We start from the raw sequence: 123,376 nt of genomic DNA on the forward strand, positions 1-123,376 counted from the left end.
TCTTTACTTCTTTTATCATTATCGTTATTATTATTATTAAGTATGTAATATTTGAATTTTTCATTATAATTTAGGTACGCCAGGTGCTGCATTTAAGTGTTTTTAGAAGCTTGAGAAGTAGAAGCTTTAATATCATTTTTTTTTCTTTCTTGATTTTATTCAGTTTATGGGGGAGGGAGGCAGGGGATATATAGAGAACATATGTATTATGCATTTAACTATATCTAAAATGTGTTATTATGATATTTGTTTGTCTTAATTACGGCTTAAAATGGAGAGGAACGAGGTTGTGGGATTTGAGTTGGCATATAAATTTTAATGAGGGAAATATTTTTTAAATGTAGTAAGTAAATTGTAAGCTCTAAAATTTAGAAACAACTTTTACATGATTTATTTTTTTTTTTTTTTTATTTTTCATAGTTTTATAAGTTTTCCTTTTTTTAGATAAAAATTTGTGCATATTTTTACTTGTTATTTTTCATATTTTAAGAGTTTTGTTTTATTGTGTATTGAGAATGTGGTTGTTGTAGTAATATTATTTATTAACTTTGATATTCTTTATTTATAATTAAATTTGTTGTTGTTGTTATTTTTACAAGAAATTTAACAAAAAAAGTTTTTGAATGGACATTTTTCATTTCATTTCAAATAAGTTAAGTTGAATTTAACAAAATTTACATAAAAATATTTCATTAAAAGTTGTATTATTTTATTTATTTTTCACAACATTTTAATTTTTGGTTGTTATTGTGTTTGCTGTTGTTTTGTTTAGTACTTTTGGTTGTTTTATTTTTCATTCAGTTTTTCTTTTTAAATAATTATATAATAATATGTATGTATATATAAAAATATCAAGAATTGTTTATAACGTTTTTTTACTTTTAAATGTTTTTTTAAAAAAATTATTTTCTTTTGGACGTTTTGCAAGTTAAAGATTTTATTTTTATTTTTTTTTTCGTTTTTGTATTGTTTAAACAATAATTTGTAAATGGAATTTGACTTTTTTCTCAAAAAAATATTTTTGTTTTTTGTAAGATTTTGTTTTGGTTAAAACGTTTAAAAGGTTTTTGAACATTTTTTTAGTTTTTAAGTTTTTAAGTCGAATAAATTCTTTAATAAATTGTATAAGTTGTAAAACTTTAAAGGGAACATTTATTTTTTATATTTTCGTAAAGAAAACTCCCATTATGGGAGCGGTCACGATAAAATACGAGTAATTATTAAAATTATAAGGTATGTATAAAATAGATTTCCGAGATTTAATGTTACTATTTTATAATGGCTGTATTTTCTTTAAAAATGAATCTAGTGAGACAACATGTTAATAAATAATGATAAGCAGAAAATTTAATATTTATCAAACAAAAAACATGTGGCTTGAATCTGTTTCCTTTGCACGGGAGAATCCTAGTGATATAATCTGTAATCAGCGTTACCATATGTCAAGTTTTCCCTTTTTTTGCAAGGTTTTTGAGATGCAAAAATTTTTATTTTTTTAAAAAAAAGTTTTTTGGAAAATTGTAAATTTATGATATCAATAAGTTGAACCGTTTATTTCAAAATGATGTTCCCAAATTCATTTACTAAATATGGTAATTCATTTATTTAGGAGCTGAAGTGTCTTCACCACTAAATTCACATAAATTATCTCAGTCTAATTATATGTACGAATTGGGTTTTGTAATTTTAGTATGTATGTAGTTAAAAAAAAGTTTTTTTTGTTGAAAAAAAGTTTTTTTTTTAGAAATAAAAAGTTTTCTTCAAAAAATTTATGGCAACACTGTCTGTAATACAACCATAGATTAAAACAGACATCGGCAGAGCGTAAAATTGCCTTTGCACACTAACACCACTTTTCGTTTTTTGAGTAGCGCTCTCTAGCATTCAGTGCACTGATACAAAGGTTTGTAAGAATGATTTCTTTTCATTTTTTTGCCAATTACGTACGTGTGAAAGAAAATAAAACCCGAGAGCTCTTAAGGTGGCTCTTTGCCGATGTCTGGATTAAAATATACATAGAAGAGTTACTGAGAGAGAAAAATCTAAGTCCGCTGTCAAAAACCAGACATACAATTTGGTAAAGAAAATATTTTTAATATATTTTACTCTAAGTTGCGCATCTACACCATTTCAGAAATTTCTAATTACATTTCTGAAAATTCCAATTGAATTTCAGAAATTTCCAATTATATTTCAGAATTTTCCATTTATATTTCAGAATTTTCCAATTATATATTAGAAATTTCCATTTATATTTCAGAATTTTCTAATTGAATTTCAGAATATTCCAATTAAATTTTAGAATTTTCCATTTACATTTCAGAAATTTGTAAATGTATTTCAGAAAATTCTAATAGCAATACCAATTGAAATTTCTGAAATACAAATAGAAATGTTTGAAAAACAATTGGAAAATTCTGTAATACAATTGGAAATTTCTGAAAAACAATTGGAATTTTCTGAAAATGGGATTTTTTAGTTTTTTTTTGGCTATAATATCCATACCAGGTGCGGGGTTATAGGAACCCTTTACAAAATAATTAAGAACATATTTTATTCGATTTGCGATTTTTTGCCCTATAGTTCAATTTTACATAAAAAATAGGCGTTTTTTGAATGGTCCCTGGCTATTAAATAATTTCAATTTTTTCATTTAAAATATTAACTTTAACTTTTCAAAAAGGTTAAATAAAGTATGGGTAAAAATTTTGAAAATTTAATTTTCAACTGCGAATATCTCCTAAGCTATAAGAGATAATTGATAGGTTTGTAGTGCTCGACGAGGAGATTCTACGTAATATGTAGAATCGATCCTACGATTGTCAAATCGCATGTGAGTTGCAAATCGCCAAACTTGTTTCTGCATGTTCTGAAACTCACACGTTTTGCTTGTGATTTGATCTCTGCATTTTTAAAATTTTTAATATTTTTATAGATTTTTTAGGAATAGTAGCCCGATACAGTGGTATAGAAAAAAGAGGGAAATAAATCTGTAATTTCTAAACGGTTATCCGGCTTCAGTTACCTTTATGAGGAACTCTCCAAAGCATTATAATGAAATGTAATTGTATGAACATAATTCTTAAACTTTACACCAAAACTCTGGATATAATAAATGCTAGTGATAATAAAAAACCTGATGAAAATGCTTAAGATCCATGGTAGGTGTGATATTGTTCAGGTTACGATGATTTTCGTCAAACAACCCGAATGTGAACAAAAGAGCGTAAAAGTACACACATTTCATTCAGTTTCTTGATGTTGTTGTGGATATTTTATTCTTTATCCAAAAGAGCACACAAATTAAATGTCTCTTTTTGCCTACCAATGCTTTAGATGCTGGTGTTGTAAAGCTTCCTATGAAGTACCTAAATGATTATAAGATCTTGATTATTTATGTACATATTTAAAAAAAAGTTTATAAAATGTTTCCCTTTAAAGTTTTCAAATACTTAAGTACAGACTTTAGTTTAGATAAAAATTTGAATTAAGTGTAGATAGATATTTTCATCTTCTTGTTATTGGTATTTTGTATGTTTTTGTTATTGTTTGAATATTGCAGTTTAAATTGTTTTTTTTTTTGTTGTATTTTTGAAATTTTCATAAATCATTAACTCGGTTTGTTAAATCTGGATGGACACTTACGTAGAACAGTTTAATGTTTTTATTAATTCATTATATTTTTATTTTTTTAATTTAAAGTTTGATTTTGTATAATATAAATATTAGTTATTCAGTTAGTTTGCTTAATGTTTTGTTGTCTTTTCTTTACTTCGTTTAGATATTAAATTATTTGTTTTGACTCTGTTTCTGTTGTTTTTTTTAATATTTTATTTAATAATATGTATGTATTAATAATAAATTGTGTATTTATTTAATTTGTTTTATTGTTGTTTGTTTTTAGTGTACAATAATAATATTTGTATCTTAAAATTGTATAATTTATGTGTATACATATTGTTTTTTTGTATTCTGGAGATTGAATTTCGTTTAGGGTCGGAATGGTTATTTCTTTCAATATATTTTTTTGTTTATTTTATTTTTTTTTTTTTTTTTAATTTTTAGTATTGTTAAATGTTGTTTTAATTAAATACTACGTAATCCTGATAAATTTCATATTATTCATAATTTGTTTTTATCAACTTTTTTTTCATAAGCTGTTCAAATTCATTATTATTTCCGGATTGTTTGTTCTACACTAATGCGTCGTTACGAGCACTACACGAAAGACTGTTTCAATTTTTGAGAAAAATAATTTAGTATACATAATTAATACAAATAATTGTTAAATTATTGATCGAGATCTATCTATTGATCAAGAAATATTTAGAAAAAAAGGTAGACGAATCTGTTTTGTAAATCATGTTAACAATTAAATTATAAAATTATTTTTGAATAAATTAATTTTATATACCATGGACTTTCAATCATACATCCTATTTTTTTAAAGCAAAATCTCTGTTGTTGTGGTCTGGCAAACTGTAGCATTTTTGCTAGACTTGCTAGGTTACCAAGGGTAGTTTACTATGAAGAATAAATTCCATTTAAATTGATTTTCAAATATCAATTCTAATATAGGCGAGGTATGTCAAAGGATGATTGATACCAGGGGAATACCGCAAGTTGAAGTATTGATGATGGATAAAGTCTGATATTTTTCGAACAACTTGGCGTCAACCCCCAAAAAACCTAACTTGTTCTCTTCACTAAAAGATATGAAGTGAAACGTTTAAAAAAACGGAACATGAGTAATAAAAAAAAAACAGAAATTCTATATGTAAGAATTGGGAATAATAACCAAGACCATAAGAATCACAACACAGTTGGCCGAGGATATCCGTGATCACTACGTGATCCAAAATCAACTTTGGTAGGACACCCCAATATTGAACCCACATAGGGATGTTTGGAAGATTTCAGTTAGGTTAACGAAGTTTATGCGTTATTTATTGACTGATCTAAGATTAAAAATCCTCCAGCTCTGGTGTCTACATAATAGAGATGGATAATAGAATTCCTTAGGCTTCTAGATGAATGTCATGTCTTACAGACGGTCTTAAAAGTTCACAAAGATGAGGATGAAGCGTTGGTGGTTGGATATCTGTTGCTTCATGGGGGGAATAAAGTGGCTTTATGGCATATAAAAGAGTATTTATGGAGGGATGGTTCTTTCGTTTCTATATTGTTAGGACTGAAATTATTTCATTATAAAAGGGATTCTCAATAGTCTTAAGAAACCCCATTTAATAAACAAACAGTTTTTGAAAAAGCTTTGAGTAACAAAATTATTTTTCCCGAATAAAAATTAACAAATCTTGACTAACGTTTACCATAATACCGGTTGTCTACTAAAATCTAAACATACGAGTGCTATTATTGCTTATTTATATACTATCGTTTTACTTTTAATTTCATATGTATAATAAATACTTAATTTTTTTCCATTTAATTTTTTTTTTTTTGAGATTTATTTTCCATCACTACGGGTACCATATTTTTATTTTGTAGGCTTTCTTTATGAGCTGATACTAAATCTTAAGAACTAAGATATTTATAATAAGTATTATTAATAATAATAAATCATTAATAGTACATAGTTAAAAGTATTGCACATTGACTCAAGCATTGAAGATGAAATGTAGAGAATTGCTAAATAAATTAAAAAAAAAACAAATAAATAAATGATTGGAATAAAAATTAAAATTTAATTCAAATCATATCAACAAAGATAAAAGCTTACCATTTTTAAATTACATACTTATGTATGTATATGCACAAGACGTTGTAAAAATTTAAAAAGAGAATTAAAAAAAGAAAATAATAAAATAAAATCGCTATTGCACTTGAAAAATAAAATTTTCGATTTTTATTAAGATTGTTGTAATTACATTATTATAATTATTGCATGACGATATTTAAAATGGTTTTTGTTTTTCAAAATAACGTTTGTTTTTTTCGGTTTTTATAAATACATCACATAAAAAGTATACAAATATAATATTTGAATTATTTATTAATTAATTGTAAAATATATTGTATGTGTTTAATATAAAATATAGGATTTATAAACATTCGGGTAAATAAAAATTATAAAAAATACTACACTTGTTGAGGAGGAAATTTAAGAAAAAATTAAAAATAATATTTGTTTTACAAAATTATAACGCGTTTGTTTTCATATTTACTATTATTTTTTTTTCGTTTAAAATATTATCAATAATATTTATTTATATATGTATAAACATTTACAAGTTGAAATACTTCTTGCTTGGCTATTCATTCGTTGCTTAAATAAAATTTTAAATTAATAGAATTGTGTTTTTATTTTAATTTGAAATTATAAATGGAATAGTAGTTGTTTTTAACACTCATAAAATAATAATAATAGTAGGAGTAATAAAAAAATATGTAAAGCATCACATGAATGTATGTAAACTTAAAAATTTAATACATAGGTATATATATATATGTATTTATCTTTTTAAATAAAAGCAAATTATAATAAATTTTTTAAATAAAAGGCTAATGCACATTTTGATAAAACACTTTAAATGCTAAAAAAGTATGAACAAAAAGTTTACAAAATTTTGCTAAAAAAAAATATATTAAACTTAACCGAAAATGTTCCAATACCTAAACAATTGTCTACCGAACTAAACTCCTAAAAACATTCTCTTTTCATTTCATTCATAATGTGGCGATACGAACTAATGAGAGCTTTCCTTTTCTAGTTATATATATTTTAGGAAATCAAGCTAAAACTTTTCAATCATTCGTTTTAATCTTCTTACATACATACATATTAATTAGAAAAACACCAATATTGGCTCATGAACTTTGAAAAATAAAATTGATTAAAGTTCATGATCATTTTTTTACAATTATTTAATTTTTGGTTTAAAACATAAAATAATGTTTTGTTAGCCAGACATTTCACAGGATAAATCAGGCATAATTTTGAAGAAATTAATGTTGAAATTAGGAACAATTAGGAAACTCATACTAATTTGGGACTATAGAAAAATTTTGTAATTTTTTGTACAATTTCGTAAGTTAGTAGTACTAATTTGACCACATTGAAGTTAAAATTTCAATGTAATGGGAATGTATTTAGTTCTTGAGGAAACGCGCTGAAAATATTCAACATGAAATATTGAATTAACATATATTTACAAAAAGTTTTCATTTATCTGACGTAATTTTAATCATATCGCGGTTATGAAAAACGTATTGGTCACAAATGTATAAAATTTTTTGAGAAAACAAAAAAAGGATTGAAGGTTTGGCAAAAACAAACTTATTTCAGACCTACATTGGTGAGCTGGATAAAAGTATAAAAATCTGTTAATGTTTTTTCAAACTTCTTTAATATAATATCAATATTAATTAAGTATTGTTTCTGTGGAATATTAAAAATTGAATTTTTATTCTTTGCTGAGAAATGGTATCTTACATAAACTTTCAAACTTTTTAAATGTTCTGGCCAATCATCAAGTTTTCAAAAGCGCTACTAATTAATGTATGTAAAATATTGTTTTATAAATACCAACATTTGTGTTTGAAAAATAGTTTTACTTGTTTTTTTAATATGAGAAATTGCCTATAAATTGATTTCTGTTTGGTAATGCCGTAAAAGATCTTATTTTATAGAGTTTTTAAACATAATGTTTGAAAATTTCATATTATAATTTCGAAACTGATTTATTAGATATTTAAAAAGTTTTAGCATGGCTCCATTATTACATTTAACATGTTTATAGTAGAACGTATCGCACTATTTTAGAAAAGTTTCATTCGTAATAAAAAGCATACAAATTTAATGATAATGAAGAGGGTATGTTGTCTTCTTAGCTAATTTATAATAAATAATCTAATTATAATATTTATATATAAATACATATATGCCTATAACACATACATATACACACACATAATTATAATAATATTGAATATTACACTGATTGATTAAATGTAATAATAACTTAAGGAAAGGAAGAAATTTTTCTTGTTTTTAATCGATTTTTTTTTTTTTAATTTAAGTTTAGTTTGTTAAAAGCAAAAACACAAATCTTTAAAATTTAAAGTTGATTTTTGTAATTTTTCTTCATTATTATTTTTTTTGTAACATTTTAAATGTTTATGTTTTGTGTTTGTTGGTGTTTTGTTTTATTATATTTAATTATGTAGTAGTGGTACATATGTATGTAATGTTGAGTTGTGTAAACAGCATCTAGCGGCATTTTTTGTTGTTAAAGAATTTAGAATGACGTTCATAAACTCTATTTGGTGAGTTAAAATGCCGTAGAGCGTCTGTTATATTTTTTCGTATTCATCGTATTCGCATCGGTGTTTATGGTTGGTGTATTACATTGATTGCGTCCTGATGTTAGGCGCATTATAGAACATGTGCGTTTATTGAACATATTGTTATCAGTTACTGTGGCTGTTGTTGTCTCATTTTTCGGGTAAATCTTTTGATTTGGCACTGGTATTCCATTTGTTGTATTTGTGTGATTGATGGTGGTGTTGCTAGTTCTATTAATGGTGGCCGTAACTAATGTGGATTGCCTACAATTAGCCCAACGTTGCATTTGATGCGAACATTTCGGAAATAATCATTTACGCCCACCAGAGCCACTCAAAGTGCTCAAAGATTCACCGCGACTTTTGGAACGTGGCATAGCGGTTTCTATATAGCGTTGAACAAATTTCATTTACATTTTATTATAGTTTTCTTAAAGAAAATATATAAGTTTCTTCTTACCTTTACTTGATTTTTCTGCTTTGTAGGCTCTCATAGCTTTGCCCCGTTTGTCCAATATTAACTTATCAAATCTTACAAACATACCATGTTTGGGTTTACATTGAAAATATTGAATGCCTTGAACACTGCCATCATTTTTACCCGTAGGTGTGTCAAGTTCAACACCAATCCATGTACCCTTTTGGAAGTGTGTGGTGCCGACGTAACTTATAACTCCGCTGGTATTATAGGGTCTAATTAAAACTGATTCACCAACCACAACCCAGTCAGGTAAAGTCACATCAATGTGTTTGTCATCTGTGGGAATACAAATTGAATTAATATAAATTAACATACTAAGAGCTAGTTTCTGGGATAGAGATAATCTACATTCTTCGCTTAAACCTAAATTAAACTAAAAATTGTGTTTCTCACTTATTGTTTATATGCTATATAATCTAGGTTTAACTGAGCATCATTGGCGAGTTAAACCTAAGTATAAAATGTCAAAGCACAAACAGCTGGAAAATAAAATAAACAATTCAGCACAGCAGTTCTTTGTTTTTATTTGCTTTATTAACATCAATATAATTTTTAATATACATTTTATATACTTTTATGTCGCTTTTTCTTTTAGAAAGTTAAAATTTACAAAAAAAGTTATGTAACGCGGTTGCTTTTTCTTATAAAATGTATAGTATTGCCATATTTATATGAAAAAATTTGAAGAATAAACATGTGATTTGACTGAAAAGTATGACAATGCTAACAAAATTAATCCACTAGTGAGAAACACAATCATTGGTTAAATTCCGGCAAAATATGTTTCAGGATTAATATAACAGCGTGTTAAGCTGAGTTTAACTGACAAGTAAGAAACTAGCTCTAAGTCAGAGATGCTTAATCGAATGCCAGGGTACCAAGTGCAAAACATCTTTTTTATATAATATTGTCACGCTGAACACAATTCTGTCGAAAATATTAAAATCGTTCGATCAATTTTCACTATATTTTACACCATTAAATTTTGTTTTAAATATTTTAAGAAATATTTAATGTTTTTCTAACTTTAATGGAAAATATTTTTCGCAATATTTTCTGGTTCCTGCAGTATTACAAAAAAATTTAAAATTTATATTACATGTGATAATAACTATTGACAATAAATTAGAATTTTGCAATTAATTGCATAATCCTGCAAGATATAAAAAAATGGTACTAAATTTGGAGCTAAACTTCAGTAGAGTTTAAAACCACAAAGAGTTTCTAATACTTTCAATTCAATTCATGTTCCTAAGACAAAACTGTTGGAAGTAGTTTAAAGTGAATGACGTTTTCGTGTCTTCATTAGTATCATATTATTTTCCCTTTATCATGTTGAAGTGCTTACAAGACTCAAAATATAATTAAGAAATAAATATTTATCGTCAGCTTATTATTGTTTTGTCACATATCGAAAAACGACAATGAATTTTTTTAGGAATAGAAATAACGTGAATAAATGTCTTATAAAAATCAACAAAATTCATTAAAATTGTTGTTTATTACAGATATGAAACAAATGACAGTTGTCAAAAAATTTTCAATGGTTGTGATTTGCAGAGCGAGAGAAAAAATATAATTTCAATAGGCAACTAGTGTGAAATATATTTGTCCCTCTTTTCAAACCACAACCATTTTGACATTTTCTTTTATTATTTTTTTTTACTGAAACCAGCAGATTCATAACTGTATAATATGTGTCTAAGAGCTAGTTTCTGGGATAGAGATAATCTACATTCTTCGCTTAAACCTAAATTAAACTAAAAATTGTGTTTCTCACTTATTGTTTATATGCTATATAATCTAGGTTTAACTGAGCATCATTGGTGAGTTAAACCTAAGTATAAAATGCCAAAGCACAAACAGATGGAAAATAAAATAAACAATTCAGCACAGCAGCTCTTTGTTTTTATTTGCTTTATTAACATCAATATAATTTTATATACTTATATGTCGCTTTTTCTTTTAGAAAGTTAAAATTTACAAAAAAAGTTCTGTAACGCGGTTGCTTTTTCTTATAAAATGTATAGTATTGCCAAATTTATATGAAAAAATTTGAAGAATAAACATGTGATTTGACTGAAAAGTATGGCAATGCTAACAAAATTAATCCACTAGTGAGAAACACAATCATTGGTTAAATTCCGGCAAAATATGTTTCAGGATTAATATAACAGCGTGTTAAGCTGAGTTTAACTGACAAGTAAGAAACTAGCTCTAATACTTTCAAGTTTGTGTGTTTTCTTGTGAATTATAAAAGAGGATTTGTATAAAAACACAAACTACATTTTAATATAAAAAGACTCGGTATAATTTTTAAATTACTTGGAGCTTTATATTTTAAAAGAATACGGTTTTATTAAAGGCAAGAAACCAACGTTTTTAACAATATATATTCCAGTGCACTTTCTTGCTTGATGTAATAATAATTATCTACTTACCCTCAATTTCCATGCTAGTCGACATAGATGATACATTCAGATGATCATTTGAGTTTGTCATTAGACCCTCCATTTTTGCCAACGAAGCACGATGCATTGCATTTGAACGATTGTTATTGTTATTCATGGTCGTTGTATTTGTAACACTGGATGTCATCAAATCATTACCATTGCCATTACTACCCTGAGGTGGAGTCTTTTTTCTTCTCACAACTTTACCAGCTGGCAGAGGTGTCCTAACTATACCAGTACCCTCTTCAATAATTTCGTTGCCATTTTGATTGTCGGTATTTGAGCTGGTGTCATTGTTGTTGGAATTTGTTTGGTTGTTATTAAGGTTTTTCACCGTTTGATCTTGATCACGTTTATCATGTGGTTGTGTTGCTGTGGTGGTGTTGGTAGTATTGCTAGTTTGGCTTTCATTGTTGAGATCATTGTTCAAATGCTGTGTCTGCTCCTCCTCACTGTTGCTGATATTTTCAATTACAAGTTGTTGGTCTTGTTCGGTTTCGATTGTTAGGGGAGCATTGATAATTTCTGTTGGCAGCTGAGTTGTTGTTGTTGTTAAATCATTTTGATTTTGTGACTTTGGTTGTTGAAGTTCGGCATTTGTGGGTACTGTTTCCATGTGTTTGTGGTTAATCGAAGGCTTTGGCATATCTTTAAGGAATGGATTTACTCGATGTGTTTGACGATTTGGTGGGGAATTCGAATTAATGCGATCAAAGTCTGTAAATTTGCCACAAACATATTATGATGATAACTGTTTGATAAGAAATAATTACTGATAAAACAATACCTGGAGTTTCATCAATGCTCATAGAACGCATTGAGGCAATATCATCATTAGTTAAATTGGTGCAGGAAACAGCCTGTTAAAGTGTGAAAGTGCAAATGAAATATTTTTCAAAACATGCTTTTTATTTTTGTAACTCACTTGAGATCCATAACCACTCGAAGTTGATGAACTCATGCTGGGTGTGGCTAAGCCCGTCAAATGTTTTAAATTTGTATTAACATTGGATGTGTAACTCAAATAGCTGTGATTCGAGTGTGTGCTAACATCCATAAATGAATCCATAGTTTTGGAGGAGGTAAGACGTGATCGTGGTGTTTGATAATTATTGCGTTGATTCTTTTCATGTTCATATTCGTTGGCATATTCCGAATCACTGTAACTATCCTCAGGTTCTTCAGCCAAAGAGCGGTGTCCTCCCAATGGCTCTTCGTGTAACGTAGTCATACGCATACCCATCAATTTACTCGTAGCTGGTGATGCTGTTTTACATGCACAAAGATAAGTATTATTAATGATATTATGTTAAAGCTGTATTACTATTTGTTAAAACGTTAATGATTTTGTGAGTTAGTGATTCAAACGATATTCGTTTGCACCTACGTTTTGTTGGCTGTGGCCTAAAGTTTGAATTTAAATTCAAATTCAAAAATGTTGGACGAGCTGCATTCCATTGTTTTGAGAAAAAGTGATTAATAATATAAAATAATTTATTACAAGAATATTTTTTTTCTTATAGAAGAACAACAAATAAAATCTCAACTAAAACTAAAACAAAACTAATTTTTTTCTGGTGTATTTTCATTGTCATTACTCATCAACTAAGGGCAAAGCAAAGGTGCTGTATTTTTATTATTATATGTTATTAAAATAAATATTTGAATGCTTTTGGTGCAAAAAAATGATATGCAACTGAATGAGATGATTTCAATTACCACTTTAATTAATCTAGTAGATTTATTACCAGATTTTTCTGTCAGTTATTATTATTATTATAAGAGGATACACCGTAAAATACTGTTGCACATTCCTAATCTGTCTGTCAAATTCATAATTAAATTCAAATAACAAATTGCATAGAAAAACACACAAATCCTTTATTTTTAATATAACAGAATGTAATCGATATACTGCATTAAATTGGATAACAATTACATATTGTGCGGAAAGTATATATTTCGTAAATAAACTGATAAATTTAGAAAAGCAACATTTTTAAAAAACATGGATTATTTGGAATAAATTTTGTATGATTTGTAAATTTTTCGTACTTTTTGTATTTATTCAATTTTATAATTCTTATCATTTGTTTTGGAGTAAAATATTCTGCATTTCTTCAGATCATTTTTAATTATGAACATAGTTGGCATTTTTTGCTGAGTAAACTAATAAAAAATATTCTCAATTTTTTAAAACAGATTTTCTGTGCTTTAATATATTCCCTTTAAATCATTATTTTAATTAGAGTGGTAAGTTTTTGAAGCGATGAACTGATGTTGATGGACGAATTTATGATTTGTTTGACTAAAACATTAATGTGAACAACATCTACATCTACAACTAATTTTATGCATTTACAAGGCCATCAAAAATATGTTGCAATATAGAAACCATATTCCAATTATTTTTTATTACGGGTAGACTTTTGTTTAAAAAAATGTGTAAGTTGTACATTTTGGATGACCCTGTACGAATTAATTATGTATATTTATTTAAGTTTAACAATAATATGTATAATACATTAGAGCAATGGAAATTCTTTTCGGCAAATCTAGTAAATGAAGGATGAATCTTTTTGAAATGATTAACAATTTTCACATGATTAATAGACGAGGCGAACATTATTACCAATGGCTTGTGATGATTTGATTTGATAAAACACAATACAACACAATACAAACATTTGGTTTTTTGGAACTAAAAACAAAACTTAAAATAAGGATCTAAATAAAAAGACAGTAAGTAGAGTGTTTTTATAAGACAGAGTACAAACAAAATCAAAAGAAAGTTATTTAATAAAGTACATTAAAAGTTAAACGTTTAGTTGGAGTAAATGTCATGTAATTTCATTATTTTATTTTTTTTTTTCAATTACAAATACTAATAGGTGTCTTAATATTTTCGAATTTCTTGGACATTTAGTTTAGCGTTTGTGGTAAGTAAAATTGTAATTGTCTGGTTTCTTAAGAATGTTTGTAATTACTTTTGAATACGTCTGAATAGTACGAGTAATAATTGTGTGTAAAAAAATTTAAATGTAGAGTTCATTAAAAAAAGTTAATAGTTATTAATTATTAGTGTAAGTAATCAAATAACAAACGTACGAAAACGAGCGAGCGATTGTTTAAGGAACGTAGAAATTAACGATAATTTTTGTTTTGTTTGGCAATAATAAAAATTTACATTCAAGTGCCAATTAATTTTATTAACTAATCATTGTTTAAGACTTTTGTAAAAATATGAACAAATTGCTTTACTAACAAATTACAGTCTTTAATTTTAAATTTTTATTTATTCAATGCATAGTAGGATCATCTGTTCTATTATTACCTGACAAATAGGAGCCTGTTTGTGGCGCATATTAGATCGATTGTTTGATTGAGAATTAACATACAACAACAAATATTATTCAACATTTTTTTCATAATTTTTTATCGTTAGTTTATAAATGTTTGAAAATAAAAAAAGATAAAAACATAAATTATACAAACTTAGAGAAAGATTTTGTTTTTAATAAATAATTTAATAAATACATAATTTTAAATGAAATTATTAAGTGAAAATAAAATAATATTGAAAATGTAAATATTTTACAGTAGATTTTGGTTTAAATCATGGTCTCGGGAGTAGTATAAATATGAAGGCATTAATTAAATGTAGTAAATTTTAAGAAAAAATTACTACAAACACTAAGCACCATCATACCACAACAAATTCTCGAGATTTTTAATAATTATATTATAATATTTGGGTTTTATTTATTATTTTCAATTTTCTGATTCGATTTTTCAAAATTAGGAAATAAGAATGCATACTCAAACAAATTTTAGCAATTTTTTTTTGGAATTTAAAGTTAGTTGGCGGAGTCATGACTCTCAAATTGCCAGGTTGTTCCACGTCTTAATTTTAATAACAAGGTTTAAGCGTTCCAGCTTAAACTTAAGTGATAATAGTAATAGTACTCCACCAGTTGCTGCTTTGAGTTTTGAATGGTACTCCACCAGATTAACGATATGAGTTTTAAATGGTGGGTGCTCAACCAGTTCACTATTTGAGTTTTAAATGGTACTCAACCAGTATCGGCATAAATTAAAAGATAGAGCAAATTTGGACACTGCAAATTTGGACAATGGTTAATTCTTGCTGGGTAACGATCTTGAAGCGATGCGAGGGCTTATATACACTCTGTGGTCTAGACCTCCTTTGCGATTGAGCATGTTTTCCTGGCACTTTCGCAAAGGAGGTCGCGACTTCAAAGGAGCGTATTAACCAAAGGTTACTCATCTTGTCAAGATATTGGGGCGATAGTGTGTCCAGTAGCTGTCGCGTCAATTATTATGACATATATCGTCTCGTGATATCCACGCTTGAGTTCGCCACTTGTATGGTAGAGGCTTTACCTGGGGGGTCACGAAACATATACACTCTTAAGGTCAAGGTGAGTGGTAGCAGTGCCGAGGACCTGGATGGTTAGTTAGTGTCTAAAGAAACTAACCGCTAACAGCTCCCCTCAGCGTCAGTGTAATACGCTGTTGTAATGTAGTTGCCCAGTCCACGCACGCCGTCACTGCGTGGATGGTCCGTCTTTACGTGCCTACTCGTGGGAACAAAATAGATCCTAAAAATTCAAATACAACTACAGAGGAGACTTCCGATTTTAGGGAAACTAGGGAATCGGAAGGGGGGGTTTCGGACAGCACCCTAGAGGGTGAATTAACCCTGACAGACGTACATGCTCGGATTCTAGAGCATGAAGGACAGGTGAGTGAACTGGATGTGGATGGTCTTTTGGGACTGTCGAAAGACTCCTTTGGGGAAACTAGTGCCACTCAGAGGTTGGAGGAGTATGAGATCACTATGATTGCTGCTCAGAATCAGATAACGGAAACATCCCCTCCCACTGCTAGTGACAAGGATAACCAAAGGAGCCGTTCGGCAGAAGATGATCCACATGGCGCTAAGGTCGCCAATCTTGTTCGGCAGGCCGCCGTGGAGGAGTTGCCTAATGCCACTCCACGAGACACTGATAAGCCAGGCCGAACGAAAGAGGATAGGGCAAAAAATGGCACTAGGAAATCTCTAGCCTTTCTGTATAAGGTAGAGAACTTCAAATTGCCGAAACTAGACGGCGTCGAGCTGAGTTTATCAGGGGGAGCCAAGTATTTAGGAACCTTCCTTGACAATAAACTGTCATGGAAAATAAATACGCAGGAAAGATTGAAAAGGGGCCTTAATGCCTACTATACATGTAGGAACTCAATTGGCAAAAACTGGGGCTTGCGACCGAGTATGGTTAATTGGATCTACACTTCTGTTGTTAGACCTATTATTACTTATGGCTGCACAGTGTGGTGGGAGGCAATGAGGAAACGTAGCTACAGGGCTATACTCAACAAGGCTCAAAGATGTGCATGTCTGGGTATCACAGGTGCCCTAGGCAGCACCCCGCAGGCGGCGTTGGATATAATCCTGAATCTACTACCCATTGAGATATATGTTGAAAGTGTGGCAGCAAGGAACTTACTCAGACTATCTGAGTCTTCCTTAGTGAAATCCTTGCGGATGGGACACACTATGATACTGTATGAAGCAGGCCTTGTTAGTCAGGGCATTACTCCATCTGGAATCTCTGACTATAAGGTCGCAACCTTCAGCTTTGGTGCTTCACCCCCAGTAGAATTCCCCACTAGGGATAAGTGGGCTGGATCCGATCAACTGTTTGATGGGTGCGCAGTTTTCACAGACGGTTCCAAAATGGATTCTGGTACGGGGGCCGGGGTATATTTGGTCGACCAAGACATCAAGCGCTCATATAGACTCCCTAACGAGTGTAGCGTCTTCCAGGCAGAGATCTTCGCGATCTGGAAAGCCACAGAGTTGATAGGGACACACATAAATAGGGGGTCTGCAGTGACAATATATGTAGACAGTCAGGCAGCACTGAAGGCCTTGGAATGTCATATAATACACTCCAACCTAGTAGAGGACTGTAGGAGAGCTCTGGTGGAGCTATTGGCACATTACTCAGTGAGATTGTGTTGGGTGCCAGGGCACTGTGATATACAGGGTAACGAGGTAGCAGATGAACTTGCTAGACATGGTTCCGATTTGGACCATGACACTAGGGAACGGGCTGTTAGACCACCCATTTGTCACTACTACAGGGTAATCTACGAAAGATTCCGGGACTGCACGAATCGATCCTGGTGCAGTAGAACAGATTGCAAAGTGTCCAGGGCCTTATGGCCAAGACTGAATGCGAACGCGACTGGGACACTGTTAGAGTTGGATAGGTACAATCTCAGGATTCTAGTAGGAGTGATAACCGGTCACTGCTCAATTGGAGCCTTTAAGGGAAAGTGGGATACTGACACACAGGACTTCTGTAGAGTATGTGGGGATGCAGAGGAGATAGAGACAGTAGAGCACATTATGTGCAACTGCCCTATGCTACAGGGTCATAGACTTAAATGGCTAGGAAATAGATTTCTGGATGAACTTGGTAATGTTGCTGGCTGCAAACTAAGCAACATACTAGGTTTCATTAAGGGAATAGGGTGGCTATTTAAGGGACGTTCTACGGCAGGTCCAAATCCGTGAAAAGACTAATCTTTCCTTTCTTTCTTCTTCTTTTTATCAGACGGAATTTTGGACTTCTTTTTTGCTTATTCTAATGCTATTATCTTTATCTTTTTCTATCTCTATCGAAGGGAATCACAATGGACCTCAAGGTCTCTGGGTGGAAGTACACTTTGTGTACACCCTTCTAAACCTAACCTAACCTAATTCTTGCTGCCTCTTTTTTTGAGAAAATAACACATAAAAATGCAATTTGATGCGAAAGGGCAAATTGACAATATTTTTAGCCGATAATGCAATTAATGGTTTTAAAGATAATCTAAGATTAAGCATAATTTGAGAATAAATTTGATATCATACTGAGAAAACTCCATTTTTAAAGTGTTTTCTTAAATTCAAACATGTCTTTAGGTTTGAAAACGATTTGGGAATAACTTAACGTTGTAACTTATATTTGGGTTTTAGAGCGATTTAAAAAAAGTATTTGATAACAAGTTGGAAAAATGCCATTTAACAACATTATTTTCTTATAGCATCCTCAAAATTCATACAAATTTTGAACTCGAACATCTATCTACATATGTTTGAGAATCATGTTTGATATCAAATGTTAGTCATCATATTACAAACGTTTGACTTTGTGTTTTCTGGTGTACTTGGAGGTCGTCTACCACTCATGGAAAACACAGAGAATAACCTGCCGCAGAAAATAGTAGCAGCTTTGAATATAAGAGTAGTTCAGCAGTAAAACTGAGGTCGGGTGGAAGCAATATACTTAATATTGTTGGTCTCGCACAGACCGTGTCATCCTCAATATTGTTTCTTTACTTTCTCACTTTAGTTAAGAAAATTTTAAGAAATTAAAAATTATAATTTGCTTAATATTGCCTAAATTTTCGAAGCAGAAAATTTATAATAATAAACATTTAAATACCAAATAAATCTTCGAATTCAAAATGACAAGGGAAAATTAAAAAAAATAAATAATATATATGAATGACATTTACTAAACGATCGATTGGTTGTGTAATGAATGTTTTGATAGTTATATAGAAAGAAAGACATTATTGTGATCATGTGTTGTGAGAAAAATTTGAAATGATTTTTTCCACAGCTTTAGTAGTATTAAAAAAAATAAATGAAAGACATTCATACAAAAAGTAAAGCTAAATGCAAGTAAGCTGCACTTTTTTTATTTTGTATCGGAGCTCTAGCTGTGTTCTAAAAGAGTTGCAAAAATATTAATTGATAGTCAATTTATCAAAAAAGATGCTTGGTTTATATTTAAGACAAAAAATTAAGCTTAAGCATTTAATTAATATTTGTTATTTTGTTTTGTATTATTTAACGTAACCAAAGTATTTTTAAAGTGTGACGGTTGTGGTGGGGATGGTAGTGGTAGCGGTGAGTTCTGATTTTAAAAAAATGTGGAGAGATAAAAACTAATAAAATGGATCTTAAGTGTACTTTAGGGAAAAAAGAGATAAAATTGTAAAATCGTTTTTCTTTGAAAAAGGTTTATACATATTATAAATCTATTTAGCAATTAAGTTTTGTAATGAACGGTTACAGCAAATTTTACTACATCTAATAAAGATGTTTTGTTATAATTTTTCAATGACTACTAAACTTGGATACATTTCAAAATAGAAAGTTTTTAGTTTAAATACTTTACAAAATACTTTTAATTAAATTGTTTTTCTTTTTTACTTTCAAATTCAAATGGTTTAACTAATTCTTAGTAAATTAAGAAAATTCAGCAATATAAAGGAATTTTCACACAAGTTTAAAATAGTTTTCAAACTAAATTAACTTCTTATTAAGTTTAAATGAAAATTATAAAAAATTGTAAGGCCTATTTAAAAAATTCAATGCTAATAAATGATTCTTATTTAAAATAAAACATGTTTGGTGATATTTGTGTTGGAACATTTGATTCTTTTTAAATATGAAATAAACAAATGTAAAAGTGAATTAAATGGAAAAAACTTACCAATGCCAAATGCTTTTCCTGGAGAATCATCATTACTACCTTTACCGCCAAAGCTATGACGTGAACGTGTACCAAAATCTCTCATGCCTCCTGGTGTAGTTTGTGCTAAATTCATAAATTATTTGTTTATAGTTTTATCCAATTTAAGATTTAAATCGTAAAATATATGTATTGTACCTGGTTGTGGTAAGAATTTCGAACCTAATGATTGATTCAAATCCACAAACGATTCAGACCGTCCCACATTTAACAAAGATTCCATAGAAGCATCAAATCGCATAATCTATTTGAATAATGAAAATAACAAATTAAAAGATAATGTATTTGAATTTATGTTTAGATATTTTAAGTATTTTAAAATAAAATACAAATTAAAGGAATTCAAAAATAACAACAATGCACACTTAATGTTATACATAACACGTAATTAAAGATAAAAAATAAATAATGAACAAATATTGCTAATATATAAATATATACATATGTATGTATATTCTATTTTGGTGTATTACTTAACTATCACGCTAATTAAATAATTTCAATTGAATAAATAAAAAAATATATAGATTTTTTAGATTAGATTCTCAAATGTTCCCTATTTGTAAAAACGACCGGTTTCGGTGTTCTTTAACTTTTAGGTTTTTTTACAGACCGGTTTTATTTAAGAGGTTTTAACGAGATACTTTGTAAAGTTAATTAACATACTACTTAAAAATATTTTGATAACATTTTTATTATAATATATTCATTTATTTTTTATATTTCGTAAAAAATCTATGTAAAATAAATGCATAAAGTTAGGCGCCTTAATTATTCAAAAATGTCAAATTTGGAAGGATTTAGTACACAATTCTTAACATATATCTTATTAGGGTCCACAATTATGTAAATTAGAGATCAAATGTATGGTTTTAATGATAGGAATGAAATTATAAATGGAATTAACCAAAAAGTTTATTTATTTATTATATTTATGTAGTTACAATATTGAAATTATCATGTTGTTTAACAAATTTGCGGTTTTGGAATGATGCAAATTTAAAGCAGGTAATTTTAGACGTAAATATATTTAAAAAACAGTTTAACATATCGAGGGAATATATTCAAAACCTTCTATCTTAGAAAATACAAGTTTTCAGGAGAGCAAAAAAAAAACAAAAATTTTTTCGCTTATTTATAAGAAATGTTGAATTCTTTCCTCTTCAATTAATTTTTAAGGGCTCTACGAGATTCTGCATATAATTAATTTTTATAATTTTACATTATTGGCAATTTTATTAAAGATAGAGCGTTTTTATCTACAAAAATATTAATTTTAGAAAAATTAATATATAGAAGGTTTCGCATTTTAAATTGGATTTAATTCACGACATTGGAAATTTGTATCATGTTTTATTCATATTATTTAATAGGTAAAACAAATCAAAAGGTAGATATGTAAAAAAATTAATATTAAAAATATAGTTTTAAGTTTAATTCAGCTTTTCAGGACTTTGACTGGTTCAAAGTGGTTTTGCATTCAGAAATATAAATGTAGAGAAACTACAAACATTTCAATAAAATTGCAAAAAATATTTTTATTTGCTTTGAAATTTGTAACACAGATGTGGGCTTGTTTGCTGAATATAAAAACTCCATAATAAAAATTATTTTACGCTGAAAAAAAAACTCAAAGTAGTCAAACTTTTTGAGTGCTTGAAAATCAGACTTCACGCCTAGAATTTAGTTCATATTAGTTTAATGAATTTTTCGATTTAATGAATAGCCATGACATTAAAAAGAGAATAGTTCAATTATGATTTAAATCTTTGCTTTACATTTTATGACAAAATGACTGACCCATTAATTGAATCTCTTAAAGATTAATTGACCCAGATCATTTCTTTGTTGTAAGGACAACTCATTCAAAAATAACTAACTCAACTAGCTAAAATTAATATTGAAATAAAAAATATTGATTGTCCATCGAGATAGCAAAGTAATATCCCTCAAATAAAAATAAAACAATAATGAACACATTAAATATTGTTAAATTGTTTAGTTGATTTTGTTATTTTAAGGGAGTTAGTTAATTTATATGTGTACTTACTGTTCCAGGATTTGGTGTTTCTTTAACCGCCTTTTATTTTATAATATCGAATAAAAATTAAGTGCGATTGTTTGTTTTGAATTGATTAATTTTGGTTTTAATGGAATTTTTGTTTAACAATATTAATGTGTATCGAAATAGATTTTAGTTAGATTTATTCATTAATTGATTATTGGTTGTTGTGGTGAATTGGTGAGTAATTGTTTACATTTTCATAAGATTACATTTGTTAACATTATTGTTATTATTTTTGTTAGGTTAGGTGAATATAAAATTTGTTTTCAAAACCAATTTTTTTGTTCAGGTGAGCACAAAATACACATTGAATATTTTTGTTTGTTTTAATTTTCGTTAAAGTGAAAGCACAAAAGAGGTGAGAGAAAGAATAATTTTAGAAAAATACAATTTAGAGTTTTAGTAACAAAAAATAATACAAGGTATACAATTTCGAAAATAAATACATAGTTATTCCCAATCAGAAATAGAAAGATAAAAATAATATATTATTTGATTATAAGAATTGTGTTAATTTTGTTTTCTCTTTTTTGTGTTAAAGCATAGACAGCAGAAACTTGAAGAATTCTGCGGCTACATTTAGACAAGTTACAAAATAAGCATAAAAAAGTGTTATGAATACAATACGCACCTGGGAGAAGTTTGGTACACTGCAAGTTTTGCGCATAGTTAACGGTTGACCATGGGCAGTTTCGAGTTCTTTGACGGCTACATTTTGCCTTAAACGATCCAACGTTAATATACTTTCAACGGCCGAGACACCACGTGTATATTTTTCTTTAAAAATAATAAAAACAAAGGTAAGAAGATTATTTTATAAGATGGTAAGATGTTTCTTACCTATATAGGTTTCACCATCACTCGCAGAACAATCATCCCCACTGGCCGCCAATTGTGCCAAAGATTCACGATCCTCTAATTCTTCGGAAGCTTTGGGTATATTCGATACAACCTCATAGGTAACGCCAGTGCAGGCAATAGTATTTTCAGTCCTAACCAAACGGAATTTTTTCAAACGATCTGTTATGCTTGGACCCTTTTTAATGTTAATGCACAGACGTTTGCGCAATACCAAATCCATGGGTGCTGGATGCGATAAACGCACTGTGGTGCGCAAAATCAAATAGACACGTTCATTTGCCTCGGTCACACGATTCAAGGCAGGACTATCGTGCATCGAAGAGTCCCAACTGGATATTGCACATACATCTTTATCCAAGTGTTGTAAGATTTGTAATGTATAGAATTTGTGACCATGTTCTTTGGAGAGTATGGAATTTATACCAGCAATAGAAAATTCATCGTTAGTATTTTGAGCTGAGAGATCATCGGCGTTTAGGTTAAGGAATAAAACCGGTACATGAGGTTCCATGCCAGATGGTGGATTCCAGGAGGCCGGAGCTCCAGGTATACCTGAACCAGGTGCTGGTACTAATACCGCATTACGTTCTTCGGTCAATGACACCCACTGATGTACTAAACTCAATTCCCGCTCACGTTCTTCTTCCGTTTTCTCCTCCTTCTTGATCAGCTTTTGTATTTGCTGATCTAAATACTGGCGTCTTCTTCCTAAAGCCTCACTCCACTTTTCTCTTAATATGGTAAGATCCTCTTCTTGATACGAATCGAGAGCTCTTTGTAGACGTGAGCGCACGGTGACACTGCCAATAGCAATATTGACTATTGACTGGCAAATTATAGGCAAAGTGCCGGAATTTTGTACGGGCTTGACACGCACATGCACACGACGTTGTTGACCCTGACGCAATTGATATATACCTCCGGTTAATACCTCCGAGGGATTTGAAACTTCTACCGGTGCATATTCACCGTTATCATTTAGTTCGTGAATTTCCACCCACAACTCAATTTTACGTGACAACTCAGCCCAGCGATCCACCAACGATCGCGCCTTAGCTTGTTGTTGTTCCACCTCCCAACCCTTGGACCTGGAGAAACCAGCACTACGATGGCCCCAGACCTCAATCGAGAGAGCTCCTTCTATGCAATGTTCCAAGAATTCTTCATTTATAGTTACCGTAAAATCCTTGGTGTGTTCAAATTTAAAGATCATGTTCTGATCTCTTGGCGTAGTTTCGGCATTAATGACGGGTACAACGGTTTCCTGATGTCCCCAAAAAGTATATTGGCAAAAAACAAAATTCGATAGCGACAGTGGCAAGCCTGAGGCACACTTGATGGTGACACGACATGTTACTTGATTGGCCATGGGGTCGGGAGCATCTTCATAATCATCACGAGAGTCGGAGGAGGATTCCGATATCGATTCACACATACGATCTTGGGGCATTTGACCGGCAATACGTTGAATTTCGACCTGAAGTCGTCCAGCAACTTCACCTTGTTGACTTATAATGGGTGTATGATAATCCAATTTAACATCATGGAACAACACTTCCAAGAAAATGTTTGCAACACCAATTAAATTATGATTCTCTTGTGACTCATAGAAGGGGTCTAAAGTCTTAGAGTTTTCATTTTCCTGCAAACAAATTGCAAAATATGTAAGTAACGATGGAAGGGATTTATACAAAATATGTTGCATGATAAGATAAATAAATGGTTTATTGTTTTTTATAATATTATATGAAATTACCTCGTCTGAATCTTCCTCATCTGAGAAGGTCTCAATGAGAGGCTTTTGTGTTGCAATTAAATGAGTATAAAACAATGAAATAGAAGGAAGTGTTAGTAACATACACGTGACAGCCGGATTTTTTACAGTTTGAGGGATTTAAATAAAAGTGTGTGAAAGACTAGTCCAAGTAATACAGCATTCATGCAAATACGAGGGTACGTTGAAAAGTTGGCCCTTAAGAAATAAGTATACAGCACTCTAACAGGGATTTCGTTTAAATAAGTTTGCCAAAAATACTAAATACTTAATAAACTTCGCCATATATTACACATTTCAAGTTATACAGCCTTCCTATACAACTTTTCAAATTCCCTCGTATTGAGATCATGTAAGAAATATCCTTTTAAAATACTTACCAAACCATTTAAGACGCGTTCTTTATGCTCTTGATACATTTCTCTCATATCAATTAGTTTATTTTCCAACTTTTCCATACTCCAAATCTGACTACCCGAATTTAAACGTTTCACCAAAATGGCAGGTTCACTTACAAAAGCTCCACGCTGAAAAAAATAAAACAGAATTTAAAATATTTTAGCCAGCCTATATTCAATAAGAAAATCTTTTCTTTACCCTTCTATTGGGACTCAAATTAGCTGGAGGAATTTGTAGAGTAACAGAGAATTTAGTTTTCTTTTCCATTTCCTCGGCAAGAAAATTGGCTTCTTGAACTAAAGCATTAGCCCGCATTATATCATTTTTCAATTGACCCAGAGAGCGTTTAAACATCTCATCGCGTTCTTGAGCCCATTTTTCTACACGCATTTGCGAGGTGGGTGTATTGGGAGTAATTTTCCCTAAACGCAAGGGATCATAGGGTGTATAGGGAGCATAGGGAGTGCTGGGCGATAAAATATTGCGTAATTGTTGAAATTGTCGTTCATATTCCTGAAAAAGCGGGAAACAATAATATTAAATAAATAAACACATTTTTGTTATAAAAGTTATGCGAATCGAATCATACTTGTCTCTGTTTTTCCAATGCCACTTGCTTGTCTTCCTCGTGTTGACGTTCCAGTCGCGCAATAGCAGTTTGTATAGGATCGTTGCTTAATTCATTTTGCATTATTTCATCTCTGGCAAAATTGTAATCGATCAACTGTGCTGGCGTCTGTGGTTCAGAGTTCATATTGGCATTGGCCGATTTGGGACAATTTACACGGAAAAAGTGATGATTACCCCATAAGATACGATCACCATTAGCGATGGGTGTTTTCTCTGCAGCCGCATAGCCATTGACAAAACAGCGGGCTCCGGTAAATGGTTCCAAAAAGAGACCACCATCTTCAATGGTGATGACACAATGTTCGGGCTGAATACCTAAACCCGACAGTTGAATATCTGGTTGAGGACCACTTATGGTATGGCCACCGATTAAAGTACGTTCTTTAAGATAGTAAACTAACAACTCGTTAAGGGACGGATCGGCATTTAAATTGACTAAATAGTATTTGTTTTTCTCCACCATAATTCCACTAGCTTGGACACTAATGCCCATCTTTTCTAAAGCCTGTTGCCGCTCATTTTGTATGCGTTCAGTTTTTACCAATTTCTCCTCCCAAGTTTGAGAGATTTGTTTCATTAGATTTTCACTTTCAGCCAGTTTGTCGTTGATATCGCCGACTGGCGAACCAGTGGCATGTTTAAGCATGTTTCTGAGAGTCTCCACTTCATGACGAAGTTCACGAATGATGCGGGCATTAGGATCCTCATTGACCACAGCATGATTGACAATACGTTTAGCACGATCGGCATAACGTAAAGTAGACAAGGTTTCTTCATAATTATCAGCCGATGGTGAAATTGTGGCCACCATGACTGTGCGAGAATTACCACCCAAGTTGTCTTTCAAAAGCCACGTTAACACAGAATCACGATATGGAACAAATTTATCACCTCCACTCTTTTTACCATTCGATTGATCAGCCAATTTTGAGATAACCAAACCCAAAGTTGTAAGCGACCTAAAAAAAAGCAATTGATCAATACACAGTCTTGTTCGCCTAACTCTAATATCTTACTTGTTAATATTTGAACCTTCTTTCAAACGATCACCTACAGCACCGGTTTTAACAGCTCTTTCAGAACCAGCTAAATCCACTAAAGACATGCGTGACACCTTTTCGCCCGTCACTCCAGAGGCCTGATCAGTTAAAATCTGGGTTAATACTACTGAGAATACAGCATGAGATCTAGATGATTCGGCATTCATGTTTGTAGCAGCAACAGTACGTGACTTATTTCCCTCAGTCATAAGATTATCAATATCTTGATATGATGCCACTGCCAGCTGAGACAAACCGTCCACATAGGGACCCAATACATTGTGTTCACGCACCTTTAGCGATTGTTTATTTGGCTTAGGATCTAAGAGATCATGGACTTTTTCATTGTATATTTCCATATATGAGACTTCCACTTTGTACATAAGCTCTTGAGTGGATTTATTTGAAATGGCCGAAAATAAGTTATCACACAAACGCGGAATGATACCCTTATATTCCTGAGAGCCCATCATGGTATATGATTTACCCGAACCTATAACAAACAATAACATCGAAAACAAAAAAAAACAAAAAACATTTAGATTTAAGTTGCACAATAAAATATAATTATTTTGTGTGTATGCACTAGGGGCATACTGCACATCATACCGGTTTGTCCATAGGCAAATATGCAAGCATTATAACCTTGAAACGCATTATCCAATATATCACGACCGACACAATCGAAAACAGTCTCTTGTGAAGCAAAGTTCTCATCATTTGGATTTAATGAAAAGAAACAATGATCAAATGCAAATGTCTTGGGGGGTTTCCGGCTGTAAAGTGAACAAATAAGATGAGCATCTTTAAGATTAAAAGACATTTCTTTGGGTAACAAACCTTTCTATTTTGTCTATTGCTGGGGGGTTGTGCAGAATTGTCTGCTGTTTTTCCATTTCGACAATACATTTTGTGCCTAATTCGATTTCTGCAAGATAAAAAGATTAGAAGGGATTAAAGTTAAATGTCGATGAAAGTGTTATTTAAATGTCTTTGAAAATAAAAGTATAAAATTAAATATAAAACTATATACATACATATTCTAATATTAAATGTTAATCTTAATGGATTGTATGTTGGTCTAACAGCAAAATCATTTGTGTAGTATTTATTAAATGGCAAGGGGCGAAATATTTATGTATATACAAATATCCTTTTATTTGTCTGTTTCTTTTTCCATTATACATTCTTTTAATGCTCAATGACCGTTTTTATTTTATATTTTTATTTGAATTTTCATAATTTAACGTTCATTGAACCTGTCATTGTTATCGCAAAAACAAATTGTACTTAAGCAATATTATGTTTGCCAATTTTTGGAGAAATGTTTTATGTGTGACAGCAATCTAGGGCTGAGCATCAGACTTGTATACGCTATGTACATCCCGAATGTTTGCACTTTATTCACGAATAAAAATAAAAAAATAAAACAGGTCGTATATGTATGTATGTGGTAATATTGTCAGATTTGTTTTTCTTAACTGAAATTGTATATGAATGGCTAAATTAGAGATATCCCGAAATGTTTTTATATATTATACATTTATACAATATATGTATTTTTTCAAATCCTTATTGAATAAAAAATATACATAAGCAAAAATATTTATGTATAACACATTAATTGATTTGTGATAAATCACTTATAGGAAAAAGTTTTTTTTTATTTTTTAAATGAACATCAAATTTCATGCAATATCTTTAAACTATTTTCTAAGATATTTTGATTATTATAATTCTAAATTGTTTAATATTTCAAGTCTTTTAATATTTGGCAAGTACATCTCTGTTTCAAAGATAGCGGGCGAAATTATGGTATAGTTAAGTGAGATATTGACTTATAGAACCGAATATATTCGACTAAAAACACATTTAGCTTTATCCGAAACTAATCGAGAAAGTATGCATACTTTTATCATCAAAAGTTATATTTTTCTAAACTGAAGCTTGTTTTGTTCTAAGGAATGAAAATTATAAATTTTTAGTGGTTTAGTTAGTGGTCTCAGAAAATTACATTTTACATTATTTTCTTTCCAAATATTTTTGTTTCGGCAATTTTTTCGAGAATGCTTGCGAAAACTTTCTTATCCGAAAACATATTCGGAGGATGAGTAATCATAATCTTAAACACTTTTATGCACAAAACTTAAGAAGGATAAACAATTTAGTTCTAACCTAATGAAAGACAATAATTTCCTGTTTCTCTAAATGCGAACGAACTCTTTCGTATATTATATTGAAAACAACAAATACATTTTATACATTTTTGTTGTTTTCAATATAAATTACGAAAGAAAATGTTCGTTCGCATTTAGAGAAACGGTCAATAAGTATACTCCCGTCCAGATTACAGCATACCACTCTGCTCATGTGGATTGTTTACTCCTAAGCAAATTTTTTCCAAAACCATTCTATGGTAATAGCTTAGTGGAGGGTTCACCATTTTCTTCCAAGCTCATCCTCAATCCCGTTACCAACAGTGCTGGTACCCAACAAAGATTTTATTAGTTGTTCTCTCGAATTATGTATTCCGAGATAACTTGATTTCCAAGAATCCATGTGCTGGAAACTAATTTTTATAAGATATTGTTATGACCAGATTCTATTCCTCTCAGAAGAGGTGACTCGTAAAGTAAAAGTAAGAATATTGTTTCGATGTACGAAGACTTATCACTGTGTTATGTTTGCATGATATCATTGATGGTGAGAAAATATTTCCAAGAAATCGGTTTCTTTCCGCCACGTTCCTTGAAAAAGCCCATATAAATTTCAAAGAAAAACCACTTTTTGCAATTTTATTGATGTTTTTATAATTACTCTATCTTAAAAAAAAATAGATACCGAATTAAATTAAAATTGTCACTTTTATATCTCTCAAGCATTAGTAAGTAGCATTAGATAAAAAGTACAAATGAAAGAATTTACAAGATTTAAAAGCGTTTGAAAACTGAAAGTGGTTTCATTCCGAAAGAAATTTTCGTTTTACTTTTTCTGAAGAAGCAAAATGCGGAATTAATTACACTCCCGACCGAAATGGAATTCTGTGACAAACCTGATATATTGTAGATGAAACGTACAATAGAAGGTTTTTAAAATAGTCCCCAGATATGAGGAAATTGTACCCATGCTAAGTCTAAACTGACAGCTGTCATGTTCACAAAAAATAATTAACTTGGACATGAAGCATAAAATGAACATTATTTCTCAAACCAAATTTATGTAAAAAAAGTAGCTCAAGTGAAAATTTTCGCAAGGCACTAAAAACATGCATGAGATCATTCGCATGGTTAACTAAATTAATTTAAATTTCAATTGAAAATCATTAAGAAATTGTCAAATTTTCTTTACAATTAAAGAAAAGCCAACCATTTTTTAGTGGAACATTTTTTTTTAATTTTGTAATACTGTAAATAAAAAAATTGTTGACATGAACTTTGTTTATATGTACATGCGTATGTATTTATAAGTTGAAAAAGAAAAAAGTGTTAACTTAGGTTTTAGTCATTTGAAATTTCATTTCTTGGTAAATGGTAAAAGTAAAAATAAAGTTAAGTACCCCAACAAACCCTTCAGAAGCTGAAAACAAAAAACTTTATTTAAATCAAAGTCAAATGTTATTTATACTAGTACATACTACATATTTTGTTGTTGATTTCTTAATTTATTATTTTGGTTTAAAACAAAAAACTTGGCCTTTGATGACGACACAACACTCATTCGACCAAATGAAATGAACGGTGGTGAGCTGGTGTGGTGGTGCTTAACGAACATGAAACATGAAATGAACCTGTTTTTAGTGGCAAACAAATGATTCTTTTTTATTAATTCCTCCATTCGTCTTTTAGTTTCCATACAAAACCTACAACTTCAGGTTTTTCTTGTTAAAATATTTTATTACCATATAGATTTTAATTTTTGGTTTTTGTTTCTATTTTGGAGAATATACCAAATAAAATAATAGACTGATGGATGGATGCATAGGTTGGTTGACAAGAGATAGAGATTGTTATAACAATACTTATGGTGGACGAGTATATATGATTTAATTTTCTATTTTCATCTATTTATTACAAAAGAAGCTTTGACCTCATCGCTTAAAAAAAGTAAATATAAATTCAAAGCAGCCAAAGAGAATGAAATAATGAACAATATTAAATATATAATAACAAACAAAATACAATTGTTGGTAAATATTTATTATACAGGGTATATCAACAAGAGATATGGCTGAAAATGTTTGATATTTCGTGATGTCAAAATATAGTTGAGACAAGATTCGCCTTTCGACTTTTTTTGATTTTTAAAAAGTCGACTTTTCAAACTTCACAATTTTTGAATATTCGACTTTTTTAACTATTCGAGTTATTCGTCGTTTCATCATATTTTAATGTAAGAGATTTATATTTTTTTTGTTAAGAAAAAAATATTAAAAACCATTTATGGAGAAAACAAGTAAGAGAGCTATAATCGGCTGTGCCGAATCTTATATACCCTTCACCAAATTATACTTCAAAATACAAATTTTAAATATTTCTAGGTAAACAAAATTTTTTTATTTTTCAAAGTTGTTTTTTTAATTTTTTTTGAAAAAATATTTTTTCGAATTCATATTTTTTTTTTAAATTTTAATTTATTTTTTAAATTCCAAAATTTCTTTTTTGTTTTTAAAATTTTTTTGGTGTTAAAAATATTTTTTTCCGATTTTGACCCATTGTAGATTCAACTTACTATGGTCTTATATACGTCGTTGCAAAGGTGTTTGAAATACCTATCATTAGATATCCATATTGTCTATATTAATGACTTAGTAATCCAGATATACATAGGTCAAAAATCGAGGTTGTCCTGGTTTTTTCCTCATATCTCAGCCATTTGTGGACCGATTTTGCTGATTTTAAATAGGAAACATCTCGAAAGCATGTCTGACAGAATTATTGAAGATTTGTATCCCGAAGATATCTGGGGTCCAGACAGACGAACAGACAGACATGGCTTAATCGACTCCGCTATCTATAAGGATCCAGAATATATATACTTTATAGGGTCGGACAATTATATTGTGGAAATTACAAACGGAATGACAAACTTATATATGTATACGCTTCTCATGAAGGTGAAGGGTAGAACAATTTAGGTGCTGCTGCCATTTGTGGGACGATTTTCTTATATTTTAAATACCAACCGAGCCGGCAATATACCCGATATATTGATGTATCAATCATGTTTGTATGTTATTTGGAGCCTTCTGAAAGTTGATTTTCACATATAAACGGACATAGCTATATCGACTCGGCTATATATAACGATCCAAAATGTAAATATATATTTGATGGGATTGCAAAATAAAAATTTGGAAATTACAATTGGAATGGCCCTTTGCTACTCATGGTGAAGGGTATTAAAATATGTATATGGTTGCTAGATTTATTTTATATAAAAATTTTACAACTAAAATAAAAAAATGGAATTTATTCGTGTCTTCTACTTTTTAAACTACTCGATTTTTCGGATTTTTTGGGCTAACGTAATAAATTGATCAAATTACTTCCGAACTAAAAATTCGTTTGTTCGAACAATTGAACTATCTATCGACTTATAGAATCCTACAAAATATTTCCATTAAACATTTTTTAATAAAAATAACAAAACTTTTAAAAACACTATTATTTGTTTGTTATTTGTTTGAGCGTTTGTAACATACTTTCTAATTCTTATTATTTAGACTAAACATTGTTAGTTCTGGCTGGCTGGCTTGTTTCTCTCTTTATGTTTTGTTTATTATTAGATTATAACTTACTTTGAGTGGTTTCATTTTTATTCTAATTTGACCTATTGATGTCCACACCAACAACTACTACTATTTTGTGTTTGTGCCACAACACCGTCAAACAGTTTCAAGTCAATTTAATATTATGCCGCCTTGGCGTGTTCTTTAGCCATTTTCAATTTAATATTGCAAACATTTTTGTTAGGCCATAAAAGTACGAACGAATGTTCGTATGTATGAATAAAAACGTATGATTACATACAAATAACTGTTATGAACTACTAATTTTGTTGTTGTCTATATAACACTATAATTTGCCCTAGGACTCATGAGGAGTTTATTGTGACGCATGTAAAATAATAATGGTTCAAGAGAATTGTAAAAAAACCCTTAGCTGAGTGGAATTCGCAATGAATAAGTAATTATTTGTGGAATATTTAAAAAAAGATTTTGTTGGAAATGAAAATTAACATTTTAATTAAGAAAATGTTGCTCTTAAGGACGGAGATCAAAAAATCCTTAACACACGTTTTTCCTTAAAACTTTTAACCCAAGTATTATTTGATTTTATTTTTCGATCAAGTTACCTTTGAAAAAGATGTCAGTTATTATGTTTAATGTCAATTATGTTCATTTGTTGTTAATCTGTTTAAAATGAGCGACGAGAAAAAAGTGCGTACTAAAATTATTAAATATTTTCAACAAAACCCAACTTGGTCCTACAAAAAGTTGGCCAAACAATCAAAGGTCTGCCACAAACTGATTCTAATGTTATTAAACTGTATCGGGAGAAATTGTCCGTTGATAGAAAACCTGGTTGAGGTTGAAGGTTCATAGAACTTCGTCTATGTTAATTGTATTTTTTATTCAGCAGTAAATCGCTATTTGGTCCATAGGCTTCATTTCCAAAAAAAAATCAGTTAAATTATGTATTATTTATTCTTATAGGCTTTGTTTGGATGGAATTATTGAAATAATGTTGGTTTACTCAGCTTTGGAACCTAGGTATTGATCTTGCTACATTTGGAAATGATATAAGTACTTAATTCTGTCAAATTTTAACTAATCGTGTGGTTTTAAGTGGAACAGTACTTAAAAGGTTTTGTGCGTTAAAACTAGAGTTTCCAAAAAACCGACGAATTTCAAAACCGCGGTTTCGGTTTTAAAAAATTAAAAACCGATCGGTTTCGGTAGGTTTTGTGATGTATTAAATATCGAGTGTTATATACAGGAAAATACAGGAAAAGTTAAAAAAAAAATTAAAATTCAAAAGGATGAAGGAAAATTGGTACATTTTCTTTTAATGGTACTTTTTTAATATATTAAATTAGTTAGCTTATATATATTAAAGTTTGCTAATATGCTTCTCAATAAAGAAATAATCAAGAAAAGCAGAACTAAACCAAACTAAGGAGTACTTTTTCGTTCTTCAAATGGTACTTTTTGAATTTTCTATAATATTGAACCTATAATCAGGAAATTACTTTGATTTCAAACTTGACGGGGGTTCAATTATGGAAAATTGGTACTTTATTTTCTAATTGTACTTTTTATTATATTAAGTTATTTTACTTATGTACATAATATTTGGCAATAGTACTATTTATTTATTGTAATAGTAATAATAAAGGTAAAAAGTAGACACACATGAGTCTGAACGAGTTAGAATTCGCAAAACGTGACTTTAGCGTTACATTTCTTTTGCATTTGCAATAATAATGGGCCCAGAAATATGAAATTAGGCATGCTGAATGGGAATGCAAAATGTGGGTCTATGGTACTTTTTTATTCTAATAATAGTTTCGAATGAGCTAAAAATCCACATTACAATGAATCAATAAACTTGAAACTAGAAGCATGTTAACCTGAATTATTATTAATTCACAAAGGGAGACTTAATAGTACTATTTCTTTCTTCTAATTGGGGTATCGAAGCGCACCGGGTCAGACAGTACTCCATATACTTTTATTGAATATTTGAAAATAAATCAGCTTTGTTAAAAATACTTTACATTCTTTTTTTTTAATTAAATAAATAAACAGTCATATGAATTTTAATTGTCAGGAAATACTTGGATGAATCTTTGGATGAAAAAGCTTGTTTTTCATTTCTAAATTTTTCTATTAGAAGTAAAAACCGAAGTATAATTGTCGGTTTCGGTTTTAGGCCTTTAAAACCCGCGGTTTCGGTTTCGATTAAAACCGAACACTAGTTAAAACCATTTTCCACTTACTACTGTTTCACTCACTATCTTGTGAGCTCAAGTTCTAATATGATTTAATAATACTAACTATTTGTATCTTATTGAAGAGTTATAAATGTTGTAATTTTATAATCTATATCACTTAAAATGCAATTAAAAACCTATTTCTTGTAAATAGTAGAACTAGGACGTTCCACTCTTTATATGTGTTAACATAAAAAATTATAATGTCAAAGACATAATATTCCATTGTTGTCAATTAAACGCGCAGAGTATTCTGTCACTTACTGTATACGGTGGTGGTGGTGGTTTATTAATTTATTCCCTTATCTTTTGTTCTGTTGTTGTTTTTTTTTCCCTTAACTTTTTTCTGTTTGTTCACTTGCCACATTTTATTTTTCTCTATGGTGTTATTAATGAATCAAATTATCATTTTGACACCAGTAATAATCTATACGTTTGGAATTTATATTATACATGGTACGAGTATATTGGTTTGTCACCCATATATTTTTTTTTATAATTCTTCTATAATGTACTCCAATCATGCTCGTCTTTCTATTTGCATGTTTTTGTAAAAACTTTGATAGTGGCCTATATTAAAAAATAATAAAATACTATTTTATATAAATATGTAATATAGTATTGGTTTTCCCTATTATCGTTTGCTGTTTGGCATAATAAATTATTTTAGAGAATTCAAGGTTCAATTTACAAAATAAATATAGTTTTTTTTCTTTGGAATTGTTTTTGATAATGAATGTTGTAATAATCATTAATCATTTTGTTAACTCATTGCAAAGTCGTTTTGGTAGAAATAAACAATATTGCAATTTGAATTGAAAAATCTATAGCAATAATAATTTAGATTATTTGATAAATTAGACCACAACATTATAGAGAATATACTGAGTATGTATGTATATAGAAAAACAAAATTAAATTAAAATAACTATAATAATGTAAATGCAGCTAAGCAGTTTTCACAGCAGTGTCCAATAAAAATATGACATGCTCAGATTATGTGTGCAGTTTATGAATAAGAGGATAAAAATGAATTTATTTAATAAAACAAATGTAATAGTATGAATCTTTCGAATATAAACTATTCTAAATACATTATATGTATTCATATAACCGGTATAACCGCCGTTATTTTTAAGTTCAGCATCTATTTTCCTGGGCATGTTCAAAATTTCTACTGGGATGCTTTTTGAACTAAGTTATTTACCGGCTATTAACAGTCTGGTTTAATATTTATTCAAAACATTAGTTTTTTCATATACTCCTATTTATTGTTCACATAAAAATCAATTGTAAAACTCATATCTATCAAAAAAAAAATAGAAAAATTAAATTCTAAAATACATTATGTAATGAGTTTCATCTTTAAGAATACCGTTATTTCACTAAAACGAAGTGATTAGAAACAAGTAATAGTGCTATATTCGGCTGTGCCGAATCTTAAATACCCTTCACCAAATTATACTTCAAAATTTTAAATATTTTTAGGTAAACAAAATTTAATTTTTTTTACAGTTGTTTTTTGAATTTTTTGGAAAAAAAAATTTTTTTTTGTTTGTTATTTTAATTTTTTTTTTTAAATTTAAAATTTTTTTTTTTTTAAATTTTAAAATTTTTTTTTTAAATTTTAAAAATTTTTTTTTTTAAATTTAAAAAAATTTTTTTTTTTTAAATTTAAAATTTTTTTTTTTTAAAAAAAAAAATCTGGTTCAAAATTTTTTTTCCCGATTTTGACCCATTGTAGGTCCAACTTTCTATGGTCTTATATACGTCGTTGCAAATGTCTTTGAAATATCTATCATTAGATATCCATATTGTCTATATTAATGTCTTAGTAATCCAGATATAGGTAAAAAAATAGGTCAAAAATCGAGGTTGTCTTGGTTTTTTCCTCATATCTCAGCCATTTGTGGACCGATTTTGCTGATTTTAAATAGCAAAATTCTCGAAAGCATGTCTGACAGAATTATTGAAGATTTGGATCCCGAAGATATCTGGGGTCTTCAGAAAACTGATTTCAACAGACAGACGGACAGACAGACAGACAGACAGACAGACAGACAGACAGACAGACAGACAGACAGACAGACAGACAGACAGACAGACAGACAGACAGACAGACAGACAGACAGACAGACAGACAGACAGACGGACATGGCTTAATCGACTCCGCTATCTATAAGGATCCAGAATATATATACTTTAAAGGGTCGGAAATGAAAAATGTAGAAATTACAAACGGAATGACAAACTTATATATACCCTTCTCACGAAGGTGAAGGGTATAAAAACTATAAGTATTTGCGTATTCTATGAATTCCAACGAAACAGGCTACATGAGAACCCTGAATATTTTATTCCTTCCTTTTTATATGACTGTTATTAAATCATGTTTATTTTATAAATAATCTTGAAATGTGTAATCAAATAAGGAGAAAAATTAAAATGGTTGTTTATTTGACTTGGCCATTCAAGAAGATTCAAGTTGTGATCACGAAACCAATCAGTCACCAATTTTGATGGGTGCTTTCGGTCATTATCATGTGGAAACGTTCATATGAGAGGTATATTTTCTTCAGAATATGGTTTTATAACTGTCTCCTATTTATCCTGTGCACATGTCTATCAATAGTGATTTCTATAAGGTGTATTGGATCTACTTCATTTGAAGAAAAACAACCCTATCCCATGACATTTTCTAACACGTCTATTACAGCCTTTTAATCAAATCTTATATTAAATTTAAGGTATTGCCATTTTTTATATGAACAATTTTGAGGAATGCATGCATATCTGATTTGACTAAAAAGTATGGCAATGCTAATAAAATTGACAGTTCATAATTGAAAACCACAACCATTAGTTAAAGTTCGACAAAAATTGTTTCAGATTTAAGCTAGGTTTAACTAACAAGTATAAAACTGGCTCTTAATAAAATAAAAAAAAATTATAGATGAGTTTAAATATTTAAAGAAATATTTTTCGATAAAAATATTATTTTATTACCCTGTCCTAGATAATGTCATACGCTATCATTTGGAGAATAGTAAAAAAATATTACTTTTTTATATTCCTTGTTATGACCACCATTTTAAATTTTATTCAAATTGGTAAATCTTTCTTTAAACTCGATTTAATTTTCGCTTGAAATTTTCTGGCTTTTACTTTATTTAAAACTTTCATGATGATAAAAAATAATATATAGTCTTTATAGCTGGCTTTTTGGTTTCAACAAAACAAAGTTACATTTTTGTTTAATTTCTTTTTGAGAAATATTAGCTTTGTAAGTAAGATTTAAGTTGTGTACACTTTTGCAACGATTACTTTTGGCATTTTGTTAATTAAGCTCTTTTTTATGACCGTAATTTATAAATATTTCATATTTATAAAGTTTGATAACAACCAGTTATCAAATAATTGTAAAAAATACAAAATAAAAAAAATTAATGCAAAAAAAGTACTACTTATATTCGTCTGGTTTGAATTTTTAAAATCAAATTCTCTGATACAAGTTAATTGTGTTTTAATTTGTGGGAAGAACACTAAGAAATAACAGTTTCACTAAAGCAATACACTTCTTAATTCATGAGTCAGATTTAGTAATACTAAAGAATTAAATGTTTGCCAAGATTTTTATTACTCCAAAAACCAGTTTAAATAAAATATTTTCTGATCGATAGAATACAAACATATAGAAAATCTTTTTCTTTTACTGTGATATTGATTGTGTTAATAAATTGTTAAAAGCCTAATCTGAAAATAATTTAAATAAATTGTTAAACTATGTTTCAGCTTATATTTAGGTGACTCAGCAACTACTTTACAAAATAAAATTTTATCCGAATACCGAATATTCCGATTAGGCCGATAATTACTATGTAATGTATAAGATAATAAGTTAATATGTATTATGTTAAGCATCTCAGTTTCTTTAAGATCTTATAATTTCAATCGTATTAAGTCGATCTATTATGTGTGTGTGTTAATTTTTTTCATTTTAAATATAAATTATTCTGTTTTTGTCACACAGAGATAATAGTTTTGGTTGTTGCAGTCCAATTTATTGATTATCAAATGATTCACTCTAATTTGGGTGACAAAAATTCGGTTACTTAAATCGTAATTCATCTTCGTCAACTGTTTTTAAGTTTCAAGGAATCAAAAATACAGTGTAAGACAAAAATGTGTAAATGATGGTCATATATTTACACTTTGTGACACCATTTTTAAAGTGCAATGTTTATAAAGAAACGTTTTGTGTTTTTTTAAACAATATTTATTAAGGATATTTTAGGACTAAATAAATAAAATATTTCCTTAATTATACTCCAGAATCTAAAAAAAATAACTGCAACCCATTTACACACTTTTGGCGCAGATTACTAAAGTAACTTTTTTAGTACTTCGAATAACCTGCTTTCGCGTCAATGGCAGCCTGAATTCTGGAGGGCATACTCTCCACCAGTTTGCGACACTCTTCTTGCATTATAGATCCCTAGATATCATGGGAGCGCTCCTAGAGCTGAGTTATGTTTCTAAATGCATTTTGATAATTATAAACGCGACGTTTTAGAATTCGCACCAAATTCTCAATCGGATTTAAATTCTGATATTGTGGGAGTCAATCTAGCAATGTAATTTTGGCGGTTTTTAAAAAATTAAGCGTCTTTTTAGACTTATGTTTGTTGTCGTTATCTTGTAGTATCACAGTGTTATCAATTTGTCCACGCCAATCATTCAGACTATCCACATCTGTTGTCTTGATAATGTCTATATACATTTCTGCATTCATATTACTACCAATTTTATGGAGTTTTCCTACACCTTTCGCAGAAAAACAACCACAAAATTGCAATATTCCACCACCATATTTCATAGTCGTCATAAAATAACGGTCTTTTAATGGCGCATTTCGTTTTTGGTAGTCAGATTTTGGTCCATCAGTTCTAAAATGGTTAATTTTCGATTCATCTGTACAGATAACTTTTTCCCAATCATCAAAGGTCCATTTCTTAAAAAAATTTACAAATGTTAGTCGAAGAGACTTGTGTCTTTCAGTTAAACGAGGTTTTTTAACAATCTTTATTGCATAAAAACCACATCTTTTGATTTCTCTAAGAGATGCACGTTTTGAAATCTTAATTTGGTAGCATGAAGATAGTTTTGGTTGTACCTCACGGGGACTATTTTCTTCTCCTGATGCAACTAGACGTTATACAGTGAGACCATCTTTTAACAATAGAATTGAATTCCGTCCACAAATTGGTGCTGGAAAAGCCAAACCACATATATTCGCTATGTTCTCAACAGATTAAAAGAAATATTGAATTTGGTGGATATTTTTCGATGGGAGATACCATTTTTCAGCTGCTCGGTAACAGAATTTGCAACTTCGGTGATAATCTTCTTCATATTCAATATTCCTTAAAGAATTGTAAATTGTTAACTAGTAACATGTTTTAACTAACTGTCATTAATGAAATTGATTAAAATTGTTCTTTTTCTAAATAATAATAACAAGTTTATTTAACTTTAAAGAAAATGCGACAAAATTGTGTAATTCAGTTTTTAACTTTTTGATATCCTGGTATTTAAATGCCATTACTTGAAATTAATTTTTTTGTATTGCTATACTTCACTAATCATGATCTTCATATTGTGTAAAAAATATTGTCAGATTGGTAAATGTTGAGCATAAAAATTCAAATTATAGATATTTCCAAATTTATTTACACATTTGTGTCTCGTACTGTATATGGAATCACAACGAATCTGTATTCCCGAAATTTCTCGATAAAAATGTTCCGGTATTTTCTAAAATATTATTCAGGGAACTTCACAGGAAATTTTTCCCGATTAGGATCCCAAAATATAGTAGAAAAATTTCTTTTTGTAAAATATTACTACATTATTTCTAAGAAAGCTTAGGTAACTTCCCATATTATATATAAAAAGCTGCTACTATTACAATAAATTGTAATTGTAATGGTATCAGAAAAATGTGTTATGGAGAGGGATAGTGGTTGTAAACATTTCATTTAATTTAAAATATGGCTCAGTGGCGGTGACCAATGCATTTAGAAAAACAATGAATTTAGAAAATTTTGTGAATTGTATAATCGAGCTGAGAAACGTGGCGTCATTAGTTTTTCCCCTCTAGCTCTAGTTTGAAGTATAACGATATTTATTATTTGTTTCGAATTTAATTTGTAGGGACCTTTATTAATTAATCGGAAATCAATACAACTTTCGAATTTATTTTTTAACTGTAGCCCACTGAAAGCTTTGGTCAAATATAACGAACTAGTTGTCACTCAATTTATTCCAGTTATCGTCTTATAAAATCTAAAAATCTCGAAAATAAATTAAACAATATGACACAGTAGACTATCAGATATATTCAGATAAATATGAAATCAAATATATTTTTATTTCAAACTGAGAGTCAACTAATTTCTTTATTTAATAGATTCTGCAAAAAAAAAAACACGTCCTAATCCGAGACAAGACCAAACTTTTCTTATTTTTTTCATATTATACTTGACCTGTAGCGCACCCTCTATACATGGTAAAGGCCATCTTTAAATATCTATTAGTTTTCTAACACAGTTATTGTATTGTAAAATCGTTTCTAATTTAAATTTCCTGAATAATTTTTTTTCCTTATAAAAGTTTTGGCCGAATACCGACATATTCCTGAAAGTAGCCTATTCTTAGCTAAATCAAAATTTAAATAAATATTTAAAGCGAGCTGTGTTGCCGAAACAATGCGAAATTTGAAAATTCATATCTTGATTTAGGAATCAAGTAAACTGCACGTAATTGTAGTGTGTAACACATTGCGATTGATCCGACCGAATTGACACGATTAGTCTTAGATTTGACTTTTAAAATTTAGAGCATAAAATTAGAATGATGACATACATTTTTTTAAGCTATATACTTTATTAATTTATTACTGAACTTTGGTATAGATCACTCAAAACTGGTTTACTATTATTATGCAATGAATAAATAATTTGTAAATTAAACATGTTTTTCATACATAGATAGTATTCTAGGCGTTAGAAATTAATAATAAAAATTAATCACGTTTTGTTCAAGTTATACGTATTTATGATTAAATGGTCATACACAAAGTACTTAACTCCATACATAGCTGGATAGATTTTCACATATAAATTATCAAAACTAATGAGATACATTACGATCAATATGGTTCTTGTATAGAAAGACTTTTTATGTTTTCAAATATTTTAATATTCAGACGACACTTTGTCGACTAATAAACATGATTTTGTTGTTTATTCTTTTCATATAAAAAAAGCATATTGTACATTTCCATACATACATAAATACATATTTTATGTGCATTAACATAGAATACATATGCGCAATAACAACAATGGTTAGTTAGATATGTTGATATACCTGTAATCATAGTATATTTTATTACCTTCTTATTTGTTGTTGTTAGTATGCAATTTTTACCTATACTTTTCATATACAAATCACAAGACCTTTAGTTTAGTTTAATTGTACTATGTACATATTCATGTATATAAAAAATTCATATTCGTAAGTATATAAAACAACAATTATATAAAAGTTGTTTGCATCTACCACAATGTAAAAATTATTTTCTGCTTACTTTGTTGTTGCTGGAAATAGGTAAATATTTATATATTTATTATAAAATCCCAAGTGTTTTGTAGTAGAATTCCCCTATTGTCACACAAAAAAAGTAGTAGAATCAAAAAAAAAAAAAAATGGAAAATAGTAAAAGTTTAATGTTAGAAGTACATGCGTGTGTGCTTTTTGTATGTATGTATGTAACTGGTATATGTATACAGTGTACTCTCTCTAAAGCGGACACGTCCCAAAAAAATTCTTTGGAATTATTTTCTACTCTGAATAGCGGACACCTCTCAAAACCGAACAAATTTGACAGTCCCTTAGGTGTCCGCTTATGAGAGAGTACACTGTATATGTACATATGTATAGTACATATGTATATTTAATAATAAATCTTTTATTACTCTCCACAAACTTTATGTTTTTACGAATGTACTCTGTATTCAGCTTTATTTGAATTTCTTTTGTTTGAAACAAAAAGTTTTTTTTTATTATTTGCTCAAAATATAATTGTCACACAAAGTGAAAACAAAAGAAATGGTATGAAAATATAAAGAAATTTTCCCTAATTTTTTGAGAATTTCATTTTAAACCCCTATTTGAATTTGCAGAAGTTTCAACCAGAATTTCCCTCTGAATATGAAGAATTTGCAATATCATCGTCTGTCATAATAACTGGATATTTGTTTAGATTTTCTTGAATTTAGTAGATAAATTTTATTGTTGTTGTAGCAGCAGTGTTTGCTGAGTTGACAATTTAATATAAAAATGTAGATACATATAGTCGAAGCTCGGTATAACGAATGAACAAATATACTATACAAATTACTAATCGTTTTTAAATCACACGTGTCACAAAGCCTGTTCTGTAAATCACACATTTTAGTATTTTTCGATGTGATTTTAAATATCTGAAATCACAAGGAAACATTGTTCAAAATAAATATTTTTCGTCAAATGAATTATATTTGTTACTCTACAAGCACCTTTGAATATTCCAACTGCTAAATGAGAAATTGAAAATTACAAAAATAAACTAACTTTTTACAGCAGAATTGTAATTTTACTACATAAATGATTAAAAAACACATCAAATTATTCATTTAAGCAATCTATTACAAATTTCCCAGCAAAGTGTTTACAAAAATAAGCAAATTATTTGAAATCGACACACACTTATGGTCTTTATACCATTTATTAAATGTTACCCATACCCTCATAATGTGTTGCATTTTTAACGATCACAATAGAACAAACATGATTACCATTTATGCAATTTTCTTTTCTGTACCTTCTAAATATTATAAAACTATACTTTTTGCTTACATAAACATGTAGCATATATTCAGGGTTTTAGGGTAACATTATTAGAAAAGAACACGACCAAACTAATTTTTTTTCAGAAAAGGACATAAAGAAGGGTAAAAGGCAGAATAAATGCATCATTTATGCCAGAAAAGAAAACACCATTAGCTGAACGGTTTAAAATTACACAATTTCAAATATGTTTGTGCACAGAACAACTTTTTTGTGATTTCAAATCACTTTGATAAATCGTGATTTTCAGAACAGGCCCATATATAAAGATTATTCGCTTCAAACACTTTAAATAGATTTAGAAATTTTTTAATACATATGCAAAATCAGAAATTTATTGACAATTTGAAAATATAAACCTGGAATATTAAAATATATATTAACATCGCTATGGATACAATTGGCCATCAACTATAGACTAAACGCTGGAGGCTTATTGTCTGGTAATTACTCTGATCTTAGAATATTGTGAAGGTATGCATACCGAGAACTTTCTTTGATATATACCTATTCTCCTTAAATATATGGCTATTTCGCTTAGTATAGTCTACCCACCTGAAGGTCGAAATCGATATCGTATATAGAATTTATAACCTAATTATTATAAGTAAACTTTAATACTTTTTCAATACTATCTTAAATAAAATATCTGTCTTCTTTAGTTTTTTTCTTCGATAGATAATTCCGTAATACACCATTAATAAAATAAAATTAAATGTCACAACATTAAATTGGTTAAAGACCTTCATAAAAATCTGTATTAAAAAAAAATCGCAACTACAGAACTTTAAGTTTTATTTAGTTGTTTCCTCCTCCTGTAAAGTAAGGAAAATGTTAGTTAGGGCCTTTCTATATTAAGGTAGCGATACAATACATTATGACTTTGGGCTAGAAAGTCAACTAATGGGGTAGAAACATTAAAATTTATTCTGAAATACGAATAAGACTGGGTGAAAATCAGCACTATCCTCCGGATTCTATAATTTGAGTTCTCCTATCGTGGCTACCTATTTAAAGTAAACATTCGTAAACGATAAAAATAAATGTTTTTTGTCTTATAAAAAAAAAATTTAATATAATGTTTTGTTTCTTAATTTTAAATAGGAACATTTGTGAATTATTAAAAGCTGATAACTAATTTACTTGTATTTAAAATTTAATAAAAAATCATGTATACAAAAATAGAAATTTAAAAATTTTCCCCACATGACCGCAAAACCGAAAAAAAAAATTATTTTGCCTCACATTTTATTCAACGTATACTTGTAAGATAAAATCGCGAAACTAATTTACAAAGTAGACAGTATGACAACATCATTTGGAAAAAATTTGCCAAAGCAGAAAAAATTTTACTCTAAAAACACAGATTCGAAACATGATCATTTATTTCTGCCAGATACCTTTCAAGTTTAAACATTTTTTTTACCAAAAAAATATAATAATTTACTTTTAAAAGGTTTTTTTTAATAGTCTCTCTCACTCTTCTTCAATGCCTCTTAGCAGTTCTCTTTTTGTCAATCTCTCTGTCAGATCAGTTTTATTTTTCGTTCATTAACATCATAACATATAATAAACGTGTGATACCCCCTCCCTATTACTCGTTCTCCACTAGCTAACCTACCTTAGTAGAGTCATCGTAGTGTGTTGAGTTTTAAAAAGTTTAACAGAAAAAATATATAATATTCATAACTCAGCTGCTTATCAATGTGACTCATTTTTTCGCCAGTTAAGCTCCCCAGTACAATTTGCTCTTCGTTAAATGACTACATGTACATATGTATAGGGGATGGCCAAAATGTCAAGACAATATTAAAGTTGTGGGAAAAATCGTTATTTAATTGAAGATTTTACAAATCTTTTAATACTTTGTAAACTTTACCTATGCTTTATTTAAATTACTAGTAATAGGTGCTGCTTAAGAGGTTTATAAGCATTTTTGTTGGAATTCAAGTATAATAACAATTATAATTCCAACCTTATGTCCAGTGTCAAGCAATTTAATTATATTTATACATATTACACTTTATATCGATCTTTTTTTTTTAATTTTATTCAAATAATTGAAATTTTTAAATTAATTTTCTCATCATCAAGGTGTATTAACAAGGTGAGTGCATAAAATCAGCTGTTTCTTAATTCGCTGTGGTTTTATGTACACTATATGTCAAACTTTGTTTATGTTTACATTTGTTATTGTAAATAACATAGTAATATTTTAATTCGCCTTGATTTTGACATTTACCGTACATTTTAACAAAAACAAATTGCCTGTTGTTTTTGCATTGTTGTATTTGTTGCCGGGACGCACTCACCTTGTTAATACGCCTTGCTCATCATCAACTCATACGTAATGTCATATTATCTAAAGCCAACTTTCATTATTTAAAGCCTTTCTTTAAATATAAATATTTGTTAAATTACAGCAAATGCATTCGTTATATTCAATTATTCTACCAAAAATTATTCGAATTATTTGTTATTGAGAAATGTTAAGTACTTTATTTAAAAATGCCAAGGGCTAGAACTAAATGTCCTCTCTAACATGGTCACCACCTGTCGCATAAATATGAAATTGTTGCTTTACTTGGGTGTCTCTATTTGTTTAATTTATTTATTCCTTTACTTTGCTTTGCGTTTTTTTTTATTTTTAATGGCGTTTTATGGTAATGAAATTTTTTGTTTTGTATTTTATTTTACAATTGTTGTGTAAAATTTGTTTTGTTTTTTTGCTTTGTAGTTTATTTTGCAATTGTTTTTCATTGTTGTGCAAAAAAAAAAACAAAAATGAAGAAAAAATAAAACTAAATAAAAAAATAAATACAAAGTTATGATTTAACTGATATTTAACTTGAAGTTGCTCATTCACGACTACAAGTATAGTCGTAGACAAATGTAATGTAATGTTTAATATTTTGTTTTTATTATACATATTTAACTTATTTTTAGTAAAAATATTCGTAAAAAATCTATGACGAGTATATTTCCTTAAAAGTATTTATTATTGTTTTTTGCTTTTTTGCTCAGCTAATAAATGACGTTATGAAATATTATTGTACATTTATTTTGTTGTTATTAAATACATCTACTACTACTACTCATAAACAAACTACTACACTGCTGTTGTTGTGTAGTGTGTCTGTGATTTAATGTTACAATTATAAACTCATTTGAAATTTGTTTGTTTTTTTTATTAAATTTTGAGTCAAATTTTTAAACGTACAAGTTGGTGAAAATAATTTGTGCATATATTTCAAGTTTGTAGAAATGGAATTTTATAAAAATATTGTTATGTTTCTTTAAGTTTTCTGTTATATAATTCTTGTGTTTTCAGTTTTTGTGGTCTAGAAAACCAGAAGAAAGTTTAATTTTGTTTATTACTTATTTGAAATGTTTTTTTTATACATTATGGTTTAATCTTGTTTTTATTTCGGACTAAGAATACTTTCTAAAACACATTAAATAAAGTTTTTGATGCCTTAGATTTGACTTAAATACAAGAAACTGTTTTAAATATCTAAAGGCTTGTGCAGACTCTGCAGTGATAAGTATTATCTACCCTTTTGTGGAATTTGGTTATGATTAGTCCGTTGGTTGGACCACAGGAGGAATAAAACTGCGTACAATATAAAGGTATTGTTGTTATCTGTAAAATGTCTGGATACAACATCGTGTTGATGGAGTTAGCATTAAGAATGGAAACAATGTGTCCATATGCCCAATATGTGGTTAGGGTTTCAATGACCCACCCCCCACATATTTAACTGTCTAGTCAGCAATATTTCACTACGTCCGTAGGATTTATGTTCTCATCGTGCAGAAGTAGCACAATTTATTGGAATTGATCTACATGCAGAAATTCCAGATTAAATATTGCAAAATTCTATATGCTGTCATAACAACATAAATATATCGAATACAGCGCAACGAGAGTTAGCTTCATAGATGACAATTAAATAGGTAACTGAGAGCCAAAAACCTAAGTCTGTTATTAAAAAACTAATACACGAGAAAGTATTGCTATGTGTTTTGTTATTGTATCATCCTAATATCTATTTTATTTTGTTATTGTATCACATAAATATGTGAAAATAGAGAGATTTCATACTCTATTCTTTCTATGTATTTATTATAAGCTTAGCTTACGTTACCACCTGAAGGTGCCAAGCGAGTTACTGATCGATCCAAGATGAGAAAATAAAGTTGGTGAAGGAGGCTTCTTTGTTTAAGTCTATAGGCAAAATCCTCTATCACACTATCTGACTTTTGCAGTGCTCTTTTTATTTGGATATTTCTGTTATCAAACGTTGTTAAATACACGTTATCTAACTAATATTTGGTGATACATATTCCGTCAGTTTATTACAGCATTGGCCACCAACCATTTGATTCCGAAGCCTGTTTTTCGATATTGTGCTTGTTTTTTGAGATAGCATGCATAATGAAACATAAAATCTATGGTGGTTTGGAAAAACTATGTGACTCCATTTTTTGAAAACACGAGAAAAACACATTTAAAGTTTTAAATATTTTTCACTAATTATTTAATATGAATTTATGTTATTATGTATGCGCATTAAATAAAACATAATTTTAAATAATGTTGAAGATTTCTGGTTCCATTGAACTCAATTTTGGACATTAGAACCGAAAATCGATGTCAGTTACCTTCTTTTTTTCGAAAAATGGAGTTAACAGTTTTTTCAAAAAATATTTTTTCCATTTATTCTTATAAACGTATCAAAAATGAATCGAGTTTTTTTCTTGTTTTAGGTTCAAAATTTGAAACCAAGACACGAATTTCGATCTGACAGAGTGTTATCTCAATTTTCGCAAAAAGTGGAGTTACCTAGTTTTTCCAAACGACCACAGAAATATGGTTGATGTCCACAATTTTATAATTTTAACGAATTTTGCGTTTGGGCTTTATATGAGAGCTATGATTATGTACCGATCGTCATAAAACTTGGTAGTGTCATTTTTACTAATATAAGACTTATTTACATATATTTAACATATTCATGAGGGCTACACCTTTATACCGGAAGGACATTTGTATGGAGGCTAGTTGAAATCATGGACCGAGTTTACCCATTTTCGATAGAATTTATCATTGGACTAAAAAAGCTTATGTGCAAAATTTTATCGAATTATCCCCCACTATGGTAGTCTAGGGTTTTTTTGCTTCGTTTTGCACCACATAACAAGATTTTTTCGTTTCTTCAAAAGCTTTACAACTTTTGATTAATTGTACACAATATTATGTGTGTGAAGATAAATTCGAATTTATATAGCAAAGACAAAAACCACTTTTTTTTAACAGTACGTAATAAGTCGCTAACAGCGTTCTGTTACATGATAACAGAGCACTGTTAACGATGAAAAAGTTACACAAATCAAATAAAATCTTAAAAAAGTTAAATACAGCGATTTATTTTAACAATAATTAGGAATTTTGTAAAACAATATGTAATAATGCTAAATTACTTACCACATAACACACTAAATGTATTTATGATGCAGAAATATTAAGCGAAAAATATACATGCAAATTAATTTCTTTATGGGGTATGTGTGTTTTATGGATAAACTAGATATAGTACCACTATCTCACTATATACGATTAGTAGCCAATAAAACGCCATATCGAATTCTGGTAGTGGTACTTCTGAAATAATTTCAGAACAGAAATAAATTAAGTTAAAAAATTAAAAAACTGTAATTTTTAGTGATTCTCTGAGGGATGAGTGGCCACTATGGAAAAATAGGATATAGTACCACTATCTCACTATATAAGATTAATAGCCTAGAAAACACCCTATAGAATTCTGGTAGTGGTAGTTCTGAAATAATTTCAGAACAGAAATAAATTAAGCTAAAAAATTAAAAAAGTGTAATTTTTAATGTTTCTCTGAGGGATGAGTGGCCACTATGGAAAAATAGGATATAGTACCACTATCTCACTATATAAGATTAATAGCCTAGAAAACACCCTATCGAATTCTGGTAGTGGTAGTTCTGAAATAATTTCAGAACAGAAATAAATTAAGCTAAAAAATTAAAAAAGTGTAATTTTTAATGTTTCTCTGAGGGATGAGTGGCCACTATGGAAAAATAGGATATAGTACCACTATCTCACTATATACGATTATTAGCCTAGAAAACACCCTATCGAATTCTGGTAGTGGTAGTTCTGAAATAATTTCAGAACAGAAATAAATTAAACTAAAAAATTAAAAAACTGTAATTTTTAGTGATTCTCTGAGGGATGAGTGGCCACTATGGAAAAATAGGATATAGTACCACTATCTCACTATATAATATTAATAGCCTAGAAAACACCCTATCGAATTCTGGTAGTGGTAGTTCTGAAATAATTTCAGAACAGAAATAAATTAAACTAAAAAATTAAAAAACTGTAATTTTTAGTGATTCTCTGAGGGATGAGTGGCCACTATGGAAAAATAGGATATAGTACCACTATCTCACTATATAATATTAATAGCCTAGAAAACACCCTATCGAATTCTGGTAGTGGTAGTTCTGAAATAATTTCAGAACAGAAATAAATTAAGCTAAAAAATTAAAAAGTGTAATTTTTAATGTTTCTCTGAGGGATGAGTGGCCACTATGGAAAAATAGGATATAGTACCACTATCTCACTATATAAGATTAATAGCCTAGAAAACACCCTATCGAATTCTGGTAGTGGTAGTTCTGAAATAATTTCAGAACAGAAATAAATTAAGTTAAAAAATTAAAAAACTGTAATTTTTAGTGATTCTCTGAGGGATGAGTGGCCACTATGGAAAAATAGGATATAGTACCACTATCTCACTATATACGATTATTAGCCTAGAAAACACCCTATCGAATTCTGGTAGTGGTAGTTCTGAAATAATTTCAGAACAGAAATAAATTAAGCTAAAAAATTAAAAAAGTGTAATTTTTAATGTTTCTCTGAGGGATGAGTGGCCACTATGGAAAAATAGGATATAGTACCACTATCTCACTATATACGATTAGTAGCCAATAAAACGCCATATCGAATTCTGGTAGTGGTACTTCTGAAATAATTTCAGAACAGAAATAAATTAAGTTAAAAAATTAAAAAACTGTAATTTTTAGTGATTCTCTGAGGGATGAGTGGCCACTATGGAAAAATAGGATATAGTACCACTATCTCACTATATAATATTAATAGCCTAGAAAACACCCTATCGAATTCTGGTAGTGGTAGTTCTGAAATAATTTCAGAACAGAAATAAATTAAGCTAAAAAATTAAAAAGTGTAATTTTTAATGTTTCTCTGAGGGATGAGTGGCCACTATGGAAAAATAGGATATAGTACCACTATCCCACTATATACGATTATTAGCCTAGAAAACACCCTATCGAATTCTGGTAGTGGTAGTTCTGAAATAATTTCAGAACAGAAATAAATTAAGCTAAAAAATTAAAAAACTGTAATTTTTAGTGATTCTCTGAGGGATGAGTGGCCACTATGGAAAAATAGGATATAGTACCACTATCTCACTATATACGATTAGTAGCCAATAAAACGCCATATCGAATTCTGGTAGTGGTACTTCTGAAATAATTTCAGAACAGAAATAAATTAAGTTAAAAAATTAAAAAACTGTAATTTTTAGTGATTCTCTGAGGGATGAGTGGCCACTATGGAAAAATAGGATATAGTACCACTATCTCACTATATACGATTATTAGCCTAGAAAACACCCTATCGAATTCTGGTAGTGGTAGTTCTGAAATAATTTCAGAACAGAAATAAATTAAGCTAAAAAATTAAAAAAGTGTAATTTTTAATGTTTCTCTGAGGGATGAGTGGCCACTATGGAAAAATAGGATATAGTACCACTATCCCACTATATACGATTATTAGCCTAGAAAACACCCTATCGAATTCTGGTAGTGGTAGTTCTGAAATAATTTCAGAACAGAAATAAATTAAGTTAAAAAATTAAAAAACTGTAATTTTTAGTGATTCTCTGAGGGATGAGTGGCCACTATGGAAAAATAGGATATAGTACCACTATCCCACTATATACGATTATTAGCCTAGAAAACACCCTATCGAATTCTGGTAGTGGTAGTTCTGAAATAATTTCAGAACAGAAATAAATTAAGCTAAAAAATTAAAAAACTGTAATTTTTAGTGATTCTCTGAGGGATGAGTGGCCACTATGGAAAAATAGGATATAGTACCACTATCTCACTATATACGATTATTAGCCTAGAAAACACCCTATCGAATTCTGGTAGTGGTAGTTCTGAAATAATTTCAGAACAGAAATAAATTAAACTAAAAAATTAAAAAACTGTAATTTTTAGTGATTCTCTGAGGGATGAGTGGCCACTATGGAAAAATGGGATATAGTACCACTATCTCACTATATACGATTATTAGCCTAGAAAACACCCTATCGAATTCTGGTAGTGGTAGTTCTGAAATAATTTCAGAACAGAAATAAATTAAGCTAAAAAATTAAAAAACTGTAATTTTTAGTGATTCTCTGAGGGATGAGTGGCCACTATGGAAAAATAGGATATAGTACCACTATCTCACTATATAAGATTAATAGCCTAGGAAACACCCTATCGAATTCTGGTAGTGGTAGTTCTGAAATAATTTCAGAACAGAAATAAATTAAACTAAAAAATTAAAAAACTGTAATTTTTAGTGATTCTCTGAGGGATGAGTGGCCACTATGGAAAAATAGGATATAGTACCACTATCTCACTATATAAGATTAATAGCCTAGGAAACACCCTATCGAATTCTGGTAGTGGTAGTTCTGAAATAATTTCAGAACAGAAATAAATTAAGCTAAAAAATTAAAAAACTGTAATTTTTAGTGATTCTCTGAGGGATGAGTGGCCACTATGGAAAAATAGGATATAGTACCACTATCTCACTATATACGATTATTAGCCTAGAAAACACCCTATCGAATTCTGGTAGTGGTAGTTCTGAAATAATTTCAGAACAGAAATAAATTAAACTAAAAAATTAAAAAACTGTAATTTTTAGTGATTCTCTGAGGGATGAGTGGCCACTATGGAAAAATGGGATATAGTACCACTATCTCACTATATACGATTATTAGCCTAGAAAACACCCTATCGAATTCTGGTAGTGGTAGTTCTGAAATAATTTCAGAACAGAAATAAATTAAGCTAAAAAATTAAAAAACTGTAATTTTTAGTGATTCTCTGAGGGATGAGTGGCCACTATGGAAAAATAGGATATAGTACCACTATCTCACTATATAAGATTAATAGCCTAGGAAACACCCTATCGAATTCTGGTAGTGGTAGTTCTGAAATAATTTCAGAACAGAAATAAATTAAACTAAAAAATTAAAAAACTGTAATTTTTAGTGATTCTCTGAGGGATGAGTGGCCACTATGGAAAAATAGGATATAGTACCACTATCTCACTATATAAGATTAATAGCCTAGGAAACACCCTATCGAATTCTGGTAGTGGTAGTTCTGAAATAATTTCAGAACAGAAATAAATTAAACTAAAAAATTAAAAAACTGTAATTTTTAGTGATTCTCTGAGGGATGAGTGGCCACTATGGAAAAATAGGATATAGTACCACTATCCCACTATATACGATTATTAGCCTAGAAAACACCCTATCGAATTCTGGTAGTGGTAGTTCTGAAATAATTTCAGAACAGAAATAAATTAAGTTAAAAAATTAAAAAACTGTAATTTTTAGTGATTCTCTGAGGGATGAGTGGCCACTATGGAAAAATAGGATATAGTACCACTATCCCACTATATACGATTATTAGCCTAGAAAACACCCTATCGAATTCTGGTAGTGGTAGTTCTGAAATAATTTCAGAACAGAAATAAATTAAGCTAAAAAATTAAAAAACTGTAATTTTTAGTGATTCTCTGAGGGATGAGTGGCCACTATGGAAAAATAGGATATAGTACCACTATCTCACTATATACGATTATTAGCCTAGAAAACACCCTATCGAATTCTGGTAGTGGTAGTTCTGAAATAATTTCAGAACAGAAATAAATTAAACTAAAAAATTAAAAAACTGTAATTTTTAGTGATTCTCTGAGGGATGAGTGGCCACTATGGAAAAATGGGATATAGTACCACTATCTCACTATATACGATTATTAGCCTAGAAAACACCCTATCGAATTCTGGTAGTGGTAGTTCTGAAATAATTTCAGAACAGAAATAAATTAAGCTAAAAAATTAAAAAACTGTAATTTTTAGTGATTCTCTGAGGGATGAGTGGCCACTATGGAAAAATAGGATATAGTACCACTATCTCACTATATAAGATTAATAGCCTAGGAAACACCCTATCGAATTCTGGTAGTGGTAGTTCTGAAATAATTTCAGAACAGAAATAAATTAAACTAAAAAATTAAAAAACTGTAATTTTTAGTGATTCTCTGAGGGATGAGTGGCCACTATGGAAAAATAGGATATAGTACCACTATCTCACTATATAAGATTAATAGCCTAGGAAACACCCTATCGAATTCTGGTAGTGGTAGTTCTGAAATAATTTCAGAACAGAAATAAATTAAACTAAAAAATTAAAAAACTGTAATTTTTAGTGATTCTCTGAGGGATGAGTGGCCACTATGGAAAAATAGGATATAGTACCACTATCTCACTATATAATATTAATAGCCTAGAAAACACCCTATCGAATTCTGGTAGTGGTAGTTCTGAAATAATTTCAGAACAGAAATAAATTAAGCTAAAAAATTAAAAAGTGTAATTTTTAATGTTTCTCTGAGGGATGAGTGGCCACTATGGAAAAATAGGATATAGTACCACTATCTCACTATATAAGATTAATAGCCTAGAAAACACCCTATCGAATTCTGGTAGTGGTAGTTCTGAAATAATTTCAGAACAGAAATAAATTAAGTTAAAAAATTAAAAAACTGTAATTTTTAGTGATTCTTTGAGGGATGAGTACTACTATCTCACTATATACGATTAGTAGCCTAGAAAACACCCTAAAAAATTAAAGAAAAACAATTTAATTTATTTTCAAAATAAACTTTTAGATTTATTTAATTTAGATTCGCTGCAAAACATACATTGATAATTTTTATTATTGTAGTAGTAGTCTGAACAGCCATCACAGATAGTCCTCTTACAGATTGAACACACCCATTTTGCTTCTCTAATATCACCTCCACAATGTACACATATTTGTTCAATATCGTCAGTGTATTGAAAAAGTATATTTTTTATATTTTCTCGAAAATGTTTAGGGTTGTCAAGATCAGTTAGCTTTTTGTTTTCCAGTATTGCATTTACGAACAAGCAAATGTATACGCCACAGTTGAATGTATCTTTTTGTATGTCGTGATCAACGTTATATAAAGTATAACAATTTGTTTTAGTTTTTTTATTAAAAATTTCCAAAAAGTTATTATTTTCTTCACCAAATGGATTTATGTATGTGAAGGTTTTTTTCGCTGTGTTTATATATATTAAAGTGAAATGATTTTGATGAATTATTGGGAGAAATATATGAATATAATCATTTATAGGTATTTCTACATTAGAGTTTTCTTCGTAGAAAAATGACTCTCCTTCAACACATGTTGTGGCGCATCCGTCGCATTTATATATATATATTTGCACATATATATACATTTCCACAATACTGTTAAACAACTGCTGATTTGGATTTAAGCTGTTTAGTTCTATTAAATTTAAAATTGGAGGACATATTATTTTAAATTTTAAAGAATTAATAACATTACTGAAGCGTAGTATTATGTATGGCCTATCTCTTAAACTGCGAGGTAGCCTTCTTAGAGACTGTAAAAGTTTTTCATAATATATATGTTTGGGCATTTTGTCTTTTACTTTTTGTGGTGATCTTCCCCAATAGTCTTCTTCAAGTTTCATGTTATTTCTTGGTTTGGTTGTGGTTATTTTGTTGTTTTCTAAATATAAATGTTCAATTTCATTTAATTTAGCCGTTGTGTATATATACGATTTTCTTATATATTTTGTAGGACGAACATATCGGTCACCTTTTAAGGTCACATTTTTCACTATGTTGAAATATCCTTCCACGGGACTATTTGATATTCTTGTCTTGCCGTTTGTTTCTACATATTTGCCCATGATATTGGTCCATAGTGGGGCAAATGCGGCATATTTACGTAAAATAATGTTTGAAAATTCATCATTATAATAAATATTTTCCTCATTTTGTTTATTTTCATTTATTTTTTTTATTCTTAAATAAACCTGAAGAGCTTTTAAATAAAAAGGACTTTTTTTATATTTAGTATTGACGTCTATATTATCTGTGTCTGTGGTAATGTAGTCTTCATCGGCCTCAGTTTTGATGTTACTCTTTGTTTGTAAGGCATCTTTTACATGAGATGTCGAATTTTTATGCCCACAAATAGTTAACATCCTTTTCAACCAACTGAATAATTCATCAAAATTGCTAATGTTTATAGCATAAATCATTTGCCTCTTAAAAAAATCTTTTACTGTTTCGTTTGAAAAGCAAGTATCTATATCTTTAAGGGCGATGCGCAAAAAATGGACGCTGCATATTTGTATTACTACGAGATTACATTTTTTTTTGTTGTTGCTCGTTATTATGTAGCAAAGCGACAAGTATTGCTCCAAAGTATGCACTTTGTTGTCTTTGTTAAATATGCGGTTAATTGCGTTGATAGAGGCCCAACTCCAATCTAAACAAATACGTTTCGCAATGGGCCACGATATATTATTTTTTATGCAATATGTTCTTACAAATATGAGATATCTTTCAATATCATCCGAGTAGTGGCTTGATAGTAATGCCTCAGCTACTGGCAAAAGAATGCCTTTTTTTTCTTCAAATTTTTTCACGTGAGCCACAAGGCTGTAGAGAAATACCCTTTTTGAGTTGCGATCAAATTTTTGTACAACACTGCCTGTAGCATCAAAAAACAAAGTATTGCGGCTCATTTTTAGAATTTTGTTTTTATTTATTTGTAATATCTTGAGTTGCTTCTTCGAGAATATATATATTTCCTCAGGCACCGATATTTGTTGAATGTAGCCTTTCCATTTATGACTCCACATTAAATAAAGATCTATAAAAAGATCTTTATTTCTTACAAGATTTTTTTCAACTTCCGCTTTCATTTTTCTTGCTGCTTCATGGCTTGGAGTTTCTTGTTGATTTCCCATTTTCCTTAGGCATTTTTTTTGTTTATAAAGCCTTTTGTTGCGCCAATTCGACGCTTTTTCGTGTTTCATTTCTTTTATAAATATTTTTCGCCTTACAGCTCTGATCTGCACATTTTTGCATCGGCTTGGATGACGAATTGCTAACGTTGTAGTATTTATAGTGACTTTAATGCAATCATCGCAGAAGTTTAAAGATACTTTATGCCTACCGCAACCATTCTTAAAATACAGACATCTTGAATAAAGATGCAGTTTTCGAAATGTGCTATTCCATCGATGGCTTGAGTAGTTTATAGGGCAATAATTATTGAACATTTTGAATTTCTCCCTTACATAATCCTCTAAATATGTTACTGCTTTGGCATAATGCTGATTATTCAAAAATCGTGTTTTTATGTACATGAAGTCTTGGTTTTTAATAGAAAATTCACATAGGATATTAGGGTAAATAGAATTTTTTTTATTACTTTCAATTTCTTTTTTTATTTTCTTAGACTGTGAACAAATTTTTTTCCTTATCACAGAATATTCTTCAATTGATGATGTGGAGGTATTGGAAATTTCAATTAGAGATGAACTTTTGCTTTTTTTTAAATTTTCAATTGAATTTTCCATATTGTGGACATTGTTGCCATTTGGTGTTGAGGTGCTAACACTGGATGCATTGAACGATATTTCTTTATTGCAGTTACTAATCCTACTTGAATGTAATGCATTATTTTTTGGCGTAGTTATCGTAGATATTTCATTAAAGTTATCGCAGATATTTATTTCATATGTATTGGGGTTTAGAATCAAAGTTTCAGCTGAAGTAAGTTGAGCGGGTATATGGTTTTCAATGTTAGAAGGAATATTTAAAATGCTCAATGATTCCTCTAATAATATGGGTATATTGCTTTTGTTGGAGAATTCAGTTATTTCCTTTAAGGCAGTTTCAAAACAATGTCCTTTCATTTCCTAACGCCAAATGAAAAGAATAACATTAAATACAATACATATTTATTGACAATTGAATAACTATTAATCCAATATTGTTATATTTCTTTGCAATTTTGTCACAATGTGCACAAATGTTATATTTTCATTGTGTTTTGAAAATAGTTTAAGTTTTTCCTTAAAAAGTTGTGTGTATAACAGTATTTTCTATAGAAAAATTTGTTAAAACTGTATTTTTTATAGACAATTTTGAGCTTAACAGTATTTTTTATTGAAAATGTGTATAACAGATTAGCTTGAATTGCACTATGCGACAAATGAAGACTTTTGGAAAAACACACGATCATGACAGTACAGGTTTGACTCTATACTCAGTTTGTCCAGTTTTGCCCCAAAAAAGATTCTGAAAATCAGTGTGCCATCAAAAAAAGGTGTCATCAGTTTTTGGCCAACAGCTAATTAAGACTTGGTGATACCGCTTAACTTTATATGGCAATCATATGACTAAGAGTCCGCAAAACAAATTTTGTTTAAATTTTTTGTCAAAACAATATATTTTTCGTGCAATTTTTTTGAAAAAATATAGGAAGAAAAATTTTTTTTTCACTTTTTTAGAATAACTTCCAGGGACTACTAATTTTTCACTAACAATATTTAGCAAAGTTGTAACTACGGTAAAGTTGAACAACTATTGTGAATATGTCGATGCAATCTGAACATATCTAGGCACTCTAAATAGCTCACAAAGATCACTTTGTACCTTAAAAATTTTAGTTTTTTACTCTTTTTTGACGCTAAAACACTGTGTTGTTTATCAATTAATTTAAAATAAGTGGAAACAAAATTAATTTAGGCCCTAATTTTGTAAATCACGTCACCAAAGTGATATTTATGTGGAAAGCAAAAACAAAACTTCAAAAATTTTAAAAATTTGTTTTTGTTTTATATACTAAATTTTCAAATTATGAATGGCAAATCAATGCCTGAATTTAGGTGCGTTTGTTCTGTTCAGAATTTGTATATAAACAAAAACAAATTTTTAAAATTTTTGAAGTTTTGTTTTTGCTTTCTACATAAATATCACTTTGGTGACGTGATTTACAAAATTAGGTCCTAAATTCAAGAATAACACGGTGCTACGATGGAAAAAAAAATCGGAAAACGACCCAGCGTGGTCTTGCTGAGTTCATTACAAATTGTGTCTAAAAATTTCAGAAACTTCAGAAGTTATTCTAAAAAAACGTTATCGACCTGTACCTCAGGTCGATAACGGAAAGAAAACTGATTACGCTTTAAAATGGCGTGCATTTTTTTGATACATTTGTAAGTATTGTTTTTGTTATGAATATCTAAAAAAAAAACAAAATTTTTCAACTTTTTTGATTTTAGTCGCTTTTCATTGCTTATTTTGATATGAAAGCATATAAAAATTTATACCAATGTATAAAGGAAATTTAGTTTTTAACAAAAATATGCAAATCGATTTTAATCGTATTCAAATGGGCTGTAATATAACTTGTAGCTGATGCGTATCAAAAGTTCTTAGAGTATTATTCAATTAAAATGCGCAACACAATTGCGATTCACTTAGATTTTGGAATTAAATTTCACAAAGACCTCAGACGAAGAGGCATTAAATATAGAGTTTAGTAATAAAAGTACGACTGAAATACAATTATGTCTGAAACATTGCATTCATCTTACCGTCATGGATTTTGTCATGTTACAAATTTAATAAAATCCACATAGATTATAAGTTAAATTAAACCAAATTCCGCAATAAAATTACATTTAAGAAAGGCGTAACAATTTCTAATTGGTACAGATACGTCAAAATTGGACTAAAAAATCGGCAAAATATTTTCATAATTGTCAAAAAATCCGAAAAACTAAAAATACCTAGGGCCGTTTTCTCATTAGGTGATTATCTTTTTTCCCAACGAAAAACTGCAGATTAAAGAAATTTGGTTTTCTCAATGTCTCATTTGCTTCTATTCTGTCGCAAAGCTAACCAGACCTCATCTGCCAATTAGTTATTTATCGTACAGATAAATTCAATCAGCTGACTGCTGTTCATAGTTTTTATGTGTTTCTGTTTTTGTAAACGAAATTGAATAGATTTTATAAAAAAAAGTTTAATAGAGGAATTAACATTAACATGAACTCGAAGAACATGAGTTCCAAGTGAATGCTGAAAGATTTTATCATGCCAGGCCTAACTACCTGGCAGACATGGAGGATAATGAATTTTTCAAAAGATTCCGGCTGCCGATGGCCACATTAAACGGCTGATTTATGTAAACATTTTGTCACTTGAAGGCAGGGTTCGCAATTTTCACATCTATTTTGAGAGGTATTGCCAACTGAAAATAATGTTTTTTACCGATATATTGAGAAAACGGACAGTTTATCGGCCTAATAAATTTATGTCGACATTTAGTAACAGGCAGTTTGTCGATACATTGAGAAAACGGGCCCTAGTTTTTTTTGTGAATTTTTTCCAATAAAGAAAAAAGAATTCATATTTAAAGAATTAATGTTGTAAAATTACTTCTATTCATTGTGCGATACATTCGGCTACCTCAAACAGACATTGGGGCGGCTCTCATTTTTCCCTTGTGTGAAATATAGGATGATATTTGCGACTTCGATTTTTCAACTGAATTCGAATTAGACGCCGTAGTTTTTTTAATAATAGCAAAACAATTGTTTTTAATTTTGGGATACTTAGTTGGAATAGTAATCTTTCATTTAAGATAAAAAATTTATCATTACACTGAAAAAAAATTGCTGAAAGAATTATGTGAAAATGGAAAAATCACAACTTTATATTCAAATGGCACTAAAATGCAAAAAGATTGAAGAAATAGCTATCTAAACTATTTGTGACAAATTTTGCTATATATGTATATAATTGACTAACGTTGAATAAACTCGTTTGATATTAATAAACTTAATTATAAAGAAAAACATATTCAGTGTACTATTAATTACTTTTACGTCTAGATTCCTTATTTTTGGCAGAATTTCATCACAGATACCTCTTTTGAAAGGTTTTGAAATTGTTTAAAATTGTCAAAAATGGCCGCAAGATGGTGGTAATGCAATTTTTCTTATAAATTTAATAAAATAAGGCGATTTTAAGGGGTAACATAAAAATAACGGTATCTTTTCAAAAAAAATAAGAAATAAAAAAATCGTAGAATAAAATTTGTTTCTGATGCACCAGAGATTAATTTCCTACAATAAAAAAGTTCTTTTTCGCAAAAAATCGATTTTGAGATATTGCTATTATTATTGTTATGTATATAATAAGAATTATTAAATATTTGTAAACAAAAATTAAATACTTGTATACTCATCATCATGAGCGGTATGTTTGTCATTCCGTATGTATTTTTCATTTTTCAATTGCGACCCTTTGAAGTATATATATATATATATATATGTATATTAATCTGTATCCTTATAAATAGCGCAGTTGATATATCGATGTTTATCTGTCTGTTGAAATAAAGACAAACATGAATGGTACAACAATACAAAAGGTTGAAATATAAGCAAAAGCGCACGACTATATCTACATCTCTAATACTAAGATACGTTCATTAACAATTCTGATATCATATGAAAGGGATCTCAAAGACATTTCCAACGACGCACATTGGAGCCATTCGATATTTACCAACTATCAATTTTTTAAAAACTTCTGAACTTTGATTTAAAATTAAAAAACTATCAATTTCTATATTTGCCATATTTTCAAAATAAGTTCTTTTATTATTCCCTTATCTAATGCAAAAATTTCCAGCTGCCCGTCCTTGCCACATTTTTAGCTAGAGGTAATATTTTGAAAAAAGACATGGTTTAAAAAAATTTTTGCATGTATTTTTGGGAAATTTATGACAAATAACCTGAAACCCCTTAGATATATCTTCTTTTACGGATTGTGAGCAATATTTTACAAAAAATTGAAAAATAAATTAAAAAAATATTTTAATGTATTCGGAATACATATTTTAAAAAAAAAAATTAAAAAAAAATGTTAAAATCTTTTTTGGAATAATTTTAAATCATAAATTTTACAAAAATATTTTATTTTTCATCCATAAAATTTTTCCACAAATTTCAACTTTGCTAACACATAAGTAGGCACCTAAAAAGCGTAGAACACCTTTCAAACTCTCATTTCATAGGCTGATCAATTATCTATCATATGCCTTTTAAATTTTTTGATTATATCATTTGCTTCAAAAGTTATGATTTTGCGCCACTGTGCGACGTATACGAAATTCGGACCAACAATGTGTCAATTTCGGGCAAATCAAGTCTTTAGTGTAGGTTTATAGAAATCCTTCAAGTAATTATTTGTATAAACTAATTATTTTTTATTAATATTATATTGGCTAAATATTCGTTCCCCATTGGAAGGCTAAATGACGCTAAAAATAAAAATTTCACAAAATCATAAACATTTTTCGTTTTGATTCATTAAATTATTAAAATCAAGTAATTTAAGAAAACTGATTACGCTTTTAAATGACGTGCATTTTTTGATACATTTGTAAGTTATCAGCCCAATCATGAATAAAAAATCCGTTTGAGTTTTTTCCCTTTTCCCATTTTTAACACTGAATTTGAATAGGAAAAATGGGAAAAGGGAAAAAACTCCCGAGGATTTTTTATTAATGATTGGGCTGTATAAGTATTGTTTTTGTTAAGAATATCTAAAAGAAAAACAAAATTTATCAACTTTTTTGATTTTAGTCGCTTTTCATTGCTTATTTTGATATGGAAGCTTATAAAAATTTATAACAATGTATAAAGATAATTTAGTTCTTAAGAAAACATGGTTTTAATTATTCAAATCGGATGAAAATTGTAAAATATAAAACATTTAAATATTAAACATTTTACGCTCAATTTCTTACGATGGTGCTATTAAAAAATCTGGGTATTTCTCAAAAATTTTTTGAAGTTGAATATTTTTTAATAAAAGTTTACTCATAGAAGAAATAAAGAACATTATCGATTTTATATTACATTTAATTTTACTATAGAAGTAAAAATATATCCCATGTTAATAGTTTTTGTGGTGCAATTATTTTTACCGACACTTTGTGTACATACAATTTTATGACATTTTATGATTTTTACTTATAATATCGAAAAAAATCTAAAACATACCTATTCGATGTTCAATTAATTTTTCTATTATTAGACAATAATAGAACTTAATTATTTTTAATTTAATTATGTACATTATTTTAAATATGTAGTACCTAATCAATCATTTACCCTTATTTGAAATGTGATTATCTTCCCTGGTATCTGGCAACCATTCGTAAATTTTTAAAAATTTAACAATGAATATCCATTTTTGAAATTAAGTATTCCTCAAAAAATATTTTTTATCTTTCGTACTTAATAATATAACAAGTAGTTGCTAATAAGTATCGAGAGTAACTACTGTAGTTCAAAACTAAATACGTAGTGCCAAAAATTGCACAATTGTGCCACAAATCCCATCACTGTTTTGAGCTGTACAAAGTGTCTTTTGTTTCAAAAAAAAACTACATGCAAACCAAACAGAGTAAAAACGTATTTTACAAAAACAAATACATATCATTTTGCATTTGTACATGTAGATGTACACAGTTGTGTTGCTGAACTCTACTTTGACTCAATATTTTGTTGTCACGTAAGCTCTTTATTTATTTAAATTTTAAAACATCTTTGTGATCTCTTAGTTATATTTGAGTTTAATTCTTTATATCAGCCACAGCCAAGGCGAATTTATAGAAGGAGACCTCAGAAGAGAAGCTGATTATTTTGTTTATTCAGTTGTTTAGACAACTCAACTGTCAATTCACTTGTGTTTGTTGTGGCGAAAAATACAACAACCCCAAAAGCAAAAACAACAACAGGCAACTTTGACAGTTCACTTATCTTTTAACAGCTATGAGCTCTCAAATGAGCAACTATCTCACACGCTAACAAAAACAGTAGTTGAGTGTGGCAATGGCTTTGTGTTTATAGTGTTTTTTGCAACAACAAACAAAAGTGAATTTGACAGACATATAAACACATCCATACTTAAAATTGACTCTTCAACAAGTGCTCTTTGTAAGATTTTAAGAATATTTTAAATGTGTGTTGTTTTGGTTCATGTTCAGTAGCAACAAACAAAAATATTTACATACATAAGAATGTACATTTGTCGCAAGAATATATTTATAAGTAGTAGATGAAATTATATTAAAAAGTCTCCAAAATGAAATATGTCAATAGACCGCGATAAGCGCTAAATTGACAACGTTGGTTTTGACCGTACGTACTACGTATGTGTGAGAGAAATATAAATAAACTCGAAATCGTATTTTGTGAGAGCAACTTTTTGGTATATGTATGCAAGTTCATTTATAAGTTTGTATACATATGTATGTATGTGTATGTATGTATTTTTGTCTACGCTAAGAAATTTGTTGGCATTATTATAAGTATTCTGATTTTCTGTTGTAGTATAGAAGACAGCAAAGTAAATTAATAAAGTAGCGACAATACTACAACAAATACAACATTTACAAAAACCACAAGCGATTTTGTTTTTGGTTTAAGGTTTGTGCTGTCAAAGTTGCCTGTTGTTGTTTTTGCTTTTGGGTTTGTTGTATTTTTCGCCACAACAACCACAAGTGAATTGACAGTTCAGACCAAAGTAAAAAAAATAGTCAGCTGTTCTACTGAGTCTACTTTATTAATTTACTTTGGAAGACAGTTTTAATTTTCTTCTCTCTTTTATATTAAAATAATAAACACAATATATGTATCAAGGCGAATCTATAGAAGGTGACGACAGAAGAACAGCTGATTATTTTTTTTATTCAGTTGCTTAGACAATTGAACTGTCAATTCACTTGTGGTTGTTGTGGCGAAAAATACAACAAACCCAAAAGCAAAAACAACAACAGGCAATTTTGACAGTTCACTTATCTTTTAACAAAAACAAAGTACCTGTTGTTTTTTTACATGTTGTATTTGTTGTAGTTCTGTCGTCACCTTCTATAGATTCGCCTTGATATGTATGTATATGTATATCAAAGCGAATCTATAGATTCGCCTTGATGTATATAAAAACAAAAGTTAATTTGAGTATTTCCTTATCCGTTCTAACATACATGTTTCCTTAACCGCTGCAATTTTTATCTAATTTCTTTCTCTAAATGAATCTCACTTATTTCTTATTTATTAATTTTAGAAACTGTACAGAATTTGATTATAAATAAAAAGAAAATTATTAAAATTGCATATTATGTTCTTTGCACAAATAATGAATAATACCTATGCAGTTGAAAAACAAAAACTAAACGATTGGTACCTATAATTAAAATATTTAAATAATAATGAATGGTCCCTTAAGGCCCAAACACATACAATACTTTTGCTTTAACAGTTACGCAGTTGTGAAGCAAGTGTAACTCAATCAGTCCGTTAGTAACACATGTTTATCATACATTTTCGTACCTTACATACTTCAAAGTTAAAATCAAACCAACTTTTGTACTATGCGCTGAAATTGGCTGTACTGATTGGACAATTCTACATATCCATACATGTATGTATTTAAGTATTGTATGTATGTGAAAGTATTGTATGTGTTTGAGCCTTTATTAAGACCTCGAAAATTGGTGTCGAGGTGTCAAAATTTGGCCATTGATATTATTAATTTTTAAAATTCAAACAAAAATTCTTTAATTTGTTTAAGAAATATAACTTATTGGATTAATTTTGAATAAATGTCACAAATCAGTAAAAAATATAATTGTACTTACAGCTCTCACAAGAATCGCGTACACTCTCAAACGCTGAGTTTTTGTATTTCCTTTTGTTAAAGTTTTTAGCGTAAACTTAAGTGCATTTATTTTGCAGAAAAAGTCTTCATATAAAGAATTTTGATTCATATTTTTAAAATTTTGTAAAGAAATGTTTTTATTTTTTTTTAAATTATAAAAAAAGAGTTCTAGAAACAATTTGAAGAATAATCTCGCGTTTTCTAATTTCTTCTTTAACATTTTAATATTTTTTTAGATTTTACACAAAACGAACACTTTTTTCAAACTTTCTTACTAGCGCAATATGACCGTGAACTTATCAAAGTTGCTGACCGAAACAAAGTAATTTCTAATATCTTATACTGTACCTGACCTAGTGCAACAATAGCTTTTTCATACAACGCTTTTTCAAAAATTGCAACAGGAGGCTGTGGATTAATTTAAAAATGTCTCCCAAATTTATTTATGTAAATAGAAATCACTCAACAAGACCTAGTGCAACAATAGCTTTTTCATACAACGCTTTTTCAAAAATTGCAACAGGAGGCTGTGGATTAATTTAAAAATGTCTCCCAAATTTATTTATGTAAATAGAAATCACTCAACAAGACGATTATATGACAAATTGATCTAACTGCTATTATTTGCAAAATTGTGGTAAGCTCACCAAAAATGTCCCTCAGTTGTACAGTATACATAATTTTTAAAAGTTATGACATTAAACCGTTTGTTCAAGAAATGAGTAACTCAAAAATTGTAATTTTGACAAGAAACACTAAAAAATACAATTTTTAATTTAATGACGTAAATTACTTCTGTTCTCGATAGGGTGTTTTCTAGGCTAATAATCGTATATAGTGGGATAGTGGTACTATATCCTATTTTTCCATAGTGGCCACTCATCCCTCAGAGAAACATTAAAAATTACACTTTTTTAATTTTTTAGCTTAATTTATTTCTGTTCTGAAATTATTTCAGAACTACCACTACCAGAATTCGATAGGGTGTTTTCTAGGCTATTAATCTTATATAGTGAGATAGTGGTACTATATCCTATTTTTCCATAGTGGCCACTCATCCCTCAGAGAAACATTAAAAATTACAGTTTTTTAATTTTTTAGCTTAATTTATTTCTGTTCTGAAATTATTTCAGAACTACCACTACCAGAATTCGATAGGGTGTTTCCTAGGCTATTAATCTTATATAGTGAGATAGTGGTACTATATCCTATTTTTCCATAGTGGCCACTCATCCCTCAGAGAATCACTAAAAATTACAGTTTTTTAATTTTTTAGCTTAATTTATTTCTGTTCTGAAATTATTTCAGAACTACCACTACCAGAATTCGATAGGGTGTTTCCTAGGCTATTAATCTTATATAGTGAGATAGTGGTACTATATCCTATTTTTCCATAGTGGCCACTCATCCCTCAGAGAATCACTAAAAATTACAGTTTTTTAATTTTTTAGCTTAATTTATTTCTGTTCTGAAATTATTTCAGAACTACCACTACCAGAATTCGATAGGGTGTTTTCTAGGCTATTAATCTTATATAGTGAGATAGTGGTACTATATCCTATTTTTCCATAGTGGCCACTCATCCCTCAGAGAATCACTAAAAATTACAGTTTTTTAATTTTTTAGTTTAATTTATTTCTGTTCTGAAATTATTTCAGAACTACCACTACCAGAATTCGATAGGGTGTTTCCTAGGCTATTAATCTTATATAGTGCGATAGTGGTACTATATCCTATTTTTCCATAGTGGCCACTCATCCCTCAGAGAATCACTAAAAATTACAGTTTTTTAATTTTTTAGTTTAATTTATTTCTGTTCTGAAATTATTTCAGAACTACCACTACCAGAATTCGATAGGGTGTTTTCTAGGCTAATAATCGTATATAGTGAGATAGTGGTACTATATCCTATTTTTCCATAGTGGCCACTCATCCCTCAGAGAATCACTAAAAATTACAGTTTTTTAATTTTTTAGCTTAATTTATTTCTGTTCTGAAATTATTTCAGAACTACCACTACCAGAATTCGATAGGGTGTTTTCTAGGCTAATAATCGTATATAGTGGGATAGTGGTACTATATCCTATTTTTCCATAGTGGCCACTCATCCCTCAGAGAATCACTAAAAATTACAGTTTTTTAATTTTTTAACTTAATTTATTTCTGTTCTGAAATTATTTCAGAACTACCACTACCAGAATTCGATAGGGTGTTTTCTAGGCTAATAATCGTATATAGTGGGATAGTGGTACTATATCCTATTTTTCCATAGTGGCCACTCATCCCTCAGAGAATCACTAAAAATTACAGTTTTTTAATTTTTTAGTTTAATTTATTTCTGTTCTGAAATTATTTCAGAACTACCACTACCAGAATTCGATAGGGTGTTTCCTAGGCTATTAATCTTATATAGTGAGATAGTGGTACTATATCCTATTTTTCCATAGTGGCCACTCATCCCTCAGAGAAACATTAAAAATTACACTTTTTTAATTTTTTAGCTTAATTTATTTCTGTTCTGAAATTATTTCAGAACTACCACTACCAGAATTCGATAGGGTGTTTTCTAGGCTAATAATCGTATATAGTGAGATAGTGGTACTATATCCTATTTTTCCATAGTGGCCACTCATCCCTCAGAGAATCACTAAAAATTACAGTTTTTTAATTTTTTAACTTAATTTATTTCTGTTCTGAAATTATTTCAGAACTACCACTACCAGAATTCGATAGGGTGTTTTCTAGGCTATTAATCTTATATAGTGAGATAGTGGTACTATATCCTATTTTTCCATAGTGGCCACTCATCCCTCAGAGAAACATTAAAAATTACACTTTTTAATTTTTTAGCTTAATTTATTTCTGTTCTGAAATTATTTCAGAACTACCACTACCAGAATTCGATAGGGTGTTTTCTAGGCTATTAATATTATATAGTGAGATAGTGGTACTATATCCTATTTTTCCATAGTGGCCACTCATCCCTCAGAGAATCACTAAAAATTACAGTTTTTTAATTTTTTAGTTTAATTTATTTCTGTTCTGAAATTATTTCAGAACTACCACTACCAGAATTCGATAGGGTGTTTTCTAGGCTAATAATCGTATATAGTGAGATAGTGGTACTATATCCTATTTTTCCATAGTGGCCACTCATCCCTCAGAGAAACATTAAAAATTACACTTTTTTAATTTTTTAGCTTAATTTATTTCTGTTCTGAAATTATTTCAGAACTACCACTACCAGAATTCGATAGGGTGTTTTCTAGGCTATTAATCTTATATAGTGAGATAGTGGTACTATATCCTATTTTTCCATAGTGGCCACTCATCCCTCAGAGAAACATTAAAAATTACACTTTTTTAATTTTTTAGCTTAATTTATTTCTGTTCTGAAATTATTTCAGAACTACCACTACCAGAATTCTATAGGGTGTTTTCTAGGCTATTAATCTTATATAGTGAGATAGTGGTACTATATCCTATTTTTCCATAGTGGCCACTCATCCCTCAGAGAATCACTAAAAATTACAGTTTTTTAATTTTTTAACTTAATTTATTTCTGTTCTGAAATTATTTCAGAAGTACCACTACCAGAATTCGATATGGCGTTTTATTGGCTACTAATCGTATATAGTGAGATAGTGGTACTATATCTAGTTTATCCATAAAACACACATACCCCATAAAGAAATTAATTTGCATGTATATTTTTCGCTTAATATTTCTGCATCATAAATACATTTAGTGTGTTATGTGGTAAGTAATTTAGCATTATTACATATTGTTTTACAAAATTCCTAATTATTGTTAAAATAAATCGCTGTATTTAACTTTTTTAAGATTTTATTTGATTTGTGTAACTTTTTCATCGTTAACAGTGCTCTGTTATCATGTAACAGAACGCTGTTAGCGACTTATTACGTACTGTTAAAAAAAAGTGGTTTTTGTCTTTGCTATATAAATTCGAATTTATCTTCACACACATCACAATATTAACAATAAAAAATTATCACGTATATTTTGATACAACTTTAAGTAAAACTTCTTTGTCGTTTTTCTCAATGCGGAGCTTTTGGATGTGAGCCAAAACACTTAGAGGACGATTTGTATATTTAATTATAATGAAATAGCGATACTTGGATAGAACCAAGTATCTTCTACACATCAAGGTTAATTGCAGAATGACGGTCGTCTGAATGAAAACGAGATATTTCTGACATTCATCCAGGGTAACAGTTGTTGTCAACTGATGAATTGGCCTGACGGAGTTGGTGAGGGTCAATAAAACAATTTCCTGCTATTCTATTTGCAAACTGTAAATTACAAGTTCTGTACGTTCTGAAGGAACGCACCAGAATAGTTCGGAATGGAGACAACACGACGAATGGGATCAATTTTGGATAGAACCAAGTGGGCTACCCTGGAACATAATTTCTGATATTTTCTTACAAAATCTTTATTTTAGTACTATAATGGGCTATCTCATATTTATTGTTATAGGTCTTGAAAAGATCTCTCATACACCTTAAAGGTATATTTCAAAATGAATACAGAAGAGGACAACATTTTTTCATATAAAAGAACACGCCATTAGTATATGTTTTATATGTATAATTTAATATTATTCAATTGAATGAATGATTCAATTTATCGATAAGAAGATTAAATAATTGCTCATTTGTGTATTAGTCAAAATTTATTTAAAACAATGAAATGAGTTTTTGCCACAATGGCTTCTTGTTTAATACCAAAATAATATCTAAAATTTTCAATTATTTCCAAATGCGTACATAAAATACTTTAATTACTTTAACTTTTGCCATTTAATTAATAAACATATAAAATAAAATAAACATTATGTGAGTTGAACTGTAAATATTTAAATGTTAAAATAGAAAAGGAGTGAGAGAACTACAACTTACCACGACGATTGAAGGGTCGCACCCTGACAGCAACTTTGATCTTATCCGTTGACATTTTGAGTATTAAACAAATACAGTTTGATGATGACGAAGACTGACGGCAGACAGGAAATAGAGAGGGCGATAGAGAGAGTTTAGGATGAGGTGGTGGGTGGTAAAGTAGTTGTTAAAGAATTACCACAACTACTACCACACTTACAGCTACGGCTACAACTAATACAAGTGTGCAGTTATTAAAAGTGGAAATTATTTGTGTGAACCAGAAGTATTAGATTTGCAGGCATAAATGATGATAAGAAAGGAAACAGGCTGCCCCACTGAGTGGGTGGTTTATAGTAGTTTCGATGGCAGGCTGGCTGGCTGTTTGGCTGCTAGGTGGTTTGATAAGCAAAGAAGCCACAATCGAACAGTTGAAAAACAAGTAGACACGAACTCGTAATAAAATCACACACAAGCACTCACTCACTTAGGAGCAACTTTTTGGTAGTATGTACATGTAAACGCGACAAAGACGAGACTACCACAAATATACACAAACAATATTAAATAAAATTGTATACTATGTATTTAATTTCAGTATTTTCCTTTATTTTGCTTTTTTCTTTCTATTTTATTATTATGACAATAAGTAGGACGATAGATTTTGATAGTTTTTCTCTTTATTATTTTTTTTTTATTTAGTAAGTTGGGTTTACTTGACTTGTTGTAGTACGACTTATTTTTTTTACTTATTTATTTGTTTGTGTTAAAAACTGAATGAGTGCCTGACTGACTCAATATTTCGTTAGTTAGTTCTTTACTTAGTTGGCTTAGTTTGCCTGATTATGGATGGAGTATTTTCTTTTATTTTTGTAATATTCTTTAGTGTTGTTGTTGATGTTGATTTTAAGTTTCCAACATTTAAAGTGTTGCTCGTTCGTACGTAGAAACACCCAGTTCTTAAGTTTTCCAATATTGTGGATATTTTTGGCTTCGTGTGGCTTTTGTTTTTTGTAATATTTTCAAGAGGATTTTCAATTTGTTTGCGTTGTTTTTGTTGTTTTGTTATTTTTAGTATTGTTAGTGTATTATTTTACAGGAAGTTGTTTTAGCAAAAACACCAGCAAAACACCAGACATTTACAGCAATACACAAGAGTTGATAAAGGGTAGGAGGCAGTATGAAGTTGGACTTTCTGTTCTCAGTATGTATTTAAAGTTTAGCAAGGAATGCTTTTTTTACACGCACCTGGTATAGACCATTTAAAAAGGAAATGACTGTGTGCGTTTAGTTACCACTTGCGGTCTAAAGTACAAAAAAACAGAAGAAGTTGAGTTGTATTAAAAATAATGAAATAGAAATAAAATACAAGTAATACAAATGAGTCAGTCAATTGTGGCCCGCATAGAATTGATTTTAATGAATGAATAGCCTGCGAGTACGAGACTTTTTAATAAAATATTTTATTTTTCTATTTTGTTAATTAATTTTCCTTTTTCATTTAATTATAATTTTGTATCTGTTTATTATTATTATTTATGCTTTATTTTATTTATTTATATTTTTTACTTTTGTTTATTTGTTTTTTTATTATATGTAAATTAACTCAGTCTATTTATTGTTAACATGCATGTTTATTCTACAGAAAATAAACTAACCAGAACATGAAAGAATTCATACATTAAACAAATTTTGTAAATTTTGAGTTACATCATAATGTGCCGAAGAATTCAATCTATATTTAGTAATTTTGTTATAGGTTTTAGTATAGGAAAATTCCTTTTTTAGAAAAGGGATAAAACAAAAATGTTCGACTCGACATCGGACCTTACCCGTTAGAAATTTGTTATAACTTGATGCACAGGTTCTTTATGGTCATTCAAAATTTATCTTTTATCGAGGTTCAAAATTCAAATTTTATATAAAATGATAAACCCTTTATCCAGTTTTTACAATGTTGTTCTCATAGTAATGCTTATATACCCAAGTTTCAATATATTTTGCTAATATACTTTGCTGAAAAAAATATTCAGAGTGGGACCATGACATTTAGTAGAAATTTCCTAATATTTCGATTTTGAAAACAATAGCCACTCGGGCTAAATCCGGAGAATAGGGCGGAAGATGCAGCAATTCGTAGTATTATTCAGTTAAGAGGCGGGAAAGTCAAAGTTTTATAGAATACAGACAAAGGGATAATTTTTATCAATATTAAGGGATTATAAGAAAAGATAAAATCACTGTTTTTTATTGTTGTTTTGTCTTTTTTTTCCATTACCCCACTTGGGGACATTTGGCTTCCACAAAGCATCTCCATCTTATATAAATTGTTGAAGTAGTTGTTTGGTCTAAGCTTTGATATTTTACAAATAAAACTTGAGTTTGTAATTCTCATTCATTTGTACCTAAAGTCTTTGAGAAAAGATTTTCAGATGATGTGGCCTAAGCAGCCAGTGAAATCTTCATAGGAACTAGCAATAATTAATTAGGAAATTTAGCACATTAAAACTAAATCTTACAAAAGAGTAAATTTTGTATTCCCAAAAATAACTTTTAATTAAAGGATATTTTAATAAATATGCCTAAATTTTACTTCGAAAAGATATTTAAATAAACCCTTTTTTCCTTTTCGATAGATGTAAGTACATAAAATAAACATTATTTATCGGCACCGGCTACTATCAAGTGAATGTGGATAGGAAATATAGACATTTTGATCGAAAAATATTTTTTATCCATAAGCATTTATTTCTTTACTGTTTTAATTAATTCTCTTTTATTATATCAATTAATAAAATTGTTTATTCATTAAAGATCCCGAGACGTATTTTCGAAAATCAACTAAATGGTTAAAAATATCTTTTAAAATATTGAAACAAAGTTTTAATGAATAATATTTTAGTAATGATGAATATTAATTGTACTTTCATTCATAAGAATTTCAAAGGATGAACTTTTGAATTGACGTTAGATTTTCCTGAATTTGCTAATAATTTTAAATGTGTGTTATGAACTAGGTACATAACTGTAAGTCTATTAACATTTGTTTGGTTAAAATGAATAATATGTGTGATTCAGAGGGAAAAACTATCAAAGAAACTAGTAGACGAAATGGTTTTGAGTAATATTGAGTATTTATCATCAATATAAACAAAAAATAATACGTCATTTCTGTTGCTATTAATCATAACGTAAACATATAATCAATATTAAAATAAGTATTTCTTAGTCTTTTTAGAATAAATTCAGTATTCCGTCAAAGTATTATTGAAAAAAATCATTAATTTGAATTTAATACTTGTTTAAATTGAGCTTTGCAACTCAGGACTGATTTATATAGTTCTTTTACAATTTGAAAGTAAATTTTTAATTAGGCTTAAGTTCATTTTTTATTATAATTTATTTTTAATAATTCAAGGTATATCACTGAATACTAAAATTTTAAACACTTGGCAAATTGGAATGCATTTTCTACAATTTGAAAATCACATCTGCCTAAATGTAGGGTCACACATGGCAAATATTTACTCAAAAATGCATAACTACTTTTTTTAGCTCAAATTTGTTTGTTACAAGAGTTTTGTAAGATCAAACAGGGTCAAATAAAACTAATGTTTTGTTTTGAATCATCTTAAGTAAAATACGTTTTTAGAAATAAATAAATGAATTTAAATATATTTTATTTAGTGGTTAATATAGATTTTGGATACATATTTAAGTTTTCAAGTCTTTTGGGGTGCTCAAAGAGATACAAAAAATTATGCATAAATAATTTTAAAAATACATACATAGATGTAATTAATAAAAAAAATACCCATTTTTATATTCTTATTGGAATTTATATAACGTCTAGATGGTAGAACAAGACTGTTCATATTAGTTCTAACCAACTTTTCAATTAGAGTTTGATGTCTTTACAATTAACAATGTTTAGGAGTTGAATGATTGACTTCTTCGGCTCATTACATTCTTGTTAAATGCATAATTGCAAAATTAAAAATACAAGAAATTCTTTCAAAGTCCTGGTCAAAACAACAAAACGGCTGTATACATGTGATGATGTTGATAATAATGTTCAAATGACACGCTAAATTCCGTTATATATATATACACACACACGTTCATTCACAAACACATTCTCACTGCCATAAAGTTTCGTTTTGTTCCTTCGTTCGTTCATCGGTCGGTTCACTCAATCACTTTGTTTTATTGTTATTTTTGTGTTGCTTGTTCATTGAAAACAATAACAAAATACCAAAAAACACACACAATATAAAACCTTGGGGATGAATAAAGGACATTCGTTTGTTGTTTCAATTATTTGAAGTGTACAATTCATTAATAACAAAAAATAAAACAAATATGTTTTATTTAGTGATTAATATTTTCATATTAAATTTTATTTAGTTAAACTTGTTTATACATATCCCCTAGTACAGTGTATTTTACATTAGTTCCGTAAAATTATTTTGTATTTACTTTTTTCATTAGAACATTTTGTTGTGTTTTCCTTGATTTCTTTGTTTAATAATTAACATTTATTTTCACTTTTATATTATGTACATATGCATGTATATACATTTTTTCGCTTAGTTGCTTTTAAATTTATTAACTTTTGCTTCTTTATTACAATATTTAATACATATATGTGTATCTATATAAATTATTATATTTTATTCCATATTATTTTTTGTATACCACTTTATCACCCACTTCTTTTTATTTTATTTCTCCATCTACTTTCGCGCACATATAATAAACGACTGACTGGAGTGTTTGACTTTGTATTTTCATTAGTAGAGATTTGAGACGTATTTGAAGATTTCTTTGAACAATCGATTTTTATCGCAAAATTTTTTCTCCACTGATTTTTGTTTTCGCACGTATTAGTTGATCTATAAGACTTTTCATATATTTTTAATTAAAATATGAAGAATTTATTAAGCAATTTCTAATGTTTGTATTTGTTCAATTATCAGTTCAATTTTTGCAAATTTTGTTTAACAAAAATAAATTTTTCCAGTCAGCAGGTAGAAAAACACTTGATACGAGTCGCCATATTTGTTAATTACTGACAAGGTTGCAGAAAAATGTACTATTTTAAGAAAAATAGTTGGCAAAGCAAACATTAGAGATGCCAGATGGGTACCAGATGGCATCACAGACACTGTTGTATCGACATAAAATATAATTATCAATTCATTGAGCCGATAAAGTTTATATTTCCTGTTAAATTGTCAAATGTATTTCAAAGAAAATTATTCGACGCTGACTTGACTGAAAATGAATCTTACTGAATTCGTTTTATCATATTATATTTTAATCTTACAGCTCATTTAATCAATGTAATTTGTTTGTTGATTTTAAAAATCTTCACTTTTAAATATTTGAAAATGAATACACAAATTCTAATTCAGTCAATGAAGGTAAACATAAATTAATTCATCACATTTTACGATATAAAAAAATTAAACATTACCAGCCAAGGCGAATTTATACAAGGTGGAGTCAGTCAAACAGCTGATAACTTTTTTTCGCTTTTTGGTTCTAACAATTGTCAAAGCTTCTTTTTATATTTAAATATCTACATATTCTAAGCTTATTAACAAAATATTTATTTTTTACATAAATAAGTAAAGCCCTCATTATTCAATTATCTACACTATTTTAAGTTTTAATACTTATTTGTTTAATTTTGTCATTTTAGTTTTTTGACATTTGTTAAGACCAAATTGTTGTTTTTGTAGAACTGCCACCTTGTATGAATTCGCCTTATTACCAGCTTTTTGGACGATGTCTCTAATAACGCTTATTTCTATTCACAGATGATAGATGTTACTAAATAAATGACTTCGACAAAAACATAGAGATGCCAATTATAAATGTTTACAGTATGGGTACTTCCTGTCTATACAAAATACTTAAATAGTTATTGTTCAACAATTTAATATATAACGTTAGGGAAACTTCAACGATGATGATTTTTGAGACAGAAACTTATAAATTGTTAAATTGGATTTATAGTTTTAAATAGAATTATACGAAACAGTTTGGCATTTAGCTATAGTTATAAGTTATATTTCACAAGTTTTTCGATAAAATTTAATTTTTTGCAGAATCTTGCAGAAATATGCATATTTACTTCGACTATAATTTATTTAAAGAAAATATTACTTTTGGGTTTTTATCCAACACGACACGCGTTTACATTTAAAAAACCTTTGAATAAAACGGATACTTTTGATTGTTGTTGTTGTAGCATCGCGAACAATTTTACAATATTTATTCTGCTACTTCTGCTGGGTGGGTCCATAAATCCATCAAGGGTTTTTATATGTAATTAAAAGTCTTCTTATGCTAATTATTTAATTGAAATGAGAACATCCAAAGAGACCTACAAGTACCGTTAGTTAAAGATGAATTCAAGAAATTGCGGAACCACTCGAACCCGCTTGCAAGACATCTCACGCAGACCCAAACAAAATCAAGGCTTCGTAGAGCCGATCTAATACCCCGCTAAGATGTGGTCTTTATGAAGATCAACGCTCCCTTCAGAGAGCATTTAGTTTTAATTTTAGTTATAAGATTTTATTACTTATTGTCTGGCCTAAGTAAGGCAGATTCGATAAATAAATAAACGTGAATAAAAAAAAAATTATATAACTGAACCGAACTAATGACCAAACTTCTTAAGTGTATTTTGGAAATAGTGTGAAAATTTCAAATCAAAATCACTGGTTAAGGAACTAGTCCTCGAACGATTTCTAACAATTTCAAAGCCCAATCAGAACAAGTACTATGGTTTTAGCTGCTTTAATGAATGACTTGAATATTAGTTTAAAAAATTGTTTTGAAAAATTAATAAGAGATCTCTTATTTTTCCAAAGATTTCTTTAGCTCTTTTTATACCCTTCACCTTCATGAGAAGGGTATATATAAGTTTGTCATTCCGTTTGTAATTTTTTCATTTCCGACCCTATAAAGTACATATATATATATATATATTCTGGATCTTTATAGATAGCGGAGTCGATTAAGCAATGTCTGTCTGTCTGTTGAAATCAACTTTCCGAAGCCCCTAAATAACTTACATACACGATTCATACATCAATATCTCCGGAATTCTTCCGGCTCTGTTGTTATTTAAAATCGAGAAAATCGGTCCGCAAATGGCTAGATCAGGACAACCTCGATTTTTGACCTATATCTGGATTACTAAGTCATTAATATAGACAATATGGATATCTAATGATAGATGTTTCAAAGACATTTTCAATGACGTATAGTAAGTGTGACATACAATGGGTCAAAATCGGAAAAAATATTTGTTAACCCGAATTTCAACCAACATTTTTTTTCGCTAAATATTAAAAAAAAATTTAAAAAACAAAAAAAAAAATTTTTAAATTTTAAAATTTAAAAAAAAAATTAAATTAAAAAAAATTTTTTCCAAAAAATTATAAAACAACTTTGGAGAAAAAAATAAATTTTATTTACCTAAAAATATTTAAAATTTTTTATTTTTTTTTGAGGTTATTTTTATAATTTTTTTTAAACAAATCTATCACTTTTTTATTAATTAAGTTTTAGCAACATTGCCTACTACACACGCAGGAATTATGTATATTGGTAAGAATTTGGGACAACGACCAGGCATGGTATACTGAATTTACACATCTGTTGTAATGCCCATTATTACTTATGGTTGCACGGTTTTGTGGGAGGCATTGAGAAAAGGTAGTTGTAGGAAGATACTCAGTAATGGTCAGAGATGTGTTTCCATCAGGAAGCATATATAATTACGGTTTTTATCCCGGGAATTCTCAGGACAAATTTCCAGGGATTTTTACTAATTTTCACTACCCGATTTAAAATCGCGGGAATTTAAAATATTTTTTGCAGTTTATTTTCAATTTGTATACAAAAAATTAAATTAAGACCGACTTAATTAAATTTTAACAGAAAAACTATTCGAACAAAATAATGGGGTGTTATTTTGTAACACGTTTCGAAAAGAAAATCATTAGAATTTGAATGTTTAATACATTGTGTTTTGAAAATATTTTCTTTCGAATCAAAGTACACAATAACCCCCTGCACTCGGTGACATATTAATATAGATCCTACTAACAAAAAACCTTTCCTTTAGATACATTTAAATAGAGTTTCGTGTTCGGTTTAAATCTAAACCGCGGTTTTTCAAGGCCTAAAACAGAAACCGAAGCCGACAATTATTCTTTGATTTTTACTTTTAATCTATTTTCAATAGAAAAATTTAAAATTTAAAAATGAAAAACAAATGTTTTTTCATCGAAAGATTTACTCGATTTCACCGAAAACAAATCGATGTAAATATGTATATCTTAAGATTTCTTTATATTTTTTAAATTGTATTACAATAATTCAGATGATTTAGCAGGCTACCTTTCGCAGGCCAGGCAAGGATGGCACAAATTCATTTAAAAATATTGATCATATGAGTATACCCTGACAATTAAAATTCAATTATTTATTATTTACATATTTAATTTTTATAAAAATAATGCAAAATTTTTGTAACAAAGACTTAGTTATTATCAAATATTCGATAAAAGTATGGAATACTAGCGCTTTGCCACCTCAATTAGAAGAAAGAAATAGTAATATCAGGGACCCGAAATAACTGTTATTTTTTAGAAAAAGCAATTGGTTATAGAAAAAATAACTGCAAAAAATAGGTCCCGTTATAAATAACTCAAAAAATTTTTATCTATGAATAGTATTCCGCTCCAGAAATCTTCAGATTTATTTTTGTAAGATTGTTTTAAGTATTTTTCAATCGGACGGCAGAATAACAGTTTGGAAGATTAAAGATAAATCTGTATGCTGTGTGAATATTTAAGTCCGGCACTGTATACAGAAGACATGTCACTTAATTTTATGCCGATTGGTCCATAATTAGTCATAGCTCCCACATATTGCACATTTTAAAAGAAAACTGTTTATAATCATAAATATTCTTGATTCTTATGAAATTCTGAACCGATTTATCTTTCTCTGTCTATTTTAAAATACAAGAAAACCAGGTCCACGTGACCAAAAAACTTTGTTGGTACTCATAACGTTTACGGAAGATAAAAAAAAAAATAAAAATCTTTAATAATAGTTATCAAAGACCTAAAAAAATAAAAATATTTTATAATGGTTATTGGACACCAAAAAAAATAAAAATCTTTCATAATAGCGGTATTCACTGTTAAGTGCGAATGGTCTAGCATCATTGCAAATGCAAAATTTTACCGTAACCCAATAACAAAATACACACAAAAACATTTACAATTTTGCATTTGCAATGATGCTAGAGCATTCGCACTTAACAGTGAATTCCGCTAATGGTTATTGAAGACCAAATAAAATAAAAATCGTTTATAATGGTTATCAAGACCAAAATAATATTATTTATTTTTTACTGTTATTCAGAGACCATTTTTAAAAAATTCTTGATAAATAATTATTTCAGGATTTTTTCCAATATTGGTTATAAAAGTTATGTCCCTGAGTAATATTAAATCTGCCTTTGTGAATTAAAATCTCCAGTAAAAATATTTTTTTTAAATTTTTCTATTTTAAGTTTTTATATATTAACCCTCCGTTAGTCGCAACTGATCTGGTTGATACAGGAAAAAAATGTTTTATTGTAAATTTTTTAAACACCCTAAATTTTTAACTATTTTTGGATTAAAATATATTTTTACTGCAATTTTATTTTTATTAATCCTTTAAATACTTTGAATTTAATATTGTTTTTGTGTTTTCGAAATAAAAACTCAAGAGATTATTTTCAAACGCGCCTTTTTTATTGATATCAATTTAATACATTGCGACAGTCTCAATTGAAAAAAATGATTGCTACTAACGGAGGGTTAAAAATACTAAAGGAACTAGAGCCTATTTTAGATTTTTATATAAAAATGGATTTTTAATGGAAAATGAATGTAAATAAAACATATAATCATCCTTTTTCCATTTAGAATTTCATTTAAATAAATCAGGTTTTGGGTTAAAAATTTAAATGATCATAGTCGGTCGCACTTTTTCCATTTGGACCAGTATTTACCGACTTATAGTCACGTTTATGTTTCAGTTAATTTTCGTATAAATTTATTTAAATTCGCACAAATGTAGTGTGTTCATTTAAAGTTTTTTTTTTAAATTTTATTTCATTTCTCAAAAATTTCATCCTGGGGTCAATATTTGGTGAGCTGGATCCATGGCTAAAAACGTTTTTATGATAATAATATGTAAAAAATCCTGTATGTCTTGAAGGCTTATTTTTGTTTTGAAATTTCAAGTGGGCGTGGTTAATTTAAATAATCGAATATCTAGGAAACTATAATAGCTATGAGCTTAAAATTTTACGTGAATAATTCCGCCGTTTGTATAAATATTTGAGGCAAAAATGAGAGTAGTAGCCACAATAGGCGCCTCCCTTATGATGCAAATGAAAAAAATAAAAAAAACTACGAAACTATAATAGCTAGAGACCTCAAATTTTTCACAAGCATCATTTTATGTACATATGTATATCAAACAAAAAAGTTAAATTTTGTGAAAATGAGCGAATTCACGTAATTGTGAATAAATTCGAAAAGAATCAATCGATTTTTGTCTTCGATATCTCGTTTTGTTCTTATTATACGCGGCTTTGCGACAAAGTAATAAGCCTGAACATGTTATAGCATTTTCGATTTTTCATGAGTTTTTTAAAACACAAAAATGTGTTATTTTCACGTAAAAAAATATTGTTTGCTTCAATTTGTTATTATAACCAGCGTTGCCGCTTTGGTCCAATTGGACCAAAATTGGTAGTTTGAAGTTAACAAATTGACTTTTGGTAGTTTGATTGGTTTGTTCCGATATTTGTCATATTTTGGTAGGCTACGATATTTCTGAATACAGAAGTATTTTTAAGAACAAAATAATTAAAATAATAACGAAAAAACTACTTATGTTAAGCCAAATTAATAAAACTACATATTTGCAAAATATGAAGATAGCATTTTCTAAAATATTTAGTTTAGTCAGGTAAATGTGTATTTATTTAGTAGTGTTGAGTTCAAAAAATGACAAGGGCTCTCAAAACTTTTATTTTCTAATAATATGTGTTAAACTCTGCTTCAATATCGTTATTCCTCAGGATAATTTTATAGCAGCAATAATATAATTTTAAGTTAACTATTAATTTTGAAACGAATCCATATAGCATTTCTCAAATATTTTAAATTTGGTAGGTTTTGGTAGTTTTTAATTAGAAATTTGGTAGGAAAAATATTTTATGAGTGGCAACGTTGATTATAACTCCGAAAGTACTGAGTCGATTAATACGCAATATATAACCGGATTAAAGTTTATGTAAATTTGAACATTTTTAAGTTTACTTCAATAATATCAGAATAACTGTTTTTGAGTTATCATAAATTGTGTGGAAAAACATTTGAAAAAATTCACAATTTTAGAAAAAAAATTTATCCATAGAATTGAAAATGTTTACCATTTTTGTACTTAGGTAATCATGATGCATCAAATCTCTATAGTGGTGAAGCCTTTTTTGCTGTTGACCTGTGTTATGGTTATTTTTATCAAACTACATGCTCACGCAAATATTAAGAACCCTGTGATCAAAAATGACAACTTTATTATTATTGATTGTATAACGTTTTTTGCTTCTCCTGTAAAATAAAATAAAAGTGTAGTTACGTCCGTTTGCATTTAAGCAGACGATATACAAATGTTTAAAAATGAGATGTCTTTACAATGACCGCGGCCAAAAATATCCATCTTTTTAGTGTAATTTTCTCTCTATTCTCCTATATATAAGTATGTAGTACTAAATTCATAATTTTACACAAGTATTTAATGAGTAACCACTTGATATTTTTGCAGAAAAAAAATTTAATAAAAGTCACCAGATCCCTACATTTGAAAGCATTAATCAAATTAATCAAAATACACAAGAGTGAATTAATGCTATTAAATTAACAGACATAAATCTAAATTTAAACATAAGTATTTATGCTCTTTTTTAGTTCATATTTAGTTGTTGTTGGTGTTGCTATAAATAGTAAAGCTGAGGGTACAATTAAGTCGATTTATGCCCACTGTTCGTTCATACACATGCTACTACTGCATTTAGCCAGTCACCTCCCCCCGTCAGTCATTCATTGTAGTCTGTTGCTCTTGCTGTTATAGTTGGTCTGTTTTCTGTAAAGTCTCTGTTACCGGATTACAGAGTAGTTTTTTTTTTAATTTCTTCTTGGTTTAACAATGAAGATGATGATGGACCAAAGTTAATAAAAACTTTACGTATTTATGCAGTCGTACACATTTGTTCGAAAGACGTCGTTAAGTTAAGAAGTTGTTCGAAAACTATAAGCTCCATATCAATAAACAAAATTTGAATTTAAAATAATAAAATACAACGCACACGCATACAACTCGCACAAAATACACAATTCGGGAGACGTGATCTTTATAAAATACGAGTACTTTTTTTTGTACAAAAAACTACACTAATAAATAAATAAAAAAAATAATAATAAAAAGAGTGAAAAAAGTTAAATACTTTTGTTCAACATTTTTCAGTTCGAATTAACGTGTGTCTACTAAAATTGCTCGTTTTTCGTACATCCCGCGCCGCAAACAGTTCAGATTTACTGCGTTCATCCAAAAAAAAGGTGTGAGAGTTGAAAAATTACCAAAAAATAGTAAATAAAAAAAAGTTTATATTTAAACAGAGTTTTTTTAAATAAATAAGAAAAGAAAAATTGAAAAAAAAACAAATTTATTACAACAAAGTGCAAGTAAAAAGTTACTTTTGTACCTGGATTTACCGAAAAAAAAGTAAAAGAGTCCTTGAAATCAAGTTTGTAACCGAGATACAGTTGAAAAAGATCTCATCTCAAAGTGGAAAGAAATTCGTTATAAATTAAGGAAAAATATTTAAAATATGCAATAAAATAAGCTGGTATTTACAATAACTAAAGTAGATACAGAGTTAAGAAATAATTATATGTTATATTTTGTATTGAAGCCCATTTTATGTGGAATAACAAAGACATTTTATTAAAGTGTCTGCCTAAATTGATTCTGAAACAAACTGAAAAACCGGACTTAGATCTGGGTATATTAAAAATAATTTTAACAGTTTTTGAAACTAGATTTTTAAGTCGTTATCTTTGAAACGAGGATAATTGTGTAATTATCTCTTCAGTCCCAGAAATCATGATAAAAATATAAGTAGTTTTTAATATGCAATAATAAAAATATAATCGTTAAGTAAAAGAAGTGGCATAAAAGGACTTGGAAACGACCTTCAATTTATTTAAATATTTGAATGTATAATGATAAAATAATTATATACATTTTTCAAAAATGAATGTATTAATTTATGTATATATGAATTTTTTAACAATATTCTTCGTGGTGTTACTGTAATATTCCTGGTCAACATTTGACTCAAGTCAAATTTCAGCTTTTGAAAGGCGCTTCATCGCTAATTAAAGTTTAAGACCGACAATTATGTTTCTTTTGGGAATTTGCGATGGTAGAAAAAGTGTGTAGAAATGCAAAATATTTTAGGGATTTTAAAATTGTAGGTTCCCACTAGGGTTTTTAATTTCCCGACCTTTTTTGATTCCCGGGAATCGGGAAATTTTTTTCTACATTCCCGAAATATATAATGATACTGTAAATTAGGAATATTATAGCCAAATTTCATATAAAAACTTAGTGTTATAATTATTAAATATCAGATCTTCGAATTAATAAAAATTGAGCTTAATTCACTAAAATCTTAATCCGTAATTAAAAAATGTCAGCCTTTTATCCCTTCCTAATATTTAATTTTTTAGATTCATTCCAAAGCCTTTGTTTAAACTGAATTAATTTTAAAGTTAATTAATAACAGAATTTATTCAAACTTTGAATGATTAAATTTTTGTTAAAACAAATCATTTCCAAAATTAATTGAAATCACTTTTAAAATTTTCATACGAAAAACCCCAGATAAATAATAATAAGCGGTCTATAATTGCCAAGATATAAGCAAAGATATAAAAAAACATAGTTCTAACTTGTTTTCTATTTTTTTGGGTCAGTTTTTAATTCCCGGGATTCCCGACTAAAAATTTGTACCGGTAATTCCCGGGATAAAAACCCTAGTTCCCACCAACAAATAATTTTTTAATCTTTTAAGATTAAGAAGATGTCAAATATAAAAAGAAGAAAATATAAATTTTACAAATGTAAACCGAATTTAAAGAATATTTTGTCTAACTTCAATAATAGACTGGTCCTTATTTTCTATAATCAATATATTTAAAGCGGGAACCTCAAAAACCTCTTTTAAAAATTGTACTTTGTGATAATTTCAAATCGATATTTTAATTTCAACACGTGCCGCATTGAGATTGAATTTTATACCTATAAGTGCGGTGAAATTTTCTATATCTGTGGTGATTTGGAAAAACTAGGTAACCTCATTTTTTGAAAACACGAGAAACATAGAACATTTAAAGTTTTAAATATTTTTCCCTAATTATTTAATATTAATTTATGTTATTATGCATGACCATTAAACAAAACATAATTTTAAATAATGTTGAAAATTTCTGGTTCAATTAATCCCGAAAATCGATGTCAGTTACCTTGTTTTATTCGAAAAATGGAGTTACCTAGTTTTTCCAAAAAAAATATTTTTTAATTTATTTTTATATTTTACGGAATAAAGGCAACTTTAGTAATCATTTGTGGTAAAACATTGACTACATATTTGACTCAGTACGTTATAGTTACCCGGATTTTTCAAAAAAAAAATTCCTTTTATTCTTATATACATACATATCAAAAATAAATCGATTTTTTTCTTGTTTTAGGTTCAAAATTTGAACCCAAAGACCCTAATTTGTTCTATTTCACTCTTTCTCTCTTAGTTAACAACGTCGTTTTAAACTTCTAATTTTTCAATTTTTTAATAAAAATATGGAGTTACCTTGTTTTTTCAAAAATGCATGGAGTTAGCAATATTTTACATGAAAATAACTTTTAAATGAGAAACTATATCACAATTTCGATCTGACAGAGTGATAGTAAATGAAACGTTGTTCCTATTTTTGGTGTTATCTCAATTTTCGCAAAATGTGGAGTTACCTAGTTTTTCCAAACGACAAGACTTACGTTGTTTGCCTCTATATAAATAAATAATTATTATAATAAATTTTTGTTTATATATTTTTTTGTTAGGAACACTATGAGATACGAGTGTTCCTTACAAAAAAATTTTCTGCGCGCATTCTTGTAGTTTTGCATTATCCTGAAACAACAATTAAGACACTGATAATTACAAAATAATTATAGGAAAATCTGTTTATACTTGCAGAATAAAAGCAGTTTATTCTATATGAATGCAGTGCTTATCAATTTTACTTCCTTTTCTGCAGAGTCATTTACAAAATTTTTTGAAGTAAATATTTCCTTTCCTTTGTTGAAGCTCTCAGGACAAGGCCATTCACTGTTTAAATAAATAATGTTATAATTTTTAAACGTTTAAATAAATTCAAGGACATTTTGGTTATCAAGCTACATGGTAAATATTTTACCAAAGTCCTTAAAAAATTCATAGGATATATAGATTTTTTCGGAGCTAAATCGTCATCTTCGACGTCTTCATTTTCTTTGCTATTGATTAACGCCCACAATTTTTTACTCATTCGTTGCTTCTATCAAGAGATACATTGTCATCAATAAGGGAAATGAGGACTGGCTCATCTGCCAAGTACCAAAGATGATTTAGACATTTTTGTAAGCAAGCGCCAGCAACTATAATATCATATTTTTCTTTATATTGATTTAAATTTCAATTGTTTTATTAGCAATAAACCATGGCTTTATATATGTAATTAACTACAACAAAATCACATAGTGTTTTTTGCTCTTCTTTTGTAATTGCGAATTCACTTCTTTGCAGAAGTTTCTTTATGTAATAAATGGCAGCATTGAAAATATAAGAAATTTCCATATTCTAGAAGTTTACATTGCAAAAGAAGATTTAACAATTTAAAATCGTGAAAAAATTTCTTATTGTTGCCATTATAAAATATTTAAATAAAAATATCCCAATCGTGGATGGAATAGTTGAAACAATCGTACATTTTTGGATACAACTTCAAAATTACAGACTCACTGATACTTTCAAAATATTTTCCGTATTTCATTTAAAAAGGCAAATTTACATATTCCTATAGACTCAGAACTTTGACAGTTGATAGCGGCCATATTGTTGAAGTTACATCTGTCAAATTGGCTGACATTTATTTAATATATGGATACGTCAACAAAAAAATTGTTGACGATATTGGTACGATGCCAATCCACATGACTGGCAGCGTCATTGGTCCATATTTCTTTAAGAACCACGTTGGCCAGGCCACACAGCACATTTCAAAATTTTCTGTATAACAAAGATTTAATTTTCCATACCTGATAAAAAATTATTTGAACAGTGTTGTATGTAAATATACAATTAATGTAAATTTGTTTAAAGTTTTATGCAATATAATATTTAATAAAATAAACAAAGCATTTTTGTTTATAAAATAATTTATATTAGGTGTAAAAAATCGCAACAAAAGGCATAAAACTGTAATTAAACAAATAAAAATAATAAAAAACAAAAACAAACAAATGAACCATAAAAAATAATTGTAGAATTTGTTTGACAAAAACCTCTTCCTCCTGTAAAGTGGCAAAATGGCATTGTAGGTTTGTTTTGCGCCCCTTATCTGAAGGTACTAATAAAATCCATCAACAAATGCGATCGTAAAACCTTAAGTCTAAATAAAAGATACGGTTGGAAATTGCAAGATATTTAAATCATTTAAATTTATTTGGTTTTGTGTTTTTTTATTAATACCTGGCTGGCGTTATTATTTAAAATAAATTCGCAACTAATAAAAAAGTCAAGGTCGTCAAGTGTCTGAATAAACATACGTAGTTTTTTGTTTCTCTTCTGTTTGTACCCTATTTTTCTTTATGGTCCCCTTCATATTTAAAGTCCAAATTAACAAATCACCAGTAAAACTAAAAGTGTGTGAAATTTAAATAAAGTTTGTCAATAAGCTGATGTAAAGTTATAGAAGAAGAAACAAAAAAAAAACAAGAAATATTAAGCTGTAATTTAAATATTTTAAAAAGAAGAAAATTAAAAGATTTGTAAAAACAATACCCTAAAGAAACTATTTATGTTAATGAATGTTTGAAACAAATTTAAATCAAACGAAATACAGTTCAATTAATAAACAAACGAATAGCTTTTGATCATAATTAAATATGAAATGTAAAAAAAGTGAGTTATATTCGGCTATGCCGAATCTTATTTTAATTTTATTAGCATTTTGTATAAACTATTACTAGAAAATATCAATAACTAATTGTGCCAAATTTCTAGGCCTGATCATTTAAGCGATTTGCTTTTAAAAGTCGGACGCACATTTTGTTCTAAAATTTCGTTGATTGCTCTTTTTCAATACCAAACATTTCTGATCAATAGAGAATATTTGGGGAAAATTTCATCCCCGTAGGACTTTTCCTCTAGTCCATATCATGCCTTCAACAGACAGACGGACAGTCATAACTAGATCGTCTATAAGGATCGTGATCGTCTAAATCCGCTTTTAAAAATAAAGTCTTCACATGTGTAAAATGTTTATTTAATATAGGGACGAAGTTATATTTCAATATTGCTCTAAATTCAGTAAAACATTGTACTTGTTATAGTTAACTTTTATCAAAATAAAATATACTTTTTGATTATTTATTCAAAGAATGATTGTTTTGATGTTTTTTTAATACTCGGCAGATGAAATTAAATACATTAGAGTGGCATAAAAAAATTTGAATGATCCCTACTAAAATAAAACTATAATTTATTCTAAGATATCGTTTCTCTAAATTGTTGTCGTGGGTTCTGTATTTGGAGAGCTGGATCAAATTATAAAGAGGTTCTGTTTTTTAAGCTCTTAATGAGTTTTCATATTTTTCGCAAAGGTAACATGAAATATTTAGCATTGAATTTTAAAGACCATTCACATTAAAACAATTTTTCATATGCTACCTTAGCCAGAGATATGAAATGAAAACATAAAAACCTTACCTCTTAATCCAGCTTATAGAGAAATTCTTGAGGTTACCCTCTTCATGTAGAACACTTGGGCCATTCATTTCTTGAATCCAGTTGTTTATGTCATCACTCGCTCTTTACATATTTTTCTTCCGGGAGCCGTTTTCTCATTACATGTGACAAGAATGTGATTTTGAAGCATTCTATAATATAAACAGGATTCGTCGGCATTGTGGATTTGGTGAAAAGTCAACCCATGCTCCTCAACGTAATCCTTAAACTCTGTCACAAATGGATCAATAAAATGAGGTTTCGAAGACAATTTCTAGCCTGTAATTTTTAAAAATCTGTTGTACGTACGAACTTTTTTGCTTTATAATGCGGTAAACCGAAGACTTATGCAACGTGTAATTCACACAAATTGAATTTATGGCATCTCCACTTTTAAATTTTTGAGAAATCATTGTCTTTATTAAGAAATGTATTTACACAACAAATGACGCGAATAAACTGACAAAATTAAAGATCAAAATCATCCAAAAGTTAATATACCAAAAGAAGAGGATTTCCCGTTTTGGTTATAGACATTGTAATGAAAAAACAGAAAAACTGCAGCGATTATAGAACATGCAATGTTAAAAAGTAATCGGTCGCGATGATCGGGCCATCGCGATAATGTGTAGGCGCGAATACAGAGCTTGAACTGTATAAGATTGTATCCCCCTTTATTCAATGAAGAACCCATAACCAACGCTATTCAACCTTTTGAAGCCATCAGTCATGAGTCAAGACTAGGGGACGGATTTTCATGCATTTATTATTGGAAAATAAGCGCCTAAAATATGCTTCAAAAAATCAAAATATGACCTAAAAATTAAAAAAAAAAATATGCATTTATTTATTTCTGCAGAAACATAAAATAATTAACTATGGATCGCGCAATGTCCAAAAAATACATAACAGTGTTTCCAGCAGTTAGTACTCTTTAAATTATATCAGGAATTAAATAGTTAAAGTATTAAAATTGTAATTGATCTTCTGAGATGGATATATTAATTGTAATATCTTGGTAAAAATACTTGTTTAAAGCCATAATCTTTAGAGCTTCTATTGTGTTTAAAATCAATATTTTGATCGTGATATAAAAAACATCCAACATTAATTATTTTCATCTCTTAATAACCCAGCAGTTAGGCAAGTAGTAAATGAATTCCTTATAGACAGTAATTGTCACTAATGTTTGATCACTTGGCTGACTCCAATTTATATATTTTGGGTCATTTGACACGTATGTGCTGTTTGTAACGCTGAGAGAAGTCAATTGGTTACTTTATACATCCCATGTAATCTTGCGTAAAGACAATTGTCACTTAAGTGTCTCTAAGTAATCTATAGTGTAGTCACGTAGCTAGTTATGTAACTAGTTGTCACCCTAAATTATAGGTAAAATCACATGTTCAGGACGGTCTTCTAGAACTGCTGGGAAATTACTGTCAGGAATGGTAACTGTGAATGTGAAGTTACAAAATCTTTCGATAACGAAATCTCTTATAAATCGAAATTGTAATATAAACAAATATGAATGTTTTCGATACATTTAATGAATTTTTGATACTTAAAAAAACTCTAAAGTTTTTGATAGAGAAATGAAGATCTTAAACCCAGTTTCTCGATGTCGAAAGAAGTTAGTCGATAAAATTTAATGTTATTTCTACAACAAATTAGAAAAAAAAACTTTTTGTCCAGACAATATGTTACCCATTGACGACAAAAAATTATATTTTTATTAAAAACTTGGATAATATGTATATAAATATGCATTTTAAAGTAAAATATAACAAAATATGCATTATCAATAAAATATGCATTCGAATTTATATGCATTGCATTTGCATATAAATTCGCCGCCTAGTCATGACACATGAATGATAATAGAATCTACTAACCTACATACATATCTCTATTCAGAATTAATGTGGGGAATTGTATATGTTAAAAAATTCTCGGTATATTTTTGGCTGTAGTCATTACGATGCAGTAATCCGGGTAAAGGTTTTAATCATATCAGTCTGGAGGTAAAATTGTTTATGGGTAATTTTTTGAAATTATCGAAGTTTTTCGATAATTTTGCAAAAACTTTTAGTGTGTTCCACGCATTTTAAATCATCATAAATCTATAATTTTTCTTGTTTACGTATGTTTAAAATATTTAACCAAAATTACAGTTGTTGTTTGTAGTAACCCATTAAATAAATTATAAAATCATTTTGTCTTACTTAGTCTGTATGTAAAAGTATGTATACAAAATCAAGTTGTACTTGTGAGAAATAAACTGTCAAATTTAAACCACTTGTCAGGTGAAAAAGAGAAATTAAAAACAAGTAAGAATATTGTTGTGGGTTAAGCCAGACTTACAATAGCCATACATTAATTTTTCACTTTAAAAAGTTCATAAATTCGATAAAAATAAAATGGAATAATGATTAGGATATACTATTCTTTAAAAATTTAAAAAACCTACCTTTAGGAATTCTTCTGAATTAAAATAAATTTATTAAAGGTTATAAACATCTACACCGTCTGCTATTACCTACCAATTGTATGGTAGGGTATTAAAGCAGTTTTACTGTTTAAAGTTAAGATCAATTGTAGATGCATCTATTTTCTTACACGAAATAAATAAAAATTATTTTCGTTAAAGCCATGACTTTGCAACTCATGAAGGTTTTAAAAGTGTAGACACAAATTTATCGACCAACCGATCGACCAACTACTGGTACTTTTTCTATGGGTCATCAGTTACCGCATACCGCAGCAGCGACAACAAAACATAAACAGTGTCAAAATCAAGTTTAACAAAAACGAGAGTGAGAGTAAACATCATGATCCATCGTATAAATTTGTGTATTTTTTAGGTTTTATTTTTGGAAATCGCCAAAAATAAAAATAAAAGAAAGAGAGTATGGTAGGTAGTATGTATGTTTTTAGGTTAATTAAATTTATATTGATTTTTATTCAAAATGATTTATAACAAAAATCTAAACAAACTTAAGAAACAACATAAATGAAAATCAATGTAAATAAACATCATGGCGCACAGTGGAACTTTTGGAGAGTTTTTTGCCCTGCGATAGACCGAGAATTGTGTAACTCTGTCTGCAAATTGTTGTTAATATTTTAAAAGGTTTATTTGTAGTAGGAGTGGCAGACGTAGTTAATTATTTAAATTTTAAATCATTAAATTATGCATATTTCGTTTTTATTATTGTTATTTTTTAAAGATTGTGCAAAACTACATATTTAAATTATAAACAATTAATTTATGCAAAAAAAAAAAAACAGACAAATGAAACTATAAAAAGAAATCATAATATTTAAATGATTAATTTGGCTAAAATAGGTCCAAAAATTTGAAATTTTATAACTTTATGGGTATAATTAAAATATGTATTGTATTCAATTTTCAGTACAGTACATTTTGCAATTTTGTAAATCTTGTTATTGTGAAACAATTCAATTGTGAATTTATATTTCGTTTTAAGCGGATGTGATTTATTATTAAATGTGAAGTTTAATCGGCCAAGTTGTACTTGAATTTAACCGGAATAATGATGATTTTGCATTGAACAAATAAGTGCAACAGTAAAGTAAAATTCAGCTAAACTGCCGAACACGGCTATAACGAACACTGTTAATAACGAAACTGACTATGGAGAATTTTTTCTGAGGTTGCATTGCGTTCTTATTATACTGTACACTAGAGTGTCCCAAATTTTTTTTTTTGGAATTTCGGAATTTTTTTATATATCTAAAACTATAGTTAAAGGTATTTATAGACGGCAATACTGAGTATTAATATTTGTCAAAAACTCAAGCATCATAATACATTTCATCGTCTAAACAAAATTTGTATTAGATTTTCAAAAAATACAAATGATTTTTTTGATTTACGGTCGTTATTGAAAATTTGTTTAAAACAATTCAAAAACTTTTTATTTTCATATGTATCGGGTATGTATTTACAAAAACAAATAAGGCAAACAAAAATGTAAAGAAAATATAAAATAAAAATAAAGTTAGCAGAAAAATATCAATGAACAAAGAAATATAATATTTGTAATACTATCGTGTAAACAAGAAATATATTTTTCGAAACGATTTCTTGACATAATGAAAAATTTCAATAATATTTTAAATTTGAAAAGTATTTATACTCAGTATTGCCGTCTATAAATACCTTAAATATGAAATTTTGTCTTTCTATCATGATTGCAACCCGTGCCGACTTGCGATTTAGTTTTGTGGTGCATTTACAAGGGGAAAAAATTCAATTTTTTCAGTTTTTGTTAAAATTTTGCCATTAAATAATTACTTTTGCAATTTAATTTAAAAGACTCGATATGTGTACGTAATTGTCGTTCTAATAAGATATAAAACACAAAAATTGGTTAAAAAATGTTAAAGTTATTAAAAAATCGCCAGGCCATTAACGTGTCTCAAGCCACTAGAACAAGAAACGTAGGAACAAAATAAACATATTTTGAGAAATATTAAAATAAGAGATAATTTTTACTTAAAATATATACATATTTACTTGTATATGAGATTTTGTCTTCGTAGGATACCGTTAACCTATTCGCAGGTATGACCAAAAGAAAATATTTTTTTTAACGGCAGTTTCAAAACTCCAATTTCAAATTTTTAAAAATTTTGTTAAACAAATTTCATAATTTGTTGATCATCACTTGGGGATTTATTGCCAACATAATGGGGAAAAACATGTGAAAAAATTATGTCAACACCTCCTATAGTTTTTCCGTACCTGCGATTTAAATTTTGCGATTTTTGAGAAAAACTAATTTCCTTACTGTTATGATTTTTAAGCAAAAGCTTTTCAGAATATATAGTCCATGTAATTTTAAATATAGTCTGAAAGTTTTACTAAAATCGGAAAACGTCAACCCTTAAATCGAGAAGGTCAAAGGTCAAATTTTTCAATATTTGGAATTTCTCATGGAAAAATAGCGAAATGTTATATATTTTTGGGCCGATTTTGATGAAACTTAAGAAAAATATAACATGAAGTCTAGTATTTATAATAACAGCACAAAAATTAAAATTAACCCTTAATAGCACTTGGGGACACTCTACTGTACAGCACTGTAATGGTAATTTTTGTTTCGAAATTTTTACCATTACAGTGGTGTACAGTATAATAAGAATTAATTCTAAATAGTAGAGGACGATGAATTACACATAATGAAACAATCAAACATTATTCGGCTCTGATATATTGGACAAGGTATCCTATCATGTCATATTGTCAGAATGTTCTACTATTTCACGACTAGGCGGCTTGGCTTAACCATAACTTTTAGAATATTATGACAATATGACTGATAGATAGGATACCTTGTGAATCGACACATTGAAAATAGGTATAATTCAAGAAGTTTAAGATAAATCTTACTAATAATATAAAGCGTGTCTCAGTAAGACTGCACTTTTTAAATTTAGTGTCATTTTGACATTTGTGCAAGTGGAAACTATGAAATTTGGCAGCTGTCACATGTTTATTCCGATTATTAAAACTGGAGCGCTTTACGAAAAAACAACGCGTTATAATTGTGAAAACTTATTACAAAATTTTGGAAAGTTATGCTGAGACCCTTTCGCAAACTTCGAAGAATTGTGGAAAAGTGCTTCAACGTATCCGTTGGTATTTTGAAAACATTGCTGCTGTAGACGAGAGTGTCTCCGAAAACCCGAAAACATCAATTCGTCATCGTTCTCGACAACTTCAATTTTCACGAAGCACTACGCGTAGTAGCTACGTAGTGAATTTTAACAAAAAACCTCCACCTTCATGCGTACAAAATTCATCTTACTCAGGAGCTCAAACCAGCAGACCATGGAAACCGCCGGCAATTCGTTCAATGGGTAATGGAGCAAAGTAAAGTTAATATCAATTGTCGAAAAAAACGTCATATTCTCCAATGAAACGCACTTCCACCTGAATGACTTCGTGAATACACGCACTTCCATCTGAATGACTTCGTGAATACACAAAATTGTCGAATAACGGGCTCAGAAAATACTCATGCAATCCATGAGAAATAAATGCATCCACAACGAGCAACTGCCTGGTGCGGATTTAGGTGAGGCGGCGTGATTGGTCCTTACTAAAATGAGGCCGAAATTGCAGTGACTGTGAACGGCATTCGTTACAGGAACATGATAACGGACTTCTTGTAGCCTTAACTGGATGACATCGATCTTGACATTTGGTTTCAACATGACGGCGCAGATCATGTGATTCCGAGATCTTACGCGTCATCAGTGAGATACTGCCACATTCCATACTTAATCGGAAGATGTCTTCTTTACAATCCAATAAAAAAATTACAATTATCTCAAATTTGGCATTTGAGATAAATGTTAAAATAATACCAGAGAACATTTTAACATTCTTAAATAGTCAAAAAATTATCCCAGATCATCAATTCAGATTCCGTGAGCATCACTCAACAATTGAGCAAGTTAAATGCTTAACTGGTGAGATACGAAAATCTTTCGAACTAAAAAAGTACTGTTCGGTAATATTTCTAGATGTTGCCAGGTTTTTGACAAGGTTTGGCATAAAGGTCTAATACACATGTTTAAATGCCTACTGTCTTCTAGTACACACAAAATACTAGAGTCTTACCTATCGGATCGCTTTTTTAGGATAAAATGCGGCGATTATGTGACAAGCGGCTATGCGATCAATGCTGGTGTACCACAGAGAAGTGTTCTAGGACCAACCGTGTACCTATTATACACCTATGATTTGCCCGAATCCAAAGAATTAACCATTTCCATCTTTGAATATGACTCTGCAATTCTAAGTTCTCATGTGGACTTAAATGTAGCATCTAGAAACCAAGATGATTATCTCAGGCACGTGGAGACGTGGTTAAAAAATTGGAGTGTACAAGTAAATGAAATCAAAAGTAAACAAATTACGTTTTCACTTACGAGAGGAAGTTGTCCACCAGTGACACTAAGCAGTGTGAACATTCCACAGTCTGATCACGTTACATACCCTGGTATACATTTAGATAGACGCCTTACTTGGCGTCGGCACATAGAAGTCAAGCGGCTCCAAATGAAACTAAACGCTTCAAATTTGCACTTGCTAATCCACCATCAATCGAAATAAAACGGTCTTAAAACCAATATGGACATACGGAATCCGTTAAATTTTAGGGAGAAACAACATGCCAACAAAACGCATTTATGAATGATTTTTAAGAAAGAGGATCTGTAGGTGATAGGGCCAAGCATGGAGCACAACGTACTGCAAGATCGGCTGAAAACATTACTGCTGCTCAGGAAAGTGTTAAAAACAATCCATCAACCTCAATTCGACGCCGTGCTCAGGAGCTTGGTATTCAAAGAACTACTTTGACCACAATTTTGCACAAGGATTTGCATTTGTTTCCATTTAAGATTCGGTTCTTTCACAAGGCCATTTACGCAGAAGTACATATGCGAATAGGTTGTTACAGCTCGCCCATTGACAACCCCGATTTTCATGAAAAAATCATAATGATTGACGAGGCCATTTTCATTTGAATTGATATGTGAATAAACAGAATAGTCGGTTCTGGGCAGTGGAAAACCCTCGAATTATTCATCAGTCACCTTTGCATCCATTAAAAGTAACAGTCTGGTGTGCAATTTGGTCAGGAGGAATCATTGGACCTTACTTCTTTGAAAATCGATGATTGATTTTCATAAAATGTTTTAACGATTAAAACACGTTGGTTTATCGAATATTTTTCCATAATAAATTTCCCACGTGTCTACTTTACAACAGCCAAATATGAACTTTCAATACTAATGTTTACCAAAATACTGGCAAAACAAAGTAGTATACCTTTCCGGCGGACACCCTGTGCAAAATCATGTTCGATAAAACTGGTTTAAAATGTAGTATTTTAGAAGTTTCAACAATTCATCCTTAAAACATTAAATACTCAAAATGTAAAATAAAATTTAAAGAACAAAACACACTAATCAAGTCAATTTTAAAGTATTGTTCATATATCCAAAATTCTTAGAACCATGACGGGAGCTCCATGGTACATAAGAAATGAGAACATACACGGAGACTTAGATGGGCCATTGGTCAAGGACGAATTTAGAAAAACTCTTTAAAATTGACTTGATTAGTGTGTTTTGTTCTTTAAATTTTATTTTATATTTTGAGTATTTAATGTTTTAAGGATGAATTGTTGAAACTTCTAAAATACTACATTTTAAACCAGTTTTATCGAAAATGATTTAGCAAAAAACCACGTTTCTAAAAAAAGACAATTTTTATTTAGCCCACATATCTAAGCCCAGCCATATTATGATTCCTCATAATATCCAGCCACATGACCATAGTATGGAGTATTTGTGATCATATTATGATTATAAATATACCAATATTTTTTCATAGTTATCATAGTGAGAATTTTCACAAACAAAACTTCGTCAATAGTCAATCATATTACCAATTGTAAAATTTGAAGCAAAACATTGCTGTAGAAAACAATTTATTATTTAAATAAAATGTATTTAATCATAAAGTCATTAGCGACAAACATAGCATAGTTGTCGTAACCATGTCGTAAGCATGTGTTTTCTTTGTGTGTATTCGATCAAAATGAATTCAAGGTTGAAAAGAAGAGAGCATTTCAAATCTGACTTTATATTTTTTTTTCAACTGTATAAAATGTAGCTCAAAATCATCTGTTGAAAGCGCTCGAATTTTAACGAATTACAACAGTGTTATTATCGGATGCAAAAACCTACTATGCCAAAATTAGAAACAATTTTGTTTTTAACGCAGCCTATTTATAGCTTTATTTCAACTTTGTCCATTAAAATAAAAATTTTGCCCTTTTTACCCTTTAGAATCTGCACTGTGGGGTATCTATTTCTTATTGATTTATTTATGGCCGGTTTTAACTTTAAAGTCAGTAAGTAGTTACCAACTTGTTAAATGACTAAAGTTATTTTGCTTTTATTAACATACTTTTATGTTTTTTTTCTGGCTACAACATTCAGGTTAAGATATTTTGATTTTGGTGTTTTTGTTTATTTGTTGTTGTTGATTTTGTTTACCTTTCTTTAGGGCCATGCATTAACAATTGGAATAAAGTTGATGGTATACGAATTTTATTATTTGTTGTTGTATGTATTTATTATGCTTGTCCGTCTGTCAGTCTGTCTGTCTGTCCAAACATTGAACCAATCTATCCAAAACCATGCGCGCCTGTCCATCTAGCATTTTGGATTGTTAATGAAAACTCGTAATTGTTTGGTAGTACAAAACAAATTATTACGCAATTTAAAATTGTTGTGTGAAGTGTTTGTGTTTGTACGATTATAGGAGATTGAAATGATGAGATCGATGTAGAAGATGATAATGTTAATGATTATCGCGATGATGAAGTTTATAAAGTGATTGTTAAGAAACAGTCAAATAGTTATTGAGGTTGGTTATTAGGAATGGATGAATGGATGCAAGAGAAAAATAAATAAAATGTGGGTTAGTGATTTATATTAAAATATACCTTAAATATACTTAAAATATACCGAAAATATATTCAGATTTAGTTTTATTTCTGATAGAAAGAAAACTTTAGAAAAAGTTTAGGGGGAATTTCCGTCCAAACCCCAAATAAACATTTATTTAAACTGTAGTAAATAAGTAGTTGACTTTTTCTATTAACAATTGTTATTTCAATGTTAATTGACTGCGGTTTTTCCCAAAACAAAAAATACGTAAAGGTTTTGAGGGTTTTATTTTTAAACAAATCTGGAGGAAATAGTAAATATTAATATAACAAATATTACAGCCATTTGTTACCATTGTATACAAATATAATCACACAATATGAATATTTATTACAAAAATTCTAAGATGCGAACGTGAGATTTAGAAATGTTCTAAAAATATCGAAGTGATCCAACTGTTCTCATATGTGAAAGACAGTTTGACAAATGTCAAGTCAACTGAAACGAATTATTTATGTGTGTTTTTGTTGCTGAAAGGAGATTTTGGCAAAACCATTTGTCAATGACACTCATAAACATATTATTTGTTTAAAACATTAACAAAGGTGTTCAAAATTAATTGTAATTGTTAAGTGGAGGAATAATGTGAAACTTATATCCTAATTGTTATTTGTGACTGGAATTATTTAGCACAAAAACCATTTATTTAAATATAAAAAAATAGTGAAATTGTAATTAACACTTAATTAGTGTAAATATTTTTCAAACTTAAACTAATTAAATAATTGCTTAATAATTGCCAACATCAACTACTAACTATAAAATGTTTTATTTTAAATGATGTAAATTTCATTAGTATTCATTACATTTTAAATTTAATTTTATTTAAATTTCAAGTAAATATTTTGACTTTTAATTTAGCATTTTACTTGCTTAAATTTTAGTATATGGGAGAATCCATCCCAAAGCGGACAGATAGCAGCACTTTTCGGAGTTCTCATTTGAGATTTTAATGAAATTTACAACAGTTATTATGTATTGCAAGTGAGAATCTTTCAGGTCCAAAAATATAACGTCTTAAAAATTTAAAAATTTCATATAACTGCACATAACTTTGAAACCGTAATATGTAAAACATTAAATTTGATTTTATTTGAAAGATAAATTTATGCCCTTTTGTAATAAATCACATTTCTTTCAAAGTTCAATTCTTGAGATATAAAATTCTCAAAAACCACATTTTTAAATTTAAAAAAATTTATATATTATTGACTATTGACCCCCTTCTATATTTTTGCAAATTTTTTAATCTGGACACTTTTAGTTTAAAATTTATATACCAAAATTACTTTTTTGGGATTTTTCAAAACTTTTTTGGGAATTGCGGGATTCCTGATAATAAATTTCAAAATTTGTTTTCAGTTTTGCATTCTCAATAAAAAATATCTATATAACTGTAAAATTTCATTAAAAAATATTCATAAATAAAAATTTAATTTCAATTTGAAAAATTGGTATCTTTGCGTTCAAAAAAGTATTCCATCAATTTTATAATTGTTAATTTTTGAAAATATTCGAATTTGTCAAATTGAAATTAAATTTTTTTTAAATAGATTTTTATATAGAGAAAATCGGGAAATATTTCGATCCGCTGTTATCAAAAAACTACGGTGGGTAAAATGTTAAAAATTTAGTTTTCAAATGCGAATATCTCCTAAGCTATAAGATATAATAAGCTACGACGAGGTTTTTGGTAGGCTCGACAAGGAAATCAGAATACAAACTAAGAAATGGGATCGTTTTAAATTAGATCAAAATTGAAAACTTAAAGTAGACAGCACTTCCTCTTTGCACATGTGAAATTCGACTAATTCTTTAGAATTTACAGATTTATTTCCCTAATTTTTTTCTATACCACTGTGTGTGGTTCGAATTTTGATAAATCATCTCATATCTTCTATATATATAAAAATGAAATGGTCCATGTATGTAATGGCATCACATGAGAACGGCTGGAGCGATTTGGCTGATTTTTTTATTCGATTCGAAATTTTCAAAAATTAAATTTTTTAATATATTGATTGCCTTCTTTTAAATTTTTTTGGAAACTTGAAGAACTAACATTAGTATATAGATACCGGGCGAAGCCGGGCGATCATCTAGTATTTAATAAAATCTACAATATTAATTCCATATAATTTTAACACAAAAAAAAACTTAAATATTTCATTTAGAGCTACAAATATTGGTTGCAATCTTGATTATTTATTAAGGTGAGTCAGTCAATATGTTTATGTTTATAATCCATAATCTGCTTTTATTTACTTAAATATATACGATAAATATATAAATATAAGTAGTACATAAAAATGATCACAATTATTTTATCTATTGGATAAATAATAAATACATATGTACATATTTATAGTTTGTATTCTTAATGGCATTGAAAATAAATTACGATTGAAATGTACACACACTTATACTGCCGAGTATTTAAGTATTTATTTTAAGTAAGCATTTGAAGTGAAATAAATTTCTGTATGTTTTCTTAACAATATAGGCATGTGAGATATTCAGATTTGACATCATTTGTATTGGGTTTTTAATAATTTTTTTTTTACCTTAATTACTGTCAAAAATTATATGAATTGATTAAATATTAGAAATATAAATTAACCTTCATAGATCAATTATTTATTTATTGTATCCAAATACTTGTCAATAAAAAGTTATTGAAAAAAGTTTTTTTAGTTTATTCTTTTTTGTCAGTGACTTCAAAATTTCAAAATGTTAAACAAATACTTTATTCTGTTTAAGATGATGATACAAAATGGAATTTAAAAAAAAGTCCGCCGCATAAATTTTATGATGCAGGTCAAATCAGAAATGAGCTAAAACATGCTCTACATTTTACACCATTTAATTATTTCGGAAATTGGTAGTTTCGGATTTGGTTCGGGTTCGGCTAAAAAGGTCGATATATTGAGAGCTAGATCTTCTATTTTCAATCAAGTGATGTTCGACATCTGTGAATTTTATTAAATATTGATAAGAGAGAAAAATCAATATTTTCTGATGTTTCTAGCGGTATGTTTTGTGAGCAATAGGTACTGAGGTATTATTTATATTTTAGGCAACTATTTTTACATTTATCCGTAATGAAGTTCCAGGCGTTCATGTAGATTCTAGTCAGCGGGAATTTGGTTTTATCAAGGGCTTTGAGAATATATTAGACAAACGAATACGCCTATGTGAAATTTCATACGAATCGAATCCAGCCAGTTCAGTCAGACAAATGCAAAACGTTGATACCCATTTAACCTATGTTCGGTATTACGTTTTGAGTTATTGAAAAATATACCAAAATCTTAATAAATATGTGCTTGAAATAATCATATAGAAATTCAATAATTCCAAGAATCCGAACAATTTTGTTTAATATTTCGGAATTTTATGAAGGCTATTTTCATGATTTTTATAAAATTGTCCAGCGAAAAACGTAATATTTTCGTATAAAAAGATACAATGTTTAATTCGAGGATGGCTACCTTTACCGCTAAGCTACCGTTACCCATAAAATATCCTTTTACCGCAATTACCGTAGTTACCGATAAATACGGTTAGCTCTAATGTAAAAATTCTATATTTTCAAAAAAAATTAAACACCCTAGGTAAATTTTTGGCGATCCTGGTGATATTTGAAAATGTCCTTTCAGTACAGCATTTTATGTCAAATTAAAAGTTGTGTGTTTCAGAAGACGTCAAGGAGAAAATTTCCAAGTCATTTCTTGGTCCCGGTAGCCAACTCTACACTCTAACTTCATATCCGATAATTCAGGCAGACTGCCGAAAGAACGATGTCCAATTATGTAGGCATCCTCGTGTCGGACAATGATAGAGAAAGTGAAAAATAGTTTCATTCTATTATTTATTTTAATAACTCCTGGAGAAGTCATTGCAGGACAATCCAAGTCTCCTATCATGATTGAAAAATGTATAGTGATTGGTAATCTTCACCACGATTTTGCTCAGTTGTAAGCGAACCTACGACACATCGTCCTTGTGATTGTACAGGTGGATTCACTCCTCCTTTTTGTCTGAGTGAGCTCTTAGAATGTTTCACTAATACGTTGCTTGCATTTATACAACGGAATACAACATGTGAAGTCTATATCTTATTTCAAGACTTCAGCAATAGAGCTGCCCATTAGAACTTATGAGTACGACTGTCGAATGTTTCGCCCTTCAATACAAGAATGCCCGGAATTTCAGCATATACCTATCATTGATTAAAATCAGTATATATACGAATACTTCTACCCGATATCCTGTTATACATAATCCAGGTATACACATTTTTATAGCTGATACCCCAGCCTGAAACATATTCCTATCTTACGATCCCTACGCCAACTCGGTCACCCGTTTAAGAGACGTGCGTTTAAATGGAGAGATTCATCGTATAAAGGCGGATACCCTGCACTAATCCCGTGTCAGTCGGAATTTAAAAACTCAAATCTCTCGAGATGAAGGGTCTATTAGTGCAACAATTAATGTTATCTGGAAGATTATAATAACACTAGTATAATCGCTCATTACTGATGAATGTTTTCGATTAAATGTAACGTAAAAATCGACTTTGTTGAATCGTAATACCATTTTAAAGATCGTGCAGTTCGAACTCATATCCAGTGATCTCCCCAAGTCAGAGAATCCATAGAATAATATAAATATGGTAACCCCATCAAATAACCAGTTCTTGCTACTGTGAATGATACTTCACTGCTAGAGTGTCCAAAAAACCGGCAAATTTAGGAAACCGGTTTCCGGTTTAACCGAAAAAGTGTGTTTTTGAAAAAACCGGTTTTGATTACTGTCTCTTAAAAAAACCGGTGAAGCGGTTTCGGTTTTTGTCTTCAAAAAAAAAACAGTTAAATTTATTTTTATTTTTGGGCGCTAATAGGAAATGTGTTAAGAATTTGAATTCTTAATATCTTTAAGCAATTATTTTATATCTTTTACGAAATGTTGTCAAATGCTACAATTTTCTGTAAAATAAATCAATATTTTTAAAAATGGTATCAAAGTTTTTCATAAATATGTTTGAATGAGTTTTAGAAAATATATTTCATAAAAACCGGTTAACCGTCTTACAAAAACCGGTTTTTCAAAAAACCGAAACCGGTAGAGTTTACAATGATGAAAAAACCGGTTTTCGGTTTTGGATACTCTACTCACTGCATACCTATGGCCTTCTTGCATTGCATATAGTGTTTATAAAAAACCGACATTTTAAAAAACCGGTTTGCCGGATAACTGAAAATTGTCATTTTTTAGAAAACCGAGTTTTCGGTTAACCGAGTTCGAAAAACCGGTTAACCGACATATATGCGAAGAAAACATAAAATGGCCAATAAAGTATACACAGCTTTAAAATTTTTGGCTTTTAGTAGTCAGGAATGGTTAATATTAAATAACTATAAATATGCAAAAGTGCTAAGTCCATTTTATTTGGAATTGTGTATAAATATGTTACTAAATATATAATACTTATTTTAATTATTGGTTTATTCATTAAATTTCAACCAAAAATTGTAAATCACGATTTTTATTAAATATTTAATAATTTTATAAATTTATTATCACCTCGACTTTCTGATATGAAACAGAAAATGTTCCAAGTCCCAAAAAGGACATATAACATGCAAACGCACTTCTTATTAACTGTGAATAAATCTTAATAAAACTCCATTATCAGATTTAAAAAATATTTAAAATAAATTAAAAAAATGCACCAAAACATGAAATTTATTCCTTTTAGACACACATTTTAAAAACCGGTTAACTGAGTGATATAAACCGGATAAACCGTTTAACCGAAAATCAACATTTTAAATTAACTGGTTCGCAAAAAACCGAGATTTTGAAGAAAAATCGGTTTTTCGGTTAACAGGTTTATAAACACTAATTGCATACACTGATGTCCTAGGATTCCAGATACAATGTTGGTATTTTGCGCTGTTCGAGAGTGTCAGCACAATATCCTTTAATCAGGACTGTGAGAAGCTATGAATCTTGTATCTCTTCCTAAACAGTACAAGTTCAGTTTTGCTCGGATTCACACTCGATCCACTGTCAATGCTTTATCAACTTAGCATTTTGAATGCATCCTCCAACCGCTGTGATATCGAGCCCATATGTACTCAGTTTCCTAAACTGACAGTTTATTGCTAAATTCCACCGCAGTAGAGATAATACAAATTCTTTGCACTACCAAATTAAAAATTTCTTTTTTTAAAACATAATAAATAAATAATTAGCATTAAGCTATATTTTAAAACATTTAAGTTTATTCACCTAAGATAAAAGCAAATAACACAAACATTTAAATACTCGTGCGTTTAATAATCTACGTACTGAAAGCAATGTAGCGCGTTAAGCATCTAATCGGAACGGAATTTAGCGTTCTTAAAGTTTAAATTTAGCTTGTAATAAGTACAAGCCATTGGAAATAAATACACATATGACAAAATCGCGATTAAATTTTATTTTAGTGGCGGGGCTTTTTTCTATTTAATGGCTAGTAGTAATGTTTATTTTGATTAATGATGAGATTGATCGGTGTTTGATCAATTTAGGCATACAATTATAATTACTACTGATTTATATAAAAAATCAAGTTACTAAGAAATAAACAAAATAAAATTGTGTTTTTCTTTTTGTAAAAAGATGTGGTGTTGCCCTAGACAAAATAACTAAATAGGAAGGTTCCCGTGATTGTTTAACCCTTTCCCTGTCCTGTGCATCACATATGATGCACAGCAAGTTTCTTTCACACGTCCGTGCATCAAATATGATTCACAAATTATATTATTTTTCAATTAACATTAAAACTTTGGACGTACGGCAAATTTTTTTTTGTATGGGGACAGGCAAAGGGTTAAAATTTTCCCTATTCGATCATTGCATGTGCTCAAAACTTCTTCCAAGGTTTAACATTTTAAGTGCAAACCTATTAAGATCTAATCCTTTAAATGCATGGTTTAAACTTTCAATGTAAATATCTTTAAACATCATTTAAATTATACTCAATATTATCGCAGTGATCATTGAACAAACATCAAATTGATCATGCAAAATGAAATTACGAATCAGTTTAATAGTTTAACTCTTTCAGCCATGCTTTTTTTTGTATAAGTTTAAAATCAAAACAATTGCATTTTTACTTTAATCAAGGTTAGTTTATTATAAAAGTAAGAAAAAATAAATCAAAACATAAAAAACCACCCCCTTCCAAGGTTTTTTGTGGAGTGAAGTGGTTAGTTTACTAACCACCGTGGCGTTTGGCATTAAAAATAACTATGATAAAAAATTTTGTTTCGTATAAATTTTTTTGAAATCGAATTTTTTTGTCTAAATTTTCTGACCAAACAACCGAAATATCAAAGTAATACTGAATTCAATGAACAATAAACACTCTGTGTTTTTTTTATTGAATGCGTGAAAGTCTCTTAAATACTGATTTTTAAAATATTTTCAAATTAATATATTATTCTAACCAGAACACAAAGTTTTGCAAAAAATCATAAACGATGACTTCAAAAAATACAATTGTTTAGCAGAATGGCAATAGATGACAATAAACTAAGTTTTAAAGACTATAGAAAAGGTGGTTAGTAAAGTGACCACTCAACCGCAAAAAATTAAAAATTGCAAACAAAAATGGTGTATAACCGATAAAGAGCAAAGATAAAATTGTAATTTTATGTTCCAATAATATACAAAAATATTAACATGTTATTTATATTTATTCCAGTGAACAAGATCTGAATGAACTTCATGGAACCACTAGAAAAAACTTGAAATTTAATTTATCGCTATATATCTAGTTATATTGTCCGAGGCTAACAATTTCATACATAAATCATTGATTTAAGAACTGGTTCTAGAACGGTTCCTGGGAAGGAACCGTAACGATTCCGTAGTACTTGTAACGAAGGTTCGTAACGATTCCGTAGTACTTGTCGAAGGTTCAATTTTAACTACAACTAGTACTGGCTATAGGCATCCGTTCTAAAACTAGTTGTGGAACTAATGCATGTTTTTCTGGGTATTTGGCTTAATTTAGTATTAAACAATTTACGGGAATGAACAGATTTTTTTATATTTCCCGGCAATGGAAAAAGTCCGGAAAATTACGTACTCTAGTCCCAAAGTTTAATTTCCATTTTATCTTGACCTAATAGTTGAAAAGTCAAACGTTTTCTGTTTTCTGTACTTAAGGTATTTATAGACGGCAATACTGAGTATTAATATTTGTCAAAAACTCAAGGATCATAATACAATTTCATCGTCTAAACAAAATTTGTATTAGATTTTAAAAAAATACAAATGATTTTTTTGATTTACGGTCGGTATTCAAAATTTGTTTAAAACAATTCAAAAACTTTTTATTTAATATGTATCGGGTATGTATTTATAAAAACAAATAAGGCAAATAAAAATGTCAAGAAAATATAAAATAAAAATAAAATTTTCCGAAAAATATCAATCAACAAAGAAATAAAATATTTGTAATACAATCGTGTAAACAATAAATGTTTTTTCGAAACGATTTTTTGAAATACCGACTGATTTCAATAATATTTTAAATTTGTAAAGTGTTAATAATCAGTATTGCCGTCTATAAATACCTTTAAGGGTTTTAGTCTCGAATATTGTTGTTAATAAAATCCTAAACTTTAATTACCTTCCCACAACAAATCAATTAACAAATAATGTATACATATTATCTGATTATAGCGTGCATGTAGCTGTGATTATTATTGGAACAGGATAGTAATCATTCCATGGTATCAATGAAAAACTTGTCATTGAGGTCATTTAGTGCTTGTAGCGTTAACAATTGCAGACATTCAAAAGAAATCAAATAAAACAGAAGAGTAGTGGTCAGAAGTACCAGTCGAAAACCACAATTTCAATTTCTTTACAAATAAAATTTGCACAAAAATGAATGAATTTATTAAATTTATGCATAAATTTAATAAATAAATAAATTTAATAAATGATTGAATGAATGAATGTGCAAAATGTATTTGTTTTTGCTTTATTTTCAACAAAAACGAACAATTATCAAAAGTTGTTGGTTTTATTTTGGTTGGCTTAGGGGAAAATAAGCCATGGTTTGTGCCATATTTCGACTTAAATGTGGTTGTTAATATTTGTTTTTTTGTCTTCGTCTCCTTTTTCTCTTTTAAATTTCAAGGTTAATTTAAACTATTTGTAGATGTATCTTTTTATGACTACTTAGTATCTTAGTGTGTTTGTTTGAAATGTGGAGTTTACGAGGGCCCAAGACACCAAATAACAAATCTAATTCGTTGTAAATTTAACATACATAAGTTGTTTTTTTGTTAATTTTTTGCTTTCGGCTTTGAATAAATTTATTGTTGTTTTAGGGATTTTTTTATGTTCATATGTATTTTTGGTAGTTTATGTTTGAGAGTTGTTAATTAAAACTACCAACACCTACTAAACAAAGCCAGCATTTGTTTTTCCATTTACCTTAAGTATTGGCCACATCAGCATCAACTTTGGTTCAATAATTGCATTTATCGTTTATGGTTATCGTAAGACTGTAAACGAGTATCTGTGAATGTATTTATGTAGTTCGAAATCTGTTAATGAATCACTGCTATATGTGAGATTGCATTGAGCTACAGTGGCACAAATTAACTACACAATTCTGTTTCTTTATTTATTTTTTATATACAATTTAACGACATTTCCAGAATAGTTTAAAAAATGAATGCATTCATACTTATTTACACATGACCTTTTGGTATTTTTCCGAAAATGCAACCGTTTTATATTTTATTTTTGTGACAAGATTTTTAATTTATAAACTTTATTGTTGATTTTTATTAAATGGGAAGAATGTCAGTTTTATGTTATTCATTTATAATTAAAATTTATACAATATATAGTGGAATATTTGAGTTTTTGTTTTGTTTACGTACTATCCCTATGACATGTGTATATTAAGGCCACCAAAATGGTATAATAAGAGTTTCGTTTTTATTTTATTGTTATAGTTTTTGCAATATTATTAAATGTTTTAAATGATGTTCATATACCTGTGTGTTGATTAAAATATGATTTCCGAATCCTCAGGCAACATACGGATCGATTAGCCAAATAACCAACTCCTGAGATTGACACACGTAGGCTTTATGGGAAATTAATTTCCCTTCCCTTAGACTTTCTAATATTTGGTCTGCTATGGTCGGACAATGGCAAAGGAGGTGTTTCATTCTCTTCTTTATTAAATCTTGCAAAGGAATCATTATATGGAATATTTGAGGAGCCGCAGAACAAAAGGTACTTTTTTGAAATTTAAAAATTTTGAGAAATTTATTTTTTCTAGAAGATTTCAACCCAATTATTATAAAAATACCAAAAAATCAATTTGTAAACAAATTCGAAAAAGTACCTTTTGTTCTGCGGCTCCTCATTTAATCTCGTAGCATGCTGTATGTAAGAGAGATTTTTAATTTGTTGACATAAGTACTAGAAAATCATTTTTATGTAAATTAGACACAGTAGAATTGTTCTTTTTTACAGTGGGTCAAAGTTTTAATTTTTTGATCGAAGGGAGCGTTATACTAACTGAAAAAAATTTTGTAAGTTAATGTCTGAGAGAATTCTTATTGTCAGAGTTATATTGTGGAATTATATGGGGATAATTTATGTGGAAGATCTTAACCCTGTAGCTTCCATCTTTATGGCCCTTATTTCGAGAAAATCAAAAAAGTCCTTTCAAAAGGGACATTTGAGGATTAAAATATTCTACGAAAATATTTGCCGGAAAATTTCAGTGGGGCTCACCAACGATACCGAAGTTGTAAATAAAGCTCATTACTCTTAATTAACAAAATTACAAGTCACCTCGAGTCTCGCATTTTTTAAAAAAAAATCCAAGTATGTCCGACAGAGCTGAACTTTAAAATATAAATAGTAGAGTTCGTTTGTGATCAGGTCACTTCGGGTATCATAATTTTTCTGAAGGTTTTTTTTATGAGATTTGCGCCTCCTGTTGTGGGATTTTGGAGCTATTTTTAAGGATTAAAAAAACATCAATTGTATTAATTTTTTGTGCAGAATCGACTGGTGAAATCATATTTGCAATATATTCAACCGTTTTTGCTCTACAGAAAAATGTGCTCAAAATTCGCGTCTTTAGTTCTTTGAACCACCACAAGGGGTGAATTTTTTTTTTAAAAAACGCCATTATTTTTATTTACGCAAAAACCTTCAGAAAAAAATTTTTAAATGTTTTAAATTAACTCTAATAAATAGTCCTTAAGATGATCTACAACAAGTAAGAGAGATATATTCGGCTGTGCCGAATCTTATGTACCCTTCACCAAATTATACTTCAAAATACAAATATTAAATATTTTTTGGTAAACAAAGTTGTTTTTTTTAATTTTTTGGTAAATTTTTTTTCGAATTGTTATTTTAATTTTTTAATTATTTGTTTTAAATTTGTATTTTTTTCTAATTTTGATCCATTGTAGGTCTTATTACCCATTACTATAGTCTTATATACGTCGTTGCAAAGGTCTTTGAAATATCTATCATTAAATATCCATATTGTCTATATTAATGACTTAGTAATCCAGATATAGGTCAAAAATCGAGGTTGTCCTGGTTTTTTCCTCATATTTCAGCCATTTGTGGACCGATTTAGCTAATTTTTAATAAGGGCTTCATTTTATAAAACGAAGCGTTCAGAAACGTAAGCAATTTCTATGAAGAATACTGGGAAAAGGGTTTGAAACTTGAATATTTTCCATACAAAATTTTTTTAACGTTTGTCGTTTCGTTTTATAAAATGAGGGCCTAAGAAACTTCTCGAAAGCATGTCTAACAAAATTATTGAAGATTTGGATCCCGAAGTTATCTGGGGTCTTCAGAAAATTGATTGCAACAGACAGACGGACATGGCTTAATCGACTCCGCTATCTATAAGCATCCAGAATATATATACTTTATAGGATCGGAAAATTATATTGTGGAAATTACAAACGGAATGACAAATTTATATATACCCTTCTCACGAAGGTGAAGGGTATAAAAAAGTAAGTTATCTCTTTTAGTTCAAGAGACATTTAGGTTTTTTTATTTACTTTTTTAAATTCTGCTCTATCTTTTTTTGGTTTTTTTATATTTTGTTTTAAAAAATATCAGCTATATTTGCTATAAAATCAAAACAACTTTCTGGCAGTTATCTCATACGTATAAAAAGTTACATTCATTAAAATTTGGAACATATAAAAATGGCTGTACTTTTTTTACGTTTTTTCCCAAAAAATTGCTATATATTTTTTTTCTTTTGTAGAAAAAAATGTTCTTTGGGACTGTATAAAATTTGTATATGATCCCAAAGGAGTGCCTAATGCAAAAGCGTGTAAAGTAAAGTTTGGCTCATATAAGCAGCAATTTAAAGAAAAAAATTAGGGTTGAGTAAAAAATTCTGAAAAGGTAAACCACAGATCGTCGTGAAGCTCCATATTTGTATAACACATACAAAGTTATTTCACTAGCACTCGATAAATAACGTCACAGTAGGCACTTTTCTAAAAAAAACTAAGTTTTTGTAACACATTTTTCCCGTTTTAGGAATTTTGGTATTTGAAAATAAAACATTTCAAAAATTATAATTCCATTGATTTAAGGACATTTGGATCTACATTTAAAAATTGTATGTACAATTTTTGATGAGTTTAACTTTTTACAGGGCCTGGATAACTGATAGCATGTTGTTTTTATTGTATTCGAAATTTTATCGCAAATATAGATGATATTTAAAAAAAGTTTAGAACCTCCGTAGGCCCGACATATATAAAAAACTAAAAAAGATGGAACAAAATAAATAAAAAATTAATCGATCTCCTGAAAAATTTGAAAATTACACTTAAGTTGTTTTGTCAAAAAAGATATTATGTATATGGCATATAAAAATCATTGAACTTTGTGTTTACAAATTTAAACGCAGTGAAATATAATTTTTAAAAAATTGTATTCTTTATGATACTATTATTGCGAGATTTTATTGAAAAAGTTACAAATATTACATTACAGCAGATTTCAAGCACTTTTACTATTTTTTTCCACAACTCATTTTAAAATTACTCTTTAAATAAGTGTGCTAGCCTTCCCCGATTAACTTAATTTCATGTTTTCTTTTTCAGTCTTGACAATTTTCGACCATGACAACGGTAAGATGGAAAATTTTATTTCCATTGCTGGCATTGGTCATTCTGAGTAGTGTGGAAATTTCCAGGGCAAATCGTAAAAATGTCAGCTACTATTTGTCAACAAATACAACACTACTCAGTCACTACTCCATATTGGACAATACAAATGACACCTTAAGCCACGGACAGGAGATCATAGTGGAGGATGTGGATGTAGAGGAGGAAGATGAAGTGGATTACAATTTAATATCACCCTCATATGAGACACATCTAGTCAAATCCTCCATTATATATGGTTTAGCCAAAACTGTTAATGCCAGCAGTGTCAATCAAGAATGTTACAGACATTTGAGAAATATTCAGAAGGGCATATTAAGAAAAGAACCGTGGGCCATGAAAGGTGAGTACATGAAAACAAATTTAAAATTATTTTTTTTAATTTCTTTAAAATACTTTAATTTAGCGTTGGATGCTTCGGGTTCAAAACCGGCCGGTTTTGTATTTGGCCAAAATTTTTGGTTTGGCAGTCAAGAAGCCTGTGGCGCTGTTCGCCGCCCTGTGGGCATTACTTTGTCGGAGAATTTCCCTCGTGTTATGAAGTTGGGTATTATCAAGGAAATTGCCCCTTTCGATATGGACTATCGCGTGGTATACTTGCGTCATAACTCTCCCTGGCAAGTTGAGATCAAATTAATGTCTGAACAAATCATTCACATTGGTTTGTGTTTGCCTTCTTCTTGTGCATCGCCTGAAATTCAACAACTGATGGGTGATTATGTAAAAGAAGGTCTATTTGTGGAGAATGATATTTACGACATACAACCCGAAGTGCTTTACATGAAAGATTTAAAAATATCCGACAACTTTTTTGAAAGAGAAAGCTTTAAATTGATCAGTGTATTTGTGGCCTTTATTTTGGCCATGATCTTATTAGCTTCACATCTGAAGGCCAAGGCAAATGAGGTAGTTACTAAATTGGATAACATATCTCCCCTAGAAGAAACCGATGCCTCTTCAAGTCAAAATATAGCTGATATTAATTTGTCAAATTATCCCCAACTACGTAACTTCATCATGTGTTTCGATGTCCAAGAGAATTGTACAAAAATCTTTTCCACCAAGGAGTCCAAACCCAGTGAAATACCCGTCATTAATGGTTTACGTTCGGTTTGTGCTCTATGGATTTTGGTGTTTCATGTGGTGTGGTACATGTATTTCACTGTAAATAATAAAACTTTCCTGATCTCTTATGCCGAAAAAGTATTCTTTCAATATGTTAGTTCAGCTCCCGTATTGGTGGATGTATTTTTTACTGTGAGGTATGTCGGCAAATTGGTACGAAATATTTCAGCAGATATTGTAATATTTTATTCTTTCTTTTCAGTGGTTTCTTGCTAACTTATAACTTCTTAAGAAACGCTGAGAAAATGGAGATTATACGTAAAAATTCGTTTGTACAAAATACCAAACAATTCTTTAAAATGTTTTTCCATCGTTACTTGAGGTAAATATCTCGGATTTTTAATTATGAGAATATTTGATATACATATCTTTTTTATAACATTTAAGACTATCTAAATATGTATGATGCTTGTATGGCTTTCACGATCAGTTCGAAATCTAAAAGAGAAACCCTAAAATATATAACATCTTACCTTACTTATGCAAATCTAGGAACGAATATTCACGGCTGGTAATTTAACGTCCATATACAGTGGTGGCCACCAATTTAAGACAAATACTTGAATTTTTTTCATCAACTGAATTTTAAGTGCGATAGAGCCAAAATAAAAGGACCTCTAAGGGTATGAAATTTATTATTAATGTTTCTAGTTTCTGAAAAATGTTTGGAAAAATCGGTAAAACATATATGGACAAAGATATGTGGAAATACGTTGACCCACCTCAGCGAACATCCGCTGTTAATAACATGATATGACCGAAACTAATGGAACTAAAAATACGAAATTTGGTCCGAATATTTTATAATAATAAAATTATATAGATATAAATGTGAGATAATATGTTTATTTCAAAAAAAAAAATGTTTGGTCAAGTTGTAGAAAAATTTTATGTGTTCATGGTGAATATGTATGAATTGACACAGTCGAATAAAACATACTTGTGTGTTAAAACAGTCCTCATGCATACATATTTGTGGAAATATTTGAAAAAATAATGGACAATTACATGGAATTTAGCAAACAATTTTTGTCTTAAATTCCTGGCCACCACTGTATATGGATTTGGCAAATGAATCTTCCCTGATAGTAAAGTACTGGAAGAAAATAGTCAAATTTCGATATATGTATATCAAATACCAACTTATCATTGTTAGATTGTTTTCCAGTGGTTCATGAGGAAACTCATTGATCAACCAATGTCTATACTAACTAACAGAGAATATGCCAAAGACTATATTTAAAGATACCAACAGATCTGTTTAAATAATGAACAAGGGTTATACGATCAATCATTATGCATCGATTGTCAATAGTGTCAATTACGAAGGAGGAGGAGCAATGTCAATCCCCTTTAAAATATAAAGACAAGATTGTGTTCCCATGATAATGGGATCCCCATTCCGGAACGTCCGGGTCCGACGACGGCCAAATATTGTTCAACTCATCGACAGCTGCATAGCTGTTACAACTACTAAATTGAGAGCTACGGGCCAATGGGTGAATGAAGATCGAAAATAATATAAACTGAAAAAAAGGGATAAAGATATGAAAAAAATTTACGATTGTTTCACTAAAGGAACGCTGAGTCACATCGATTGCTCAGCAAAGCTTATGGTGAATATGTTCCACCGGTTTCAACATGCGAAAGATGGTTTGTTCGGTTCTGAAGTACTGATTTTGACACTGAAGACCACCCAGGCCAAACAAAAAAGTTTGGAGACCAAGAAGGCATTACTCCATGAAGATTGTTGTAAAACTCAACAAGAACTTGCAAAATCATTGTGAGCTACTCAATCAGCAATTTCAAAACGTTTGCAGGCAGGAGGATTTATCCAAAAGCAAGGAAATTGGGTACCATACGTATTGAAGCTGAGAGACCTTGAAATAAGATTTTTTTATGTCTGAAATCATTTTTACACCGAATTATTACTTGCGATGAAAAATGGATCCATTGAGATAACCCGGATCTTACGTGAAGTCCGGCCATTCATCCGAATCGACACCAAAGCCAAATATTCATTCCGCTAAGGTAATGCTCTGTATTTGGTGGGACTAAAAGGGTCCTATGCATTATGAGCTGCTGAAAGCATTGGCCGAAAAAATCCCAGAATATGCGGTCAGACATTAAACTGTTATATTCCATTATGACAACACTCGGGCACATGTATAAAGTGGTTGGGACGTTTTGCCGCACCCGCTTTATAGTCCAGACCTTGCAACGTCCGATAGAAGCAGAACGCTCTCTCTGGAATACTCCTAACTTTGGAACAGAGTATTCGATATTGGCTTGATTCGTTCTTGGCCTCAAAATATGAGTACACAAAGGAAACAGATTCGTGATAGCAACCGAATTTGTTGCCAATCGAATGATTCTGTCTTAGTGACCGAATTTTACAGTTGTGGCTACAATATTTTGGAAGGGGCAACTAAAGTTTGGTTGCCTCAACTGAAATTCTTCTTTATCAACTGACAAATTCGGTTGTTATCACGAATCTGTTTTCTCTGTGTAGTTCTTTTGGCTCGGAATCCATATGTTGCCAGAAAGATGGGAAAAGGTCATAGCTAACAAAGGCCAATACTTTGAATAAATTTATATTGTACAAATGTTTCAAAACAAAAGCTAAAAGTTTTAAAATCCCCCGTATTTTTTAGTCATACACTAATATTTCCAATATATTTTTTTTTAAATTTTTTGTATGGAAAATTTACAAATCTAGTTAACAAAACATATTACATATTTTTTATACAGAACAACATTTTCTTTAATTTAACTCTATAATAAGATTTAGACATTTATTGCATAAATTTACAATTTGGGAAAATACAATGTTAAGATTGTTGACGTATAATTTATTATCTTTTGTCCCGGGTATGTTTTGAAAATCCCTCCATTTTTCACATATTTTTAAAATTGTTCCGCTTTTAGCAAGAATTAAATTGGAAACATTAGTTGCTACCCTTCAAACTTGTACTAGATTGTTCCAACTTTTAGATAATGCAGAAGTAAGGACAGGACGGTGGCCTTGTACCAAGAATATTAATTTTCCTACTGAATATGCAGTTAATCTCTGAACACTGTCTTCTGGCTTATACCTATATATTCGTACGAATATATCGTTACCTTAATATAGAAACGCCCTAACTCGTTTTTTCCCAAAATTTAGTTTTTTGCATTAATAAAATAAAATGTCGCAACATTAAATTGGTTGAAGAGCTTCATAAAAGTCTGTGTTAAAAAAATTGCAACTACAGAACTTTAAGTTTTATTAAGTTGTTTCCTTCTCCTCTAAAGTAATAAAAATGTTAGTTAGGGCCTTTCTATATTAAGGAGCGATATGTATAACGATGTGTTGAAGACCGTTAAGACACCACAATTGAAAACTTTGTACTCTGAAGGAACAATCAAAGTCTGCAAACCTTATTTTTATTTATCCAAGATTTTTCGAATAGGGTCACGTCCGTTTTGGGAATTGGTTGAATGATAGCAACGTGTCATACATACATATGTATGTATCTGTTTATGAAATATTCAAGTTGAAGATTGAAGTAAATCTATATGATTTTCGTTTAATTATAATTTAGATTTTATTATGAATTAATTAAAATAAGGATACTTTATTAATTTATCTAATTTCCTTACAGACTTGGTCCTCTTTATCTTGTGGTTATGGCTGTGGTGGATCTCCTGTTTGCGTACATTAGCAAAGTGTCGGTTTATCACATCAACGAAAGATTTGATGAAAATTGTGCCAATTACTGGTGGCGTAATATTTTATTTATTCAAAATCTGTTTGATCACAAGGACATGTGCCTCAACTGGACCTGGTCTTTGGCCTGTGAAATGCAGTACTTTGTAATTGCCACCATTCTATTATTCACGTATGCCAAGTAAGTTTTTAAGAAAACTCATTGTTAAGATATCAAACCTAATTACATTTATTGCAGGCATCCCAAATTAGCCAAGAATTTGACAATTGGCTGCTTTATTGCCAATATGGTGTGGTCGTTTAGTATTGGCTTAAACATCAATTTCCAATTATCATTCGACACTTTCTTTGCCACCGGCACTGACATTTATATCAGTCCCTTCGTGCGCGTATTGCCCTACATAATGGGCGCTGCGGCTGCTTGGTACTTCTTGGAGCATAAGAAGCGTGAATTCGATTTAAGTGAATTCCAAGAGAAATGCTTGTGGACTTTATCTTTTCTGACATTTTTCATTTGCATTTATTCGACCGTTAAACGTGACATGTCCTACATAATGGCCATATCATTGTTTGTTGTGGGACGTTTGCTGTTTTCAATGAGCATTTGTTGGATGATTATTGGCAGTGCCACTGGACGCAGTACATGTTGGTCTAGATTTTTGGAAGCCAAACCATTTCAACATTTGAACCGTCTATCATATGCGATTTATTTATTAAATCCATTTGTGATTGCGCTATTTTTCGGTTTAACCAGTGTCAGTACTCATGCAGATCCATTTATGTTGGTAAGTAGGGGAAGAGTTATGCATAAATACACTTTTTTTAATTCTCTCTCTCTCTTCCTCTAGTGTGTTCTTTGTTCCGGTTTCTCCATCATCACTTACTTGGCATCCATTGTCTTTTCACTGGCCTTTGAGATGCCTTTCTGCAACTGGTCTTCGCTGATCTTGAGACGCTCTAGTCCCAAAGTGAAAAATGCCTAATTGAGATGCTTTTCTCATATCATTTTAATATTATTTTTAAGTTTTGGAATATTTACATACATCTATTTCTATTTTATACTTCTGTACTGCACTGTACACTCTATTTTATATGCATATTGTGATCATTATTAATCCATTCAATCTCTAACGAGTATCATACATACATTTATACACACGTTGTGTAATATGTACGAGTAATATTATGATAATATTTTATTTGTAACTATTTTATTCATTTTAGATATCTAAGTCATTAATATTAAGTCGATATTTCCCCTAGAAGGAAACAAAACAAAAAATAACAAAATAATTTAATTTAACCCATCTTGTGAATAATTGTATATAGAAAGGAATATTAAGATATTTGCCCAGGGATTACAACCATTGTATATTAATTAGAATTAAATTCAATTCGTACAAACATTTAATAAAAGAAAAATTTTTCATGTCATATGATGATAAATACTTATAAATTAAAAACTGCATTTTTTTATATATGGGGCATTTCATGTCAAGTGAACCAACTTTTGAAATCGATGTCTTCCGATCGGGATGAAATTTGCACCAAGGTTAGCTCTATTGGATAGTAACTCAGACACAATTTTTCAACAACATCGGTCGAGAACTCTCTGAGTTATAGGGGGTAAAATTTTGACAATTTGGTCAAACAGGGGTTTTTTCTTATCCATGTAACTTATTACCTATTGTTCTTAGCAAAATGTGTCCCAAATAGTATAGATAGCTATTTCTTCGATCTTTCGAAAAAAAATATTTAAAAAAAAAAAATAAAAAATTTTTAATATTTTTTTTCCGAAATCAAAAACTTTTTTGACTTTTTTTAAAATACGTCCATTTTTTTTTTTTTTTTTTTTTTCTTAAAATAAAGTTTAGATATTTTCCTTGAACACCTACTTGGTCGCTTAGTGGGATGCGAGTGGGATATCTATCAAAATAAATATTTTTGATTTCGGAAAAAAAATATTAAAAATTTTTTATTTTTTTTTTTAAATATTTTTTTTCGAAAGATCGAAGAAATAGCTATCTATACTATACAAAATAAATATTTTGTAACTCAAAACATAAAATTTTTGACTTTTTTGCAAAATCAAAAACTTTGTTGACTTTTTTTTCAAAACGGACCCTTTCATAAATTCTTTTTTTAGCTCAAACAATAGCTGATATATTTTCCTTGAAAACCCTTTTTTAATTTTTTTTCTAGCTCAACCAAAAGCTGAGATATTTTCCTGGAAGTCCCTTGGTCGCTTAGTGGGATGCGAGTGGGATATCTATCAAAATTAATGTTTTAACACAAAAATTGTATGTCTTGAGTTACAAAACATTTATTTTCATATATATCCCATCTATAAACCCATCTTAAAGGAATAGAGCTAAGCTTTCTTTAAAGCAAAAGAAAAAAATTAAAAATGGGCCCATTTTAAAAAAAGTCAAAAAAAAAAAGTTTTTTATTTTGCCAAAAAAAATCAAAAATTGTATGTCTTGAGTTACAAAACATTTATTTTGATATTTATTCCACTCGCATCGCACTAAGCGACCAAGGGACTTCCAGGAAAATATCTCAGCTTTTGGTTGAGCTAGAAAAAAAATTAAAAAAGGGTACATTTTGAAAAAACAGTCAACAAAGTTTTTGATTTTGCAAAAAAAGTCAAACATTTTATGTTTTGAGTTACAAAATATTTATTTTGATAGATATCCTACTCGCATCCCACTAAGCGACCAAATAGGTCTTCAAGGAAAATATCTAAGCTTTATTTTAAGAAACAAGTAAGAGTACTATATTCGGCCGTGCCGAATCTTAAATACCCTCCACCTAAATATGATGGTATAACAACTGAAATAATATAACAATTGTTAGAAAGACTAGTTTACGCAGAAGATATTTTATTTTAAATGTACAAAAAATTGTATCTAATTCAGCAATTTATACCTGAAATTCCTATTAGAACGTATGAAATTTAACAATTTATATACTTAATAATTAGTTAATACGTTTGGATCAACATTTTTCCCTTTTAACCTCAAGTGAAGAAACAGAGTATAAAAAAGGGTATACAAATATATTTAGACAAATTTCAAAATATTTGGTTGTGGGATTTATGTGGGAGCTATGACCTATTATGATTCGATTGTCATAAAATATTTTTACGTGATTTTTATGTATTTATATGAGAGCTGTGGCCAATTATGGACCAATATTCACAAAATTCAGTATTATGATTTTTGAATACAAATTACTGGTCTGTGTAATATTTTGGTTTAATATATGGATGCCATGACCTATTATGGTCCTAAGCATTTGCGGGCTATTTTTGTAGAATTTCATATAAACAACGCTGTTAACAAGATTGGACCTTATGTGGGAGCTATGCCGAATTATGGACCAATATTTAAAAAATCTTGGATACAAATTACTGATTCTTGGATACAAATTACTGATCGGTGTAAAATTTTGGTTCAATATTGATTTTTATGGATATTTGTGCAGGTTAATATATTTTCCTGAAGTGGTTCTTATATGGAGGTTATGACCAATTATGGGCCTATCCTCATAAAATTTGGTACATCGATTTTTGTATATATTGAATAAATTTGTTTTGAATTTCAACCTGATAACTATATTTCTAAGAAATTTATGAGGATTTTAGTGATTTTCGGGAGTGGACCTTATATTGGACCGATATTCACAAAATACGGATGTGTGTGAAATTTTGTTTTGATATTGATATTTTTTAGATATTTATGTAGGTTAATGTGTTTTTTGGAAGTGGTAGTGGGAGCAATAACCAATTATCGGCCGATCTTCATAGAATTAGGTACAGCGATTTTGGTATATATGGGGACTATTTATGGCGAATTTCAACTTAATAGCGATATTTATAAGACATTTATGCTTATTTAAGTGATTTTCGGAAATGAACTTTATATGGGGGCTACGGTCAAATGTGGGCCGATCCACAAAAAATTTGGGGTTGTAATTTTTTTAAGCACGAAACTTAATTTTCCTGAATTTTGTGTGGATACTCCAATTTTGTAGGCATTTACAGACCATACAACCATATTTCGGGAAGAAATTTGTATGGGGGCTAGGAGAAATCATGGACCGATTCTTATAATTTTCGCCAGAGTTAGTCCCTTTAACATAAAAATAACGTGTGTACAATTTTATGGTATTATCTGTAATATATTTTCACAAATAACGAAAACTATGTTAAAATTATCAAGTTTTTTTTTAGGTTGTCTCACATTTTGGTTCATAACTCTGGTTCCACTGAACCGATTTTGCTGATTTTCAATACCAAACTGCTTAGGAGAACAAGAACGGACATGGCTCAATCGACTTAGAATTTCATAAGGATCAATAATATATATACTTTGTTGAGTCTCAGATGAATATTTCTCAATGTTACACACGGAATGACAAACTTATATATACCCTCATTCACCACTTATGGTGGTGGAGGGTATAAAAAAGGCCCATTTTGGATTTAGGATGCATTTTGTTAAGAACAGTAGCTAATAAGAAAAATGTCTTATAAATGACAGCAAACGCTTTTCCAAACAGTCTTTTTATATATAATTCTGAAAATTTTTTAAAAACATGTCTGAAAAGCTTGACTCTTCAAACCGCAGCTTTGGATTGCCTGTCAAATTAATATTTTTGTTCAATTTTACGTATTCATATTTAAAGGTCACACAACCTCGATCTGGAGAGACGTAAAATTTTTGACCTGATATCTGTCGAAAATCAGATTTTGGCTATCTTTAAACATGACAAAGTCGAATTTTCTAGATATTTGTGCACAATTTTATCTCTAGCTTCTGTTTCCATTGTGTCTCCACTTTTTAAAACTAAACATAATGACTTGCAATTCATTATAGAAGAACGGTAGATTTGTTAAAAACGTATGTAAATCGTTTTCCATTTTGATAACAGGGGGCGTTGTTATGAATACTACAGTACTGCGATTTTAAGTGGCCACTTCTTTATTCTCCCATTTTTGAAAACTTAGCCATGATTTATGAATGCGCCTTTCGACACCTACAACGGATTTTGCGCTGCCCGCGCATATTTGGGTTATATCCTGCCACTGGTACTCCGTGTACGAACGAAGGCGTAAATTACTTTCCTATAATTACTAGTTTAACTAAATATATCATACGAAATTATAGCGGACCGAACTGCTAGTAGGTATGTGTTAATTAGGATGGCCCTCAATAAACGAAAGTTGGATTTTGGCCATTCTCATCCCCCGGTTTGGTGAACATTAGTAAAAAAATCACGCTGAAAAAATTTCATTTCAAAAATTTCGGTTGAAGTTTTCTGAAGGGGAAAAAATTATTTTTTTTTCAGTTTTTGTAAAAATTTTGCCATTAAAAAATTACTTTTGCATTTTAATTTAAAATAATAGAAATGTGTACGTAATTGTCGTTCTAATGAGACATAAAAAACAGAAATTGAAAAAATCAAAAAATGTTAAATGTTTTATCTCCAAGTCATTAACCTGTCTCAGGCAACTAGAACAAGCAATTTAGGAACAAAATTAACATATTTTGATAAATAATAAAATAAAAGCTAATTTTTACTTAAAATATATCCATATTTACTTGTATATGAGTTTTTGTCTTCGCAGGATACCGTTAACCTATTCCCAGGTATGATCAAAAAAATTAAATTTTTTTTAACGGCAGTTTCAAAACTCCATTTTCAAATTTTTTAAAATTTTGTTAAACAAATTTCAGAATTTTTTGATCATCTCATTGGGATAATATAATGGGGAATAAAAATGTGTAAAAATTATGAAAATATCTCTTATAGTTTTTCCGTTATTATGACTTTAAAAGTTTGGGGTCATTTTAACCCCAACTGCCATTAAGGGTTAATTTCCATTCTTGTGCTGTTATTATAAACGCTAGAGTTTATATTATATTTTTCTTATGTTTCATCAAAATCGGTCTAAAAATAAATAACATTTCTATATCTTTAAATTAGATATTCCAAATATTGAAAACTTTGACTTTTGACCTTCAAGATTTAAGGTTCAACGTTTTCCAATTTTAGTAAAGCTTTCAGAGTATATTTAGAATTATCTGGACTTTAATATTCTGAATAGGTTTTACTTAAAATTCATAACAGTAAGGAAATAGAGCTCATTCGCCAAATAATTGGTTTTTCTCGAAATTTTCAAAATTTAAATCTCAGGCACGGAAAAACTAAGAGATATTTTCATAATTTTTACACATTTTTATTCCCCATTATATTCTCAATAATCCCAACGAGATGATCAAAAAATTCTGAAATTTGTTTAACAAAATTTTAAAAAATTGAAAATGGAGTTTTGAAACTGCCGTTAAAAAAATTTAATTTTTTGGTCATACCTGCGACTAGGTTAACGGTATCCTAAGAAGACAAAAACTCATACACAAGTAAATACGGATATATTTTAAATAAATGTTAGCTTTTATTTTAATTTTTCTCGAAATATGTTAATTTTTTTCCTAAATTTTTTGTTCAAGTGGTCTGAAACACGTTAATGGTCTGGCGAATTTGTAATAACTTTAACATTTTTTAACCAAATTTTGTAATTTATATCTCATTACAACGATAATTAAGCACATATTTCGATTATTTTGCATTCAATTGCAAAAGTATTTATTTAGTAGCAAAATTTTTTCAAAAACTGAAAAATTTCCATTTTATCTTAATTTTGGCGATAATACAGTTTTTGGGTCATTTTGACCCAAAGGAGATACAGAGTTAATTTCCATAAAATTTTTATTAATGTATTATTCATTAATATAAATAAATCTACATATTTGTAGAAAACAATGCAGAAAGTTAAAGAGTTTCATCTATTTATTTCATATAAATAGTAGAATTTTGCATATAGCTGAACTTTGACCTCGATGCGCTAGGTTATTTCGAAATCAGAAAAGTTCAAGAACACTTCCAAAATAAGGGTTCAGTTTTCGATCAAGTCTTGTACCGCCTTACCGTTGCCCTCAGTTTAGTTGGCATTGGTGGT

General features: G+C 29.3%; 2 protein-coding genes across 8 annotated transcripts; one reads left to right on the forward strand and one right to left on the reverse strand.

Moving 5' to 3' along the window:
- Window positions 1-5,837: 5,837 nt before the first annotated feature.
- Khc-73 (Kinesin heavy chain 73) lies at window positions 5,838-75,548 on the reverse strand. 7 transcript variants are annotated; one of them, XM_065510786.1, is made up of 18 exons: window positions 75,204-75,548; window positions 70,512-71,795; window positions 27,463-27,550; window positions 27,232-27,398; window positions 26,599-27,115; window positions 25,542-26,541; window positions 25,151-25,465; window positions 24,934-25,080; window positions 24,536-24,577; window positions 22,759-24,421; window positions 22,550-22,695; window positions 19,992-20,097; window positions 19,815-19,919; window positions 12,164-12,504; window positions 12,026-12,098; window positions 11,227-11,955; window positions 8,765-9,061; window positions 5,838-8,689 (listed from the first exon to the last, which is right to left on the reverse strand). In XM_065510786.1, the coding sequence occupies exons 2-18, from the start codon at window positions 70,564-70,566 to the stop codon at window positions 8,616-8,618; spliced, it is 5,865 nt and encodes a 1,954-aa protein (XP_065366858.1). In that variant the 5' UTR covers window positions 70,567-71,795; window positions 75,204-75,548; the 3' UTR covers window positions 5,838-8,615. The 7 variants fall into 7 exon arrangements, with proteins under 7 accessions (XP_065366858.1, XP_065366862.1, XP_065366859.1 ...); XM_065510790.1 differs by having other exon boundaries at window positions 70,512-71,491; window positions 75,189-75,548; XM_065510787.1 differs by having other exon boundaries at window positions 75,189-75,548.
- Window positions 75,549-82,868: 7,320 nt separating this feature from the next.
- On the forward strand, window positions 82,869-117,815 carry LOC135960337 (nose resistant to fluoxetine protein 6-like). Its single transcript, XM_065511605.1, has 7 exons — window positions 82,869-83,203; window positions 111,456-111,861; window positions 111,925-112,780; window positions 112,846-112,965; window positions 116,288-116,533; window positions 116,591-117,137; window positions 117,201-117,815. Exons 2-7 carry the CDS (start codon window positions 111,474-111,476, stop codon window positions 117,333-117,335), a joined length of 2,292 nt encoding a protein of 763 aa, XP_065367677.1. The 5' UTR covers window positions 82,869-83,203; window positions 111,456-111,473; the 3' UTR covers window positions 117,336-117,815.
- Window positions 117,816-123,376: the final 5,561 nt, after the last annotated feature.

This window comes from Calliphora vicina, chromosome 5 (genome assembly GCF_958450345.1).
Source record: "Calliphora vicina chromosome 5, idCalVici1.1, whole genome shotgun sequence".
Classification (NCBI taxonomy): Eukaryota; Metazoa; Arthropoda; class Insecta; order Diptera; family Calliphoridae; genus Calliphora; species Calliphora vicina.

What these genes read in the sequence shown, in the direction of transcription:
- LOC135960337 (XM_065511605.1), top strand. Translation starts at nt 111,474, where the DNA reads ATGACAACGGTAAGATGGAAAATTTTATTTCCATTGCTGGCATTGGTC. An exon ending in GATGTATTTTTTACTGTGAG is followed by an intron (nt 112,781 to 112,845) that starts GTATGTCGGCAA and finishes CTTTCTTTTCAG; the next exon opens with TGGTTTCTTGCTAACTTATA. An exon ending in CTATTATTCACGTATGCCAA is followed by an intron (nt 116,534 to 116,590) that starts GTAAGTTTTTAA and finishes CATTTATTGCAG; the next exon opens with GCATCCCAAATTAGCCAAGA.
- Khc-73 (XM_065510786.1), bottom strand. Translation starts at nt 70,566, where the DNA reads ATGTCAACGGATAAGATCAAAGTTGCTGTCAGGGTGCGACCCTTCAAT. An exon ending in GAAGGTTCAAATATTAACAA is followed by an intron (nt 26,542 to 26,598) that starts GTAAGATATTAG and finishes GCTTTTTTTTAG; the next exon opens with GTCGCTTACAACTTTGGGTT. An exon ending in ATGAGGAAGATTCAGACGAG is followed by an intron (nt 24,422 to 24,535) that starts GTAATTTCATAT and finishes ATTTGTTTGCAG; the next exon opens with GAAAATGAAAACTCTAAGAC.